Source organism: Heteronotia binoei, chromosome 9 (assembly GCF_032191835.1).
Source record: "Heteronotia binoei isolate CCM8104 ecotype False Entrance Well chromosome 9, APGP_CSIRO_Hbin_v1, whole genome shotgun sequence".
In the NCBI taxonomy this organism is placed as follows: domain Eukaryota; kingdom Metazoa; phylum Chordata; class Lepidosauria; order Squamata; family Gekkonidae; genus Heteronotia; species Heteronotia binoei.
In genome coordinates, this window is record NC_083231.1 from 79,750,652 (window position 1) to 79,858,780 (window position 108,129).

The 108,129-nt window shown below is 41.7% G+C and overlaps 1 protein-coding gene across 1 annotated transcript; it reads left to right on the forward strand.

Annotated features, from left to right (window-relative positions):
* The first annotated feature begins 29,312 nt into the window (after window positions 1-29,312).
* NDNF (neuron derived neurotrophic factor) lies at window positions 29,313-86,342 on the forward strand. The gene is made up of 4 exons (XM_060246843.1): window positions 29,313-29,399; window positions 76,239-76,433; window positions 79,362-79,486; window positions 84,317-86,342. The coding sequence occupies exons 2-4, from the start codon at window positions 76,240-76,242 to the stop codon at window positions 85,708-85,710; spliced, it is 1,713 nt and encodes a 570-aa protein (XP_060102826.1). The 5' UTR covers window positions 29,313-29,399; window position 76,239; the 3' UTR covers window positions 85,711-86,342.
* Window positions 86,343-108,129: the final 21,787 nt, after the last annotated feature.

Below are 108,129 nucleotides of genomic sequence, written 5' to 3' on the forward strand. Positions count from 1 at the left end.
AATCCTCTGCAGTTTCACATTATAATTTTATAAGGAGTTGACATTTTAATCTAGTTCCCTGAGTGTCTATATTACCTAACAACATCGACTACACCATCTCAGGCTCATTCACTTACTCATAAGAACATAAGAGAAGCCATGTTAGATCAGGCCAATGGCCCATCCAGTCCAACACTCTGTGTCACACAGTGGCAAATTTTTTTATGTGTGTGTGTGTATATATATATATATATATATATATATATATATATATATATATATATATATATACACACACACACACACACACACACATATATACACACAGTGGCTAATAGCCAATGATGGACCTCTGCTCCATATTTTTATCTAAACCCCTCTTGAAGGTGGCTATGCTTGTGGCTGCCACCACCTCCTGTGGCAGTGAATTCTAAAAGTACTTTCTTTTATCTGTTTTAACCTTTCTGCTCAGCAATTTCATCGAATGCCCATGAGTTCTTGTATTGTGAGAAAGGGAGAAAAGTACTTCTTTCTCTACTTTCTCCATCCCATGCATTATCTTGTAAACCTCTATCATGTCACCCCGCAGTTGACATTTCTCCAAGCTAAAGAATCCCAAGCGTTTCAACCTTTCTTCATAGGGAAAGTGTTCCAGCCCTTTAATCATTCTAGTTGCCCTTTTCTGGACTTTCTCCAATGCTATAATATCCTTTTTGAGGTGCGGCGACCAGAACTGCACACAGTACTCCAAATGAGACTGCACCATCGATTTATACAGGGGCATTATGATACTGGCTGATTTGTTTTCAATTCCCTTCCTAATAATTCTCAGCATGGCGTTGGCCTTTTATATTGCAAATGCACACTATCTTGACATTTTCACTGAGTTATCTACCACGACCCCAAGATCTCTCTCTTGATCAGTCTCTGCCAGTTCACACCCCATCAACTTGTATTTGTAGCTGGGATTCTTGGCCCCAATGTACATTACTTTGCACTTGGCCACATTGAACCGCATCTGCCACGTTGACGCCCACTCACCCAGCCTTTGGAGTTCTTCACAATCCTCTCTGGTTCTCACCACCCTGAACAATTTAGTGTCATCCACAAACTTGGCCACTTCACTGCTCACTCCCAACTCTAAATCATTTATGAACAAGTTAAAGAGCATGGGACCCAGTACCGAGCCCTGCGGCAACCCCTGCTTACCGTCCTCCACTGCGAAGACTGCCCATTTATACTCACTCTCTGCTTCCTATTACTCAGCCAGTTTTTGATCCACAAGAGGACCTGTCCTTTTACTCCATGACTCTCAAGCTTTCTAAGGAGCCTTTGATGAGGAACTTTATCAAAAGCTTTCTGGAAGTCAAGGTAAACAACATCTATCAGGTCTCCTTTGTCCACATGTTTGTTCACCCCCTCAAAGAAATGTAACAGGTTAGTGAGGCAAGATCTTCCCTTACAGAACCCATCTTCTATCTCCGCCTGCCTGAAAACTGATAGAACACTCTACTCTGTGGAGAACCAAACAAGAATCATTTTAGAGAACCCTTAAGAAAACAAACTCAAGTGATTCAAAAGCCAAACTGTATACCACGAGGTAGAGGACCAAACTTCTCCCCCCTTTAAAAAATATTTACTCTTTATAAAACTGAGAGTCCTCCCACTCACATTTACTTTTGTTATAGCCAACTGTAATTTCTGATTGTAAATATAGAAACAAGAGGGTGATAATTTTATAGATAGCATAAACTGCATATAAACATTGTATTCTTATGTATGTGTCTTCCAGTATGGTGAAATGCAGATTATACTTCCAAAACTCCTAAGCAGGTCATTACTGCTCTTGCATAAAGGGTAAACATTCTCTATTGGACTTTGCAGAAGCAAATTTGCAGGGCCCTGAAGACCACCACGGCAAAGTAATTTTTTTTCTTAATTAATGAAACACTTTGTCAGCAAGGACCAATGGCTTGCTGGTTAACTGTGTTCCAGTTAACATCCATAGCCCCTGGGTCATGTCCACCTGCTCCATAAATGGGCAACACACAGGTGCTTCCCGTTTATGGGCTGCATGTGTACGCCAAAAGCCCACAATGTATGCATACTGTGAACTGAGTTCATGGATAGATTAGGACAAAAGGGGGGGAGGTAATGAAAGAAAGTGTCTTGCTCCTTTTATATAAGTTCTTGGCTAAGGAAGTGGACAGGTATAGTATGTGATAAAACACCCTTTATTGATCAAAGTTGTCAATTGGACCATGAGATGAGGTTTTGAATCACTGAAAATATGTACCAGGTTTCTCAAACTCTTCAGATCTGCTATTTTACTATTTTACTAGGCATTTTAAGGACAGATTATGCAGAGATAGCTTAAGCTATAGCTGATATGTGTTATGGAGCCTTTTGCTTTGACATTCAGAAGGGAATACTGAAAGAAGTCACTATCTAAAAGGAGTAATGCCAAATATATCCATAGAGATATCCATATCCAGTATACACAAAGACCTAGAAATTTCTGTCTACATAAACTGTATCTGGAAGGAAAGAAAAGTGATGGGACATATCCAGAATGACCTGCTTTGAACTGTATGGCATATTATGGGCGATCTCAGCAATTCAGTGCAGAGATGACTTAAGATTAAGATCAAAGTGCAGTATTCATATAAATGTACTCACTTGATTTGAGAAGGTTGATCAAAAGCGTGGCAGAACTGAAGATAACACACCTCTCAGACACATCTTCCCTATCCTGATATCCTTCCACTGCAGCCATTTTTGTTCCTTTTGCTACTGTCTGCTTTGTGGTTTCATTCTGCTCTAAAGGTGGCATTAAGAAAATAGTGATTTGCACCTAATGAAACTCTATTTAAAAGCATTATCCTGTTTTGTTTTAAGTAAATCATGTGCTTCAAGTTATATAAAGACTATTATATATAGAATAAAGTGTTCATCAGGAACTGTACAACAATAGCTTAGTTCTGATATCATGGCCAAACAGTGGTCTAGCCATCAGGAAATACTCCATGTTTGTGGTCTCCATCTTCTCATTGCTTGCACTCTTTCTTTTTATGTGCACACTCACATTCCTTCATGAACTTTCTGGTCCATGATAACCATAGTGTGTCAAGATGTCTAAAATGGAAAAACTATCATTGCTGTAGGTTGCTTCAAAAATAATGGTTTCTAATGATTTCCATTTCTAATCTGGAGACAAGCTATGGTTAGTGGTAATCACAGATTGCTCAATTCAAAAGTCAAGCAAATTATGATATTAAATGCAGCCAGGAATCAAAGGACACAAAGTGAGGAGGAGGAAAGTACCCAAACTATTGCTTGGCTATCATGTGTGCATTAAACCATAACATTTACAACAATGTTGAGCCAATGAGGATTGCCTCACTTGTGATGTTTTCCATACAAGAATGTGAGGGGAAATGAGACCCTTGAGCATATGTTTTGAGATCACTATGTTGTACTGCTACCACAAATTATTAACACTTAACGAGGAGTTTCTCTGGGTAAGAAAAAACTATGCAGTGGCCCCAAGGCTTGTCTAATGAGGGTGTTCTACTGAAGTCTTTTAACCAGAGTTTTTTGTATCTTCTAATTTCATATGTATTCCATGCATTAGGCACAATTTAACATGAGGAATACAGCTTACTTGGCTTGAAAAAGCATGGAAAATGCCTGCTACCCACAGAATTGTATATAGCCAATGAGTCTTTGACTGGAGATAAAATGTTGATTCCTCAGATGGCTTATTCAGGCTCCAGGATTCTTTTATATCATATTCTTCTCAATTTAAAGCAGAACCAGTTAAAGTTTGTTGAGCCACTTATAGATTGTGAGCAATCCAGAAGATGGGGGCAGTCTGGAATTGCTTTGCCTGTGCTATAAATAGTGCCTTGCCTGATAACAGATTGGGGTTTTTTTTAGTGAGTGGTAAAGCTGCAGTACTGCTATCTGAACTCTCTGCTCACAACCTGAGTTTGATCCCGGCAGACACTGGGTTCAGGTAGCCGGCTCAAGGTTGACTCAGCCTTCCATCCTTCCAAGGTCGGTAAAATGAGTACCCAGCTTGCTGGGAGGAAACTGTAAATGACTGAGGAAGGCACTGGAAAACCACCCCCAAAAAGTCTGCCATGAAAACATCATGATGCGATGTCACCCCAGAACTGGAAACGACTGGTGCCTGCACAGGGGAGTACCTTTTTTAAAAATAATAATTTCAGTTTTGAGACTGTATAATAATTTCAGTTCATTTATACTACTGTGATACCAGTAAAGTGGATCAAGTCTGGAGAAGCCAACTAGGATTTGAAGGGGAAGTTTGTTAGCAGGAAAGCAATCTTTTGTTCTGGCTTTGCTAGAGATAAAACACTATATTTCACTATTAGGGTAAATAGAAATAAGATCACATTTTTGTTTTTGTTGATCATCACACCACCAGCAATGACAGAAAGAACAGGGCAGCAGTAATCTTCACGAGAGCTAAGTCTTGTATTGTTTGACACCATAAAGGTTCTCCTGACGGGGATTAATATTGTGATATACTAGTATTAGAGTACAAATATTTACTTCAATGGTCACTCTCACCCATGAAGATTAAAGTGGATCTTGTTTCAAACAGATTTATAGTGCAAGTGTCAAACCTACGGTGTCCAAAATATTTGTTCACATTACAAATGCTTTTCTTCAGCTCAAACAATAATAAAATGTTAATATAAAATTGAGAGAGATTCAAAGGTCATTTAAAGCCTCAAGTGGATGGGATGGAGCTGCCAGGTGTATTATGTACAAAACAAGGGGATTCTATATTTTACCCAAATACTCAGAGTATGCATGGGTGAGAGGAGGTAAACCCTGCTTGGCCACCAATTCATATTGTTGTGCTGTCTTGCTTGAATTGTTTTATTAGAAGTGAGCTGAGGAGGAGATCAGTTTGTGCTGAACTGTGAGGTAATTTGGGGGAAGGGAGGGTTTTAGATCCCTTCATCTGTTCTCTTCATTTGTATGTGTTTGGAGTATAGCTATAAAGATAGATAAAATATCTGGCCACTTTACAGGAAAATAGAGTAGACACCTGAGTAAGTATAACTTCACCAGGTATCGTTTGGTCCTCAGCTCATGTATGAAAACACCCAATGCAGCCAATGTAAAATAATATGGGCTTAGGGTTTTTTTTTTTTTAAAGTAAATCCACTAGATGGAGGTGTTGTTTTAAATGATGTACTCTGAACCAAAAGCTGAAATGAATAGGTTCTCAATTTATTTTCACAGTTTTTAAATGTAATAGAGTGAAACTGAACAACAGTTTTGATCACTTGATTATGATGTCAGTTCTCTGCAGGCCGCACCACTTATCTTAAAGTTTAGGATTTGAAAAAATAAATACTTTGTCACAATTGCAAGGTGACATTTTCAACCTTTCTTGATCCTTTAATCTCTATTTTGTATGGCTCTTGGGTTTGGTGAATGTTTCCAGAGGTCATTCTCTTTCCTTGAACATTTTTTCCCCTCTTTATGCATCACAGATGTAAAGAAGTTAAAAACACCTTAATTATGAAAGCTGACAGAAGTCAGAGCACTTGCTTAATGGGTGTGAGGGGAAAATGTATAATTTGCAGAGAGGCCAAAGCACTCAGTTCTAAACCTGCCAGGTCTGACAGAAAACTAATAAAACCTTCAAGTGTGGCAAAGAAAACAAAGTTTAGGGCTGAATGACTTTTAGGTCTGTCAGTCAGTTTTTTCCACAGATGCTGACACACCCTGGCCACCATATATCTTTCTAGGTCCCCTGACAATATAAACTTTGCCTCACAGCATTCTTTCTCTGAAACCTCTTTAAGGGCACATTTGTAGTCTATGTAACTGTACAAATATGTTAATGCATCGCAAGCTAATATAAACAGTTTACCTGAGGAGGCACAGCACTTATCAACATGGGTGGTACAACCATTTTGAATAAAATACCTACCATTGGTAAATTATAGAAATGATCCACTCCATACTGGCTTTAAAACAATTTATTTTTAAAATAAAATATTTTGTAGAAAAAATTACAAATAATTAGAACAAAGTTGGAGTACAGTTGCACCTTTAAGACCATCAAATGCTACTGGACTCCAACTTTGTCCTATTGCTTCAGACAAACATGGCTGCCCACCTGGATCTATATACAAATAATTCAGTACTGTAAGCACATTCCATGTAGATAGATCTAGGTGGGCAGCCCTGTTGGTCTGAAGCAATAGAACAAAGCAGGAGTCAATAATAGTTTGTTGGTCTTAAAGGTGTTACTTGACTCTTGCTTTGTTTTACTGTAAGCACAGAAAGAAAAACGCAATATAGTTTATATAGCAGTCTTAAAAATACTGAAATGAATGGTATCAAATTGTAGTGCAACATTCACATTTTTTTTAAATAAGTGTAGCAATGTTGTTTACAGAAATCAGTAAATGGCATCTGATTTAATACAGCATTTTGCTATTGACTTCTGCTGGCTTTACTGATTTCCAAATCTTGCATAGTAGGTGCCCATCAGAAGCTTGTTAAAAGCTTAGAATTCTTGAACGACTAATAAATTAATAAAGTGCAAACTGTGGATATTTCTAACAATTGATCTATCTATCTATCCTTTTATTACATGAATGCTTGTATTGGATTTAAGTAAATATTATTATTGGTTGATTTTTTAAAGAGAAGTACTTCCCCACCCAAAGCTCTTAGCTGCGGTGGCGGGGAGGGGGAGGTACATGGCCACCACACACTTTTAACCTTAACTTTTGATTGAGTGTGCAGCCAACATTTGACCTACTCAGTTTTATAATTCTGTCTAGCCTGTTAAAAGTAAGATACCAGTAATAAAGTGTTGCATAGTGCTGCTTCTTAATAGGGGAAAACCAGTTTCAGTTAATAAGCTCCCCTTTCTCTAATGCTCCTATAAATTATTAAATAAATGCCTACTTGCCATATTCACTGGAAAAAGGACGTGTGTAGAAACTTGTACTTCACACACAAATATGCTAAAAAATACTTTCTCTAATTTAGAATGAGTCCGAATTAGAAAGTTATTTCAGCAGATTTTTTTCTATATTAAAATGAAATGCAGGATTCTTAGTTTATAGTACAAATGTCAGAGTTTTTTTTTCTATAGATTCCTTGTGTTTTGTTAATTAGGTAAGTGAAATTATAGCAGAAAATCCACAAAAAAGGAATCAAAATAGCATAAACATTAGTTCCCTGACACAATGGTGCAATGTGAGCACCTTAGAGAGATATTAATGAGTGCAGCCACTAATAAACACAAGGGCTTAAGAGGGGCTTGCTGGTCACCCATTTGTGATTCTGTTTTCATTTGTATGTTTCTTGTAGCTTTGGCTTGTCTGGAATTTAGCATCATAAGTTGTTTGAAATTCAAACTTTATTATACGCTGAAGATTCACAAATATTTAGAATATTCGCCGGCAACTTTTGCCAATATTTTATGACATTTTGCTGCCCTAAGTAACTGTCAATTTAATGATGAAAATATAAATACATATCTTTATAAAAAGCAGTGTTAGTAAATATAATTTTCTAAGGCATCTTACATTTGCAGATTGCTTAACAAGCTTTGTTGTGTTCATCCTAATCACAATCTAGTCAGATGAGAAAGTAGGTTGCAGTTTTTCCAGTTATGTTTCCCCTACCTCAGGATCTAGAGGTAGGGACATCAGTAATTTCCCTGCAAGCGGCTTTGAGGATGTGTCTGTACATTTTTATGTACCCCAGAGAATATCAGCTTTGAACATGCAGATCACCTGTTTGGAAGGTTGGAAAGTCTTTTCCTGCCAGTGGAAAAAAAAGAGCAAAACACGTGGTAATATGTGTGCACACCTTGTACTGTCCAATACAAAATGTATTAAGTAAAACTTGATCACTAAACATAATTTGTATATTCTTAATATAGTATATTTGAATATAATTTGTGTATTCTTAAAGCAGTTCCGCAATATACTACAATTACAGTTATTCAATATCCAACAGCAATTTATCAAAACTCTTGACAATGATACACATTCAATGACACATATAAGTATGAACAGCAGAAAGTCTATTTTCATGAACCAACCAGTTCCTGAAGGTTTTTTTTAAAAATTTAAAACTGTTTATTTAATTTCAAAGCATTTACAAAGCCCATTAATAATTACAAAGTCAAGTGGCAGCGAATTATCCATTTTACTATAGAAATTACTTCTGAAGTGAATGCAAAATAGATGGGCTCTGCTCACTGCCTTTCTCACAGCTTCATACACTGGTGGCTCTGCCTGCTTGCTCTGCCCCCTGGTTCCTGCTGCTGAGATTTAAAGGTGCACACATGTTCAAAAACACAAACAGTTGCATCTTCTAAGCCTGCTGAGATTTAAAGGCACATGGTGCTTGTTGGGGCAGGGCTTTCCCCTGCCAGCCAGCTGGCTAGCAGTGGGGAGGAGCTTGCAAAACTGGGAGATCCCTGCTGGAACCTGGCAAACCTAATAATTAAATATAATGGAACAGTCTTTTTGTTTAGCTTTTTTGTTTTATCTTTAACTTTTATAAGGTATTTCAGTGTTTTGTCACCTTGCTTTTGTCTTCTTTGTAACCCACTTGCTGCATTGCTTGTGGTATATCATGCCTTAGTCATTTTTCTTTTTGCATGGCTTTCTAATTCTGTAATCCTAGATCTAATGTGCTGTTTATTGGATGATTTATGCTGTGAGAGTTTTTTATATTTTGTAATCCGCCTTGAATCTCAGCCAAAAACAAAGGCTATATATTAAGTAACCAAGTAAATATAGTGGCACATAAACCAATTAGTGCTTAAAAGTATAGTAGTTGTTAACACATAATGAAATACAATATAAAAAATAAATTTAGGATAATACCCCTAAAACACAGCCCCACCTAAAGGTTTTCTGAGTTTACCAAGGTGAGGTATTATTTTCTCACTTCAACTTGCTTTTTCAGAAATCTTTTAATTATTTGCTAACTACTAGTATATATATTACCTTTCCCCTGGTTGCTGTTTTTTACCAGGTCTCTTGCAATCTGCATAAGTGAATATACACCACATAAAATTAGTTCTTAACACCTTACTTTGCAAGATTGTGTAAGTGTTCAAAATGAAGCATTAAACCTGAAACTTTGTTCACACAAAGAAAGATATTCCACATAAGGAAGCCCTATACAAGAATGGAATTTAGCACCACACACATATATTTGTGCATGTATTCACAAAAACCAGAAGAGACGTATATCAGACATATTTAAAGTCAAGCAAGATTCTCTTCAGCTGCTTCTATGAATATATTTAACATAAATAGTCCTCTTCATTAATTGAAGCAACTGTTCTATTTAGCTGCTAGTTATAAAATTGTCATAGGCATGATTTCTTGTGCATTTCTAAATTATTTTTTGTTCATGATAGATAATCTAGCATTTCAAAGTAAGCAAAATGCTGGAGTAATTTATGTAGCTTGTGGTACCAAGTCAACATGTTAGCTTTTTAAAACTAATGAGATACAACATTCAGATTTGCATATGTGAGCAATATTTTGTGTTTAGTCTACAAATCTCTCACTCTGAATTAAGAAACAAGTCCTATAGAAATCACTGGGAATTACAGCCAGTCACATTAAGGTGCCACAAATGTCACAGATGCTTAAATTCATCACTCATTCTTTAGGATAAAATACAAAATACCAGATATGCAGATTTGCAAAATAAACTCTCAATTTGTCATTTACTTATTCTTATATCTAATAGCCAAGGCCTGGCCCCTCATGTGGATTACAAAATTCAGCACAAGGTGAACAGCCAGACCTACATTTTGAGATTGTGCAAAACCAGGTCAACCTCCAGGTTTTATTCAGAACGTAAGCTTTCGTGTGCTCTCTAAGCACACTTCATCAGACGAGGAATGTGGCACAGTGAGCAGAGCCATACATAGCTGGTAGGCAGTGGCCCAGCATGCAAAATGGTACAGATTTAAGAACCAGTGACAGTGAAATAAAATTATCTGGTAGGCAGTGATTTAGAAGGTAAAATGGTACAAATACCCCTAATATTCAGAACATCGTAGTCACCCACCTGGTTGCCAGGGTGCCTGGAGACTGAACTCATACACATCTGCTATGAGAATGTGGGTTTGTCTACCAGACTGGAAAGGACTCATGAGTACTACCAGCCACAATGCTACAGCAGCACTGGAGAAGTGCTAGCCAGGAAAACGGATGGTTTCCAGTCGCTTCATGTGAACACCATCTCTATCGTTGGAGCGGAAGCCAGGAGCTATCCAGGCCATGCGCAGCCAGGAGCTATCCAGGCCATGCGGTTTTCAGCCTTGACCATAGAATCCACTTTGGGAGGCTAACACCAGCTATCTTCCTGCAGTGCCAGACTCCATTTCTGCAAAACGGGAGGCTCACATACTCAACAGATGTCACCCATCCATGAGGCCATCAAGCTTATCTAGGCGTGGATCCTGCCGGACCGCCTAAGCCTTTGTCCAAACGGAACTTAGGACAAAGACTGGGGCCAAGAAGAAGACTGAAGAAGAGGAAGACCATCTTCAGCGAGCCAAGTTCCTTTGTGTGAACCGGGTGTTACCTTAGGTAGCAATTTGGCCATCTGTTGTCATCTTTCTAGCTAAGTTTAATAGTCTTAAGCACACCTTCACCCAGTGATTTCCCCCATTCTTTTACCCAACGGTCATCCTGGAGCTTCCCCACCCTGGCTCATTGTTACCTGGAAGTCCAATCAGGTAACCAGGGCCCAAGCTTGTTCATTGGTCAGTTATGGGCACCCAATTAGGTGCCACCATTTAATTTGCTATTGGCTACTGCAGAAGTCCAGCCCTTATGGTCACTGCAGAGCCTCCCCTTTTTCTGAGGTCATGTACCAGCTGACCACCTTTCCTCTACCCCTGTACCTCCCATCCCCTGAGGGCTCAAGGTAGTCCTTATAACCTTTGACCCAGCTCCTCACAGGTGTGCATCTAGCAGTACCTCAGTTCCGCTGTCTAGATCCATCCCCGATTCCTGATCAGTTGAGAGTCCTATTTCCCTATTCCTCGCTTGTCGCCATTGGAGCCTTCCTTGAGTATGTTTTATGGAATGTTGTTAGCCGCCCTGAGCCTGCCAAGGTGGGGGAGGGCGGGATATAAATGAAATTAATAAATAATAAATAAATAAGACTATGATCGGTAATTATCACCCTGTTTGTCTATCCATGTGTTGTCTCTATCTCTCTCTCTATTTTTCTTAGGACTGTATGTATGTTTCATGAGCACATTGCCTTGTATATATTTTTCTGGAATAAATTTTAATTGTTTTACTTAATTAGAGTCCTTGGTAAATTTAAGCATTAATTTCTGGATGTGTATCCTGTATACATAGGTAAAAAGATCCTGATTAAGCCAGGTGCCCACCTGACAATTCCTCAATCTCGTTTTGAGGGCATTTTGGCTTATACAGTCTGCCTTCCTGGTGGTAGGCCCATTGTTGCAGGGCCTACCCAAGAGGCTGGCAATACCCTGAACCCAGCAGACCCAGGAGGGAGAAACAGCCACTGTGTGGGATGGCCCTAAGCCTTAATGCACAAGCACCAGATGGCTGGGGAGAGGTCAAGCAGCCATTTAAGGGATTGTAAGGCAAGACTAGAGGATGACCTGGCCCAATCACATCTGATTGGCAGTAACTTCTGCCAGTCAATCCAAGAGGTAGGGCAACACTCAAGGAGGTATGAAAAGGAGGAGCAATCATATCCTTAGGAACTCAGGCTATGTTAGTCATCCTGACAGCTACAGGGAAGGGCAGTAGAAAGAGAGAATGAAGGCCCTCCCCCTCCACAGTCTCTTTCTGATGTTTCAGCTTGCCTGTCACACAGCAGGGAACCAGAAAGGGCCTTCTACCGGCTATCTTCCATTACTTTTATAATACCACATTTTCCAAAACAAGCTCACATTCTTCTGTATCTTTAGTTTCTCCTACAAATATTTCCTTCCTGTTAAGTGGGCATCAGTTTTCACATAACCTTCCCTAGGAACTGCTGTTTTTAGTCCCACCACCTATCCATCCACCACATATGGTTAGAGTTGCCAATCCCCAGGTGGAGGAATCCAAAGCACAATGCTACCACAAAACCAGCCTCAGAAAACCAAAACCAAAACTTCAATATATTATACAAACATTATTAGAAAACTAATTCAAAAAGTCTCTATATAAAGTACAAGGAACGTATTCACCAGAAAAGCAGTCCCATTTCTTCTTGGCAACTTAATGCCGGTTCTCACTAGGAAAATCCAGGTGAAATAGAAATTAATGATAGATGGTAAATCAGTCCATTCAATCAAAAAATCTTTGAGATATTCAGCTAGCAGTCCAAGAAAGCAACAAGGTTGTACTGGTGCCCTTGTTTCACGTTAGCTTCTTCAAGCTTCTCACAAATAGTTTCAAATACTGGGTAAGAATGCCATACACTTCAATACACTGAATAACACTTAAGCCTGCCCAGCCACTACAGTCATCTTCTGATGCCCTGTTCTGGCCTCTTGTCAGGATTGGTGGATGCAAGAGAAGGAAAAAAATCAGCTATGAAACTGAATTATTGTAATGCATATATGAGACTTTGAATGATTTGGATACATCTGTAGTAATGTTCACAGGCATATGGAATAAACTGTGGCACCCACTGTGAATGCCAGTGCTCAGATGGTACATTATTACATACAGACCCATGCCTAAAAGAAAGAAGGGCAGAAAGGGTGCTGCCATTTTGCAGCATTAGGGTTGCCAAGTCCAATTCAAGAAATATCTGGGGACTTTGGGGGTGGAGCCAGGAGACATTAGATCAAGGCTGTGACAAGCATAATTGAACTCCAAAGGGAGTTCTGGCCATCACATTTAAAGGGACAGCACACCTTTTCAATTCCTTCCTTTCATAGGAAATAATGGATAGGGGCACCTTCTTTTGGGGCTCATAGAATTGGACCTCCTGGTCCAATCTTTTTGAAACTTGATGGGTATTTTGGGGAAAGGCACTAGATGCCATACAGAAAATTTGGTGCCTCTACCCCAAAAAACAGCCCCCCCCCCCAGAGCCCCAGATACCCACGGATCAATTCTCCATGATTTTCTATGTGAATAAATCTCCATAGGGAATAACAGAGACCCAGCAGACATTTCCCTCCCCTCCCCCTGCTTTCTGATGACCCTGAAGCAGGGGGAGGGCCTCCAAACTGGGGGATCCCCTGCCCCCACCTGGGGATTGGCAACCCTATGCAGCATGCTTTCATGAAGAATGAACATTCCCACGTTGTCTCACTACTTCAGCTACATGGACAGTGACTGAGACTGAAGCAGCATATGAGCATCTTTCTCTCATAATTTACAGAAATTACTACAGCTGCTGGCTAAAATAATGATTTGAAACAAATATTTTATAAGAATAGGGGTGCTTTCACACACACCAAATAAAGCACTTTCAATCCAATTCCAATGCACGTTGCAACTGGATTTTACTGTGTGAAATTGCAAAATCTGCTTGCAAATGGTTGCTGAAGTGGGTTGAAATGGCATTATTTACCATGTGTAAAAGCACCCCTAGTCTTATAAAATATTTGGAGGGGCACAGGGGGGTGTCTTTGAGAAGTGTTCCATGATTGATCCAAAGAGCATCAAAACAGAATATTGACGACAGTGGGCCATATGGAAATTCATAGAGTTGGACTGAAACTCCTGGGAATGGTAGAATCATGGAAGCATGTGTCCTGTTTCATCCAGAAATTTCTTGGATCCTTCCAACAGCAGCTGCTGGTGGTTGGGGTACCATCAAGATCAATATGACATGTGAGGCTATGGCAAAAAAGATGGAATGACAGAAAACCAGCTCCTCTCACTCTTGCATGGATTCTTTTTTTCCCATTCAAGCAGTTAAAAGGGTCAATTACAGATTCAAACACCAATAGGACAATCTGGAAACAGATTGATAGCTTTGTAATTACATGGTCTAAGTGCTATCCTGAGTCATCTGGGGGGTTTCGTAATCAAGCACAGATGTGTCTTAATTTTGTTTGTGCTTTTCCCAGAACACAATAATTCCTGTGCATGTTTAAAATATATATTCAAATTTCTCGTTATTTAGGACAATTTAAATCATAGTTGGAGAACTTGGAAAATAAATGCTAGATTTCTGAAGAGTTTCATAGCCAAGTTAGTGGGAAAGTGAATTTTGAGGGGAAAGGTACTTTTCAAATGTTCTGCAGTGCTGTGTTCTTGAACTGTTTTAGGACTTAAGTTCTATACATATGCAGCATCTTTGTAAATTAAAGTCAGCAACCCAATTCTCAGCTGGTCAAAACTAATGAAAAGGGCATATGTTATCCTTCCAAGCATGTGTTGCATATCTCACTTACTTTTTTTACTGGAGCAAATGACATTCTGACAAAACAGTTGTAAGATATGGCTGGCCTTGCACTCTTATCAATGTTTGAAATTTCAAATATATGAGCTGCCTTATACAATTGGTCAATCCAAATCAATATGGGTGACTGATTGGCAGTTTTTGTCCCCAAGGTCTTGAGTTGACAAAGATCTTTGTAGATACCTGCTGCTATCTAAGATCCTTGAACTTGAAATGCCAGTTTAATCTGTGATTTTCTGTATGCACTGCAAATTCTCTGTCACTGAATTGTGCCCCTTCTGCCATTAATTAGGCCACAAGTTGAAATCAGTTGAATTTCAACTTGCAACTTTAGGATTACAGGCATGGTTTGCCTGTAGGAGTGCATCCTATTAAGTTTACTTTGCTGAAATAAAGACATTTCCCCCCTCCTCTCCCCTCCCCACAACTGAGTACAATTAGAGCCTGAAAACTTATGTTTGGGGCAATGAGTCCTGTTTCTCATTATTTTGCACATGCAGTATTTGGATTTTGCAGTAAAACTGTTCATCTTTGATCTAATTTTATAATGGTATAATCAGATTTGGCACACTAAAACAAATGCTAACACATTTCTTCATGATAAGCACTTTTAATAGTAATGTCACAAACTATTGTGTTTATAGTTCTAATTCAATTAAAAAGCATCACTGTTACAGAATATGATTCCAATCTAGTTCTTAAGAATTAATTTACCATACATTTAAAGTAGAGACTTGTTTAGGAATGCATTAAATTAATATTTATAGGGTTCAAGGAAACATATCCCTAATATCACATAGATATATTGCTTAATCTTAGGATCAAGTAGAATTTTTTCTTCTTCTCTCGTGTGGGAGAAAGCCATATAAAACAAAGCAAAGGTGTCAGGATAGCATTTGTAGGTGTGTAGACCTTCCAGTATCAGTGCAATTGTTCCTTTTTCTCTTCCCCTGCCAGCCTGAATAATGGAGAAAGTGAATATAGAGGATTAGCCTAATAGATAATCTCCAGTTTCTCCCCAGGTAAACAATGACCACAAGAGATGTAATGTAGAGCTGCATTTGCTCTACAGTTCATGTAATGTGATGCATCTTGCCATGGACAAAATTGCCGCTTACTACAAAGGCTTTTTTGTTTCATCTCTCTGCAGAACAAATGTTAAGTTAGAACATAAGCTGGCCTCAGACAACTGCACATGTTTTTGATTGTTTTCCTTTTCATAACTCAGAAACAGAAGAGTCGCACATTACTGTCCTCTACCAGAAACTATGCATGAAGGTAATTTTATTCAACTTTATTTGCAGGTATAGATTATTTCAGTTATTGTATTCTCAGTACAATCTGAATCTGCTGTGAGGGTCTCAGTTGTATTGTTGGACTGAAGAACCAACCAAAAGTTATTGGATAACTTGGCAAATAATAACAAATCACCTCCACTTCTCACTTGCCTTGAAATCCCCTTGCAGGGGTCATCATAAATCAGCTACAATATGATGACACTTTGCACATACATTGTGGTTGTTCAGTTGCACAGTCCAGTCCAACTCTTTGCGACTCCATGGACAAAATCACACCAAACCCTACTGTCTTCCACCATCCTCCAAAGTATGCTCAAATTCGTGTTAGTTACATCAGTTCTACTTTCTATTCTGTGCTCATTTAAAATCCATCTAGTTCAAGTTCAAGTTTATTTATATCCCGCCCTTCCCACCGAAGTGGCTCAGGGTGGCTCAAAACACATAAAAATCTAACATAATTTGAATTTAAAACTTCTTACATAATTAAAACAGTAGAATAATAAAACATATAAAACATATAAGGGCGGTCTATCAGAACTACACTCAGTTTCCAATGCCAGTTAATTATAAGCCAGCCAGAAGAGGGCTGTCTTACAGGCCCCGCGGAACTGACCAAGGTCCCGCAGGGCCCTCACCTCTTCCGGCAGTTGGCTCCACCAGAAAGGAGCCGTTATGGAGAAGGCCCTGTCCCTGGTGGATTGTAGGCGGGCCTCCTTTGGCCCAGGGATAACAAGCAGATTTTGAGATCCCGATCTCAGTACTCTCTGGGGAACATGTGGGGGAGAGACGGTCCCTAAGGCAGGAAGGTCCTAAGCCATATAGGGCTTTAAAGGTAATAACCAGCACCTTGTACCGAACTCGGTATATTATTGGCAGCCAGTGCAGAGTCCGGAGCCCTGGCTGAATGTGCTCCCATCTTGGGAGTCCCAATAACAACCGGGCCGCAGCAGTCTGCACTAACTGCAACTTCCAGGTTCGGCACAAGGGCAGCCCCATGTAGAGGGCATTACAGTAGTCCAACCTTGAGGTGATGGTTGCATGGATCACCATTGCTAGGTCGTCGCACTCCAGGAAAGGAGCCAGCTGCCTCGCCCGCCTAAGATGAAAAAATGTGGATTTAGCAGTGGTTGCTATCTGAGCCTCCATCGTTAAGGAAGGCTCCAACAGTACCCCCAAACTCCTGACCTTGTGCGCCACTGTCAGTGGCGCACCGTCAAAAACTGGCAGGGGGATTTCCCCTCCCGGACCACGACAACCCAAGCAAAGGACCTCTGTCTTCACCTGATTTAGCCTTAGCCCGCTCAGCCTGAGCCACCTGGCCACGGCTTGTAACGCCCGGTCCAAATTTTCTGGGATGCAGGCCAGCCATCCATAAGCAGATAGAGCTGGGTGTCATCAGCGTACTAGTGACAACCCAGCCCATACCTTTGAGCAATCTGGGCAAGGGGGCGCATATAGATGTTAAATAACATCGGGGAGAGAACCGCTCCCTGAGGCACTCCGCAATCAAGCGTGTGTCTCCGGGACAGCTCACCCCCAATTGTGACCCTTTGTCCCTGACCCTCAAGGAAAGAGGAAAGCCATTGTAAGGCCAACCCCTGAATCCCCGCGTTGGCGAAGTGGCAGGTCAGTAGCTGATGGTCGACCGTGTCGAACGCTGCCGACAGGTCCAACAACATCAGCACCGCCGAGCCGCCCCGGTCCAGATGCTGTTGAAGGTCATCTACCAGGGCAACCAACACTGTCTCTGTCCCATGGCCCGGGCGAAAGCCGGACTGAAGGGGATCAAGGATGGAAACATCCTCCAGGAAACTCTGTAGCTGCATCGCCACTGCCTTCTCGATAAGTTTGCCCAAAAAGGGCAAGTTTGAGACCGGCCGGTAGTGTGCCAATTCGGCCGGGTCTAATGTTTTTTTCAAGAGGGGGCGGACCACCGCCTTTTTAAGCGGTGTTGGAAAGTGCCCCTCCCTCAGGGATCTATTTATGATATCCCGTACAGGATATCTAAGCTCCCTCTGGCAGGATTTAATCAGCCAGGAAGGGCATGGGTCCAAATTGCAAGTTGTTGGGCATGCAGATAAGAGGATCCTGTCAACTTCCTCCAGGCTGAGAGCACTGAAACCATCCAGAACATGATCCGAAGACAGGCACAGTGCCTTGGGTTCGCAAACTGTCTCTAATATGGCAGGGAGGTCGTGGCGGAGCGACGCAATCTTATCCGCAAAAAAAATTCGCAAAAGCCTCACAGCCAATCTCCAATTTGTTAGAATTTGGTCTGCCTTGTGGCAGCGTTGTAAGATTCTGAATTATATTGAATGGTTGTGCCGGGCGCGAAATTGCGGACGCAATCTTAGCCGCAAAGTATGTTTTCTTTGCGGTTTTGACTGCCATCTCATAGGACTTCATAATCTCTCTATAAGATGTTCGAGTCGCTTCGTCTCGAGTACGCCACCATTGCCTCTCTAGTCGTCTGAGTCCCTGTTTTAATTGCCACAACTCTTGGTTATATCAAGGTGTCGGCTTTAAACGCGGGCACAGAGGACGCCTAGGTGCAATCTTATCGATGGCTCTGGAGAGCCTATCATTCCAAGACTCCACCAGATCATCCAAGGAATCGCCAGGGATCCCGTAGCGCCGTCAGGAACCATTCCGGGTCCATCAGGCTCCGTGGGCGAGCTAAAATACGCTCTCCGCCTAAACAGGTTTGGGGTGGCACATCCACACGAGCCTTGAAGGCATAGTGATCTGACCATGGCACTGCTTTAGCAGTAATATCGTTCACCAAAACTCCCGCCGTGAAGACCAAGTCTAACATGTGCCCTACCTGATGGGTGGGCGTTGTAACAATTTGGGAGAGTCCCAGTGTTGCCATGGATGACACCATGTCCATCGCCCGATTGGAGGCTGCGTCATTGGCATGAACATTGAAGTCACCCAAGACCAGAAGCCTTGGGCACTCCAACGCCCAGCCTGCTGTGGCCTCCATCAGGGATGGTAAGGTGCCAGTCGGTGCATTAGGCAGATGGTACACCAGCCAGATCGCCAACCCCTCCCCAACGTCCCACATCAGACCGGCACATTCAATGCCCTTGATGTCCGGGACCGGGAGAGCCCGAAAGGAGTAAGCCTCTCGTATGAATAGTGCCATTCCTCCCCCCGCCCGCTAGTCCGCAACTGGTGAAGGACCGAGTATCCCGGGGGGGGGGGCATCTGGATGAGAGCTACAGTCTCCCTATCACGCACCCAGGTCTCGGTCATGCATGCCAGGTCCACGTCCTGCTCTAGCAGGAATTCCTGAAGGGTAGCGGTCTTATTATTGATGGACCTGGCAATAAATAACACCAGTGATGGAGGCGAGTAATTTTGCCTGGCCCCACTACCTGTCACCGTCGGGATGGGATGCAGGCTGGAAGGTGGCCGAGCACTGTCATGTCTCAGCCTCCTTCCCTTATAATCCTGCCTGTTCCCACCGTCATACCTTCCCCTCCCCAGGAGTACAGGAATCCCCAGGCCCGTCATTTCCTACTGGTGGCCACCAGCCCTTCAACTGGCAGAATAGTTATACCTATTCCCTCTTCACTCTCCCACCTCCAACCAATAAACTGCCAACTACCAGTAACTAATAGTTATTTAATTTAAATCCCTCCCCCAATCAATCTCTAATTCATTAGCTAACAATAATTAAATTAATACTTCAGTTGGCTCCATAAATAAAAACCTTCCCCAACCAATAACCCATCTCTAATTAGTTTTGACAGTATCCGTCGCTTTAAGGATTCTTGGTACTGTTGGCAGGATTATGTAACACTTGCTATACAGGTGATAAAGTGAAAGCATGTGAGTAGCATGTGTAACCCATTAGCCAATAAGGAATGTGATTGGCTGGTGGGGGTATAACAGCAGTAGCCACAATGCTACTTACTGTGGAGAGAACGGATGGAGAGGAGTGGTATGCTGTTGGATGGACTGATATTGATGGACTGTGTAACTGACTATTCTTTTGGACTGTGTGTACCTTTACTGTTGAACTGACTGGACTGACTGTAAGTCGACTGACTTCTGGACTGTAACTTGACTTTGCTATTGCATAAACCCTAATACAATTCTGTAACTAGCTGTCTGTGAGTGTGTATTCATTAGAACATCAGCTGAGGCTGGGCTGACCAGAGTGGCCACTACACTCTGTCAAGTTTGCCATAAATAAATCCAATTAGCTAATCAATAAATATCATTTAAATAACCTATAAATATCAAAGATTTCAGGTTTTCACGGCTGGTAACATCATTAGGGTTTGTAGAATCTTTCGGGATCAAGTGCCGTGTTCTACTGGAGAAAGTTTTCCTTCCAGACGTTTCGTTCTCAGCTGCGGAGAACATCCTCAGTGGCGTTGCAGCCGGAGCAGGCGCTCAGACCCAGCTCTATCTGCTGATGGACAGCCGGTCTGGCTGTGTTCCAGAAAATTTGGACCTGGTGCTGCAAGCCATGGCAGGATGGCTTAGGCTGAGTTGATTGAAGCTGAATCCAACAAAGACAGAGGTCCTTTGCCTGAGTTGCAGTGGCCTGGGCAGGGAAATCCCCCTACCAGCTTTTGATGGTGCACCACTGACAATGGTGCACAAGGTCAGAAGCTTGGGGGTGCTGCTGGAGCCTGCCTTAACAATGGAGGCCCAGATAGCAGCCACTGCTAAATCCGCATTTTTCCATCTCAGTTGGGTGAGGCAGTTGGCCTGTATAGCAGAATAAACTTCCTGGATCGCAGCGACCTGGCAACTGTGATCCATGCAACGGTCACCTTGAGATTGGACTACTGTAATACCCTCTACTTAGGGCTACCCTTGTCTCGAATTTGGAAACTTCAGCTAATGCAGAACGTGGTGGCCAGGCTGCTACTGGGGCTTCCCTAGTGGGAGCACATACAGTGGGGGCTGTGGGAACTGCACTGGCTGTCAATAGTATACTGGATTCGCTACAAGGTGCTGGTTATTACCTTTAAAGCCCTATATGGCCAAGGACCTGCCTACCTTAGGGACCATCTCTCCCCACATGTTCCCAAGAGGGTACTTAGATCTGGATTCCAAAATCTATTAGCAATCCCCGGGCTGAGGGAGGTCCAAATTAAAGTCCACCAGAGATAGAGCAACCCCCTACTAGTGGAACCAACTGCCGGAGGAAGTGAGGGCCTTGCAAGACCTCGTCCGATTCCGCAGGCCTTTAAGACCACACTCTTCCGGTTGGCATTTAACTGATGCTGAGCCATTGCTACTGTAGGGAAAATTAAGAAATACTGAAGCCATGGGAACTATCTTGAAGGATACTGGCACCAGATGGTTTTTGGATTGTTTTAATTTTAAATTTGGAATTTTAAATTTTTGTAATTGTTGCGGAATTTTAATTGTGCAATCCTGATTAACCAGTATATCTAATTATCAATATACACCTGTGTCTATAAGAAATACTGCCCTCTCAGTGGCTGTTAGGTAAATACAACAGTATTACTAGCCTTCAGGTTTTAGTGTCTGTCAGTAAAACATGTGGAATGGGGGCAGGGCCCTCCAAAGTTTCTTTGGGTCTTTGAGGGAGGATTCATTAGGGTCAGGAGCCGTCACTGAATGACTTGTAACTACCCTATTTGCATGACTCTTCCAGTCCCTGCTGTTTGCTACTGTTCAACAGCAGCTACCCCATGAAAGCAGGTGTTTGGTGTAGTAGTTACAGTTTCACACTAGGATCTGGGAATCCCAGGTTTCAGTCCCTGCTTTGGCCCACAGTAACCCAGTGAGCTTCCATGGCAGTCATAGGGTTGCCAGGTCCTACCTTCTCACTGGTGGGGGATGGGAGGGAGCTTTCCAGGAGTGGGGGCGATGTCACTGTGCATGACATCCCAGCATGATGGCATCACTTCTGCATGTCATCACACTGGGGACGTCACATGGAATCATGGCTGTTGGGGTGGGCTTTCTCCTCACCAGCCAGCTGGCTAGTGGTAGACAGGAGCCTGCAAAATCAGGGATCCCCCACTCCCACCTGGCAGCTGGCAACCCTAGGCATCACACACAGTCAGCCTAATCAACCTCACAAGAATGTTGTGAAAATAAAATGCAGAGGAGAATGTTGTATATTCCTTTAGGTCCCCATTGTGAAGAAATTTGGGATCTGAAGTAAATAGCTAATAAATGTAGCTGAAAATGATGGACAGATAAAAGGTAGGTTGTTTGGTAGATGAGGAGAAGGAAGCAGGAAAAGATGAGTGATGAGATTTGCCAGGAGGGGGGTGGGAAAGCAAATCATGTAGGGAAGAGGATAAAGATGAAAGTAAGGTGTTCCCCTCATGACGTTGCAGGTTCCCCACCGTACAACTGGACGAAGCCTAGTGACCACTAACACATATCTTGGCCCAGCCCAACCTGCCATCCATATAGCACAAAGTTTTCTCAATGAGGAAGGAGGGAATGAGACACTAAGCAAGGAGGGAATGGTGGAGAAATGGCTGATGAAGGTGGCTTGGCTGGTGGATAGGAAGAAAAGAAAGTGAGACAGAGGAAAATGCTGTAGGGCTTTCAAGGAGGATAAAGAAGAAATTGGGGGATGGGATGAAATGCTTTCCACAAGTCCTTGCCAGTTCTCTATTTGAAGGCAATTGATTGGGTATAATTCTGTTCAGGATTGCATGTCAGTAGCAGGAGGTAGAAGATGGTAATTTTTGTCAAGTTGTAGAACCTAGGATATTTACAGTGGACCTATCAGTAAATATAGACAATTAAACCAAAAGCACAACAATTTATGTATGTGACAGCATAATAATGATTTGGAAAAAAATATTAAAAAGTCGCTCCACTCTGGTACCCATGCCAACTTTTTTTTAACCATCACATCTTTACACTTTATAGATATGTTACTGATTGTAAACCATTAGAAAGAGCTAATTTGACAATTAGATTTTATGACCTACATGTAAATTGATTAATAACATATGATAAAATAAAGATTGATGTGCAAAACCATTCTCCCATATGGCTTTAGCGTTTGCAAATAAAGAATGTAATATTAAGAGTGAAGAGAGATAAATTGGTGATCAGAAGTTTAAATACTTTTGAGAATGTTGGTCCAGCTAAAACAGATGAGTCTTTTCTCAAAGATTAATAGGATATTAATGGTCAAGAAGATAAAAAATATAAAGCAATGAGAAAAAGAGTTACAGACAAATATTTCTGCCACACAGCATAAATATATTTAGGACATATCCTGCAATTTGAACAACATGGCAATCAAAGAAAATGTTTATAATGATTTTAAAGGGATCAATCTGCAAGCACCTGAAGGAAAACTTGGTGATCCAGGGAAATCAGCATAGATTTGCCCCCAACAGGTCCTGCCAGACCAACCTCATTTCCTTCTTTGATCGAGTGACGAGCTTACTGGATCGAGGGAATGCTGTTGATATTGTTTACCTTGATTTCAGTAAAGCTTCTGACAGAGTTCCCTGTGAACTTCTGATGTGTAAACTAGAAGACTGAGGACTGGACTCTACCATAGTTAGGTGGATAATTAATTGGCTGAAGAGTAGTTGTCAATGGCATTTCATCTGAATGGAGATAGGTGTTCAGTGGGGTGCTGCAGGGCTTGGTTCTGGGCCTGGTACTTTTCAATATTTTTATAAATGATCTGGATAAGAGTGTAGAGGGGCTACCGTAATCAAATCTGCAAATGACATGGAATTGGGAAGAGCAGCGAACACCCCAGAAGATATAGAATTCAACAAGATCTGAACATGCTGGATAAGTGGGTGGATGTGAACAAGATGCCTACTTCTACATCTGGGTAACAAAAATGAGCAACATGTATACTGGATGGGATATTGGTTGATTTGTTCTGTTAGCTCTCTTTTTTAAAGTTATTGTTATGCCGATAAAGGTTTTTGGAATTGGAATTGGTATACTGGATGGGGGATACACTTCTGGGTTGTGAACAAGATTTTGGGGTAAGGGTGGATTGTATAAGTGAAATATGAGCAGGCAGTGCAATGCAGTGAGGAAAAACAGCTAATGTGATCTTGGAGTGTATCAACAGAGGCATAACACCCAAATTGCAAGATGTCATAGTCCTGCTGTACACTGCATTGGTCAGGCTGCACCTAGAGTATTGTGTGAAGTTTTGGAGGCCTCACTTCAAGAAGAATGTGAACAGAATGGAGAGGGTGCAGAGGAGAGCTACAAGGATGATCAGGGGCCTGGAGACCAAGCCCTATGAGGAAAGGCTGAGGGACTTGGGAATGTTTAGTCTGGAGAAGGGGAGGTTGAAGGCAGACATGATTGCTCTCTTTAAGTATCTGAAGGAGGGCAGAGAGCTGTTCCTGTTGGCAGCAGAGGATAGAACTTGCGATAATGTATTTAAATTAAGGGCGGGAAAGTACCAGTTGGATATTGAGAAAAACTTTTTTACAGTTAGATGTTTTCCACAGTGGAATCAGCTACCTAGGGAGGTGGTGAGCTCCCCTTCACTGGCATTCTCTAAGCAATCATAGAATCATAGAGTTGAAAGGCACCTCCAGGGTCATCTAATCCAACCCCCAAACACTTGTCAGGGATTCTCTAGACTGATTTTGCATTGAGAAGGGGGTTGGACTAGATGGCCTGTATAGCCCATTCCAACTTTGGCATTCTATGATATGGTTTTTTATTTTTAGTGTAGAGTCAAGACTATATAGAAACTGTATTTTAAAGCACTGTAAAGTGTTTTTTAAGCATTTACACTACTCTAAACTATTTGACTTTTTAGATCGCATCAAGATTGTGGGGTGTTTTTAAAAGCATGATCATAGCATTCAATTTGTATATTTTTGGAATTTCAAATTAACAATAAAGATACATGCCATATCCTCATTTCCTATTCATCTTCATTTAACAAGTGGCTAAAGACTAAGAGTTTAATTTCCCTCCATATGTTTTGACAAATAGTATAAACGTGTGGCTAGAAAATGGCTGCATTTTCTTAATCTGTAACGTATGTATACATTTATATGGATAACGTATGGATTATCATGATGCATGACAAATAGTCTTGAAACCCCAGGACCTTTTCCAGATCCACATCTGAAAACTTATATTTGAGGCTCATTCATACATTAGAGATACACACAGATTGCATATTGCATAAATTTCCTTGCGACTTCCTCAAATCATTTTTAAAATAAATTAGGAAATGTAATATCAGAAACAAAATATGGTTTTAAAAATGATGAAACAATGTGTGCAGTTTTAGCTTGGCTGGTCAGCCCACCACAAATTGATGTCTGAAGCTATCTTAAGTACATTTTGAAAATAATATTAGTCCGGAACAGGGTTGCCAGGTCTAGTTTGGGAAAAACCTGGAAGTGTTGAGGGTGGAGCCTAAGGAGGGCAGAGTTTTGGTAGGGAGGGAATTCAGTGGAGTATAATGTCTTCCAAAGGGGTGATTTTCTCCAGCTGAACTTGTCTCTGTCACCTGGAGATCAGTGGTAATAGCAGAAGATCTCCAGCTATCACCTGGAGGTTGGCAACTCTAGCCAATAGTTCTTTCCAATAGGTGAAGATGGTTTCAAGGAGGAATAATTGTTCCTTTCACTTTTTGCCTGAGGCAAACATTTGTAAGGATTTTATTTTCATTTCAAAAACCTGTTAAAATCTGTTTGACCTGAGGCAATAATGGAACAAATGAAATATGTGTACAGCTTTCAAACCACTTTCAGCTACATCTAAGAATTATTATCTGGTTAACACTTTGGCCAGAATACAATTTAGGCTAACCTAGGACCTTGTGTATTTACTAATTTATTTACATAATTTATCTGCTGCCTCTCCAGAGAACAGTTCAAGGTGGACAAGAATCTGTTGGGAGTGGATGTGTTCTGTCTTCTATGACACAACAAAAAACGATTCAGCTCAGGCACATTATAAGAATGAAGTCCTTGGGCATATATACTAACTTCCCCCTATCTTTTCCACTTTCATGTGGCTTAAATTCTGAAGACTTCCTCTGAATTTACAGTCTATAGTAATATCTGAATCAGAAAGACACCAGGCTAAGGTCTGCTCTTTTGCCTCCAAACCAGGATTTCATTGTTATTAATATGTAGTTTGGAATCCTGATTTGGAGATAAAGCTGAAATTGTGTTTTTGATACGTGGGTCTGTAAGGAAAGGAAAGGTCCCCTGTGCAAGCACCAGTCGTTTCCGACTCTGGGGTGATGTTGCTTTCACAACATTTTCATGGCAGATTTTTTATGGGGTGGCTTGCCATTGCCTTTCCCAGTCTTTTACACTCCCCCCCACAGCAAGCTGGGTACTCATTTTACTGACCTCGGAAGGATGATGATGATGAAGAAGATGATATTGGATTTATATCTCGCCCTCCACTCCAAAGAGTCTCAGAGTGGCTCACAATCTCCTTTACCTTTCTCCCCCACAACAGACACCCTAAGAGGTGGGTGGGGCTGGAGAGGGCTCTCACAGCAGCTGCCCTTTCAAGGATAACCTCTGCCAGAGCTATGGCTGACCCAAGGCCATGCAAGCAGGTGCAAGTGGAGGAGTGGGGAATCAAACCCGGTTCTACCCAGATAAGAGTCCGCACATTTAACCACAACACCAAACTGGATCTCCTATGGAAGGTTGAGTCAACCTTGGGCCGGCTACCTGAATCCAGCTTCCGTCGGAATCAAACTCAGGTCATGAGCAGAGAGTTCAGACCACAGTACTGCAGTACTGCTGCTTTACCACTCTGCACCACAGAGCTACTGTAACGTGACTGTAAAACGTTATATGGGTCTGTAACGTGACTGTAAAACTCAGATTGGCTGAAATGTATATTGTCCTTTCTCAATTTTATCTTACATTTGAAACATGAGAAACATTAGCGGCTTAAGTATGTCTTTCTTTCTTAAAGTACTGTAATTGAGTAATTGAATGCCCCTGTGTTCTATGCCACTACAAGAATGCAGTTTACCATGTCATCCCCCAAACGTTCGAAAGCAGATGGTTTCTACAGAATATGATGAGATGTAAATTGGCCATGAGACAAGGTGTTGAATCCAGCTTTTCTGGTAGTGAAAAGAGAAGAAGGTTCCCTTTGACCATGAAAAAGGGTATGGTGGGAAATCATGAGGCCTGCCTGGTCAAAAGCCATGTAGGACTGGTGCTATAATAAGAAGGGTCATTAGTCCAAATTGGCTGGAAAACCAGTATCCAAACCAGCAACATGTCTGTACATTTATGAAACTTCATTACGTTGACCCCATATCAAACTGGCAATTTCAAGGCCTAATTCCCAAAACTATTTTGGAAAACCTGGATGGATCTATCTGGATTCAAATGTTATTTGCATACCATCAATATATATAACTCAGTCTCAACATGTCCCCATCGATGGATGTTTAAATCCTGAGACTGTAGCCAGGAACAGACAAAGCAGATCTTTCTATACACCCCATAAGCTACAGGTTTGCATAAAAATCTGAAATCTAAAAATAAAAAAGTGGCTGGGTGGGAAGGAGAAAAGGAATCAATTAAAGATGGCATTATGGGGGCTGCCAGGAAGAAGAAAAGAATAAATAATGTAGGGAGGGGGGTACAGGAGAAAGTGTTCCCCACATGTCCTTGCTGATTCTCCAGCATGTACAACCCTTTTATTTATTTATTTTCCTTCTTGGTACCCCACTATGCAACTGGGCCTGGAAGGGGAAGCAAAACTGGAGACAGGGGGCAGATAAAGATAGGTATGCTGGTGGGTGAGAAGGAAGCAGGAGAAAAGTAAGAGGTTATGAGGGCTGCAGGGAAAAGAAAGAGGAACTAGTGGAAGAGGGAAAATGAGATGCCCGCACAAGTCCTCACAGATATACATGCCATAATATGGTGCTATACACATGCAATGTGCTATACACATGCAGTTTTAGGTCAAGGAAGGTTTTGGTGCAAAATCATTCATGTATGTGGTTGAACATTGTGAGTATTAACCTTTTAAAATTACTGCTATAATGTGAGATATTTTTGAATCAGCATGGGCCATGGGTATGTTCTGAGCTCAGTTCACAATTTTGTTATAATTTATTTATTTATTTGGGATTTGTATCCCGCCCTTCCCACGAGTGGCTCAGGGCGGCTATAAGAATGTTTACTGTATGAATTGGCCCTTGGACTCTCTAGGGAACTGATAATTCCCTATAAATAGATGTCTTGTAATAATGTTATATCCAAATCCTGCCAGTAGTCTCTTTGTTAACTCGCAAAACCAATAAAACTTATAGTTCTTGTGCCACTTATGGTCGTTCAACTTATCCTAACTTTAAATGTGGATTAAGACCCTGCTCATTGTTTCATATAGATATAAAGTTTCCTCTAACCTTATCTGTCCTAGGAATAGAGCATGGCATTCTTAAAGAGATTGCTGTGTGGCACTCCAGAAGGCTTCTGGGTTGGAGAGCATGTTGAGTGTGTAAGTCCCCTAGGGCAGCTTCAGTTATAAACATGCAAAATTACTCTTAACCCAGCTGAGGGATGTCTACTCTGCTGGTCAGGTGAAGGGATGTCTTTCTGGACCCTGAAGCATCAGAGTGGAGAAGAACCGTTTCCTGAGCAGTGCTGCTGCCAGTCAGAGTAGAGGATCCCGACCAGGATGGGCCAGTTGCCAGGTTCAGCGTACCTGAACTGCCTGTGCGCTCTGCCTGGCAGCTCTCACATTCAGAGCCTCAGAGACACCTGCTTATGATTTCGGTTCGCCCCCAGTGGGAGCCTGTTATTGCAAACAGCGGAGGCCGCCTGGCATCAGGCGAGTCATATCCTGAGGTAAAACGCCTCCTCCTCCTCCACCGGCTCCCCGCCACCTTTCAGCGCTCCAGCTCCTTCTCTCAGGCTGCCAGAGAGCCCGCCAAGGAGCGCGTGAGGGGTGGGCTGCCTGCCGCCCCGTTGGGACAACAACTGACATGAGTTGGGGAGGGGAGGCGGAGGAAAGCGACGGTGATAGGCTTTTGCCTGGCTTTGCCCAGAAGCCTGGTTGGTGCTCGGTGGGCCCGCGCGCTGGGTGTGAGAGAGCGCGTGTTTGGCAGCGGGGCCAGGGAGGGAAAGTAGCGGGCGGGGTGTGGGGAGCGGCTCTTCCAGGCTGCACTCCAGTGACATTCGGCGTGAGCAACACACACTCCGAAGTCAGGCAGCCAGCCGGGCAGGCAGGGAGAGAGCGAGGAGCGCACCGCCCGCCCGCCCGCCATCCCCTCGGCTCCTGGCGCTTTCTCGCCCCAAGTTTCCTCCCACGGCCCGGCACACCTGTGGAGACAGTTGAAGGGACCCTTCCGGACCGGCCCCATCATCCCCGCCCAGTCCGGGCTCAGCTCCCTTTGCCTCTTGGGAGGTTGCCTGTCCCTTCGCGAAGAGAGACTGCTGAAGAATGGGAAGGACCCGCCCGGGCTTAGCCTGCAGTTCTTCGCCCCTCTGAAAGGAACTCGCCTGGCAGACCGCGCGGGGGAGGCTGCGCCTTGGAATCCCCGCTCTCCTCCCCGTCCCCGGGATAGGAGGACCCCCAGAAGCCAGGCAGACAGCGGGCTCGGTCCTCCTCCTCCCGCGGCTGCTCTCGCCACCCGCATCTTCGCCTCGGACTCGCGCGAGGGACTTGGGGGAAGTCGGCGCGGGCCAATCAAGGCTGCAGCTGGCAGTTCAGGTAAGGAGGCTGCTGGGCGGGGGGTGAGCGCGTGTGCCGGCGGGATTGCGGAGCTGCCAGTCCAAGCGGCGCAGGAGAGTCGGCGCCAGGCGGCCTGCTGCGCTCCCTGGCCAGGCGGGTGGCGCTCAACCGGCAGCGGCAGAGCGGGGGCCGGGCGACCGTGGCGGAGCAGAGTTGGCAATGGAACTTCGCCCGGGTTGGGAGCGCACTTCGGAGTCCGGGGCGACATTTTGGCGCCGCAGCCGAGACTTCCCCACCGGCATCCTTGGCGCACTTTGCAAAGATCCCGGGAGGAGCAGTCCCCCCCCCCCCCGCCCCGGACCACCTGCGGCCTCGGACTGGCCCCGCCGCTGCTGCTGCTGCTGCTGCATCTTCCTCCCGGAGAGAGAGGGCCGGCCCAGTCCAAGCAGAGCGCCGCTCCTGATGGGGAGCGGGATGGAGCTTTGGGGCTCGGTTCGATCCGGCGCGTGTGCCTCAGTGGAGAGCAAGGGGGCTCGGGGGCGGCCTCGGCGGTCGCCCGCGGGGGGAGGGGAGGGAGCGCTTGCCTGCTTGGCGATGCCCGAGGCTGGCGGAGGCGAGGGCTCCCTGCGAGGCGCTTCTGGAGACTGCCGGCCGGGCTGGGAGCGAAGGGAAGCAGCAACCCTTCCCTGGCTGCTCCCCGTCCCACCCAGCGAGCCACCCGAGGGCGAAGTCTCCGGCGTCCCACGCGGCGCCTCCGACTGCGGTCTTGCTGCTCCCCTGGCCTCCCGTCGATGCCGCCACCCCCCCCCCCCGGTCATGCGACGGGGCGAAGGCGAGCCCGCCCGCGGGGGTGGGGGGGGGTGAAGGATCCACGCCGCGTTTGGGGCAGCTTTCCGCTTGGAGGGCTGCGGAGGAGAGGGCGGCTGCCGGGGTGGGGGGTGGGCCTGGCTCCTTAGGCGGGCGTCCGCTAGGGCTCCAGAAGCCCCCGGGAGCGGAGATCTCCTTCCTGCGAAGAAAGGCTACTGCACCCCTGAGCCCTCTCCATTGAAACTCAGCTGTGGTCGAGCATATCAAGGGAGGGGTGGCTGTGCCCGTAGAAGATGGGTGAAGAGACTGGGCAGGAAGAGGAACGGATGAAGTCGGGAAGTTGTCAGAGACAAACTGGTCTTTAAATAGGGCTTCTTTTCCTTCTTGCTGCCAGAATCTGACCTGCAGTTTCCTCCAAAGTTTTCTTGCCTAACCACTTGCAGAACACGGGGGTCTGGCACTTGCTTCTACCCACACCGCCACCACAGCCCAAGTAAAATACAAACAAGCTCTTCAAGCCAGAATTTAAACTGTTGCCAGAATATGGCCTGGGATTTAAATGTCCTTATTACTCTCATAGCTTTGTGTCGTTCCACCCCACCACCCATTTTCATCACTGTTGATGTCAGAGATCGGTTTTAGTTTGTGTATCAGTTTTATTTTTAACCCACTAACTTAAAGGTCAGAAAGAAAGAAACGAAAATATTCTTTGATTTTTTTAAAAAAACAAACGTTCCTTGTTATTAAGGTTGTACTATTCTTGTGCTACAGAAAGTTATATTTTAAACTCTTCCCTAAGCCTCTAAACCAGTAATTTATTTAAAACCAAACCTTCTACAGAAATAACTCTTCTTTTCCAGACAGTTGAGATTTTGTTTGTTTTTACTGCTATATCTTTTGGAAAATTCTGTGGATTAGCGTAGCAATTAAGTCTGGCAGTTGCCCTGTTTTAATTCACAGCAATTAAAGCAGAGGAGATGGAAAGATGTTACTGAATGGATTGGGTATGAAATATGTGTGGCTTGTATTTCAACAGAGTTGAGACTGTGACTATAAAGTACTTCTTAATCACTAACAGATACAGCTTTTATCTCTCAGAGAGTATATAATTGAAGGGTATCCCTGCTCTAAAAAAAGCTCTTGCCATAAGTTTATTTGTTCTGGACCTATTTAACACTTGTGTGGGAATGTATCCTGCCTTCCTCAAGCTGGTTAGCTTATTGTTATAGATACATGCAATATCCTTGCCAATGCCCCATAGAGGGAGAGAATGCTGTCTTTGAAATAACCATTGTGGGTTCCTCTCTGAAAGGGAAATTAACATTGGGTCAAGATTATGGCTTTTAATGTCCTCTGCTGGAAAAAATGATTTTAAAAAGTGAAATATAGATTTGCACATGACAACTTGTATATATGACAACATATATACTGAAATATGTGTTTATAAAAATACTTAGTTTTGAAATCATCCTGCAAAATCAGTGTGCTCTGCTGGGATGCCGAGTGCTGTGCAAGAACGCAGGAAGTCCTAATGCAGAATAGGTTCTGCTCAGTATAGAACCTGCTCATTTGTCAGTGCCAGACAAAGAAGTGGTTGTGCTAATATACAATCAAGTCTGGGAATCTGAAAAATCCAGTTCTGTACCAGCAGATTTAAATTCAGTTCAACAACTTTTTAAACTTTAGTCAACAAGTATGTGTTGAGTCCAGGTTTCCACTGATTTTATGACAGAGAATCTATATTAAAATTTACAACAGCAAGCTAATTTGATAATTTTTGAAGAATATCCTGATCCTGAGGGTATTTACTTAGAAGTCTTCAAACAGTTCCTTCAAGCTGCAGTTCTGCAACACTTACAATGGAGTAAGCTTCACTAGATAAAATGGGATATACTAGATAAAATGGGATATACTCCTGAGTAAACATGACTAGGATTGAGCTAATCTGATTTTGTCTCATGTATTCCACAGTAATGTGCTAAGTAGTATAAAAATGTTTACAACTGGTTGCAAGGGGAAAAAAATGTCCTGCTCCTTTTATAGAGGCTTAGTAGGATGTTATTACCAAGTGATATTATTTACCTCCATGCCATTCATGCACATTAAGCCTCTAATAAAGGGACAGGGCATTTTTCACCAGCCTGTGAGGAATCCTTCCTTCTACTAATGGAAGACTCCTTCCATTCATGTTAGTGGAAGAGTTCTTCCATGAATAACAAACATTGCAGGCAGAACAGGAGATTGCTTTAGAAGCATAATAGTACATTTGGAATTAACCTATTGAATGTATGTAGTCGTTCTTAGTTTTTTATGGCCATATTTTATATAATGTTTTGCATCCATGGATATCTTAGAGAAAGAATAGATCAGAGGCATTGCAGAATCTTGCTAGGTAGTAATAACCACAATTTAAGTAAAGATGTTTGTGTGACCTGTATCTAGCAGAGGTCCTGGTTTTCACTAACAAGTTTTTATATTTCACCTTTGAGCAGGTTGTGTGGATGAAATGTTGCTTTTTTTTAACCTACCTGAAAAGCTTCTCCATCATTTATACCTACTGTCCTTTCTCAGTGAGTGTCCATGACAGCATGGGGATTTGAACTGGGCTTTCCCAGATCCTAGTCCGATACTGTGCATCACTAGCTTTTCTGATAAAAAAATCCCTGTACAGAAATTACTAATTCTGTCAATTGAAGCAAATATACCTTGTACCAGAAACATTATTTGGAACCAATGTGTCAGATTTTTCTTACCCTGAACAAATAGTAAGTTGCACATTGGCTGCCCAGATTAATTCGTTTCTCTGGTCTGCCTAAGATGTTGTCATAAATATATTTGTCAAGCTGAAGGCTAATTGAACAGATTTGAAACTATTCAACATCACTTTTGTTGTGAAGCAAATAGAGACGACAGAAAGTTGAATATAAGCTCACTGTTTCTGCACTCTGATTTCAAAAATCAACAAAACCTTGGAAATTGAAATATTATCAACATATTCCTGTTTGTAAATGATTTTATTGCTTTTAAGAGTAAACTCCCTATTTTTCTGAATAAGCAGCAAAGTATTCTGAGGAAATGTTTGGCATTATGTACATATATGTCAGGTTTTTGTGAACATGAAGGGTGCAGTGTTCTTATCACTTTGGGGGAAGGCAGTAAAATGCACTTAGTTAAGCATGTGGCATAACACAACAGATTTTTCTAATTTGAGTATTGTGGATTTGTGGCGTGCATGTTAGGCAGATGTGTGATAGCTTCATGTTTGTAAGCCCCTTTCTATAAACCCTATAGCTATATATCCCTACGAAGTTGTTAAACCCTCCAAGAGTATCATTTCATGGCAATAAGCTCTACATGACAGCTGCTACATGGACATGTATGCAACACTGCTTAAAGAATGTGTACTACATCCTTATTCTCCCTGGAGTTCTACAATAACCCTCTGAGGGCAAAGTAGAGTAGTGACGAATCATGTTCTTTTAAAAGACATGATTCTATCTACTGAAAATATATTTACCCACCTTTCATTTCCGGAACCCACAAGACAGAAAACAGTAAACAGTATTTTAAAACCACAATACATGCTTTTAAAAAGATAAACCAAAGCCCTGACGATAAAATTAAACAGAACCAGCAGAAGCCAAATAAAAGCAGCAGCAGTAAAAGAAAACCACCAGCTGCATTGAGATGCCCAAACCTATCCTAAGAAGTCATTCTTTCCCCAGCTGTTTCAATGCCAGCAAGGACGGACGGACCCACCTTGTATACCTCTACAAGGTGAGCTCAGTGGTCCTTGACAGCACTGCAGGAGATGCTTGCTTGTGGCTGTTGGTGGTCCTCCTTAGCAGCAGTCCACCAGGAATGACTGTAGTAACTTAAGGGTCAGTTTGTCCTTACCAAGGAGCAACTTCCATAATCTTGGCACCCCAATAAATATGCCACGACCCTATCTTCTGGCAGTGGAGGGCCACTAAGCACAACCTCTAAGGAAGATTCTGCTACGTGGTTAGGGTCCTGTTAACTGAAGCACTATATTCAGTACATGCCCCCACATTCTAAACCTGGATGAGATTGCCTTCAATTATATTTCCTACTTGACTGGATATGAAGCTGGTCTCCCTGAAAATGTGTTTCAGATGCACATCACACATTAATGTAAAGGTATGGATTTCTCAGATGGTTTAAATTATATCACTTCCATTTGTAGACAACCAAAATAAAAGCAGGCAGAAGTGTCACTTTACATTCAGGACTTGCCCAGTAGGACTGTTGCACATGGGCAGAACTGAATGGGACCTTGTGTCTGTTCATTTTTTGGACCCAAGTGGATGACTTTGTTTATCTTTCCCAGATATGCTTATCTCTGTCTTGCTTGTGCTTTTGGAAATATTTATAATCTAGAATCTGATATAGGTTGCAGTCACACAAGCAGTTTGTGCTGATATCCACAGTACATTTGCCCCAGTTGTGGGTGCCCATTTTTGTCTTGCTTTGGAAGCATAGCCACCGGGGAAAGTCTGGTCTTTATGAATGCAAGCACTTCCATTCCAGTTTTTTGGAAGTCTGAACTCCCCTATCATGAACTGAAGTTGGATGGGACATCTGAACCATCAGAACCATTTTTGGTTTTAAAAGTTGCTGCTGATATGCATATGAGCACTTACAGGGCTTTTTTTTTTTTTTTAGTAGGAATGCACAGGAACGCGGTTCTGGCTGGCTTGGTGTCAGGGTGTGTGGCCTCATATGCAAATGAGTTCCTGCTGGGCTTTTTCTCTGAGAACATATATGCAAGCACCCTCCTGCATATTAAAAAAACCCAACCATACAGCATGCTCCATGGTTGATGCGCTGCAGTAATGTGGACACCCGACCATTGGCCGAGTGTGTGGGGAAACCGCCCCAGGATGTACTGTCTTGTTGGACCTTCCCACAGCAATTTGAACTGCTGCAATTAGAGGTGTGCTGGGACAGTGCCAAGCCTTCAGTGTGAGTGCAGCCACAGCCTCTGGAACACTATTTGAATTAAAATTAATATTTGAAATGCATACCTTTTGCATGAGTTTAAAAATAAACTAGTCTATAAGAATGGCAAAATAAAACAGAAGTCAGATGGCACCTTAAAGTCAAACATGTGACTTTATGTGACTTCTTCCATGAATCCCTGGTATAATTTTCCTTCAGATATCTGTCTGAAGAAGTGAGCTCAGACTCATGAAAGTTTATATTGAAATAAATGTAGTTATAAGGTGCCACTGGACTTTTGTTTTCTTTTGCGACAATGGACTAACACAGTTATGCCTATGCAATCCCCATGGAAGAATGCAGAGAAGCAAACCCTATATATAACACGGTGTAATGTTAATTTTAGGTTTAGCTAGCTCATATAGGTAATTCAGATGAAAAGCAGATGTACACTAGATATCTGTAGATGTAATCAGTGCATAATAAATTCAGCAAGGCAGTCATAGCGTCAGTTTGAATGACTTTTGTGAGGTTAAGCATCAAAATTTTGTCACAAATATGGTGCATCATGAGATTTACAAATTTTTAACCATTTGGAAATTAAGCATCTCCTGAAATTAACCACTTACAGTTAGAATGGGTTGTTTTGATTTTAGGTACTGTAGTATTTATTGAGCTGAATGAAGTTGCAGCCACCTTAACCATTAATTTAATTTATCAATTAAATTTAAATCTGTATGGTTCAGCTGTACTGTGAATTGCAGTGTCACAGCAAGCATTTACTGGCTACCACTTGGTCTTGCCATTGAATGGAGTAAAGCATTGTGTACATCAGTGGTACTGGGCACATATATCTGTGATGTCAAGAGGCATTTTATGTTTCTCTGTATACTGGCCAGCATCATGGTGTGGAGAAAGTGGCCAGGAAAGCAAAGTTGTTAAGTCTGTCAGTATATAGAATGCCTCAATATTTGATATTGATAATTTGGCATTGTTGATGTTAGAATCAATAAATCTTTTCTTGAGACTGTCATTAAAAATCAGAGTATGATCTTTTTTTGCAAACAAACAAACCTTTTCAGTATTGTGTTACGGGAGTTACTTGCACAATGTATGCTAATGATCAACTTCTTTTTTTTAAACAAAGAGAAGTTTTGGAATTGACTGCAGTGCTTACTCTTTCTCCAGTCCACTCCAAGTCACAGCCTGCCCAATAAATAACACATTTTCAACACAGTCTTTTGGAGCAGGAAAGCAACAGGCAGGAAAACAGTGTAATATTCTGCCCATGCTTTTCCCCTACTTTAATAGTGCCATACTAAGAAAACTTTTCCTTGGCGTAAACCCCACTGAATATACGTATTTAAGATTCTAACTCAGGGATGCCAGCCTCCTGTTGGGACCTGGAAAATCTCCCAGAATTACAGCTCATCTCCAGACTGCAGAGATTAGTTCCCCTGGAGAAAATGGATGCTCTGGAGGATGGACTATATGCCATTGTGCCCCACTGATGCCCCTTCCGAGGCTTTATCCCCAAATCTCCAGGGGTTTCCCAAGATGGATCTGGCATCCCTATCCCCCACCCTCCACTGGTGGCTGCAAGAACTTGGCAGTCCTATTCCAACTACTTACTAGGGACTGCTGTGTAATCATCCTTCCCCAAAACTGTTTTTGAGAGTCAAGAGTGGTGTAGTGGTTAAAGATAAGGATCTGAGAGACCAAAGCTCAAACCCCCTCTCAACCATGGAAAGTGCTGGGTGGCCTTGGGCAAGTCATAGACTCTCAGGTCAACCTACCTCAAATACTTGCAGTGAACATAAATTTGATGAGAATGATGGATCACCACTAGGGAGGAAGATGTAGTATGATAAATCTTGTGCACAAGTTAAGATGTAGTCCTCAGAGAGCACTCCTAAGCAGTCCGATTCAGTATCCCACCTAAGGCTATTCAGTGGGCTTAATTCCCCCACCCCAAATGTTCTTACAATGGCACTGTGCATCTACTTACTTTGGAGTAAGCCCCACTATAAACAATGGGAATACTTTTGAATTAAAAAAAAATTGGCTTGTCCTGCATGTGAGGAATATTTTATCAGCCTTCATACTGTCACATCATTTTTTAAAAAACCCTTCAGAAAACTGGATAAGATGTGGCTGCCTTGCTCTATCATGTTTTGTGGCTACCGATAGATTGTATAAAATAATTACATGCATCTTTTTAATATTAAGATAAGTTCCAAAGAATTTAAAGGAATTGTAGTCTGTTTTGTCACAATTGCAGAATCTGATGGTTAGAATTTCAGATTCACTGAGTTCAGAGGAACAGATTTTACAGAAATATGTACATATATTGACTCTTAAGTATCCTGGAACTTTTCACGTACTGATGCAAAACTGCACATCTAAGTTTCAAATGTTGACCCCATCTTTAAATGTCTGACATTTTATCACAGCACATACAACCACAAGATAATTTCTCATAATTTTTGTAAAAAATATTGGTTGTCTGACAGATTCTAGAAATGGAAAACTATTGCAGATTTTCTTTTTTTTCAGAAAAAGATTTTTAAAGCTCTATTCTGGCATTTATTTTTATAAATGTCAAATATATTCTGAAAGATAGTGAATAAACATATGATCAAAATACTATTTCGTTAAAGAACACATTTTACAATAACACAAGAGACAAAAACAAAGCAGGAGTCAAATGTATCTTTAAGACCAACAAAGTTTTATTCAGAATGTAAGCTTTCATGTGCTCCAAACACACTTCATCAGATACTTACGTTCTGAATTAAACTTTGTTGGTCTTAAAGGTACACTTGACTCCTGCTTTGTCCTACTGCTTCAGACCAACATGGCTGCCTACTTGGAGACAAAAGTTTTAAATTTGTCATTTAAAAAAATCCAGAAAAATAAGCCCAAAAACTATACATGAAGTAACACTAGGAGTATGTTTCACTTTCCTGGTGCTTTCATGCAACGAAGCAACAGCTTTAACCACAGAACATCTGGGTCATAGCTTCCGTTACAGTAGATTGTTGGGGCAATGTATGCCTTGTTTGACTGTGCATTCATTTAGGCTAGTAAACTCTGCACTGATTTTAAAAACAAAAAACCATCTTGCTTTTCAAAGAACTGCTTGCAGTCTTCTCTTTGAATCTTACCACTTTGGTGAAAGCTGAATTTAATTTAATTACTTACTGTGTATTTATCATGCCATTCTGTTTTTTTTCTTTTTAAAAGATGTAAACCTTCTAACTGATACATTAAATTTATATGTAACATTGCACACTTTGGCGGGGAGCGGGGAGGAATAATATTTGATGTTTTATATCAAAGTCAATATAACAGGAAAATCATGTTTTAAATTAGCTAATGCAGTTAAAACCACTATGAAGCTACTTGGGGCTGTTTTTGAAAACATGCATTTGTGTTTGTTTTGTCTTGTCTGTCTTTCATTGCGTGCATAAGAAGTATGAATGCAGAGGAAAGCTGTATTGAAATAAAGCAGAGAAAACTTACAAATTTTCACATGCTAACTATGATAAATAAAACTCACTTCTGTTTTTTGGAATGTCTTCATTACTTTCTTGTAAAATGGTAAAGACTTTGAGCTATACTATCCATTGGATGATGCTCATTTAGTTATGTGACATTTATTTGGGTCTTAAATGTGTTGATTCAGAAGTAAGTCATATTTTATTTAGGGATGCATTCAATTGGGTTTACTCCCAGGAAAGTGTTCTTAGGACCTTTAGTGTACTTTTTCCTTAAATGAACATAAAAGATAAACTTATTTTTTCATATCAAGAGAAACAGAAGAATGAAACAAATGAATCTGCATTGCAGAAGTTATAATTTAATGCAAACAAATTAACAGCCCCATTCTTTAATGGATTTACACTGAAATAGAGTTCCCTACATAAGTAAGACTGATATTTTATGCAGCTCACTTAAGATCAAAGCCCCATTGAGTGCAGTGGGGCTTATTTCTGACATAATATGCAGAGGATCAGGCTGCATTTAAATTAAGGATTATAACCGCAAGAGAAAAATAAGAGTGTCATATTTGTGCATTGTATATACCCAGAAAACAATGACAGAAACAAGAACTGGTAGTGAGGATAACATGTAAGCTGTGGTATAATTTTAAAGTGAAAGTAATGCCTTCTTAACCTTTTCTTTAGAAGATGTTAATTTGTGACTGAAAGTGAGCATGTTGCCAGTAAAATTTTGGTTTAGTCAAAAATGTTTTTAGCCACTTATACTTCTAATTGAGTTCTAAACAGCAAGCTTCTTATTGCATAAAGATCAACCTAAGTTAAAAATACTAGAAAGAAATATGAAACTTGAGAACATGCTTTATAATTTTAGAAAACTGCAAAGGGGGTATGTCTACAAAGGAAAATATTTGCTCTTTAAATTGATGACCAGCCCAGAGGAGGTAATCAAAACTCAAGAATGGGTATAGCACACAATTGGAAGAAGTCAAATGATGAATCTGTAGAGGAGAATGAAAACAACAATCAAAATTACTTTAAAAAATTAATTTAGTAAATGAACTATTATTATGGCAGTACATGGTTACAAATAATAACAAACTGGAATATGTGACCACTAGTATTCTATGTTGTCCATTGACTGTTTCAATGCACTTTTGCTGGGCGCAAAATGTCAGTTTGTAGCAATGGGTAAAGTGTTCCCAGAGGCTGAATTATCCTCATTTAATTTAACTGATAATATGAAATGTGCTCCGTTAATCATAAATTCATGACAAAGATATAGCAGTTTCTGCTTTATATAATATACTCCAGTATATTCCTGCACATTAACAACATATACTTTAATATTTTTGCTATGGGGTTACTCTTGTGGATCTTCCATGGACGTAATTTGTCTCCTTCTTTCAAATGAAATGGAGCATATTTTGGGGGGATAATTTATAATTTCTTTATAATTTTTACTTCTTTAATGATATGGTCATTAATCTTTGCTAAAACATTTTGTGAATTCCACAGAATCTGGACACCTTTGTTTCATTTTCAGCCTTTCCGTATCACAAAGATGAAGTTTGAAGTGTTTTTACCATACATACTAAAACTACACCTTAAAAACCAGCAAAAAGCATGTATTAAAACAATTAAAATCAGAGATAAAGTACACATACAATGAACACAAAAATTACAAGCATCAGGTAGGAAGGAGAGATCATTGAAAGAACGCCAAATGAAACAAAAAAGTCTTGATCCATCAGTGGAAGATGATAACAGAAAAGGACAGATGAGTCTACTTTGGGAAAAAGTTTCAGAGTTTTTAACAAATGCATTAAGACATGTCTACAATTGTTGTTTGCTGCCAATTGTTTACCGAGTTCGTTACAAGGTGCTGGTTATTACCTTTAAAGCCCTATATGGCCAAGGACCTGTTTACCTTAGGGACCGCCTCTCTCCATATGTTCCCCAGAGAGCACTGTGATCCAGCTCACAAAACCTTCTGGAAGTACCTGGGCCAAAGGAGGCCAAACTAAAAATAACTAGAGAACAGGCCTTCTCTATAAAAGCACTCCAATGGTGGAACCAGCTGCCGGAAGAGGTGCGGGCCCTACGGGACATTAGCCAATTCCGTAGGGCGTGCAAAACTGCCCTCTTCTGGCTAGCCTTCCAAGATAGAGTCTGAAATAAACATCATGCCATCAATAACATTAATATAACTGAGATAGCAATGAGATGAGACTATTTTAGACTTTTAGATTATGTAAAAATTTAATGGTAAATTGTAAATTGTATTGAATTGTATAACTGTTTTATTGTTCAACATGGCTTTTGCCATACCTTGTAAGCCACCCTGAGCCTGCCTCGGTGGGCAGGGTGGGGTATAAATAAAATTTTATTATTATTATACAAGGACACAAAGTATATGTTTACATGTTAGACCAACACTGGGTGCGGCCGCACCTCACATTAAAAGCGTGTGTGTAGCGCTCAAATTTGTACAGCTGAATATTGATTCGATGCAGGGCCATTCAGACGAGCATCCAAGAATGCGACTCATTCTGTTGTTGAGCATTCAGACATCCAATACTATCATGCTCTTTTCTTGGAGCATGCGTGATCAGGTGGTGATTTCTGGGAGGGGGGTTTCATTGAACATGCGCCCAACTGTTTGGAGGTGGGAAATCAAACGTTACTTCAGAGGGGGGGGGAAGTTTCCAGAAATCCTCCACATTGAAAAAAAGAGATTTTTTCCCCCTGTTCTGAATAGTGGAATAATGTCCCCCCCCTCCGATCCTGTGTTGATTGGAGAAGCAGAAGCGTCACCTCAGATTCCCGGATAATCTGGCAATGCGCATGTCTGCTGGGGCTTTTTTTTTTTTTAAAGGTGAGAGGCAGTATCGCGCGTGAGCTGTCCAAACAGGAAAAAGCTGATCTTGTGCAACTTTTTTGAAAAAGGACCGGACTTTATTTGCTGTCAAATTAATGCGCCATTGAGGCATAGCAAGCCGGGATGACTCTGGATTACACTTGATTGCCAGATGTGGATGTCTGAACGAACACATTTAATCCATCAGCGAGACGGAGCTGTATCGTCACTAATGGTACGTCTGGCTGCACCCACTGTCACTCTATATAACTGAATATGTGTATGAAATCACTACAATGTGGCATGGTCCAGTATGAGACAGTTTATGTTTGGTGTTGGAAAGTCAAGTGACAGTGGCAACCCCTTTGAGTTTTCAAGGCAAGAGATGTTCAGAGATGGTTTGTCATTGCCTGCCTCTGCATACTGAGACCTTAATTTTTGGTGCATCAAAATATCTAATTTTTAGTTTAGTACAACCCTCAAGGACTTGTGTGGGGCATCTCATTTTGCCTTAAATCCCCTCTTTCCCTGCAAGCATCTCCCCTTTCCTATTCCTTCCCACCAGCCCCATAGCCAGAAATTTTTAAATCCAGGGACATTTAATTCTTTAGGGGGAAACTAGATAATTAAATCAAAGTTAATGTAATTAGCCGACTCTAAGCCAGCCCTTCCCCCATCTTTTTGTAGCCTCCTCCCTACAAACATTGCCCCATAAAAGGAAGCCTCTTGCTGTTCCAGTGAGCCTCCCCCCCATTTAAACATGCCTAAGACCTACTTACACTCATATGAACATATGAAGCTGCCTTCTACTGAATCAGACCCTTGGTCCATCTAAGTCAGTATTGCCTTCTCAGACTGGCAGCGGCTCTCCAGGGACTCAAGCTGAGGTTTTTCACACATATTTGCCTGGACCCTTTTTTGGAGATGCCAGGGATTGAACCTGGGACCTTCTGCTTCCCAAGCAGATGCTCTACCACTGAGCCACCGTCCTCCCACTCAGGACTGCCTCTCTTGGTATGTTCCACTGTAACAGCTACACTCATCTCAGCAAAGGCGTATGAAGGTGCCAACTTGCAAAAGGGTAAAAGGAAGCTCACCATTCCAGTGAGCCTCCCCACCATTTAAATGTACCCTCCCAAAGCCCAGTGGCTCTGCTGGCTGGCCACCTGAGTCAGTAAGCCTCCTTCCTATTTAAATGCATCCCATCCCAATCCACTAAGGACCCCTGCCACCATCAAGGCTCTAGCTCTGGCTCCCTGCATGCAGCCCTGGTGGCTCTGATCTCTACAAACCCTGGGAGACAGACACAAACTAGGAGAGGAGGGAGAGACAAGGCTGCAGCCTTTGGCTCAGGCCGCTCTGTAAGGCCACCTTGGCGGTCATCAGCTGGTTTCTGTGCAACTCCTGAAGGTTCTTGAAGTTTCTGGCCTCCTCCAGCACTGGGGAGTAGGAGGAAAGTAGGGCCCAGAGGCCACTCAGCACTGGAAAGCTGCTTGAGGGCAGTCTGCTACCTCCTGGAAGGGGCGACAGGAACAGCCACTGGTCTCTCTCCATGATTTAAAAGACCCCAATCAGCTGATTGGAGGGCTCTTTAAATGACAGGGAGGGGCCTGTGGCTGCTTCTGCACATCCCTCCCATGCTATTTGAATTGTGGGGGAGGGAGAGGCCATGGCGGAGGTTGCCATAATGGTAGGAAGGGAAGGTTGCAGATTGTGGGCCTCCACTAGGAAGTCAGGGGGCAGGGCCCCCCATAGCTACAGGCTTGCTTCCCACCCACCCTACTTTTATCTGCCTCTCATCTTCAGCATTCTCTTTACCTCCCCATGGGAGCCTTTCCTTGGGAAAACTGTGTGTGGGTCTGGCCACCAAGCTGGGCTGAATCCAGTTGTGCAGTGGGAAACTGCAAGGACTTGCAGGAGGCATCTCAGTTCCCCTGTATTCCCCTCCTTAATCTATTTCTTCTTTTTCTTTCTTATGGCAGGTCCCATATCCTCAGATTTCCCCACTTTGTTTCCTCCTTCCTACTCACTCAGAGCTACCAACCTTTTGTCTGACCTGTATATTCAGCTATATTTATTATATTTTTATATACCCTGTCTTTCTCGACAGTGGGGGGCGCAAGCTAACATTCTTTACTCATTTTTATCTTCACAACAGCCCTGTGAGGTATATTGTGCTGAAACTATATAACTGGCCCAAAGTCACCTGATGGGCATCATGGGAGAGTGGAGATTCAAACCTGAGTCTCCCAGATCTTAGTCTGAAACTCCAGTCACTATACCACGTTAGCTTTCATGTCTGATGTTAGTGACTGCTGGCAGGTCTTCTGATGAGTCCTTCCTCAAAGGTCAAAACAGTTCTGGAAATGGCCCTGCCCTTCCCCACTGCCAGCAACAAAGGCTTGACATCACACAAATAACATGTTCTCTCAATTCCCCATTTTGCAAGCTGCAAGAAGCATTTTTTCCTTATGGCTTTTAGAAGTGGCGTCTCTCTGTCTCCTGTGATGAAGCACATGATCATCAATGATTTTTTTTTTTTGCTTCATGGTTGCCAGGTTATGCCAACCCCCTTAAAGTGGTTGTGTTTACTATCCACTCACTAGACATTGTCAGTGGAATTTGTTACTTTCTATAAAGTGATCATATTTTTTCTGTTATTTTACATTGGTTATGTGTATCCCTGGCTATGTATATCCCATAGAGATTTTGAATAAAAGCAGCCAATTGTTTTATTTTACTATTTTCAGTTTCTACACTTTTTATTTTACTATTTTCAATTTCTACAATTGCAAAACTGGTAATTGTTGTGTCCTAGGCTTAAATGGGAGAACTGTTACTTTTGGAGGGAACTGTTACTTTTGGAGGGAAGCTGAACAAGCCAAAGCTTGTACTCCACACCAGGGTTCCAGAGAAGGCCTAAGCGTGCCCAGTCAGGGGAAGGATTGAAACATAAGTAGCCAATCAACATCTAGGCTCATACTGTACCCTGATAGGCCCTTAGGGCCCTGTAAATAGCCAATCCATGTAGATAGTTAAGGACCAATCAGAAGGGGGCAAGAATTGTATAAAAGAGCGGGAAGTTTGAATAGAGCTCAGTCTCTGTGTGTGTTCAAGTAAAGCTTGCTGAAATCACTCTCTGACTCTGGTCTCTTACTGCGCCAACCCCAGTACTTTACACTGGCGACGAGGATGGGATGCCAGTAAGAACCAGCAACAGAACCAGGAACACGGGAAGGTGGCTAAATCCAAGCCATCTGGGTCCGCACCTCCACTCTGCGCACACCCCAGATCGCAAGCCGCCCAGACACGCTGCCAAGAATGGAGGCTCCAGCCAACCTCCTACAGCCCTTTAGCATCGATCGCCTCGAGCTGTGGGACTCGTGGGTCGAAGGCTTCCAGTCATACCTGACCTTCCGGAAGATTACAGAACTACCATGCAGAGAGCTCTGCTTATCAGTACGTGTGGCACGGAGACCGTGGACTTAGCCAGGGCTCTTCTCCAACCCAGGAAGCTCTCAGAGACGCCGGTGGATGACATCATCAGCGCTCTGGAGAAGTATTTCCAGCCCCAGCCAACCAAGCTCACCCGGCACTGGGACTTCCGACAAAGGACACAGAAGGCAGGCGAAACCATGATGGCGTTCTTGACAAGCCTGCGCCGGGTGGCAAGCCGATGCAGTTTCGCAGACCTCAACGAAGCCCTTCTCGACCAGTTTGTATGGGGCTTGAGGGACGAAAAACTAGTACAGAAACTCCTGTCCCTCTCCGAGTGCGACCTAACAAAGGCAATCGATGTGGCCACCAGCTGGGAGAAGGGCAGATCAGCAGAGCCACGGCTGACAAGACAGGCTGCGGCACACCAGATCAACCCTGAACCATCTACAGAGGACTCAGACGAGGACAAAGCTCTACAAACCGGCTATCGTTCAGCAGGAAGGAAGACCACCCATGTCCCACAGGGCATGAGACACAAGACACTACCTGCATGTGCAAGTTGCGGGGGCCAGCACGAGCGGAAGACCTGCCGATTCCTGAATGCCACCTGTTGACTCTGCAACAAGGAAGGCCACATTGCCTGCGCCTGCAGATCCAAATCCCGAGCACGCGTCCCGCAAAGATCTGCGCACTCCGAAGGCCAGCCAGACTTCGAGACCGACGCTCTCCACGCCCACCCATACCCGGTACAGTACCTACCCTCGCCAGTCAGGCCCTCCAAAATCCGGGTCAATGTAGGGATCGGGGGGGGGGGGTGCCCTGCCAAATGGAGGTGGACTCTGGGTCAGCATCATCTATTATAGCGGCAGAGACATTTTTTAAAATTCCCACCAGGCTGAGGCCTCGTCTCAGGGACCCGGGGTTTACCTTAGTGGACTTCCAGAAGAATAAGGTGCCTATCTTGGGAGTGGGCCCGGTCCCAGTCCAATACAAGGGGTTCAAGGGCCAGCTACAAGTGCTAGTGGTCAAGAACCACCTTACAAACCTTTTGGGTCTCGACTGGTTCAAGCCCCTGGGAATAGAGATCAGGGGGGTCAATAAGACTGTCGGAGTGGACTTTAACAAGGTTTGCGAAGAGTTCCCGGCCGTTTTCGATGGCACCTTGGGCTGCTACACGGGTCCCCCGGTTACACTACACCTCAACCCCACAGTGCGGCCTATTAGGCTTAAAGCGCAGCGAGTTCCATTTGCGCTCAAGCCTAAAATTGAGGAGGAACTGGATAAACTGATTGCACAGGGAATACTAGAGCCTGTCACCCACGCAACCTGGGAAACTCCCATCGTGACTCCAGTCAAGCCCAGTGGGGAGGTGCGGATTTGTGCAGACTATAAGTGCACCCTCAACAAGGCTCTTCAGGCCCACGCATACCCTGTGCCCATCGTCAGCCACGTTTTAGCCACCCTAGCCGGCGCAAAATTTTTTGGCAAGTTGGACTTGGCCCAAGCTTACCAACAGCTGCCGGTGGATGAGGCCACGGCCAACGCTCAAACAATTGTGACCCACCGGGGGGCCTTTAGAGTAAAGCGGTTGCAATTTGGCGTGAGTGTGGCTCCGGGGTTGTTCCAGGAACTCATGGACTCTCTTTTAAAAGGACTTCCCAGAGTCACTCCATTCTTCGATGATGTGCTGATCGCGGCAGCCTCGCCTGAAGAATTCGCCGCCCGCCTTAGAGGAGTCCTACAACGTTTTGAAACAGCCGGCCTCAAGGTCAAACGGGAGAAGTGCCTCCTGGGCGTGGATCGGGTGGAATTCCTGGGGTTCTCCATCGATGCCCAGGGGGTCCACCCCTCCGACGCCAAGCTGCGTGCCATCAGAGATGCTCCAGCGCCCACCAACAAGCAAGAACTCCAGGCCTTCCTCGGCCTCCTAAACTTTTATCATGCTTTTCTCCCCCACAAGGCAGCGGTGGCCGAACCCCTGCACCGACTTCTAGACAAGAACCGACCCTGGGCATGGGGCCGCCAGCACGCTAAAGCCTTCCAGGATATCAAGGGCCTCCTGATGTCCAACTCCGTCCTTGCCCATTTCGACGAGACCCTGCCCTTGGTCCTTGCATGCGACGCATCCCCTTATGGCGTGGGGGCAGTTCTGGGCCACCGACTCCCTGATGGGACCGAAGTCCCTATCGCGTACTACTTGCGGACCCTCTCGTCAGCAAAGCGGAACTACGCCCAAATCGACAAAGAAGGGTTGGCAGTTGTGGCCGGCGTCAAAAAATTTCATGATTACATCTACGGCCGGCCCTTTACCCTCTATACGGACCACAAACCCCTCTTGGGCCTCTTTGCATCGGACTGGCAGACCCCTCAGGTGTTGTCCCCACGGGTCCTCCGTTGGTCCATTTTTCTAGCCGGCTACACCTACACCCTAGTGCATCGCCTGGGCAAGGCAATGGGCCATGCTGACGCCCTGAGCCACTTGCCCGTGCCTGACGTGGATCCCGATCCAGCCCCGGCTCATCAGATCCTACTGATGGACATGCTTCCGGACAGGCCATTGCTCGCCCGCGACGTTGCTGCCCGCTCCGCTCGTGATCCAGTCCTCTCCCGTGTCTTGGACTGGGTGGGGAGGGGGTGGCCCAAGGGCTTGACTGGGCCGGAATTTACTCTGTTTGCAGCCCGGAAAGACGAACTATCCACCCACAAAGGCTGCCTACTATGGGGCAACAGAGTCGTCATCCCCAAACCCTTGCAAGACCAAGTGCTGAGAGCCCTGCACGAGACACACCCGGGCATAGTCCGCATGAAGGCTCTCTCATGGAGCTATGTCTGGTGGCCCGGCCTCGATGCAGAAATTGAGGCTTGGGTTAAAAGGTGCCCGACATGCCAGGTGTCAAGGCCTGACCCCCCACGTGGCCCAGTGCAATCATGGGAATCCACCAAAACCCCCTGGTCAAGACTGCATATGGACTTTGCTGGCCCCTTCCATGGGCGGATTCTACTCATACTAGTGGATTCATACTCCAAGTGGTTGGAGGTGGTCCAGGTGCCCTCGCCATCATCGCAGGCGACCATCACGGCTCTGAGGGCCATCTTTGCAACCCACGGGTTGCCGGAGACCATTGTCACGGACAACGGCACAGCATTCACGTCCGCAGTGTTCCAGGACTTCTTGGCCAAGAACCTAATCAGGCACATTCGCTCTGCCCCGTTTCATCCAGCCACCAACGGCCAGACAGAGCGGATGGTGCGCACGGCAAAGGAGGCCTTGAACCGTCTGGGCCCCTCAGACTGGCCAAAAGACATGGCGTGTTTCCTAATGGCCTACCGGACCACACCTACTGCCTCCACAGGTCGCAGTCCAGCAGAACTCCTCATGGGCTGCCGCATCTGCACCCTGCTGGACAATCTGCACTCTGACCGAGCCCCAGACAGGCGACCGGCGCCGGAACACCTTAAAGCCCCCAGAGGGTTCTACCCAGGTGAGACAGTGTGGGCACGGAACTATGCCACCACTGGCCCTGCCTGGCTCCCTGGAAAGGTGAACCACGTCACCGGACCGGTCTCCTATGCAGTGACCTTGGAGGGTGGACATCTCCTGAGGTGACACATCGACCAACTCTGAGGTCGCCTGCCTGCCGGGGAGCCAAGGTCAGAGGCTCCAGATCCGGACAACGCAAGTCCCCGAGAGCCTGACACAGAACAGGGTTCCGTGGAGCCCGCTTCTGCCCAGCAGGAGGAGACCCCCGACCGCGCAGCTGAACCCAGGTCTCCTGGGGCTGCCGTCCCAGATGTCTCCAGCTCTGCAGCCGCGGAACCACCAACCGAGTCGGAACGCCCAGTCCCCTCGGAGCTCCGACGCTCGACACGAGACCGCCGCCCTCCAGCATATCTCCAGGACTATGGCACCTGATAGCTGGAACTATGGGGGGGAGGGGTGTTGTGTCCTAGGCTTAAATGGGAGAACTGTTACTTTTGGAGGGAACTGTTACTTTTGGAGGGAAGCTGAACAAGCCAAAGCTTGTACTCCACACCAGGGTTCCAGAGAAGGCCTAAGCGTGCCCAATCAGGGGAAGGATTGAAACATAAGTAGCCAATCAACATCTAGGCTCATACTGTACCCTGATAGGCCCTTAGGGCCCTGTAAATAGCCAATCCATGTAGATAGTTAAGGACCAATCAGAAGGGGGCAAGAATTGTATAAAAGAGCGGGAAGTTTGAATAGAGCTCAGTCTGTGTGTGTGTTCCTGAAGTAAAGCTTGCTGAAATCACTCTCTGACTCTGGTCTCTTACTGCGCCAACCCCAGTACTTTACAGTAATATAGGTTGCTTTCACAGTGTGAAGTTTCTTCATGCTGCTTTCTCCATCTCTGAAATACAAAAGTACAAATGCTGTTGTTGTTTTACACATGGCAGTTTCCTGTTCACTTTCCTCTGTCTTTTCTTCAACTTTTCCTTTCCACATGTGTTTCACAATGGCTCTGCATTGGCTGTCAGGCACATAGTCACCATGGCTGCTGTGCTGACTTTTCTTCATGCATAAACTATTATCAGTATAATGGTTCTGTTAAAATGTGAAATAGATACACAGCAATAAATCACTATAGCACTAGAATACCATGTCTTCAGCAGTCTTGCAAATTCCTATTCTCTTTGCTTTCCAGGACAAAACCTGCCCATACCTTTCTCCTTACATCTCTACAATGAAAAGGGCTGGGGACACCACTTTAAAAAAAATTGAACTGGGAATTCAAAAGAATTTTGAACAAATGTTTCAAATGTACATAGATCATTATAGCCCTATAGTGCACAACAATTATTTTAAAGCTCATAAAAAAACTTTTCAAGGAAAAAAAATATAGGAAAGTAGCACTCTTGATATGCTGTTGATGAGAAAATAGCATCAATATGGGCAACACTTTCACAGCATTAAATGTATACAACTCCTTCCATATGATGTAACACATTTGGAGAGCCAGTTTGGTTAGTGGTTAAGTGTGCAGACTCTTATCTGGGAGAACTGGGTTTGATTCCCCACTCCTCCACTTGCACCTGCTAGCATGGCCTTGGGTCAGCCATAGCTCTGGCAGAGGTTCTCCTTGAAAGGGCAGCTGCTGTGAGAGCCCTCTCCAGCCCCACCCACCTCACAGGGTGTCTGTTGTGGGAGAGGAAGGTGAAGGAGATTGTAAGCCGCTCTGAGACTCTTCGGAGTGGAAGGCGGAATATAAATCCAATATCTTCTTCATCTTCTTCTTTCCTAAAAGTACAAAATAAAGCATGTTTGGGGAACAGTATATAGAATGAATGGGGGGAAACCTGGAGAGAAGACATGTAAGGCACATTATCATTTGGATGCTCCAATAAAAAGTACTCTAGTTTAGAAGCCAAGGTGGAGGAAAATTTCCATGTGAGAGCAGCCGTAGATACAAATTGCATTGTAAGTCTTTCCTACAAGTGCTGTAATTCATCCTAAGCCTTTGTGATTGATTAGATAAAGCTCATAGGCCACCCATTTCTCCTGTTTCCCTTGCCCTATTAAGCCTTCATTGCCATACATTTCAGATGGAGGTTCTGTTTTTCATGCTGTGAAATCAAACACTGTTGGAAATTTCTGCACAACAGAGAGCATGATAAAAGGACAGCCACAGTGTTCTGAAATTTGAAAATATTTGGGTACTAGGAGCCATTTAGTGATCATTTTGCACCCAGAGGAAATCTTAGATAATGATGTTTGGCAGTATCCTCATTACTCTGGTATCTTATTCAATGAGAAGCTTAGCTTAGCTCCACTCAGGTATATGTATTCAACTTTCTACTTCTTACTTCACATTAATGCTTGATTTATGAGACAGAAGTAATTTCTCTTGAAAGCATACTATGTATATGGAAAAAGAACAGGAATGTTGAATATTTAGAGAAGTTGTCTTCATTCCCATTAAAAATCAATCATTAGATCCTGCACCTTAATTAAACAGCATGTAGCAAGATACCATGTCACTGTAGAAATTTACAGTGCAAACCTAACCTTTGAAGGGTTTAGAACCCCAGACCCACAGGCCAAAATTTTATGGTGTGGGGACAGGCATCACCTGTTTATCCAGCAGTAGGCCTGGGTCCAAGAACACTTGCAGACCAAGGACTTATTCCTTCAAGGGAAGTGCAACCCCATCCAGAATAAGTAACACCTTAAATTCCGTTTCAGACCTTCTGCCTACCAGTAACTGCATAGCTACGTTCCATCCAAAGTTCCATCTTGTCAAGATTAGCTACAATTTATTAACATGTGTCTACTCCAAAAGTGCCTCCAGGCAACCATTCAGGGTTCCCATAAGCTCCCTAGGACCAATTGGATGTGCAAGATTGAGCCATCTGCCTGTTAGTGACAGCCCAGCCCAACTCTCCAGATGACCTCCTCCAGTGGTTTCATGTAGATGTTAAAGAGCATAGGGGACAAGATGGAATTTTGCAGTACTCCATATGCCAAAGGCTTATGTGTATTTGGATGTGCTTCCCAGTTTGAGGGAGTATCAGTCCACCTTCTTCAGCGATAGAGGCCTGTTTTCTTATTAAGCAGCATTCACCTCCTTTATGAATGCCACTTTAAAAAATATGGATGGGCTTATTTTCAAAGACTAATTCATGAAGTTTGTGTTTAGGTTCAGTGCTTAATAACCCCATATTGTAATTTATACAAACTTATTGGAAGTTTTAGTAGAATTTGGGAATAAATACAACTAGGGATGTGTAAAAAAAAAAAATCATTCTTGTGTATATTGGACCTGAAAAATATTGACATTACCCGATATTCCCAAATCCCAATCCTAATGGTATTTGAATTTGGTAAATATTTGGTTTAATTATACATTATGAGGACCATCAAATATTACAATTATACGTTATGAGGACCATCAAATATTACAAATATTATACGTTATGAGGACCATTACAATCAAATATATCCTGGAGTATATTCAGTGGAGGGATTGAAGCAGAGGCAGCAAATTTGCAGAGTAGCTGCTGGAGCCTCTCCTCAAGAGAACCCCCAAGTTTCAAAAAGATTGGACCATGGGGTCCAATTCTATGGACACCCAAAGAAGGTGCTTTCATCCTCCATTGTTTCCAGTTGGGGGGTGGAAATAGCAAGGCAATACAAGCCCAGCAGAATGTCCCAGAGAATCTTTGCAGTAGAAAGAGAAGGGGGGATTTTTGCAAGGTCAGCAGCAGAACAAGTGCATTGTGCCCAATAGAGCCAGTGCCACTGTGGCAGTGCCAAAACCTAACAGAACTAAAGTTAAATCTGAGAATCAGTAGAAACTAAGGGCTGTAGGAAATAGTGCCCAGCAGCAGAACCCAGTGTATTGTGGCAAATGCTAGCTCAACAGGTCTGATGTCATGCACAGAATCACAATCTGAGCAAAGGGGAGGGGGGTTACAAGGACAGTGGAACCAGTGCTATAGTGCCCAGGGGTACAACCCAGTGACAACCTACTAGTGCCCAGCAGCACACACTTGGAACACAGAACCGTGAACCTCAACAACTCCCTCCCCACAAAAACCAACCTTCTAGAAATCAAAGGGAAGAAAGACAGGTGTGGGGGGGGACTACTGGGAGGGGGAAGACTGAAGATAGGAGAGAAAGGAAAAAGAACCTAGACCAAAAGCCCCTTCCACAAACACACACACACCCCAGACCAAAAAAAGAAAAAGAAAAGGAAGAAAAAGCAGTGGAAGCAAGCAACAAAGTCTCATCTTCCCAACTCCTCTCAAAAAGAGAAAGTCTGATTCCACAGTCGCAGTTGCTCCACCTCCAGGTGTCTGCTTTTCCTGGATCGAGAGATGGATTGCCATCAATTGCTGCATGGCTACGACCCATTACTCCCTCCAGTTTTCCCTCAGTCTTCCTGATCTGGTGGGGAATTGATATCTTCATCTGAGAAAAGCAGAAGCAACTACTACTACTACTGTGGAATTGCTGAAAAAGAAGAAAATAGTGAAGGATGGTGAAAGAGGGATACAGAAAAAGAAATCAAGTAAAATAATACTTTTAAAGTTGTAGTTGATCAGAATAGAGTCCTGATCAAAGGTGGGCTAGTTGGAAAGCCTATTTTCCAGCTTTCTGTATATATATATAAAAGCTTCTGTGCAAACTAGTTCTACCTGGCCTTTGAGTCAGTAGCCCAAAGCTGTATATATTTCTTTAACTCACAAATGCATTCACGAGCCAAAGTAACTAGTAGCTCAGCAAATTGACAGAACCAATATTAACCATTGTTCACTGGCTTAAATCAAGAGCAAATCAACTGGGGTCTGCAGTTGCAATATGATAATTGAGCCCCATATTCTTTTCTAATTGTACTTCTGAAGGTTTTTTTTAAAAAAAAAACAAAGAAAATTTACTTAACAAAAAAACCCTTTCTTTGGCAGGATATCAGTTATATAATATATTGTTTAATACTTAAAAACCTGAAATCATGCCATCTGTATGCTCTACAACTCTGGATAAAATCAGGGACTGTAATAAACATGTCTCCTCTTCATCATCTTATTTGTGCATGAATAAGACATTCCTTTTATGACTAATGTTCATCTAAGGATAGTTAATAAACCTTTGTTAAGGTTGATGATGCTTCTCAGGACCAGCCTATTGGGTCTTCAGCACAACTCAGTTTATCTTCTACCTCCGAGAAACACAATTCCCTTGATACACATTCCAGCCCCCACTTAATCTGGAAATAATAATGCAGAACAGGAAAGCAACTGAAACAGACTTCCCACCTCCTGGTCTCTACATATGTCCTCCAAATCCTCCAGCAGTCCCAGAAGCATGAAGATCTTGAACTTTGAACTAATTAAAAGGGTTGTTTTGTTTTTTTTAAAAGAAACCTTGTTTTCTTTTACTTCTGTTTTGTTAAAATTGCCTTTTAAATTCCATGTAGAAAGCATCATAGTTAACACAGGAGTTTTGAGGATTTCCAGATTGTTCTCCTGGTCACTCATCAGTGGCATTCTGACCTGTGTGTCTGTTTATATGCCCTCTTTGTTTTTCCAGCTAGCTAAAGGGCTAACCTTTCCACACATTGGACAATAAATGAAGAACAAGTCTAAATCATACTGCCCTTGATAATTTGACTCTGATAACTCTTTTACAGCTTTATATTTGTGACAATTTAGAAAGAGCTCCTCTTCAGTCCGTAAATTACCTCCTATTAAAGAGACATTTTGAAGCCTGATCTCAGTACTTAATTATAAGTTTTTCAAAACCAATGTATATTAGAACATTAATAGCCAAGAGTCTTTTCTACAGAAAAAAATATTAAGTGAAATAATATCTTGATTAGATGAATTAATTCATACTGGAGCACTAAAAGGAAGGTTTGGGGTTCAAAGTTTCTACTGATGAAAGCAATACCCTTGACTCCCAGTTGATTTTCATGTGTTTTAAACTCTTCTTATGTACTGAGCTCAGGCGTTTGTGTTCCAGATTACTTGTGAACGTTCTGCATTTAGTTTTGTAGAACACTTGGAAAGGGCTTGTTCAATTTGTTCATCAGACTTAGAGTTTCAAAGCAGTAATAAAGAATTTACATGGTCTGACTGGCTTAATCTTTTAGATCAAAGGTTCAAAGATAATTGTGCCAAGACTGATGGTAATGAGATTACAGATATTTTGGCCTTGCTACAAAGAATCGGGTTAAATAAACTCTCACAGACAAAATAGCAAATAAGTCAGTAACAAGGTATGAAATTATTGTAAGGCTCTCTTCTACGTTCAATACTATTTAGCTTCATCTGAACATTGTTAAAGTCTTTAAGGTTGCCAGGTCTGTGTTGTAAAATACCTGGAGACCTTGGGGGTGGATCCGGAAGAAGGTGGGGATTGGAGAGGGGAGAAGCCTCAGCATGGTACAATGTCATAGTGTCCACCCTTCATATCAGCCATTTTCTGCCAGCTTGAGATCAGTTGTAAAAGTGGGAGATCTCCAGGCCCTGCCTGGAGGCTGGCAACCCTAGCAGTGGCCTGAACAGCAGCTTGAACAAAGACTATCAAGAGGATATCAAACAATATGTCATATTTTTATATCTTTCTAACTCATGATACTGGGCCTAATGCAAAGAAAGAAAGAATCTGGCATGAATCTTGCAATACTGTAAAGATGTGCAGGATCTTAGGCAACACGGAAATTTCCCCTTTGAAAATTCACTCAATGATTTGCACTGTATATACCCTCCCCCCGAGAAATATATATTTAAAATGGTGGGTGAATAGCAGAAAAAAGTTGCCAGAGTAGAATGGCTGTATGCAGAAGCCACTTCCTGAGGCTCACAGAAATTATGAGCACGTTCACACTGCACTAAATAATGCATTTTGCAACTGGATTTTTGGTGTTCGTACACAGTAATGTTGTAATGGAGAGACCCATGACAGAGATCTGAAGGAGTAAAGATACTAAGGAAATCTGAGACACATGGCAAGAGCTAGTAGGAGAAATAAAAACAGCACACAGGAGGGAGTAAACAGTAGAAGGCATGCAGTCAGTACAGCTGGTACACTTCTTAGTCTAGCAATGTACTAGAATTCACTGTTTTTCTTCAGTTCTCTTCACTGCTGTGATACTGATTGGATGAAGACAGATTTGAGATGTCTGGAATGCAATAATGCTCCCATGCTTTTTTTAAATTTTAATTTATTTAAAGTAAAAAATATAACAAATATAACAAAATCACATCCACAATTAGAAAATAAACCCAAACTATATAGCTGCAAAAAGTCTGATCCGGTGTCCTCCTGTTTCTAGTACACATCTCTTCAAGGAAATGCTGTATGCACTTTTATTTTTAAGTCCAACATCCTTTTCCCCCATATTCTATATCTAGTATGGAACTGGATTTCCATCACTGCAGGACTACTTGCACATCCGCAACAGGGATGCACATATTGCCCTGTTTCACCAAGGCTTCTACAAGCTTCTAAACAATTCAAATCCTTCATACATGGCATATAGCTCAAAATTTCTGCAGAATATCAACGGATCCCACCACATATGATGTAGTGGCATGAAGTGAAAAAGCAGATAAATTATGTTTTATGTATGACTTAACATGTTAGCAGAACATTAATTGTGGGCTATATTTTCAGCTGGTGCTTTCTGCAAAAATTTCTGCAGAAATTTTGAGCTATATGCCATGTATGAAGGATTTGAATTGTTTGGAAGCTTGAAGAAGCCTCAGTGAAACAGGGCAATATGTGCATCCCTGTTGCGGATTTGCACTTTGCTGCTATTTGTCTCTATGCCGGCTATTATTGAAAGAAGCCTGGGAGTGTTGGGACTCTTACTTCATGGCTCGTCTATTACCCCGGACCTCCACTTTAAAGCATAAGGATTTCGACTTACAAGAAAGGACTTTGGGTCAGGTGTGATTGATGCACTTTTGTCTAAATTATTTATTTGTGATAAACCTTTGAATGTTTTTCATATTTGAGGCTGGTTTTTGGTGGATGCTGTGTGCTTTATACCTGCTTCTCTTTTCCACGTTACTCTTTGGCATGTTAAAGAGGGCATTCTTAATAGAGGTTAGAACTGTAGTAAAATGGAACAATCTAGGAGGAACCTTTATAATGCAATAGGATTGTCTACTGCAATGATTATTGTATATGTCACCTGCCTTTATAGTATTGTATTATACTTTGTGATCCCCTTTCTGTATTGTTATAGTATACTTTCACCTAAGTCTACAACATAGGGATGCTAGCCTCCGGGTAGGACCTGGAAATCCCCCAGAATTATAGCTCATCTCCAGACTCCAGAGATCAGTTATCTTGGAGCAAATGGCTGCTGCCTATGGCATTTACCCCACTGAGGACCTTTTCCATCCCAGGCTTCCATCCCCAAATCTCCAGGAGTTTCCCTCTCATCCCCTGCTGGTGGCCAGAGGGGGACCTGGAAACCCTAATTGTTCACTGGTTGTCTTATGCTGTTTGATTGCACAGTTTCATACTCTCTAATCCACTTTGAGTCTCAGCTAGAAAAGTGAACTATAAACAGCTTTTTTTTTTTAGCAGGAATGCACAGAAATGCAGTTCCGGCTGGCTTGGTGCCAGGGCTTGTGGCCTAATATGCAAATAAGTTCCTGCCGGTGACATCAAGTTCCTGCTGTGAAACAATGGTGATACAAGAGGGTATGGCCTAATATGCAAATAAGTTCCTGCTGGGAAAAGCCCTGACTTTAAATAAATAAACTTAGATATGATATATGAACATATGTTTGATGAAGCCTAGAAGGGCTGTGACTGAGTGGTAAAGCATATGCTTTGAATGCAGGAAGCCCAAAATCAGTCCGTAGCATCTACAGTGTGAGAGTCTCCAGAAACAACTGATATTGGAAAATTCTGTTCTCTTTCAGAATCTACAGAAAGCTGCTGCCAGTCAGAGCATGAGTTTGGTAAACCAATGGTCTAGCTTGGTATATATGACAGTTTTATATGTGAGTGGTTTGTTTGTTCCCTGGTTGAGGGGATCATTTGATCCAGGCATGGAAAAATGCAGTTGCTTGCTACTTGACGCTGCAGTGCAGGACACATGTTCTTGGAAGCAAAGTCAGGAATGACCTCATTTTAAAGGAATCTGAGGTACAACTGAAATGCTGGTTCTTAACAGTCAGTTATACTTGGCTAGGAACTTAAAGATCAAATTGTTGTCTAGGAAGAATTTTGTACCTCTTTCACTTTACAAACACTTGAGCTTTTGATTAATTAATTAAATCAATTAAGATTTTTTTGGTATCACCTTTCAATTCAAAGATCTTCCAATGAATTTGAACTGTTTGAAGGGTAGAACTAGACCCGATGGTAGACTCTTCCACTTTAAAATAAATTAACTTCTTCTTGTGGCTGCTTTGAAATGGGAAAATGGTTGCAGAATTTTCTTCTGTGCTTTTTCGTAACTTAACCCTCTTGCATCCAAGCTGCTATTAGCTCCACAGGGGAGAAAAAAGATTAGTAGAGTATCTAAGCACCTACAGCTCCATTGACCTAATTCCAGCTATCAGGGCAATTCAGGGCCAAACAGAATATTCTATATGTAGCAACAAAAATGGGGAAACAACTCCCCCCCCCCCCCCGGGCACTGTTTCCACATGGGAAAATAGCTTGGGGAGAAGGCAAGAGTCCCTCCTCCCCCTCTTCCCACAGCAGCATTGCAAATCCTTTTGGGTTGTCCTTTATTTTTTAAAAAGCCATTCTCCACAGAATGGGGCCATGGGGAACCCAGTTTGGCTTTGGAGAATTTGGGTTGAAAATTTGAGTTTGGCCCTTAGATTGGGAAAAAAGGGTAAATGACTCCCTCTACCAGTCTTTTTCTCTTTTAAGAGCAACTGCACTCGGCAGGATTTTTAATAGGGGGGAAAAATGCATGAGCTTCTAATAATAGATCTTAGATTTTTGACCCCAAAATAAAACTGGAAATATCAGGATTTACTCTTATTTATGTTCATTTTATTAAGTAATTGTTAAAGAAACTCTACTTTTTAATATTTCCATTTGAATAGTAATAAGTGGATCGATATATTAATTCCATTTTTATTCCATAGTCCACACCTCTAAGTAGGGTTGCCAAGTCCAATTAAAGAAAAATCTGGGGACTTTGGGGGCGGAGCCAGGAGACTTTGGGGGTGGAGCTAGGAGACATTGGGGGTGGAGCCAGTAACAAGGATGTGACAAGCATAATTGAACACCAAGGGAGTTCTGGCCATCACATTTAAAGGGACAGCTCACCTTTTTAAATGCCTTTCTTCCATAGGAAATAATTAAGGATAGGGGCACCATCTTTTGGGGCTCATAGAATTGGACCCTCTGGTCCAATCGTTTTGAAACTTGGGGGGTATTTTGGGGAGAGGCACTAGATGCTATACTAAAAATTTGGTGCCTCAACCTCAAAAAATAGCCCCCCCCAAAGCTCCCAATACCCACGGATCAATTCCCTATTATTCCCTATGGGAATTGTTCTCCATAGGGAATAATAGAGTGCCTAGTAGACATTTCCCTCCCCCCCCCCACGCTTTCTAAAGGGGGGGAGGGCCTCCATACCAGGGAATCCCTCTCTCGCACACACAAATACTTACTGGGTCTTCTTCCCTCTGCCTGCTGTGAAAACGAAAGCAAAGAAAGGGAGGGGCCGTTCTCCGAAGCCCTTCCTGTTTCCTCCTTCCTGCCCAGCCTTAAAGGGGCAGACATTTACAAATTGCTCAGGATCTCTTCACCAACATGAACCCTACAGGTATGTTCTCCCCCCCTCCACCCCCCCGCTTCCTGATTTCTGGAGACCGGGGGATGAAGCTGCTAACCCAGAAGTCTCCCGCCAAAGCGGGGGGAGGGGGGGGGGTTGGGAAGCCTACCTCTAAGGGAAAGGTCAGGAAAGATGAGAGGAGGGCTAGCATTCTTTTACAATTTAAAAATTGTAATATCATAACATTAATGGAATCTGTAAGGCATATATCTGTAACTGATTGCAAATTTTTATGTTCCTAGGGGAACTCAAAGGAAATTTAGATAGTAAGTCATTTTTAAATTTACATGCGTGTTTTATTTCTAGACAGTATGAAGGAGAAAAGGTGCAATCTTTATGCCACTTGTCTTCTGTGAGAGTAAACAGAACATGTGCAAGAATAGTTTCCTTCCAATATATTCAAACAAATGCTAATGCTAATAATAATAATAATGGACAGATGTTTTCTTGGCTAGCTGTTAGTGGACCATAACTGAGATACTGTTTGTTTTTTGAAGGAATCATTTCTGCCCACCTCCAGCCAAAACATTGTTTAAGTTGATGCTCCAGTTGAAATAGTTCTGAAATATTTTCAGTACTTCATAGTTGTTTATCAAGGATTCATTTCCTCATTCATCTTGATTCAACCTCTGACTAACCCTTTTAACTGAGCAAACCTGTAAGTTTTGTTAACATGAGTGTGTAAACAAGTCAATTGAACCATGATAAGCAAGAAACTACAAACTCAATTTTAGCTCAAAGGGTATCTTTTTCATCCTAAAATTGTAAACCTTTTCAGTACTCCTGCATGTGAAAGTAATGTTACACTAGAAGCAAGCATGACAGGACTAAGTTCCTATGATTAAACAATGCAATCACACAGAGCTGGAGGGGTGTTTGAGTGTTTCTCTGTGTGCCCTGTCCAGATTTAAAAGCAAAGGAACCACATAGGCACTTAGCCTACCCACCCACCTTGCCTAAACACTGCTTTACTTCTCTCAGGCTCCAAGCTGGAAGTGAGTTTGTTTCAAGAAAACATCTTGGGAACAGTAGCTGGAGGGAACAAAGCAGTGTGTGAGGAAAGGGAAGGGTTTAGCACTACTCATGCATGGACTTCTTTTTGTTTTAAAGTCAGACCCCCTTGGTTTCTACATAATTGAAACAGATCTGAGTTTAAATGATAGATCTCTGGCTGCCACATCTAATTTAGGATAAAATGAGCATGTAGCATCTGACCAGAAACAGATCGACAAGTCTGGTTTACTAAAATTGCAATTACAGCATACACTATGTTCAAAAGTGAAAAATGAATTTTGTTTGGAAGCTTTTTTAATATGTTGCTCTAATGCAATTTTCCTCGACCTTTGGCCTGTTTTTAGTGTAACTAAACTGAAATTGTTCCCAGAAAAGGTTTTGACAAAACTTCATATTAGCCGTAAGCAGGTCCCCATGGTAGAAGTTAAAGATGCAATGGTGGTGGTGGTGGTGGGGGGACACAAGATTTTCAAGGTATTTTGTTTCTTTAAAAGATTTCTTTATAATCAATAAAAGAAAAAAAATGGAATATGGAATCAACTATAAAAGAAGACATTTTCTATTGTCAAAGTTACCATTCTTCATATACAAATATCACTGATGTTATTTGTAATGTCTGAGTACTTAACAAAGTAGTAGGATCAAACTGACCTGGAGAATTGGGGAGAAGTGGGGAAAATTATAAAACTTTTACTTTCAAACTTCTACAACTCCATAACCATGTGTTCCTCAACCTTAATGAATAGTAGTTGCTCTGTGGTGTTTAATCCCAGTAGGGTTAGAACAGATAAAAGGAAGTACTTCTTCACCCAAAGGGTGATTAACGCATGGAATACACTGCCACAGGAGGTGGTGGCAGCTACAAGCATAGACAGCTTCAAGAGTGGATTGGATAAACGTATGGAGCAGAGGTCCATCAGTGGCTATTAGCCACAGCGTATTGTTGGAGCTCTCTGTCTGGGGCAGTCATGCTCTGTACTTGGTACTTGGGGAGGCACAGTGGGAGGGCTTCTAGTGTCCTGGCCCCACTGATGGACTTCCTGATGGCACCTGTTTTTTTTGGCAAATGTGTGATACAGCGTGTTGGACTGCATGGGCCATTGGACTGGTCCAGCATGGCTTCTCTTATGTACTTATGTTCTTGATTTTGTTTTGTTTTGTACAGTACATTGATGGTATTGAGGTAATTTTAATCTCAATTGCATATTAAATGGCAACTGAAATTATGTATAGGGTGAAATTTACAAAATTAAATAGCCTTAATTTCTCTTCTAGTATATCCTTGGCATAATCTTTGCTGCTGTTCTGTCAGTTTCTTGCATAACAGAAATAATAAAATGCTGGGGGGGTTTTCTTGGCAGTTGGTGGCATGTTTGATGTCACCTTGGGGTTTTATTTTAATTACTGAGATTTTGGGGTTTGAACCACACACTGGATTTGTAAAGGACACTTAGGATGTTTACAGACCAGCACTTTGGGCTGACACAGACATGTCTTAGAAAACGACCAGAAAAATCCTTACACACACAAACATCTGCCACCCGTCCATGTCCCGTCCTCACTTTGTACTCTAAACTCCATAGTGTGGCTCAAAAATGTAGCACTTCTAAAGTGGCAGCAAATTTTTGAGCTGAACGCCAGTCACCTCCTTGGCATCTGGAAGCAGAAGGGCACAAGCGAGGTGCCTTGGTGGTGTGAAACCACCAAGCTGCCCCAAGTCACATCTGCTTTTTTTTTAAACAAAAAAATGTTCAGAGCGCATGTGGATGAGGGCATGGGGGGAAAACCCTAACCAAGTGACGTGAATGATGTGCAACATCTGTCTGATTGCGCTCGTGTCGCCCCATTGACGGGATAAAGACGGCTTGCAGGTGAGCATGTGGAGGCTTCAGGATGGCTCACCCCACAATGCCCATCAGCCTTATTGTTTAGATAAGAGCTACGTATACTTTTGCCCCTCACATGTGTAATCTCGAATTCAAAATATTTTGCTCATCATCTGCTTTTTAAAAATTTAGAAGAACTGACTCCCACAGACAAGAGATGTGCAGAATAAATGGCTTTAAGACTGTTTTTAATACACTCAAAAGAACGTTTTTGCTTAATTTCCTGTCACCCTGCATGTCATGATCCTCTGACCATGCTACTCATAACCTTTTTCCATCTCAAATCTCGTTAATATATCTATATAACATACAGTTAATATTACTTTTATGAAGCTATATATGTATATCTGAGTCATGATATGAGAGAATAGGGAGCTTCTTTCTTAGGATTCATCTCGCTCATGTCTCTGAGAACTAGTTTGGTGTAGTGGTTAAGTGTGCGGACTCCTATCTGGGAAAACCGGGTTTGATTCCCCACTCTTCCACTTGCAGCTTCTGGAATGGCCTTGGGTCAGCCATAGCTCTCATAGAAGTTGTCCTTGAAAGGGCAGCTTCTGGGAGAGTTCTCTCAGCCCTCCTACCTCACAGGGTGTCTGTTGTGTGTGTAAAAAGTAAAGGAAATGGTGACTGTTCTGAGACTCTGAGAATCAGAGTATAGGGAAGGATATATATTCAGTATCTTCTTCTTCTGGACAGTTTACTAGTTCTTCACACACAGGTCCAAAGTAGATATGTTAGTGTGAGAGAAGGAATCACTCATTCTTTTCAATACTGCAGTGGGCATAGAGGGTCCGATTAGGACGACAGATTTGACTCAGGACCTTAGTTCAAGGTGGAGAGGCATTTCAACTTTCCCTGTTCCAATTTTTGTGGTCTCAGTCCCCCCCCCCCCCTCCAGGGCTGGTCTTTATTTTGCTAGAGAAACTATATCAATTATTGTGTATTTTTCCATGTAATGCCAATTGAAGCTCTCGCTGCGTGTAAAATAATGAAAATAGCACAGGTAAGACATTAGCAAACCTTGGAAATCTTGCCTACCTGCTATTATAATTTTTAAACACACAAATGATAAGTTTATAGATTTCCAGTTGTCTTAGCCACCCAGTTTCTAGGACTGCGAACCAGCAAGAGGAGCTTGGAGATTTCCTTCTATTACAATTGGTCTCCAGAATCAGATAACCAAGATCAGCTCCCCTGGAGAAAATGGCTGCTTTGGAAAGAGGACACCATAGCATTATACTCTGCTGAGGTCCCTTCCCTCCCCAGGCTCCAACCCCTACATGTTCAAATATTTCCCAACCCAGATCTCAGAAGCCTATTTAGCACTGAGTTACTATTCTTATAATCACTTAAGTGGGCCTATGTATGCATGACTTTTGAACTTTGATGAGGAGCTTGCTCCCTCCCCACTGAAATTTGAAATGATGTCCTTGCATATGTATATGTTATGTGTGAATTCCTGAACACTATGTCACATTTCCAATGCACACCTTCAACAAGCCCTTAAAGATTCTGAGCTTCTAACCTGCATATTAAAGTAGAACATGAGGCCATGAATTTAGACAGGGGATTTCCAAGTGGTGGGCTAAAATCTTGTCAGATGTGGAAGCTTTCTAGCTGGTTTGCCAGGATACCAATAAGAAGGTGATAAAGACAATGGAATAAAAGAAACGAAGAACAGTTCAGTTCTCCACTAGGAATTAGAACTTTGTGTCCGGTACAAAGATCAAATTGCATTTATGATCTGCATTACACAAATGTTCCCATTTAGGAAGTGGGATTATTTTCTTCCCTGCATTTTATATATGTTTTGATTAAAATAAAATAACAATAGTCCAATGTATTAATGGCAGGGTATTTAAAAAACAAAACCTGAGATGTGCCAATAAATCCAGTTTCTAGAGCTGAGTTCAACACCATCAAGCCAAAGTTGCTTATTGAAACCATAAAGACAGAGATTGCTTTGGGATTTATCTAGGGTTGCCAAGTCCAAAGGGAGTTCTGGCATCACATTTAAATGGATTAAAAAGGTAAAGGTAGTCCTCTGTGCAAGCACCAGTCGTTTTCAACTCTGGGGTGATATTGCTTTCACAACGTTTTCACGGCAGACTTTTTACAGGATTACACACCTTTTAAATGCCTTCCCTCATTTGGAAAGAATGGAGGATAAGGGCACCTTCTTTTGGGGCTTATAGAATAGGACCAATCTTTTTGAAACTTGGAGGGTGCTTTGAGGAGAGGTACTGGATGCTATGCTGAAAATTTGGTGCCTCTATCTCAAAAAACAGCTCCCCAGAAACCCACAGAATGATTCTCCATTATACTCTATGGGAATCAGTCTCCATAGAGTATAATGGAGTGCCCAGCAGATATTCCCCTCCCCTTTCTGATGACCCTGAAGTGGTGGGAGGGCCTCCAAACTGGGGCATCCCCTGTCCCCAACTGGGAATTGGCAACCCTAGATTTATCCTAGTCCCAGAGGTTCAACTTTAATAATAATTTGCCTAATTCACACAATGCCCTTTGATTTGTGAAAGCTACAATTAAATTGTACCCAACAGTACCGTGTAGTTATGCAGAACTAAATGCATTCTTATTTAAAAATAGGACTTTGAGGGATGCAAAAGATTCCCTCCTACAGTTGAAGAAAGGCAACACACAAATGCCTGTGGCAAGCTGTTCTTTGAAATTATTCTCACTAAATTGCAATCATGCACTTTTGACTCTCTGCAATTAAACATTTAGTTTTATTTATTCCAGATGCATTTGTTTCAAGTGAAGTCAGATTGTTTATAGAACATTGGCATTGTTTATAGAACATTTACAAGTCTCAGTACCCTATAAACTGACAGAAAATCAAGTGAATTGTTTCCCTAGGTTTAGTTTAGTGACACATCCACTGTTGACTGCTTCTTACATTGTTTTGGAAGATGATCTGGTTTATGATAGGAATAAAAAAGCCTAGGTTAGTACTACTGTCTTTTAAAATTGTTCACACATCCTGAATGGTGTCAAACTCGTTTATGAAAAATGGCACCTATGGTTTTGAGGAAAAGTAGCTGTTCTTCAGGCAGCTTTTTAAATGATGGACTTCAGTGGAACTTAAACAAATTAAATTCCACTAAAGTCCAGCATTTAAAAAAATTACTTTGTGTTTTTTGCCAGAATTGCCCATAAATTCAGTCAAACTTAGAAATTAAATCCTTTGTAAAAATTAGGGTTTTCAGCTCTGGGTTGAGAAATATCTGGAGATTTGGGGGAACCGAGCCTGGGGAGAGTGGGGTTTGGGGAGTGGAGGGATCTCAACAGCATATAATAGAGTCCACCCTCCAAAGCAGCCATTTTTCCTGGGGAACTGAACTTGTTCATCTGGAGATCAATATTATAGCAGGAGATCTACAGATACCACCTGGAGGATAGTGACCCTAGAAAATACAGGGTAAGACATTGTTGGGTAAATATAGGAAAGGGAAGGGCCCTAAGTTATTTGCAACTTTCTTGGACCACAAGGGTGCTTTCGATTCCATTCCATTCCAAGAGACTTGCCCTGGAAGAAACTTAGGAATCAAGGAATTTATTTGAGACTCCTCCTTCTAATAAAAAGTTTGCATACTAATATAACCTGCCAAATTCGATGCTCGAAGGAATCAAAAGATTCCAATTAGGCATGGAGTTAAACAAGGATGCATTTTAGCACCTTTACTATTCAACCTTTTTATTAATGATTTGGCTCCCTTTTTGAACACCATGGATGGGCATAGTCCCAAATTTGGTGCGCTATATGTCCCTCTTTTGCTTTACACTGATGATGCTGTACTACTTTCCCTCTCGCGCATAGGTCTGAAAAGGTTCCTTTAGCTTTTTATAGATTATTGTGAGTTAAACTCATTGATCTTAAATTTTCAGAAGTCCAAAATCATTGCCTTTGAGAAAGTGTGGAAACTGTCTAAGTGGACTATAAGGGAGCATCATATTGAGCAAGTTAAAACCTTTAGATACTTAGGAGTGCTCTTCCACTGTAATGCTAGATGGGCTGCTCATAAAAAGGGAGTGATGAAATCTATGAATAATGACATATTAGCGATCACCCGGTTTTATTATTCTAAAGGCAACCAATATATCCCAGCAGCCCTACGAGTTTTTAATCACAAATTAGCTGCTAAAATGCTCTATAAGGTACCAATCTGGATTGGTAAGAAAATAGAAAAAATTCAATCTATCTTCCTTCGGAAAATCTTAGGCCTTCCAATGTGTGTTTCCTACGCTGCAATGTGTCTTGAAACCAACCAAAGACTGCTAGATACTAGAGCATGGTTAATAACATTTAAATTCTGGTTAAAATTACATTTTAAAACCACTACTTATCCCAACTGTCTTGTTTCTCTAGTCTTAATGGAGTTTTGTCAGTCTTCTTGACTGACATCTATAGAAAAGAAGATAGCTATTATAGGGATAAGGTTTGATGAGCTGCTTTCCCTGTCAGAAAAAGCTGCTTTTGTTTTACTTAAACAAAGACTCCTGGATATTGAGTGGCAAGAACTGTGTAGCCGTGCCTCTGGTAGATATTCTCTGAGATTAGGGATTCCTCCTGTAGGGGCAATAGCAATGTACTTTTTCTCGCTTAGTGATCCATATACCTGCAGAGCCTCTAGTGGAACCTTGGTGTTATGTATGTGGACTCAAGGGAAGACCTGCCTGGGTGTTCCTGCCTGGCTCATTGGAGCCATATGGACTGAGCTTGGGGACTTGGGAACAATGGGCTGCAGGATGCAAATCTCTGCAGCCCTGGACCAATCACAAGCCCCACCGGTTTGAGTGACCCAATAATATGCGGGAACCCAGTGATGTATATAAATTTGGCCCCACTGGCCTAGTTCTCAGTCTTGACTCGGCAGTCATATACCATGCTGTACCAAATAAAGAGCTTGTTATCACTTATCTTGTGACTCATCAGTGCTTAGAATTCACTATATAATACTTGGCAACATATCTTGCTTGACTTCCCCTAACCTTCGTAGAGCCTTCATGTTAGCTTGCTTTGGTGTCCTTTCTTCTACTATGCTGTATGGGAGGTTCAAGAAAATTCCATATTCCAACAGGTTTTGTGATTGTGGTTCAGGGGATATAGAAAGTACTGAACATGTTCTCCTGCATTGTACATTTTACTATGATATCTGTGCCATTTACTTAGATCCTCTTCTTTGAAATCATGAGGGACAATCTGATGGTGGTAAGACTCTTCCTATTGTCCTCTCATAACCCTGAGATTATTGAGACTGTGGCAAAATATTTGTGCTGTGCTTCTAAGAGGAGAGGAATGTTTCAAATGTTGAGGTAATATGTTTTCTCCCTTGCTGATTGTGCTGTTATGCCAATAAAGGTTGTTGTTGTTGTTGACTTTGTTGGTCTTTAATATACCAGTGGCTGCTAAGCATTTTTTTTTAAATGTCCACTCAGGCTTTCCTTTACAAACCCTCAACATTAATACCTTCAGATAGGTTAGCAACCTCTATTGCTATCCCATTGAATAACTTCATTGGTTTATTAATATAATTAGAGAAATTCAGAATTGTTAATTTGTGTTCTGTTGTAGCTAAATAACCTTATTTCTAGTTCTAGGTTGCTGATGGCAGGAGCCAGAATTGATTATGCAAACCTGAAAATACACCTAGCAGTCCCTGCATCACACATGCAAAAAATTGTATATAGAATATCAGGGGTCACCATGAGTCACATGTGGGTGCCATGATGCTTGCTGACACCTTTCCTGGTGCTCAACAGGTCAGGCTTTTGTCCAGTTCATGTAAAAGGGGGGTAGTTGGCTTAGATGCCTGCAATGGAGGCACATACTAGTAGATTAGTGCTTCTTAACTGGTTCAGTATGTATACATTTTGTGCATATGCAAGAAAATATTTTAAACAATGTGTTTATTTTAAAAGGCATTCTGTTAAATGGATCTTCTGCTTGAAATGTTGAAAAGTAACCATTACAGTTATGCACAACCTCAATCCCTGCCATTTTGTGGTTGGCTTTGCCTCTTGCCACAGCTATTTTAAGTTTGTGCCCTTTACCATGTGTCAGAATTCCAAAGGTGCCCACAGGCTCAAAAGCCTGTAATATACTATGCAAATAATGTAAATAGAATCACATGATGTTAGTATGAGTTTGGCTCCTACCACCTTTTCCACTGGCAAAAGAATAAACTCTTTGTCTATAGTCTGCCAGGGATTGTGGGATCCATGTAGACAACATCAGGGCTACAGTGAAGAAAGGAACTGGGTAAAATTAAGTAGTAGCCAGATTTTATGGCTAGTTGTCTGCTACTTATTTCTGTTGTGTATGTAGCTGGGTCAATAATATATACAGCATAAACTGAATGCATTATTAAACAGCTAGGCATAGTATGCTGTGTGCTTGGGTGTATATCTTGTGTAGATTTTCAATGTTTTAGTGATATTCTTGTACCTGATAGTAATATAGTTTTAATCCTTTCCTGTAAATTACACACTCTGTACAGATGAATTCTTAAAGATGGCAAATATATTTCTTTCTTGCAGATATTAGCAGGAAATGCCTTGTCTATATTTGATCTAACCAGGATTAAAAGAATAAACTTTGTTTCCTAATCAACTTCCCTTGCAGTTTTAATTATCCAAAACCTATAGAACTGAAACAGAGTGTGTGACCAGGCATTCTAATTCATACTTAAATACATACTAGTAGGAATAAAGCCTGTAGAGAAAAATGCTGTAGTCAAGTGCCCCCCCACATTTGATATCTTCCCACTCACCCACCAAATTGAAGATGTTCAACCCCCCACCCTTGCTGTCTTCCCGTCCCCCCTCCAACTACCACCCAGTCTCAAAACACCTCTTCCTGTCAACTACCCAAAGTTGCAAGGAAAATGTGGAGTGGATTTTCTGTTCACCTCTGCTCTTCCCAGAAGCCTGAAAAGAAAATCCATTTTGCATTTTCTTTGCAACTTTGCTTTCAGCTTTAGCCTCTGCAAAGAGAAGGCAGAAGGAGATGGGAACTTTGTCAGCAGCCTCGAAGCTTCACAGGGTGAGGCAGGGGGAGGGGGAGAAGAGAGCCCCGCAGACCTGACTGAAGCCCTGGGAGGGCTGTTTTGGCTCATGGTTCACATGTTTCACATCCCTGCTTTAAGCTGTGGAGTCCTGTGAGCAAAAATTCTGCTTTGTGAGCTTCTGATGTTAAAATTGTGAGCTACTGCATAAATTAATTCTCTTGGGGGGGCATTTTTCCTTAGCTAAGACAAAAATGTGTGAATGAGATGGAGGCTTCAAAACTGTGAGCTTTGTTGTTGTTCAGTCACACAGTTGAGTCCAACTCTTTGGAACCCCATGGACAGAGTCACGCCAGGCCCTCCTGTCTTCCACCATCCTCCAAAGTCTGCTCAAATTTGTGTTAGTTACATCAGTAACACTGTCCAGCCATCTCATCTTTTGCCAACTCCTTCTTCTTTTGCCTTCTGTCTTTCCCTTCTCATTTGGTGGCCAAAGTATTTGAGCTTCAGCTTCATCATCTGACCCTCCAGAGAATAGTCAGGGTTGATTTCCCTTAGGACTGACTGATTTGATCTTCTTGCAGTCCAAGGGACTCCCAAGATTCTTCTCCAGCACCACAGCTCGAAAGCAGCTATTCTTCTGCACTCGGTTTTCCTAATGGTCCAACTCTCACAGCCATACATTACTACTGGGAATACCATCGCTTTGACTATATGGACTTTTGTTGGCAGGGTGATGTCTCTACTTTTTATTATACTGCCCAGGTTCACCATAGCTGTCTTCCCAAGGAGCAAACGTCTTTTAATTTCATGGCTGCAGTCACCATCTGCAGTGATCTTGGATCCCAGAAATGTGTCACTGCTTCCACATCTTGCCCTTCTATTTGCCAAGGAATGATGGGGCTGGATGCCATGATTTTAGCTTTTTTGATGTTGAGTTTCAAGTCTACTTTTGCACTCTCCTCTTTTGCCCTCATCAAGAGGTTCTTTAGGTCCTCTTCACTTTCTGCCATTAGAATGGTATCATCTGCATATCTGAGGTTGTTGATGTTTTTTCCAGCAATCTTAATTTAGGCTTCTGCTTCTTCCAGGCCAGCATTCCGCATGATGTTCACTGCATATAAATTAAATAAGTAGGGTGACAATATACATCCTTGTCGAACTTCTTTTCCTACTCTAAACCAATCAGTTGTTCCATATCCCGTTCTGACAGTTGCTTCTTGACTCTTACACAGATTTCTCAAGAGACATGTGAGGTGGTCTGGTACTCTCATCTCTTTAAGGACCTGTCACAGTTTATTGTGATCCATACAATCAAAGGCTTTAGCATAGTCAATGAAGCAGAAATAGACATTTTTCTGATACTCCCGTGCTTTCTCCATAATCCAGCGAATGTTGGCAATTTGATCTCTAGTTCCTCTACCTCTCCGAAACCCAGCTTGAATTTCTGGTAGTTCCCGATCGACAAACTGCTGAAGCCTAGCTTATAGAATCTTTAACATGACCTTGCTGGCATGTGAAATGAGTCCAATGGTGTGATAGTTTGAACAATCCTTGGCATTACCCTTCTTTAGGACTGGAATATAAACTGACCTTTTCCAATCCTGTGGCCACTGTTGCATTTTCCAAATTTGCTGACGTAGAGTGTGCATCACTTTAACAGCATTGTCATTTAGGACTTTGAATAGCTCAACTGGGATACCATCATCTCCACATCTTGACATCAATTGTCAAGGACATTGAGATCCTTCTTGTATAATTCTTCTGTGTATTCTTGCCACCTCCTCCTAATCTCTTCTGCTTCTGTTAGATCCCTACCATTTTTGTCCTTTATCATGGCAATCATTGCATGAAACATTTCCTTGGTTTCTCCAATTTTTTTGAAGAGATCTCTTGTCCTTCCCATTCTATTATTTTCCTCTTTTGCTTTGCATTGTTCCTTCAGGAAGGCCTCCTTACCTATTCTTGCTGTTTTCTGGAAATCTGCATTCAGTTGGGTGAATCTTTTCTTTTCACCTATGCCTTTTGCTTTCCTTCTTTCCTCAGCTATTTGTAAAGCCTCATCAGACAGCCACTTTTCTTTCTTCCATTTATTTTTCTTTGGGATGGTGCCGATTGCTGCCTTCTGTACAGTGTCATGAACCTTCGTCCATAGTTCTTCAGGCACTCTGTCTATCAACTCTAGTTCCTTAAACCTATTCTTCACCTCCACTGTATATTCATAAGGGATATGATCAAGGTCAAACCTGAATGGCCTAATGGCTTCCCTAGTTTTCTTCAGTTTAAGCCTGAATTTTGCAATGAGTAGCTCATGATCTGAGCTGCAGTCAGTTCCAGGTCTTGTTTTTTGCTGACTGTAAGGAGCTTCTCCATCTTTGACTGCAGAGTATATAATCAATCTGGTTTTGTGTTGCCCATCAGGTTATGCCCATGTGAAGAGTTGCCTTTTAGGTTGTTGGAAGAAGGTGTTTGCTGTGACCAGCTTGTTCTCTTGACAAAACTCTATTAGCCTTTGCCCAGCTTCATTTTGTTCTCCAAGGCCAAACTTGTCATTGTTCTGTATACTTAGGGTTTGTAGAATCTTTCGGGATCAAGTGCCGTGTTCTACTGGAGAAAGTTTTCCTTCCAGACGTTTCGTTCTCAGCTGGAAGGAAACGTCTGGAAAGGAACGTCTGGAAGGAAAACTTTGGGATTATATTATGATTGGATGTCTGGAAGGAAAACTTTCTCCAGTAGAACACGGCACTTGATCCCGAAAGATTCTACAAACCCTAATGATGTTACCAGCCGTGAAAACCTGAATTCTTTGTTCTGTATACCTTTTGACTTCCTACATTGGCTTTCCAGTCCCCTATGATGAGGAGGATATCTTTTTTTTGTGTTAGTTCTAGAAGGTGTTGTAGATCTTCATAGAACTGGTCCACTTCTGCCTCTTCTGCATCACTGGTTGGGGCATAGACTTAGATTACTGTGATATTGAATGGTTTGCTTTGGATAAGGATCAAGATCATTCTATCATTTTTTATTGTATATAGGGCTTTTTTTGAGCAGGATCACACAGGAACGCAGTTCCGGCTGGCTTGGTGTCAGGGTGTGTGGCCTAATATGGAAATGAGTTCCTGCTGGCCTTTTTCTACAGAAAAGCCCTGTGTGATGCAATGGTGATGTCAAGGGGTGTGGTCTAATATGAAAATGAGTTCCTGCTGAGTTTTTTCTGCAAACAAAGCCCTGATTGTATCCCATTACTGCCTTTCTCACTCTCTTGTTAACTATAAAGGCCACACCATTTCTTCTACAGGATTCTCGCCCACAGTAATAGATGTAGTGATCCTCTGAGTTAAATTCTCCCATTCCCATCCATTTTAGTTCACTAATTCCCAAGATGTCGATGTTCAGTCTTGCCATCTCTTGTTTGACTACATCTAGCTTACCTTGATTCATAGAACTTACATTTCATGTTCCAATGCAATATTGTTCTTTGCAGCATCGGACTTTCCTTTCACCATCAGACACATCCACAATTGAGCATCCTTTCGGCTTTGGTCCAGCCGCTTCACTTTTTCTGTGGCTACTTGTACTTGCCCTCCATTCTTCCCCAGTAGCATATTGGGCACCTTTTGACCTGAGGGGCTCATCTTCCAGTGCCATATCTTTTAGCCTTTTGTTACTGTCCATGGGGTTTTCTTGGCAAGGATACTGGAGTGGGTTGCCATTTCCTTCTCCAGTGGATCGCATTTTATCTGGGATCTTAGCTGCGGCCTGTCCATCTTGGGTGGCCCTTCATGGCATAGCCCACAGCCTCACTGAGCTGCGCAAGCCCTCTCGCCACGTCAAGGCAGCAATCCATGAAAGAGAAAACTGTGAGCTAGCTCACACTAACTCAGTTTAGAGGAAACAGTGCTAGTGACTGACCCCTACTAAGGACCTGGAGGATATTCAGAGAGGTGGCTGAATAGAGAGCCTGCCCCTGTCCTCCTGACTGGATATTTCAAGGAAATCTCCCGTCCAAGTACTAACCACAGTCAATTCTGCTTAGCTTCTGAGATCTGACGACCCACATATCCTATTGAGGCTGAGTGAACATACTAGTTCCTCCTGACACAGTGACAAGCCCACAGTCAATCATAATATAATCCCAAACCAAGTTATACCCAACTAAATATGTTGATATTGATGGGATTGAAAACGTGCATCTCTATTTAGGATTGCGTTGTCTGTGATCTTCATGGCTCAAGCTGGAATTCAAGTCCAATTCTTCTAGGTTTACTATGTGTCTTGTGGAGATCCTCAGTCATAATACTGGACCAGAATGTTGCTTCAAGCAACAGATAGGGTTGCCAGATGAGCAGCGTAGGGACTTTCTCTTTAAAGTAGAAAACATGGATTTTATGGCAACAATAAGAATTCACATGATTTTCTCCATGGAGGGAGATTCAAGCCAACAGCTGAGACAGGGCAGCCCTGTTAGATCCAGGCAAGAATGTGGCCACTGAACTGTGATCAGTGAGGCACTGAAGCCAGTGGGTTTTGCAATGGGCACTGCTGGCTGTGTGTATGCATGCTGCTGACAGAGCCATCTTAGCCTTGTCTGTCATGCATGTGGGATCTTTGACTCTTGGCTGCAGCTCACTAGCAGTCTCAAGTTAACTAGCAGCTTTAATAGGGGGTGGGGGGAAGAGACCCTCCAGGTAGGCAGTCTATCAATCCTGTCATCAAAACTGTTTTGTCTTGCTTAGTGTTTTGGTAACTTGCAGAACATACAATAGTTTCATTGCATTTCAATTAATACAACCTTCCTGAGTCTGTAGGCATTTCTGATGTGGCATGGTGGGTGCATCAACAAAATGGTGGCTGCAAAATGGCTGCTACAGGAGGTAGAGCTAGTCACAAAAAGGCCACATTTTAATTTCAGTAACAGAGTGTAGATCTTTGTGCTCTGATTGCAGTTACTCCTGCTATACTCCATGTAAGTATTTCATTTATGCATGTAATACTAGATGGGAGGAGGGACAGAGAAATTTAACAAAGGATTTATGGTGCTTATTTATCCAGGCAAACTTGTAAGTAACTTCTTACATGTCATACATAAGATTACTATTATGAGCTAAAGAAAAAGACTGAGAATTAGGAATAGTGAACTGATACAACCATTCCCACATATTTTCTAGATGATGATGTGATCCAAAAGCCCGTCTTAAAGTAGGTCACCTGGTTATTTTTTTTTACAAGCTCAATATGGGTAATCCTGTAATCTAAAATAGTTTTTAAAAAATCTTCATTGAAGCCGGTGAGAATATAGAACACTAAGATCTCAAAATAGTTCATTTCAGAAAGATCCAGATTACTAGAGAATCAGTAGTATTTTTAAAAACTAGGGATAAAAAAGGGCTTTCAAGTAACTGACAATAGCTGAAAAATCAAATATCTTGTTATTCAGAGCTTTGCCTATATGATACATTAAATATATTTCTGCTGAGATTAAATCAAGTTACCAACTATTTTGATGTGATTCTTTGACTACATTATCAACTGTGTTACTATATTAATGGAATGGATATTTTAAAAAGGAAATACTGTAATAGGTGGTGGTGGTAAGGATGATCACAATTAAATTCAGTGAACTCTCTGCAGCTTCCTGATCACACTTGCCAGTATGCCAGACTTGTACCCTCATATGTGTGTAAAGTGTTGTCAAGTCACAGCCGAATTATGGTGACCCTGTAGGGTTTTCAAGGCAAGAAACTAACAGAGGTGGTTTGCCTTTGGCTTCTTCTGTGCAGCAGCCCTGGAATTCTTTGGTGATCTCGTATACAAACACTGTCCAAATCCAACTCTACTTAGGTTCCAAGATCTAATGAAGACAAGGTTGTAGACTACTTAGGCTTCCCACTCTCTAGGGGACAGGTAGAGATCTCCTGGGATTTTAATTGATCTCTAGGCAGATGGACATTTATTCTAGATTAATAACATAAACTGAGGGGAAATCCCTATTATGAGTCCATGACCAGTATTATAATCAGTTTTTCTATTGTATTAACAGGTATTATAAAAAACAATTGTCTGATGATACCGCAATGCATCTTTGCAGTTCTATTTAGGGTTGCCAAGTCCAATTCAAGAAATATCTGGGGACTTTAGGGGTGGAGCCAGGACACTTTGGGGGTGGAGCCAGGAGACATTGGGGGTAGAGGCAGGAACAAGGGTGTGACAAGCAAAATAGAACTCCAAGGGAGTTCTGGCCATCACATTTAAAGGGACAGCACAATTTTTTAAATGCCTTTCTTCCATAGAAAATAATGAAGGATAGGGGCACCTTCTTTTGGTGCTCATAACATTGGACCCCCTGGTCCAATCGTTTCGAAACTTGGGGGGATATTTTGAGGAGAGGTGCTAGATGCTATACTAAAAATGTGGTGCCTCTACCTCAAAGAACAGCCCTCCCAGAGCCCCCGATACCCGCAGATCAATTCTCCATTATTCCCTATGGGAATCGTTCTCTATAGGGAATAATAGAGTGCCCAGTAGACATTTCCCTCCCACCCCTTGCTTTCTAAAGTGGGGGGAGTGCCTCCAAACCAGGGAATCCCCTGCCCACCTTCCTCTCTCACACACACAAACACTTACTGGGTCTGGTTTCTTTACAACTTTACTTGCTCTGAAAACGAAAGCAATAATAATAATAATAATAATAATAATAATAATAATAATAATAATAATAATAATAATAATAATATTTTATTTTTATATCCCGCCCTCCCCGCCAAGGCGGGCTCAGGGCGGCTGACAGGCATGGGAATCCCATGAATCATAAAACAACATGGGACAAAACAAAGGGAGGGGCTGTTCTCTGGTGAAACTGTTACTGACCCTTTCCTGTGAAGCACTTCCTGTTTCCTGCTTAACTTTAAAGTCACACATTTTAAAAACGGACCTGTTTGCAGGTTTCTAAACCTGCCAGAGCTCTAAAGGTACATGGTGACTGTGGGGGTGGGGGGAAGCCTGCAAAAATGGGAGATCCCCTGCTGGGACCTGGTGATTGGGAAGCCTAGTTCTATTACTGGTTCTGTCCTTGACAATACTTTTTTTTAATTATTACTCTAGGATGGTCTTGTTGCATTGTTCCTTGCCCTGCCTTCTACTGCTGCTACCATTTGGTTCCTGGACCCAGAAGTTGCCCACTAGAGATGAAGAACTTTTTCAGATGCAGATCCAAGACAAATCTTTTTTCCATGATTCATCAGTAATCCCAGATGGTGCTGAAATTAGCAGCTATCTCTTCAGAGAAACACCCAAAAGGTATTCAGGCTATCTCAAAGTGTCACCTGAAAGGAACTGTTGTTGGAACTGCATAATCAGGGCTCTTTTTCTAGCATGAGCTCCTCTGCATATTAGGCCATGCCCCCCTGATATAGCCAATCCTCCAAGAGCATACAAGGCTCTTAGTACACGGCCTACTGTAAACTCCAGGAGGATTGGCTACATCAGGAGGCATGGCCTAATATGCAGAGGAGCTCTTGCTAGAAAAAGAGCCCTGTGCATAATTATCTCATCATACTTGCAAAAAACTTCCTCATTTTATATTTTGAAATATGTCAATTTTTTTGTATATTTTGTGGTAAAAATGTCCCACAATATATTTTTTGTGTTGTAGCAGTTATCATTGTGTTTCAAAACACCCAAACAGCCAGAGCTGAAGACCACATTATTAGACAAGATAGAATGCTTCGAGTAGATTCACCCCTCCCTTTTTGCAAATTGAATAAATAGCACCAGTTTCATTCCTTTATAAAACTGTAATTTTAATTTTGAAACAACAAAACTATGTTTTGAACTTCAGGTACTAGAAAACTAGCATGTTTATAAATTTTATATGAAAACATCTAAAATTAATTCTTTTGAATGTTCATATCTGGAACATTTTTGTACCCTCAGAATATATTTCTCTGTGATTGTTATCAGGAATGGTCCTCAGGCTGTCAGGGATGAGGGCTGTATCTCTCCCTAGAATTTAAGATGTTACCCTGGATCAGTGTTTTCAGTTTTTTTAAGAAAACCAAAACAAAAAAAGCTCACTAGCATTTTTGTACCCTAATACATTATGTGAGCTGGTTTAAAAAAGCAATCCAAATGTCAAAAGAAATAGATTCCTGGGGTTGTTTTGTACCAAGACTTTTTTCTTTTTTGCAGAGGGAAAAACTTTTAATTGATAGGGTTGTGAGATCTTACCTGGCTGCTGGTGAGAGACTCTGGGCCTCTCTTTGGGAGTCTTTGCACATGAAATACAATGACTTCACTCGGAAGTGACACTGGGCACATCGTGGAGGGGATGCTCTAGCATTTGGAGAAAAACTATATGGTCATAATAGAGTTTTTCAAAAAATGCTAGAGCATCCTCCATGTGATGCACCTGGTGCAATGATGTCACTCCCAGGTGACATCATCACGCTAGGCACATTAAGCACACTGGCCAGTTCTATGGTGGCAGGTTGGAGACCCCAAAATTGGGCAAAACCAGCAGGAGAATGGGAACCCTAATAAGAGGTTGTTCTTCGTGGGCCTTGTGTACTAACATGCAGGTGACAATGTTGCAGAGAACAAAAGGACAATATTATAGAGACACTTCTATATGTATGCTTCCCCCCAAAATGCACTATTTGCCACCACATTATTAACAGGATTATAAAATGGATACAAGTATACAGATATGAATATAAATATTCTACTGACAAATGTTGGTTGTGGATAAGTTTCAAAAACAAAAGACCTTCAAAATAATAAAAAAAATTGAAGTGTAATCACAATCTGAATATGGACACTTTAACGTTCCTTATTACAGTTGTTCTTCCAGTCTTATTCTATTCTTTTTTTTCTTTTCATTTTAAATTCATAACAATTCTCAATGCATTATATCAGTGACAAAGTGTCAAACAGTACATATTCCCCAGACGCAACCCACTCCCTCAATCAAAGAAATAATCAACCTTCTTCTAAGTAACAATGAAACTAAACATTCCTGGGTTCAAGAAACCTTATATCTATTATCAAAAGCTATAGCACAGACATTGAGTACTAACAAAGCTTAAACACATATCCTACATTGAACTAAAGTTATTATCACCAATTGATGTCAAGTGATGCTGTTAAACCATGACAGGGGGCTCAATAGTCTTTGGGAGTCCAAATGTTTCCATCCCTCCAGATCTTTAATGGTATAGCATACACATTTAGACATAGTTGAAATATTTAAATGATGACCTAATAAAGGATTTAGATTTTGAACAAAGTTTGAGGTTTGAAATCCATCTCCATTGAAAGTGGTTGAAAATTACATTTTCTTTCCAAACTGGCATACTGGCCAAAGAAGATCCTGAGAGCCAGTTTGGTGTAGAGGTCAGGGCTTTTTTTGCAGCAGGAACTCCTTTGCATATTAGGCTACACCCCCTTAATGTAGCCAATCCTCCAAGAGTATACAGGGTTTTTCTTTCAAGGTCTACTGTAAGCTCTTGGAAGATTGGCTACATCAGGGGAGTGTAGCCTGATATGCAAGGGAGTTCCTGCTACAAAAATTGCCCTGGTAGTGGTTAAGTGTGCAGACTCTTATCTGGGAGAACTGGGTTTGATTCACCACTCCTCTGCTTGCAGCTCCTGGAATGGCCTTGGATCAGCCATAGCTCTCGCAGCAGTTGTCCTTGAAAGGAATCTTCTGTGAGAGCTTTTTCAGACCCACCTACCTCACAGGGTGTTTGTTGTGGGGGAGGAAGGTAAGGGAGACAGCTCTGAGATTCAGAGTGAAGGGCAGGATATAAATCCAATACCATCATCATCATGATTGACAGAAGGTACAGTGAGTTGGTAGACAGAAGATTCCTTTGGAATCTTTTGCCAGACAGACATTAGTTGGAATTAATAAATATATGAATTTAAGAAATCATGTAAGTCAATGGCCAGTGAAAAATCAATGCAGAACAACATTTTAGCAACAAGAAATCCAATCAAAGGATGCTTACTAAGAAACTTGATATATAACCAAATATGTCACATTTCACCTTAAATAAAAACTACAACACTTAACTTTCACAGTAAGCAAACTTTTAAATGAACATCAGTTCCCATTTGATTGTTTTTTGCAGAAGTTTGAATTGTATTCTTTTTAAAAACAATGTGGTTTCATGGAAGTGGAAGTATACCATAAAGAATATAATGAATGCATGACTATTTCCATAGATTTTTCTTTGTGGTGGAAGAAGATAACACACCCTTGGCGGTAACAGTAACTCCATGTGATGCTCCTCTGGAATGGAAACTAAGTTTGCAGGAGCTTCCAGAAGAATCCAGTGGGGAAAGCTCAGGTAAACAACAGAAAGCCAGAGGAAATTCTAGTTTTATGCCTAGTATGAATCAGTAGGCATGCAGAGTATTTCAAGTAAAATTACCATTTTGAAGGTATCAAAATGAGTAGTGATACAGATCTAGTTTTTCATATAGTAAAGTCTGTTGCTACATTTTATAGCCATTGCATGAAAACTAATTGTTTAAGTCAGTATCTGATTTCTGAGAATCGATTTCCACAAGGTGGAGTTCAAAGGATAGGATAGGCTGGGGACCCTGGACTCAACCTGTAAACTCCACCAAAGTAACATGTGGTTTGCATGTTTTCGTTTCTTCTCTCCTGTGCTTTCTTCATTCTTGGTTGGACTGTAGAACATGTGAAGAAAGAGCCTCAGTTTTCTTTCCCCCATGTTGTCACAATTACCAGATACAACCTGAGAAGGAATTATTTGGCTCATTGCAGAAAATCACATGGTCACATTGTCTTCCACAATGGGTTGAACTGTTCATTTTCCAGACTATTTTTGTCTGGGGTAACAGTATGAGGGGTCAAAACTCCTTCTGTATATGTGCCATAATATAATCTGAGAAGAGAGAAATAAGGTATGCCTGTGATACTCTGAGTTCACAGGTTGGGTCTGGGGTTCTCACTGTACAAATTATGTCTCACAAAAATCAACCCTGAGAACTATGAAGCGTTCTGAGAGGCATGCAGGCAGAGCTGGGAGAAACTGTAGGGACACACACATGTACACAGAAGTCTTTGGCTACCAGGTACTTTTTTTTGTTTAATTCTCATCTAATCTCTCTTTCAATGGCTTGCTGCTCCTGTTCCTTCCCATCTTATCTGCAAGCAATCATTGGCAACTAAGGAAGTTCAATAGCGATACACATGGACAGCATTCATTCGTTTGTTTGCTGGGTTCATTTATCCTTGCCATGCTCCTCCGTGGGGACATGAAGTGGCTTACATAATTCTTCTCTTCTCCATTTTACCCTCACAACAACCCTGTGAAGTAGGTTAAGATGGAGTGTGTGTAGCTGGCCCAAGTTCCTCTAGCTAGATTCTGTGTCACAGAGGGGATTCAAACCTGGGCTTCCTTGATCCTAGTTCAACCTCTAACCCAGGGTTTCCAAACTTTTCTTTCCCATGGCTTGGTTATTTTTACACCTCTTTCATGGCCCACTAAAATTTGGGGGTGGAGCCAGAAGACAGGAATTATGTCATTTCTTGTGGTGTCAAGGATCAAGTGATGTCACTTCCGGAGCACACTGAACCAAAATTCCACCTTTCCCTGTGATGTCACTTCCAGGGCACTCCCCCAAACCTGCCTCTTCTTCAGAAGTAAATTCATTTTCAGAAAAATCTCTCTGAAACTCATGCTGAGCCAAAATGGAGGTGGAAAGTGGGCGGTCCTCTCTTTTCACCCCCACACCTGCATGCACCTATCTGTGTATTCTTCTCCAGCTTGCAAGCACTCCTAGTGGCCATGTTCAATTGCCTGCACCACCTACACATCCCTTCCTCAACAGCACTGGCTAGCGTATGCAGTTGGGAGTGCTGTTGCCATTGCCATCAGCAATGCCAGCACTGTGTACCACCCACACTGAGTCCTGGCAGCTGGCAGCTGCTCTACCTCAAAATATGCTGACACATTTAGTAGGCTCTTCCTTCAGCTACTACTGGAACCATGCCTCAAGCTACAACCAAGCTTGCTTGGTTTCAAGAAAATCTTTTGACAGCTATTTTTCATACTTTTCTTTGGTTGAAACACAGGAAAATTGCTGTGAAAGGTAGCAGAGAATTGTACTGCAATTAATGAATTAATTTCAAGTTATATGAAGTTCACACAAGCTTTTCTGTAGTTATCCCAAAAAGGATATTTATGAGGGACTTACAGCTTTTTACTGGCTGTGTTTCTCATGCCTTTAAAAGCAAACTGTTGTGCAGCTACTTAGCTGGTGAACTACTTTCATCCCCTTTAATATCTCCAGGAAGAGTTTAATTTTGGTGTCAGACAGCTGTTAAAATGGTGCCAAGTTCATAGTACCATCTCTTCCAGTGCTGTTGAGATATACCGCAGTAATCTCCAATAATCTTTTTCTGCCCCACACCTCTTACTCACACAGAAATCTCATAGAAGGCCACCTGGCTACAACTGGGGGTGCCAACTTTTCATTGGCAGAGCTTCTATGTCTGCAAGAACAGTATGATGAACAGAAAAGTTTTATCCAGTAAAAATGGAAGAAAGAAAAAAAAGGAAAGAAAGAAAGGGAAAGAATGAAATGGGAGGAAAGGAAAAGAAAAGAAAGACATGGAAAGAAAGAACATAAACATAAGAGGGACAGGAGCTCAGTGGTACAGCATCTGCTTGGTAAGCAGAAGGTCCCAGGTTCAATCTCCATCATCTCCAACTAAAAAGGGTCCAGGCAAATAGGCATGAAAAACCTCAGCTTCAGACCCTGTAGAGCCACTGCCAGTCTGCGTAGACAATACTGACTTTGATGGACCGAGGGTCTGATTCAGTATAAGGCAGCTTCATATGTTCATAAGAGGAGCTATGTTGGATCAGGCCAGTGGACTATCCAGTCCAAAATTTCCTTATACAAGAATCAGAATGTCCACCAGTGGGGCCAGGGCACTAGAAGCCCTCTCACTGTTGTCTCCCCCCCCCAGCACCAAGAATACAGACAGAGCATCACTTGCAGAGAAAGAAAGAAAGAAAGAAAGAAAGAAAGAAAGAAAGAAAGAAAGAAAGAAAGAAAGAAAGAAAGAAAGAAAGAAAGAAAGAAAGAAAGAAAGAAGGGGAGGGAGAAAAAAAATAGCCTTCCTCACCATCAGATGACCCCAGCCAGCAAAAATTCTGCCCAGGGGTCGTTTGGTAAAAAAAAAGCTACTGAAATGCCCACTCCCCACCCCTCCCGGCTGAAAAAAACACACACACCCTTTTTTGCCGCCCAGGCCTCCCAGGAATATCTCCCCAAAAGAACATACTGCAAGGCACACGAAAGAACACTTCATGGGTCTAAAGTGCCAGTGGATGCTAGCTTTTCTCTCAAACAGTGGGAGTGGGGGAGAAAGAAGGAGAGGCAGTCCAGCTCCTCTCTGCACAACACAGAGATGGGGCTGGGCTAGCTTTGGCTTTTCTTGTGACCCGGTACTGAGGCTTCCATGGCCCGGTCCCAGGTCATGACCCTGCAAATGGGGAGCACTGCTTAACCAATATATATCCAACTGTCTCTCAAAAAAAGAAGAAAGGTGGCCAGTGATGTTTGCTTCGTGTGTGTTATCTATCATCCTTACCAACTTTCTCTGCATGTCTCAAGGGAATTTAATAATTCTCAAATGTCAAAGCATAGTTAACACATACATGACCATGTTTCAGGTAGAGCAACATGTAGCCTTTAACACTTGTAATGAAATACTTATATCTATATCTTTAATTTTTTACTAAATAAAAAGCCAAACAATGATTTGGGGGTTGGCACTGTTTCTCTATGGCCGTTTTCGCACTCACGTTTTACTGGCACCACGACCATCCTGACGCCGGCGAATCTGCATGGCTTTCGCACCAGAAGCTCCGGCGCTCCCAGAAGCGCCGGCTACTTCCGTCGCTAAGCCAGCGCAAACGGAAATCGCAAAGATGCAGGAAAACGTTTGCGCTGGCTTAGCGACGGAAAGCGCCGGCGCTTCTGGGAGCGCCGGCGCTTCTGTTGCGAAATCCATGCAGATTCGCCGGCGTCAGGAGGGTCGTGGCGCCAGTAAAACGTGAGTGCGAAAACACCCTATGTAATGTATGCAAAGTAAGGTGAAAAGACAATAAAAAGAAACCAATATCATGGAAGTTCAAGAACATCAATGTTATTCTGTGTTATAGGAAAAATACAAAGCTTATTCCTAGAAATCAGGCTACTTGGTGCAAAATTGGAGTAATAATGTATTGTGCAAGAACTGGAATAGCGTACAAAGAGGCTTTATACACAGAGGTTGTCCCAAAGCTTTTCAGGAAACTGAGAGAGCCTGTTCCCTGTGTCATCTCAAGAATATTAGGCTAGGACAGAGGATTAGGAAGTTGAGAAAAATTAGTATGTCCATAATGTAGCCAAGAGGGAAGGTTACTCTTGGATAATATCACTATATTATCCAGGTTTGAGAAGTGTTCCACTGTCTCTTTCTGACTGTGTGCTCAGGGCCACTCCCTATCAGCAAATTAATGATATTGTGCTTTAAGGTCAGATTTGCATGTACAGCACATTCAGGTGGCCATTTGTAACACAAATAATGAAGTAAATAAAAATAAATAACCATGTGGCAGCAATGCCAGATAATAAGTGGTTGTGTGAAGCCACTTCAATTCCCCTCTCCTAGTTTTATTTTGTGGAGCTGTTGTTTTATTAGAAACAGCCACACATACATGATTGTATATGTGAATTGGGCTTAGTTTATAGTATGATGATGTACAGATTAAGTATATACTAAGCATCATGAACCATTTGATTTTTCTTCAGTTGTTATGAAATTCATATGGAAAGACTGATGGGAGTATTAGAGATTTCAGCAACTGAGTTAGAATGCATCATATAAATGAGTAATAAAGAAAATTATAAAGAAAATGTACCCCTTAAATCATCTTAGTACAGCAATAGGATATATTTATATACTCTACTACATCTATAAAAGTGTAATATATTAATATGATGACAGTGTTTTTTATTCAAACATTGAATGATTTATAAATATGCCAGCCAGTCATTTATGATTGCCTTTGAAGGAACAGTTGGTATCACTTCTAAGTTGTATTTATTTTCTCTTTGAGAGACTCCCTTTCAAAAACATCTTTGTCCTCTAGGTGAGCCAGAGCCTCTTGAACAGCAGAAACAACAAATTATCAATGAAGAAGGAACAGAATTGTTCTTATACAGAGGAAATGATGTTGAGTATTTTGTGTCCTCTAGTTCACCTTCTGGCTTGTACCAGCTGGAACTTTTGTCAACAGAGAAAGACACACACTTCAAAGTATATGCCACCACAACTCCAGAATCAGATCAACCATATCCTGAATTACCTTATGATCCAAGAGTTGATGTCACTTCTCTTGGACGTACAACTGTCACTTTGGCATGGAAACCAAGCCCCACAGCTTCATTGCTAAAGCAGCCAGTGCAATATTGTGTGGTTATTAATAAAGAACACAATTTCAAAAGTCTTTGTGCTGTTGAAGCTAAACAGAATGCTGATGATGCCTTCATGATGGCTCCCAAACCAGGTCTGGACTTCAGCCCCTTTGACTTTGCATATTTTGGATTTTCTTCCAACAGTAATTCTGGCAAGGAGCGTAGCTTTTTAAAATCTTCATCAAAGTTTGGGCGGCATATCTATTCCAAGCCCAAAGTTGACCTGGAAAAAATATGTATAGGAAACAAAAACATCTTCACTGTGTCTGAACTAAAACCGGATACACAATATTACTTTGATATATTTGCCGTAAATGTTAACACAAATATGAGTACTGCCTATGTTGGCACTTTTGCAAGAACCAAAGAGGAGGCAAAGCAGAAGACAATTGATCTCAAAGATGGGAAAGTTACAGATGTGTTCATCAAAAGAAAGGGCTCTAAGTTTTTACGGTTTGCTCCAGTTTCATCACACCAAAAAGTTACATTCTTTGTTCATTCATGCCTTGATGCTGTACAAATCCAAGTCAGAAGAGATGGAAAGCTTCTCTTATCTCAAAATGTTGAAGGTGTCCGCCAGTTCCAACTTAGGGATAAGCCAAAAGCTAAATACCTCATTCGGCTGAAAGGAAATAAGAAAGGAGCCTCCATGTTGAAGATTTTGGCTACTACAAGGCCTAATAAGCAGTCATTTCCATCTCTTCCGGAAGATACAAGAATTAAAGCCTTTGATAAACTTCGCACTTGTTCTTCAGTCACAGTGGCCTGGTTAGGTACACAAGAAAGGAACAAATTTTGTATTTATAGGAAAGAGGTGGATGACAATTATAATGAGGAGCAAAAGAAAAGAGAGCAAAATCAGTGTCTGGGGCCAGACATGAGGAAGAAGTCTGAAAAAGTGCTTTGTAAATATTTTCACAGCCAGAACCTACAGAAGGCCGTTACCACAGAGACAATTAAAGGTCTGCAGCCTGGCAAATCCTACCTACTAGATGTTTATGTCATAGGACATGGAGGACACTCTGTGAAGTATCAGAGCAAATTGGTGAAAACAAGAAAATTCTGTTAGTAATGTTCAGTGGAACATTATCCAACATTAAACATACAGATTGACTACTTACAAAGCTGAGGAGTTGTGAACTGCATTGGTACTATGTAGAAAAGATAACATCTATATTTATGTTTACAAAAGTGATTGTGTGGAAGGGCTGAGCCTGGCAATCTTTGCTGGTATCTGACAGTTACGTTGTCATGCATCTGGTGGTCCATGTTTGATGCTCAGTAAGATATCCAAACAAGCAGGAAATTTCGAAGGAATTGCCCTTTTTGCTTTCATATTGCATGAAGTGCTTCTAAATTATTTCATTACTCAGAAAGCTGAGATGTAATTCAATCACATTATTATTCTACACAAGCAAACAGAATTCCCACACAGCCTCTATCTCTTTGTAGACTAGAGGATTATGTAAATTATTCTTGTTTGAAATGTCTATGTCCTCCATGAGTGTAAACTATTAAAAATTATCCCTGTTAAAAACACAGATCTAAAATAAGTATTAACTGGACTGGACATGTCAATTCTATTGCTAATGTAAATTCCTGTCTGGTTAATTTTAAATGTATGTATTTCATGTACAAAATTGTCAGACGCTATATTCCTGTACATAAAATTAAAATATTAGATTATATGTTCTTTTTTCATCCTGATGTTGTTAAATATGTCTATGTATTTGTAGAACTCTGAATACATTTTGAGTATTAGTAAACATGTTATATCCAAAGATCACTACAGTTAAGTTATCAATATCTCAGAAACTCCCAAGACTCTACAGATAAGGCACTGAATACAGTCGTCTTATCTTTTACGTTTGAACTTTTAACAGTTAATAAGATCAACTGCCTATGTAAGTATTAGGAGAATAAGTGCAATCCTAAACAGACTTACACCCTTCTAAACCCATGGATTTCAATTGATATAGAAGGTTGTAAGAGAGTTATAACTCCTAAACAGAATTCTGAAGTCAATGTCTTTGGGGGCATTGTGCTTAGAAGGGTATGCTAGGGTTGCCAATTCCCAGCTGGGGGCAAGGGATGCCCTGGTTTGAAGGCCTCCCCCCTGCTTTAGTGTTATCAGAAAGCAAGTGTATGTGGGGAAATGTCTGCTGGGTGCTCCATTATACCCTATGGAGTCTGATCCCTATAGGATATAATGGTGAATCAATCCGTGGGTATCTGGGGCTCTGTGGGGCTCTGTAGAGGCACCAGATTTTCAGCATAGCATCTGGTGCTTATTCTCAAACCGCACTCCCCATCACGTTTCAAAAAGATTGGACCGGGGAGTCCAATTCTATGAGCTCCAAAATAAATCCACCAATATTTCCAATGAAGGGAAGGTGTGCGATCCCTTTAAATGTTATGGCCAGAACTCTGTTCAGAGTTCAATCCTGCTTATCTAACCTTGCTCCTGGTTCTACCCCTAGTGTCCCCAGGTATTTCTTGAGTTGCATCTGGCAGCTCTAGGTGTAACATTGTTTAGGACTGTCCGGTAAGATTCCTAGTGAGGCTTTAAAAATATTGGGACCAAACTATTATTATGCATTAACAGAAAACAGGAGAAAGAAAACCCATTTTTTTTCTCCTGTTTTCTGTTAATGCATAATAATAACTTGACCCAATATTTTGGGTGTAATCCAGTGCTTAATTAAATGCATTAATATCCCATTGATTTAAACTGGATTTGATTTATTGCAGTTATGTTTTGGATTAAACCTAGTGATTTACAATATGAAGAACAAGTCACATACTTAATACACAAATGTCAGGAAGGCAGATGAGCTTTTTTCTATGCTTTTCATATAAATTAATCTGACTAAAAACAGATTTGAACCAGGTAGCCTTTTCATATATTTTTATGAGGACCAGTGCTAGCAATTATTTTTTCAGGCATTTTGAATTAGTCTACCAATCCCAACTGTAATTCCAAAAACACTTTGCCAAGTTCCATTTAATAAAATTGGATTGAAGTATGAAATGACCTACCTAGTAGCACTTTTACACATAACGAAAAATGAACTTTCAATCCCTTTTCAATGTCCCGTGCAAGTGGATTTTACTGTGTGAAGTGGTGACATCCACTCATAAATGAAAGTCCATTGAACCTGGATTAAAAGTACATTACTGAGTCCATCTGAAAAACCATGGAGGCTACAATCTTAAATGATCTTATTAGAAATTTAGAATCATTGAAATTCAGTGGAATTTACTTTTGAATAATAAGTAAACATTGTAAGTTAATAGTGTTACAGCCTTCTAAACCCATTAACTTCAGTATGGAGTTATATTGCAGTATCATCTTTTACTTACATCAAAGGGAATGTCACTAGGGGTGTGCATAAAAAATGGTATTTTTTAATTTGTATTTTGGTGGGGGTCGGGTGAAGGGTATTGGACCTGGAAACAAAAAATGAAGGGTTTTTGGATTGGATCTGGAAACTATCAATATTCCTGAATTCCAATACTGGTGTGGCATTTGGATTTGGGATTGTTTGGGAAATTTGAAACTTTTTGGCTCCATTGTATCTTATGCAGGCATTATAATCAATGGAGAATATATTTGAGGGTATTTAGGGGTCTGGGGGAGCTGTTTTTTGAGGCACAGGAACTAAATTTCACCTCAGAAGAACCTCCAAGTTTCAAATAGATTGCACAAGGGGTCCAATTCTATGGAATCCCAAAGAAGGTGCCTCCATCCTCCATTGTTTCCAACAAAAGGGGAAAGTAGCAAAAAAAGAAAAAGACAAGAAAGAAAGGGCAATAGAAGCCCAACAGAATCTAAATACCAGATAATTTGTTGCAACTGAAGGTGATGGGGCATTTTGCAAACCCAGTAGAATCAGTGCAGTGTACAGAGTTCTCAGCAGAATCCAGTGCTATTGTGGCAAAGCCAGCTCAACAGGACTAATGCCATGCACAAAATCATAATCCAAGCAAGGGGATTGGGTTGCAAACCCAGCAGAACCAGCACAATGTAGTGCCCAGCCAGCAAAACCTAGTGCCTCTGTGACAATGCCAGCTCCACAATGAATCCAAGCAAGGGAGGTTGCAAGTCCAGCAGAACCAGTACAATATACAGTGCCCAGCAGAACCTAGTGCCACTGTGGCACTGTCTGCTCAACAGAACTGATATATGTGATAGAATCACAAGCCAAACAAAGAGAAGTTGCAAGCCCAGCACAACCAGTTCAGTGTACAGAATGGTCAGCAGAACCCAATGCCACTGTGGCATTGCAAGCTTAAAAGGACTCATCTCAAAGAACAGACTCACAACAAGTTCAAACAAGGGGGGCAGATTTTGCAAGCTCTGCACAAGAGAATGGGAAGGGAACACAAAGAAATGAGGGCAAAGGAAGGGGTGGGAAACCTCTTGAAACTTACAATACTAGTTTGAAACTTACAACAGCCAGGGAAGCCCACATAAATGTCAAGACACAGAAACAAAAATGAAACCAAGTCTTGTGAGGAAAGGCTGAAGGAATTACATATGTTTAGCCTGGAGAGGAGACAACTGAGAGGTGATGTGATCACTACTGTCAAGTACTTTTAGGACTTATAGGTCATATAGAGGTTGGTGCGAAGTTGTTTTCTGTTGCCCCAGAAGGTTGAACTAGAACCAACAGATTGAAATTAAATCATAAGAGTTTTTGACTAAACATGAAGAACTTCCTGACAGTTGGAGAGGTTTCTTAGTAGAACAGGGTTCCTTGACAGGTGGTGGGTTTTCCTTTGGAGGTTTTTAAACAGAAGCTAGATGGCCATCTGACAGCAATTCTGATTCTTTGAATTAGGCAGTTCATGAGAAGGAGGGTAAGAAGGGTTGCATCAGTGCTTAGTTCTTGTGGCCATTTTTACATACCTAGGGAATACTGCTTGCCACTTTGGGGCCAGGCAGCAATTTTTCTCCAGGTCAATTTGGCCACAGGTCAGTTTGACCAGCGATTCTGGAGGATTTTTCAGGGCTTTTTTTGATCAGGAATACACAGGAATGCAGTTCCGACTGGCTTAGCGTCTGGCCTAATATGCAAATGAGTCCCTGCTGGACTTTTTCAACCAAAAAAAGTCCTTTGGGGGCCACCTTATGTGTAGGAAGAGATATTTGTGAATTTCCTGTATTGTGAAGGGGTTGGACTAGATGACCTTGGGGGTTTCTTCCAACTCTATTATTCCATGAAAAGAAAAAAAAAGTCTTCCCAGAAAATCCCAAATATATTTGAGATTTTTTCAAATTTTTTTCTGGTTTTCCTCAAATCCCAGATATCTTTGAGATGCTGAAATATACTTCCAGCTTGGGTGTATCTCAATGTACACTCCTAAATGTCAGTGAATTCAATGGGGCTTCCATGTAAGTCAATATTTCGTATTTGGGATGTTAGCAGATTTCCCTTTGGTTCAAAATTTGATGATTCAATTAGACAATATTCTTGTAGCATAATACAATTTTAAGATGTATTAAAATTAGCAGGTCTCCAAATATTTAAATTGCATAGTTTTGGAGTTGCAATCAAAATATGCTTACCTGTAAGTAAGCTGTAGTTTCCAATTGGACTTCCGATTTATCTCAATACAAGATTTCACAATAGAACTGGGCATCCTAGTCACAATGAAACACTTTAAAGTCCTATGGCTTTCCCTGGGAGAATTGAACATACTTTAAAATCTCATATTGGGATAACTGGACTTTGGCTGGATCATGCCATTTATTATGAACCTCTTTAATGTAGAAATAAAATTAATATAAAAGGCCAGTTATATATAAATTAAAAATATAACTTGGAACTGGAACTATACATGCATATACTAGTCACTATACAACCTGTTGAAGTGAGACTTATTTTTGAAATGTTATTTTTCTAGACTGGCTTACAAATTGACTTCTTCCTTTAGCTATATGCAATAAACATTTACTACTTTTAGTATTCCTCTTCCTCCCTCCTGGACTCATGACCTTCCTGCAAAAGTGATATGACCCACAGTTTGAGATCTACTAGCATACACAAAAATATGCTTCATTCACTGAGATGACTGGAATTTTCCTTAGATACTGGTGTGGAAGAAGGAGGGAGGAGGGAAGAAGCCTGGGGCTCTTTCTTCCATAAGCTAAGCATGAAGTTATATGAAGCTTGTATATTCTTAGCCAAAGCATTGGACCTACTCAGAATGGCTTTTCCAGTACTTATTACCTGAGATGTTTTTAACTGGAGATGCTAATCAAACCTATTTGGGAACATCCTCATAAAACAAACCACAAAAGTAGAATCTTAAATAAGAATTGATTTTTCCTGTTAGCTGATACCTTTTTGGAGTTTAAGTAAGGGTTAATTTCTATTATAGTTGGCAAGGATGGAAATAAGAATAGAACCCAGTTTCACTACAGTTTCAATCACTGAAAACTGAGTATCTTGTTCAAAGTGTGATAGTGATGGAATCTATTGTTTGCCAGATCCCTCCTACTTGATTTCAACTGAAGATGTTATAAATCATTGGGTGAGAAGGATATCTTGGTTTTCCTAAACCCACTTTCAGTGCCAAACTAGCATGCACTTCATTCTATCACATCACTTAATATTATCTCTGGCTGTTGTGGTTATCATGTGTGACATCTGGTGTAAATACAGAATCATGTAGATGGAATGTCATTCCCTTGAAGTTCGTGGCAAAATTCCCATTGATTTTAATGGAGCCAATGTTTTACACTTGGACTTTGTCTTTGGGAGCACATTCAGTGTCTGAGGAGGTTCCAGTTCAATATGCATATTACAGCCAGGATGTGACATATTGATTCTATAAAGCACAGAATAAGTCATAGGACACTTCTAAACAGAAGAGAAAGTGTGTAGTTTGGAGTTTAATACCAGTCTGTCTTGCTCTTTGGAATCCTGTGGTATTCTTTATTTAGTTCGTTCATATATAGTTATATCCCATTTCTTACCCAAGTATTTTTGAGACAGCTTGAAGCATGGACTATCTCACACAGCAAAGAACTTGAATTGCATTGTTAAGGTGCCTGTTTTGTCTGCTAACCAGTTTTCTAGACAGCGATATGACCAGTTTAATATTTGCTTGAAAACACATAGGGTTGGATCCAGCCAGCATTTTCACTCAGCCTGAGCCAATTTCTCTCTTTACTGCAACCCCCATTCCACATGGCTTTTGTCCATGGAGGTCCTGTGATCCCCAGGTTGTTCTTTTTGGTGGTGGAAAGAAATCCCTTTCTCCCTTTTTCACTGGTGAAAAAGCTGGTTGCTTCCAATCCACCATTAAGTTATATGTAGTGATGGGCACTGTCATAGAATTTCATGGTGTTCCAGAGTCACAGTTGCTTACAATGACAAATCCAGTTCTATCATGAGTTCACACCTGCATTGCAGGAGTCTATTGCATAAGTATAGCATCTTATTGTCTACATCAACTAGTCACAGGTGGCAAAGTACATTACAAGGGAGTGGATCCAGGTGGGTAGCCATGTTGGTCTGAAGCAATAGAACAAAGTTTGAGTCCAGTGGCACCTTTAAGACCAACAATGTCTTATTGAAGGTATGAGCTTTCATGTGCACACACACTTCTTCAGATATAATTAAATGGAATAAAACCATTCCAACTTATAGGCAGAGGCTGAACAGCAAATTAGCATATAACATGATTTTGAGACAAAACAGCAATAACAGCTTAAGTGTCTAGTGTCAACAGCTGTATGGATTTAATTAAGGGGGAACAACTGTTGAAGCCATAAATATGTCAAAATGTGTAAGAGAATCCTTTCCAATTGTGAAAGGGGGTGGTATATGATGTAGGGCTTAAGTATGGTACACATGCACTTTCCAGCCTCTTTATGATATGCCAGGACATGTGGAAAAATCCAAATAAAGTGTTGCAAAAGGAAAGGACAAGTATGTGAGGAGCAATGTACACTTCCAGATAAGTTGACAGTTAAAATTTAACTAAAATAGTATTTCTTTAAATTAAAAAAAAACCCAGCAAGAAACATTCTGTATTCTTTTTCAAATTCCAAGGAGAGACTTTTTTTCCCAATTACAGGAAGACTTTGTCTCTATTCATCAATAAACAGCCTATTTACATGTTGATTTAGGCCAAGGATACATGGATACCTGAAAATATATTTGGCACAGTCCACAACCTCCACTGTCAGTAGGCATTTCTGATTCCATACTACCAACAACAGGATCTACAGATTACTAAATTAATTGTAAAGAACCATATTGAGAACCATTGTAAGAGAACCATATTGTTTATATAGATTGCTGTAGTATGACAACAGAATGAAGCCTTTTGTCTTGCAAAATAGTTCTAGTCAGTATATGTATGTGTTAACTCAAGTTTCTAAGTAATAGAAAATACTGCACTTTTTGCAGCAGTTTTCTTGCATAATACTTCAGAAAGCTTCTTATATATGTTGCTGACCACAGCTCAGTAACGCTGGTCTCTGTTTCTTCGTCATATCTGTAGTTAGTTAGTAAGGTGGGAGAGCAAAAGTTGAACAAATTATATTCATTATTAATATTTGACTCTGAGGAAATTCTATTTGTTATGCAAGGTTGATGCCTAGCATACTGTTGGCAATAAAAAAATAATTTCAAGACAATCTCTCTCTCTTTTTTAATCACGTGTGTATCATGAATTTCTTCCAAGGAGCTTCCAAAGATGCTCAGGCTGATGTGCATTTAGCCCCTTAATACTCATAATACTCATGTTGCATGCATCAGGCTAAAAGTTAGTGACTAGGACAAGGGATCATACAGTGAGTTTTACAACCAGGGAAGAATTTTGATCCAAATCATTGATCCAACTCCAACACTCTAGGTTTTATAACACAGCCTCTCACTGTTAAGAGACAATACACATTTCTTCATCCAAAATACTGCTTTTGGTGTCTTTCCAATAGTCATATCACAAAATTTAAAGCTGCTAGTGTTATTCCAAATGTAATTACCATATGGATTGTGGGTGTATGTATGGTATGGACATACATTTTGCTGATCAATGGCAAAACCCCCATGCCTCTACTGCTCCTCTGCTGTTCCTCTCCCGGTTTTTTTTTGGTGAGAACAATAAAACACTTGCCAGACTACATAGATGCCATGCACCTGATGAAGGGAATCCGAATCACCCATGCAATAGAGCTACCCCAAAGACAGATCAGTGAAAACAGGGACATTTCCAAAAGCAATACTACTTTCATCCCTGTAACCTGGAAATTAATATTTCATTAGTGATAGATTTTGGAGAATGAATGCATTGAGTATTCATTATTCCTAAGAAAACCTTAAGTATTGTACCAGGAGAATTAATATAAAGTGAGGTTTTTACTATGTGAAAATATCTCTTTACTCAAGACCTCTATAAGATTAAAATATTTAGTTCAGGGGTGGCCAAACTCGCTTAATGTAAGAGTCACTAGAATAAACTTCAGATGTTTGAGAGCTGCAAAACATTAAGTTTAAGTTTATTTCAATTTATATCCCGCCCTTCCCACCGAAGTGGCTTAGGGTGGCTCACAGCAACAACAAATATTGCACACATGTCTTTCTTAAAATTCTTAATATTTTCTTTGCACAGAAAGATAAAATACATATGTGTGCACTTTACAACACAACAATGCTGGAAGGAGACTTTTTAAAAAACAAAAGCTGGAAATAACAGTCCCCATAAGACCAGCATAGGAAAAGTTTAGGGAATTATTTTTTCGCACCGGTGGGAGTAGGAAAACACAATGTACCACATAAATCACTGACCATTCTGCATCATTATGCATCTCTCTTTGCCTTGACAGCAAGGTTAGTAAATGCAACTTCTGCAAGAGCTATGAAACTAAGGGGGAACCCTGCACCACCTTCTTTAATTCTGTCCCACCTTCCAGTGGCTCCCTCATCTCTTGCACTCTGTTTCCCCACTCTGGGTCTCCAGGTGACCTCTGCAGTACAGGAGAAGAGCTTGCAAACCTGCCTATTTTCCACCCCCCCTCCATTTCACACATGGTGGAAATATTTGCCTACCTATGGGTCAGCACTCAGAGGTTGACTGAGGTCCCAATGCTAAGCAAGCTTACTTTAGAATAAACCTGCATTAAGTTCCTCCTTGACTTCTGGATGCTGCACAATATGGTGAAAGAGCCACTTGTGGCTCCCCAGCCACAGTTTGGTCACTCCTGATTTAGTCTGATCGCAGCTTGCCTGATCAGAGAGCAGGAAAATAAAAGGTACACTATCCAAAATATCACTGTTTTGGATCCATCCATCTTTTTCACTCAATATCAACCAGTTTCCCTCTTACTACAGCCCCGTTTCACATGGCTTTTGTTCATGCAAGTCCCATGACTGCCAAAATAATTTTGTTTCAGTGGTCAAAGGGAATGTACTCCTCCCTTTTTCAACAATGGAAGAGCTGGCTGGTTCCAACCCATTGTGTGATAAATTGGTTTGGAAAATCCAATCATCATACATGTTACACAGGAAAGTGAAACTCTTGATGGTTCCTAGCCAATTGGGCATTGGGGAAATTGCTTTGGAACTCAAATAGAGATCCTCCTGGACCTTGAACAAACAAGCAAAAGTTGAGCCTCCCCAACAGAAAACTTCAGAAGTTCAGTTGTTCTTGTTTTAATGTATTTGTCAATGTTTCTGAACACATATAATTTGATTGGTACTGTGATAAATTTGATTCAAACTATTCTAGTATTTGGTTCCAAGGGGAAAAGCTGCAGAAAGAACTCAGCCAGAAACAATTTTTAAAAACCTTTCCTAACTCTTACAGCTTGACAAATATTTTTACTTGGAAATAAACCTCTCTGAATTCAGTGGGATTCACTGCTAAGTGTGTTTAGGAGCAGAGCAGATTTGCATACATTTATGCAGTCCTGAGCAGAAGGAAAGCTGCTCTCATTGTAATTATATTTTGTTGGGAGATGATTCAGCAGCAGGATTAGTCCCCTCCTACTATCCACTGCTTCCACCATGGCCATAGCTGCCACCAGGTTTTATTCCACAGAAAGCAATTCAGCTGCTTTTCACAAAGAACTAGTCTTCAAGCTCCTTCCAAGCACCTTCCATTAAGTGGTTTATTTTGGTCTTGAACTTACATATCAAACCGCTGATATTTGGGGCTGCTGCTTGTGAGCACTATATCAACCATTAACCCCTCTCCCCTGCATGTTTACTGCATTAGGTGTATGGAACTCCCCCAATACATTTGACTGGCACCTAGACTTCCTAAATTCAGCAATTTAGCTAGCTGCACCACATTGGAATATACTGTTGAACAATGAAGAACTGAGATTTGAATATTCATACATTTATGCATATTATATTTGCTAACCTGCTGTGGCAAATCAGTTTGAATGTGTAAGAACTCAACTGCAATACGTTTCCTGAAATAAAACAACAACACCATCTAGACATCTTTTTTGTGTGCGTTGTTGAAGGAATAAATGCTTATACGGCAATCTGTATTCCATTGGTATATTTGACAGAGCTGTGCACCCTCCCAGTAAAGAAAATTGGAAAGGATTTATGTGAAAGGTATACTGCATTTTTTCCAAGAATGCATTAAATTCTTAAATGATATTGTTTCTACTCATCTATGAACTGCATTCTGTGGAATAAAACCAACCACTGAACACCATTTGTCTCCTCTGTTTCCTTGTTCCACATCTACAGTAGAACCTTCTTGTAGGTTTATGTTAAATGCATAGAGAAATTCCTGAGGCTGGCAAAGAAAATATTTGATAAGCTTTAGGGTGCCTCTGTTTACAAAAGGCTCCTGTACCATGATGGAAAGTTAAGAAGTACAGAAATACCTCTGAGGAGATTAATGTCTTCTTTTATGCCTTATTTAATTTCCCAGTGTTTGCTATTGCTTTAAATATTGTTTCTAGACTCTGGTTAATATTGAAATAACGCTGGGGAATGTGAACTCCCATCTTAGTTAACATGCCATTCTAGCAATGAGACTATAATTCAGATACTTTTGCTTAAAGTGAATGTGTCACAGGAGTATAAATCAGAATTCCTTGGGATGCTGGGACAGCCAGTGATTTCTTTTGAATCATAGAATCATAGAGTTGGAAGGGACCTCCAGGGTCATCTAGTCCAACCCCCTGCACAATGCAGGAAACCCACAAATACCTACCCCAAATCCCCCCCCCCCCCCGAGAAAGCCTGTTTCACTGAGGAATTGCTCTAATGGTCAGGAAGTTCTTCCTAATGTTGAGCTGGAAACTCTTTTGATTTAATTTCAACCCATTGGTTCTGGTCCTACTTTCTGGGGCCACAGAAAACAATTCCACACCATCCTCTATATGACAGCCCTTCAAGTACTTGAAGATGGTAATCATATCACCTCTCAGCCGCCTCCTGGGTCTTACCAGAGCAGAGTAAAGTGATACCATCACATCACGTGATCTGGACAGTATCTTTCTGTTGATACAGCCCAAAATTGCATTTGCCTTTTTAGCCACCGCATCACACTGTTGACTCATGTTCAGCATATTATCCACTAAGACCCCTAGATCCTTTTCACACAAACTACTGCTCAGACAAGACTCCCCCATCCTATAACCATGCATTGGATTTTTCTTACCTAAATGCAGAACTTTACATTTATCCCTGTTAAAATTCATTTTATTGATTTTAGCCCAGTTTTCCAGCCTGTCAAGATCATCCTATATCCTGTTTCTGTCTTCTACTGTATTTGCAACCCCTCCCAATTTAGTATCATCAGCAAATTTAATAAGCATTCCTTTTATTCCTTCATCCAAATCGTTTATAAAGATGTTGAACAAAACAGCCCCCAGGCCAGATCCTTGAGGCACTCCTTTTGTCACTTCTCTCCAAGTGGATGAGGAACCATTCACAAGCACTCTTTGGGTGCGATCTGTCAGCCAGTTACAGATCCACCTAATGGTAACAAGATCCAAACCACATTTTACCAACTTGTCAACAAGGATAGTATGTGGAACCCTATCAAAAGCCTTACTGAAATCAAGATAAAACTTTCCCAGATATAGACACCAAGCTGACGGGTCGGCAGTTACCCAGATTGTCTTTTTTCCCCTTCTTGAAGATGGGGGCAACATTTGCCTGTCTCCAATCTTCTGGCACCTCTCCTGTTCTCCAAGAATTCTCAAAATACTAGCCAGAGATTCAGAAATTATATCCACAAGCTCTTTTAGAACCCTTGGATGCAATTCATCTGGCCCTGAGGACTTAGTTTCATTTAAAGAAACTAGGTGTTTATGTACTACCCCTATGCTGATCCTAGGTTGGAACATCATACCCTCCATATATGTTCTGTTTTTCCCATGTTGAAGGCAGCTAATACAGCAGCAAAGGTAGAAGAATGTGGGCAAGAAAGTGGGAGAAAGGGACATAAGTTTTGAGAAATAACATTTCTTTTTAAACATTTCTTTTTTTTAAAATGGACTTCTTATCCATGTAAGACCAATTTAGATGTTTCTCAGCACCCATCAAAATGGCTTCCACCATGTAGATGGCTCACGGTTAGAGTGAACAGTAATGCTTTAGAACTGCCAGCATTTAATGGATGAAAATACAGACACGGTATTGAACGAAAAACCACTGAAGGCCTACTGACATTACAAATTGCTGATGGCTCCACTCAGTGCTGCTGCATTTATTTTCATTACAATAGTCACAGTACATGTAATAGCCATTTGTGCATTACGTAGCACCTTAGAGCTCACATGTTTAGATGCATGTGCACTGGAGGCAAGATACACTCATTTCCCCTTCGAGATTTAACTAGTAGAGTGGTTCTTCTCCAGGATCTCTAACAAATCAAAATGACTCATAATAAGGTAACATCAAAAGTCAAAAAAGGAAATTAAAAAAGTATAAAACAGGGATCATGGTTTATTTGGAGAAGGGATCAGCATTCAGGGAGAAAATCTGTGCCTCTACATCATGCAACAATTCAGATGGGGATGGTATACATATACGGAATGGTAGGGAGTGCCTCACTCCACCACCTGGCTTGTCCGCTGTGCTGCATGCACAAGCAGTCATCACTGTGACATCTGAAGATGGCCTAACCCAACATGTGTAAACTTCATAGGTAAAGTTTATTTCTGGATTTGGTTTTGGAAATCAGCAGCATATACAGTATGCAGCCTCAGCATGTTGGATTAGACAACATTTAGACTTTATACAATCATCTGGAGGCTCCCTGGCACTGGAGATGGGGCTTGCATACTGGGTAGGAAAGCAAGGCACAGTCCTCTTCACCATGTGCTGGACTGGATGTAATTGGAATTGGCAGTTTATGACTGGAATGTAAACTTGATCCAAGTCAAGTACTCTTCCCTCTTTAAGCCATATGCTTAAAGCAGTGCAAATATTCCACTGGTTTCAGTCACAGCCTTTTTTTGTGATGGCAGTCTCTAGTACTGGCAGCTTTTCTAAGACTCTGTCAAATGCAGATCCTTGTGAGCCAGTCTGCCTCACTTGCTTGTTCTATATGTTTTATTATTTCACTGTTTTAAATTGCCTAAATTGATGTATTTTTAAAGCCATTGTTGTAAATTGATGTATTTTAAAGCCAAACTTTATGTTAGATTTTATATGTTGTGAGCCACCCTGAGCCGCTCGGCGGGCAGGGCGGGATATAAATTGAAATAAACTGAAACTCAGCCAGAGAGAGAGTGGACCTTCAGCACCAGCCTAGTGGGAGAGGAAGGGTGTAACTGTTGGAAATCAGTGCATACGAGTATATGAATAGTGGTATGATCCCAGCAGAAGCTGGGTTCAGGTAGCCAGCTCAAGGTTGCCTCAGCCTTCCATCCTTCCGAGGTCAGTAAAATGAGTACCCAGCTTTCTGGGGGTAAAGTGTAAATAATTGAAAAGGCAATGGCAAACCACCCTGTAAAAAGTCTGCCATTAAAACATTGTGAAAGCAAAGTCACCCCAGAGTTGGAAACGTCTGGTGCTTGCACAGGGGACTACCTTTACCTTTATATGAACAGTATATGAGTACTGGCACTTTTTCCCCTTACAGAAAAGCAATAGTTATATATTATTACCTATTAAATGTTATCTCCAAATATTTGGACTTGGTCTGTCTTGAAGAAGAAGGGTGTTGTCATCCCAGGATAAATTGACATGTAAACAGGCTCTTGGCTATTTGATGTTCAGTGGGTATAGAAAACTTTATTATGGGGGAAAGATGGTCTGTTTGCTGGACTTAAAAGTGCTTTGATAAAAACAAAGTACATTCCAAGGGCATTTAATTCTGTTTACTTGTTTCCTCAAGCTATTGTTTCATTCTGTGTTCTAGGGACTGAACACCACCAGCATCCTAGGCTGGGTTTCTGCAAAATTGCCTGAATAATTTTTTCCATTGGGCTGGTGTTTATGGTTGTTATTGGGGAAAGCCTTTCATTACTCTTCTTTGGCGGCAGCATAGTCTTTTTCAGGAAATTTAATAGCTCAGGACAAAAGCAAATATCTGCCTCATCTAGTGAGTGGTACAACTAAAAAAAATGCCTCAACCGCCTTCACAAAGCTGTCTTTAAAGTGGTTTATAAATACCCACTGCTGATCCAGCTTGTGATGCAATTTCATACTTCACATGCAATAACCAACTGTACTGGACTCAGATTGTTGCTCCAGATTTCACATTTATAGCATCTGTCCATTGCTGTGATGCTGCTCTTTGCACAAGCAACCCTTTTTGCTGTTCCCTTTTGACACCCAGCATATAGAGTTTATTTGGTATTTTAAGTTTTAAAAGTGTCTTTCATAATATAAAATCATGGCAAACACCTCTTTAGGACAGATAATTATTATTTCCCTGTGACAGGATTTTGTAGATATAGAATAAACCAAATTAACAGAAAAGAAAACAAAATTTAATAAAACTGTATGAATGTCATGGACTAATATCGTTTTCTGATGAAAATAGGAACATTTTATACATTAAGACAGAACACTAGTCTATCTAATTCAGCATTTTCTATTCAGGTTTTCCAGAGACCTCAGGAAAAAGAAGCCTTTTTCAACTTGCTACCTGAGATCATTTCACTTGGGATGCTAGGGACAGAACCTTTGACCTGAATACAAAGTATGTCCCCTATCTGCGAGCAACAGCCCCTAGGTAATAATGAAGAAGGAAAGAGATCAAAACTATGAGACAATTGTGGGATCAAAAGGAAGCAAAGCAAACAAACACAGTTCTTGAATATAGGCGTCAAGTACACCTTTAAGACCCACTTGACTCCTGCTTTGTTCTACTGCTTCAGACCAACATGGCTGCCCATCTAGTTCTTGAATATATCAGCACTAGTGCACATATTGCTCTCTGCAGAGATGTCACTGGAAAGGTCATCTCTCTGGAAAATCTTGAGTTCTCTCTTAATGTAAAAAGCAACACCATTCCCACCCTGTTCGCTTGGTAACTAGTGAATGGAATATACTTCTAGGGTTGCCAAGTCCAATTCAAGAAATATCTGGGGACTTTGGGGGTGGAGCCAGGAGACTTGGGGGGTGAAGCCAGGAGACATTGGGAGTGGAGCCATAAGCAAAGTTGTACAAGCACAATTGAACTCCAAAGGAAGTTTTGGCCATCCCATTTAAGGGAACCACATACCTTTTCAATGCCTTCCCTACATTAGAAATAATGAAGGATAGGGGCACCTTCTTTTAAGGCTCATAAAATTGAACCCTCTGGTCCAATGTTTTTGAAACTTGGAGAACATTTTGAGGAGACTCATCAGATGCTACACTGAAAATTTGGTACCTCTACCTCAAAACACCACCCCTCCAGAGCCCCAGATACCTGGGAGGTATTTTGGGGAGAGGTACTGAATGCTATGCTGCAAATTTGGTGCCTCTACCACAAAAAAACAGCACCCCCCCCCAGAGCCCCAGATACCCGCGGATCAATTCTCCATTATTTCCTATGAGAATAAGCCTGCAGGGAATAATAGAGTTCCCTCCTCTCCCCCTGCCCCGCTTTCTCTCTGTCACTCACTCACACCCCTAACTTTCTCTGGTGCCTCCACAACGAGGTCTGGAAAGTACAGGGGCTACGCTGCTCTCTTTTACACACACACACTCACTTGTCTGAAATGAAAGCAAAACAAATGGAGGGGTTGCACTCTGATGAGGGGTTGCACTCTGCTGTTGCTAACCCTTCCCCATGAAGTACTTCCTGCCTCCTGCTCCAATTTAAAGGTACACATACATTTTAAAACCAGACCTGTTTGCAGGTCGTGCCGGAGATCTAGAGGTAGGTGGTGGCTGTGGGGGCTCCCCCCCTCGGCCAGCTGTCTGGGGGCTGGGGGAAGCCTTTAAAACTGGGGGATCCCCTGCTAGGACCTGGGGATTGGGAAACCTATATACTTCTATCCAGGGGTTGTTTTGTAGAATAATAGGTGGTGGAGCTCATCCAGGGATTGTTATGCAGCTGCATCTACTATTCAATGGACAAGGTAGGTAGGTGAGGAGGAGGAGGGAGTCATCAGAAAGGTTCAGGAGTTATGCTCCTGTGAGCTTCTGCTGAATTCAAAGCCTGCTTCTATCATTTGCCATGCATGGGTGTGCTGCTTCTACATTCATGATGAAAAATGAAGTGGGATAGTTTTATATCTGTGAATATTTGGGATATAGATATGTTTATTATATTATAAGCCTTTGCTCTTTTAACTAGAAAAGATCCTTAGGAATAATAAAGTGTGGTGGAGACCAAAAGCAATGAACCCATACTATGGCATTCCCCATTACAACCTGTGGATATGAAAGCTGGACAATGAAAAAACTTACAAGAAGAAATGTGGTGTTGGAGGAGCATTTTGTAGATACCGTGGACTACCAAAAAGACAAAAAAGTTGATAAGACAAGACTTGCTAGAAAATACAATAATGCTAGGAAAAGTTGAAGATAGCAAGGAAGGAGGAAGACCCAACATGAGATGGATTGGTTTAATAAGCCATAGCTTTCAGTTTGCAAGATGTGAGCAAAGCTAATAATGATAAGACTTTTGGAAGTTATTACTTCATAGGGTTCCAATAAGTTGAAAGTTACTTGATGGCACATAACACATACTTATTTTGTTTTGTGGCACATACTTCTTTTTCCTTACGTTCCCATTTCATAGCGTATGTCTATATAAAGTGCCTTAAAGTTGAAGCCAACTTATGACAACCCGAGCAAGGGGTTTTCAAGGCAAGTGAGAAGTCTTAGTTTATTGCTTTCCTCTGCAGAGGCTTCCTTGGTGGTCTCCCTTCCAAGTAAAATCCTCCTTAGCTTCCAGGGTGTGATGACATCAGGCTATACTGCACTGCTTTCCCACCCATTCCATATTAAGAGATATTATTTACTCAGTTTCTAAAATGCTTTTCAGGAGCAAAAGGACAAACTCCTCATTTAAGAATGGGAAAAGATCTTCCAGTTTTATTTCAGCATATGTGGTCTTTTTAAATTATTGGAATAGTTAGACAGAAAACTTTAAAATAAATATTGATGTATTATCTAGTGGAATAATCTGCAGAGTATAATATGATTTATTGATTGTATGTATTGTTTATAACTATGTGTGGATAACTGTTTTTGCAGAAATGTTTTTCAGGCTTTTCAAAGGTACATTCAAAGTTGAAAAGATGGAAAAAGCAGCTTGGCTTCATCCAGTGGAAGACACAACAATTTTCCTTGAGTTTCCCTTACTCCAGCAATTGATTTGGACCCAGAAAGATTGTTCTTGGATCCGTGTGGGGTGAGGGATACAATAAGGATGGGAATGGGATGAAATTACCTCAACAGCCCTGTATCACAAGAACTCCTCTGATGGAGAATGGGCAATATATTATGCCTGTCTCCTTCTCAGCGCAGTCCTTCAACCTGCACTGTTTGTTCACATGGAACTCCTGGAATAAACTTTCAAGGGTTCAACAAGGGCTGCTGATATCTTGTTGAAGTGGTGTGGGGTGGGGGGAACAAAGCCACTCCGGCAGTCTGAATGCAAAGCAGGGTCTACTGCCAACCTGCATCTTAGTCCTTTCTGTCAATCCACCAGGTCTCCATCCAGACAGTATCACTTTAGTTTTAGCCAGAAGTTAGTTTGGGTTTATTTATGTTCATGCAGGTAATTGCTAGCTAAAGGCAAGTGTTTTGGGATGAGGTTAGCTCCTTTGGAGAAGATGAAAAAAAGAAATAGAGCTTTTTCATGCTGATGTTATCAATATTCATAATATTCATATTGATATTATCACACTCTACACAATATGTTAAAAAGCACAGCTGACAAAATTAGTCATATTTAATCACCCACTTGTTAGGCTTATGTCTTGTTCACTTGTAGCAAGCAGGAAGACTGATTCAGCTAGCTGTTTGGATGGATTTAAGTTGATGGCCAACAGGTACAGTACAGACAAAAGACTTTACTTGACAAGTAACTAAACTGTGGAATTCATTGCCAGTGGACATAGTGACAGACTGTCATGAGCATGTGTGACTTTTCTTAGGGAATTAGACAGATTAATGTAGTAATGAGCTTTCAATGGCTGTGAATGAAGAGAGTCTCCTTCTACATAGGGAGCAAACTTCTGAATGCCAGTACTAGGAGGCAGCATCAGGGGAAGGCCTCAGCCTCAGTGCCCTGCTTGTTGTCCCTTCAGGGCAAGTGGCTGATCAGGGTGAGAAAATTGATCCTGGACAAGTTGGACTACTGGTCTGGTCCAGCAGGGCTTTGCTTTATGTTTTATGTTGTTGTTATAGTGCATCTAACTGCATTGAAAATGTCAAGACAGTATGCATTTGCAATAAAAAAGGCCAATGCCATGCTGGGAATTTTAGGAAGGGAATTGAAAAGAAATCAGCCAGTATCATAATTCCCCTGTATAATCAATGGTGTGGTCTCATTTGGAATACTGTGTACAATTCTGGTCACCGCACCTCAAAAAGGATATTATAGCATTGGAAAAAGTGCAGAAAAGGGCAACTAGAATGATTAAAGGTTTGGAACACTTTCCCTATGAAGAAAGGTTAAAATGCTTGGGGCTCTTTAGCTTGGAGAAACGTCGACTGCAGGGTGACATAATAGAGGTTTACAAGATTATGCATGGGATGGAGAAAGTAGAGAAAGAAGTACTTTTCTCCCTTTCTCACAATACAAGAATTCGTGAGCATTCAATGAAATTGCTGAGCAGTCAGGTTAAAACGGATAAAAGGAAGTACTTCTTCACCCAAAGGGTGATTAACATGTGGAATTCACTGCCACAGCTTTAAGAGGGGATTGGATAAAAATATGGAGAAGAGGTACATCAGTGGTTATATATATGTGTGTGTGTGTCTATCTATCTATCTATCTATCTATCTATCTATCTATCTATCTATCTATCTATCTATCTATCTATCTATCTATCTATCTATCTATCTATCTATCGATATACACACACACATATATTGGCCACTGTGTGACACAGAGTGTTGAACTGGATGGGCCATTGGCCTGATCCAACATGGCTTCTTTTATGTTCTTATGACAGCAGTCACCTAAAAACACTTTCTGGAAGTGAGCTTAGCCGCTACAAAGCCTGCCCCAAAATTCAGAGGTGTTTCTGAAGGATGCCATTATCAGACAAGCCACTATAAGATCTAGGAAAGTTGGCAGGATCTAACTTTCTCTGTTCTTTTCTCAATGAATGCCATTGTAGGCAATTAAGGCAATCTGTTTCAAAACTCATCCCAAGGCCAAGTTGAAGTGTATGTCTCTTCATGGTTTTTGTCTGGCAAAGCTACTGGATTGCATTGTATTCTGCTTCTCAAAAGTTTGTAATAAGCTTAGGCAACTGAGAGAACAATAGCATAAAACACAATTACCATCTGTTTCCAGGTTCTTCAACAGTATTGTAAAGAGAAGTGAAGCATCTGGAGAAATGTTATTTCTAGGGTCTTAACCATACACTCATGTTTCTTCAAGTATTTGATATATAATAGGATATTAACTTATTATGTGTTTTAGTTCAGCTTTTCAAGGCTGATTGTTTAAGAAACATACATGTTTAACTTCTAACAATTATAAGAGTTTTCAAAAATGAGATGTTGAAATAATTAAGTTCTCAAATAATGTTTAAGTCTTCATTTTCTGCTTCTTTGCAGTGTTCAAACAACTTCTCAAAGGAGGATCTGAGGAAGAAGATTTGCATGGGAAGCGACCCCCCCACATAATTTCATAGTTTCAAATCTCAGAACAAACTACATATAACACACACAATGAAATTCTTTATGCTGTATCCTAGAGATATGTGCAGATTGTATTTATGCAAATATCTATGGGTGGCCAATTGAGCAAATGCGTCCTACTGTGCAAACCCATTATTTCACTGGCAACCCCTTATAAAAGGTTACCAACAATGATTACATTCCTAGAGTTATACTGGCATAGCTAACTCAGTGTTGAGTGATATGTGTTTAGGACTGAGTCAAGTCATCCCCACGTCTCTCAGTTTTTAAAATATTTGATGTTGTACTATTCAGCTGGCTTGCTAGATACTATTATGTAGGGATGGGCACAGACCCAAACACTGAACTAAAATTTGGCCTGGACTTTACCTTGTTTGAGGCTTGGACAGCTCAGTTCAAAAGTCATGTTCGGACCAGGACGTCTCCAAACTTTCTGCCTGGTTAGGAATCTCTTGTGCACTCTCAGCAAAGAAACTCCACCCATGGAGTTTCGTGCCGAAAAGTGGGTGTGGTTGGGATATTTCCAGCTATCAAGGGACCAATAGTGACAGTCTGAAGCTGACAGGCAAGTATGATTTCCAATGACAGGCATTGATCGGACTTCCTGGGGGGGGGGGGGGGGCGGAATGTATATAATCACTGGAGGCGCATTCCTGTCCTTTGTTTGCATCTGGTTTTTATGAGTCTTGTTCTCCTTGTGCATGAAAGAATATCTTTTGGTGGACTGAGGGGGGAGGGAATCATTGGGGTGGGTGGAGAAACCTGTTGAATCTCCTGGCCTCTACACAAACTGCCAAAGTAAAAGCATCACCTCTCTCTTTTTTCTCCTTTCCTTGCATCAAGAGCTACATTTCTCCTCTCCACCCCCCCCCCCCCAGTCTTTTTCTTTGCTGTGAGGAGTGGGAAACATGGATAGATTTTTTTCTTTTAAAACATGTTTTTGATTTGATTTGGGGGTGGACTGTTCACTTTTGTGGGTTCTGAAAACTGTTCTTTTCTCTGCATGCTGGCTGTGGGGTCCCCTTTCTACTGCTCCAAAAAGCACCCTGTTTCTTCCTGTGTTGCTGGAGTCTCTGCCTGGGGGGTATCCTCTCTCCTCTCCCACTCAGGCACCTAAACTACCTACAGATTTCAGGGGGGTTTGGCTGTGGTGTACCCTTTCTGCTCCTCCAAAAAAGCATCCTTTCTCCTCTGCCACATATTCCTACACATTCCCTTAGCTAGTCCACCAGTGCCCCCTCCCACAGTTGTGCAGTAAGTCGCAGTTGCCATGCTTGGTTGTTCCTGTCACCTTCCCAGGTAGGATGGAAGGTTTAGCCCCAATCAGTCATCATGTCACCAGGGCTGGGTGGCTGGTCCCAGGAAGACACAGCCACCTGAAGCCATGTGGGTGGTCCCTGGGGAGGTTCTCTGGGAGTCTGATGCCTGTAGCTTAACCAGGTCCACCCTGTAGTGTCTCAAACTGGCACTGGGCAACTGCCCCAGAAACAGTTTCCTGGAGGCACCTTGCTTGATGATCTGCTACTTGGATCCCCCCAAATTTGACATGCATGTAACATGTGTGCCGTGTGGAGAGTCACCCAGGGGAAAACTGTGTGCATTGAAGGCCTCTAGCTCACCCAGGTCAGTTTTGTTACTCCTGAACCAGCAGAGGTGACATTCCATTGAAAAGCATTGCACTGAATGAACTTTTTTAGGGGTCTGTAACTCAGCCCCCCCAAAGTCCAATGTGAACCAAACTTGGCGGATACATTGAGGAGAGTGATCTGAAGACAACTTGCAATTTTGGAGCCTCCAAGCCCTGTGGAGGACTTTTTAAAAAACCGGACCAGGCTATGGTTCAGTTCGTGAACTGGTCCAGTCTGGTTCTGTTTGTGAACCAAACCAGCATTTTCTGGTCTGTTCCCATCCCTACTATTATGCTTTATTAAATACCTTAACCTTGATTGTTATTGCTGGCATATCAGTATCACCTTCTACAGTGAAGCATGCTGAGTTAGTTCTCAGTTCCAACACATGATCTTACAATGGCACTGTAGCTATCTCTACCCTCATAGTATTGACCTAGTTGTTTTCTGTGACTAAACCAAGTCAATATGTGCAGTATAACTTTCAGTCATCTGTGTATCTTATTTATTACATGCTTACTTTAAAAGCACCTTGTGCTTAGTTAAAAATTCTTGAGGTGGCTTCCAAAAAGCAAACTTGTTCCTATACCAAATATG

Coding starts and splice junctions, on each gene's coding strand:
- NDNF (XM_060246843.1), top strand. CDS start 76,240: ATGGTCTTGTTGCATTGTTCCTTGCCCTGCCTTCTACTGCTGCTACCA. Junction 76,434..79,361: donor TTCAGAGAAACACCCAAAAG/GTATTCAGGCTA, acceptor CTATTTCCATAG/ATTTTTCTTTGTGGTGGAAG. Junction 79,487..84,316: donor ATCCAGTGGGGAAAGCTCAG/GTAAACAACAGA, acceptor TTTGTCCTCTAG/GTGAGCCAGAGCCTCTTGAA.